Source organism: Sus scrofa, chromosome 14, assembly GCF_000003025.6.
Source record: "Sus scrofa isolate TJ Tabasco breed Duroc chromosome 14, Sscrofa11.1, whole genome shotgun sequence".
In the NCBI taxonomy this organism is placed as follows: Eukaryota; Metazoa; Chordata; class Mammalia; order Artiodactyla; family Suidae; genus Sus; species Sus scrofa.
In genome coordinates, this window is record NC_010456.5 from 47,209,240 (window position 1) to 47,311,265 (window position 102,026).

A 102,026-nucleotide genomic window follows, 5' to 3' on the forward strand; every position below is an offset into this window, starting at 1 on the left:
TCTCAGGGGCTTCCCAGACCATCCTCTGAGTGGCCCTGAGCAAACCCAGGCTTGGTCTCCTAACCTGTATGCTGGTGGGGGGGTTGACTGGAGCATGCCTTCCCATCAGCATAAGTGGGTTGAGTGATTGCTCAGGGCTGGGGATTGAGTTAGATACTCATGATAGAGAAATGAATAAACACATGGTCCCTGCTACATTAGAAGGACAAGGGGCTAAGTGTTTACTCTGCCAGGCAGCTGGTGGGTAAGTATTTGGAGAAGGTTTCATCGAGAAGGTGATGTCTGAGCTCACTTGGAGACTGAGTAGTCAAGTAGAGGTGGAGACAGCAGGGAACAGCATTTCCCCCCCAGAGGGAACAAACCATGCTAAGGTGCAGAGGCATGAGGAAGGATCTCAAAGGATTCCTCCAGCTCTAATCAGCCCCAGTATTGACTGATTCTTAAGGGCTGATGAGGGAAGAAGGGTAGGTATCCAAGGATCAATATCTCAGAGAAGGAATAAGAGTTTCTCCTTCCACAAATTCTCAGGCTTCAGGGACCCTGGTGCTCTCCTTGGAGAACATATTTGATAATTATGAGAATCTCTGGGTCAGTTCTCAAAGGAGCTAGGAGAGCCCTTTTTGGGATTGTGTTAGTTTCCTGTGGCTGCCATAACAAATTACCCCACACTGGATGACTTAAAACAGTAGACTTTTTTTCTTCCACAGTTCTCGGGGCCGGAAGTCTGAAATCAAGGTGTGGGCAGGGCTACACTCCCTGTAAAGGCTCTAGGGAAGGATCCTTCCTGGCCTCTTCCAGCGGCTTATAGAAGGTGGCTCTAGGCGTTCCTTGGCTTGCAGCTGCCTCACTCCAATCTCTGCCTCTGTCTCCACCAGGCCTCCTCCTCTGGGTATCTCAAATCTCTCTCAGCCTTTCTCTTATAAGGACACTTGTCGTTGGAGTTAGGGAGCACTTGTATAATGCAGAATGGTCTCATCTAGAGATCCCTGACTTAATTACATCTACAAGAACCCTTTTTCCAGATAAGATCACAGTGACAATGTTCCAGAAGGTGGATCTACTTTACCTTGGGGGCGGGGGCACCATTCAACCCACTATAGGGACTGACCTTCCCACAGCCTTATTTCGAGGTTGGGGACACTGAATCTCAGCTAGGAAAAGACTCTTGCCCACAGCTAACCAGTCAATGACAGAGATGACACAGGGGCCCTGGTATTGATGCCACCACTGTCACCATGCCATAACATGCACATTGCTTAGCACAGGCCAGACATTGTTCAGCGTCGCACATCCGCCAGATCACAGTGACCCCCATTCTACAGAAGAGGAGAGAAGCACAGAGAGGCCCAGGCACATGCTCAAGGCCACACAGCCAGTCTGTGGTCCTGAACTTCCCACTGGGGACCCTGTGCACCTCCTGACACACAGGAGTCAGTACACGCTTGTGAGTGCCAGCCAGGGAATGGTCCTCTGTGCAGCCCTGAGGATGGAGGGGGGTGAACAGGGGACCACGGTCTGGCTGAGGAGATAGACATGTACAAGATCACATCTTAGACTATGAGGAAGACCACCAGCTCGGTGTGCCAGGACAATTCTCACAGGAGAAGAGGCCCAATTAGGAGGCTCCCTCAGGAGGAATGAAAATGCATAGAGGAAAAAGAATGCGAAGGATGTTCGAGGCGTGGACACTGGATACGCAGACACAGGGAAGTGGGAAGAAGTGTGGCCTGTCCTGGGGACCACAGGCACTTGGTTTTTCTGGAACATAAAGCAGGAAATGATGGGGAATGAGGCCCGGGGTGGGCAGAGCACAGGCTGAGGCTTTGGACTTGAGCCTGAGGGTTCTGGGGAGCCACCCAGGGTTTTGAGCCGTAGTTGCAATAGCCAATTTGCATTTTAGAAAGATTACTTGGGCCCCAGCCTTGACTTGGGCCCTGGGGCCAGGCCTAGTGTGGCTGGGGGCATCTCTGCAGGAGCCCCTCTCAAAAGGGTGCCGTGTGCCCTGCCCTGGAGTTGAGCTCTGGTCCCTGGCTTTGCAGGTGTGAGATGAAGCTGAGATCTGGGACAGAAGGACCTTGCCTGGTAGACTCCCCTTCCTCTCCCTTTCTGTTTAGAAGCCCAGGTTGGGCAGAAAGTCTGGGGGCGGGGAAGAGTAAAGTTCTGTAGGCAGAATTCATATGGGGTAGGCAAGTGGCAGCCTCTGGGAAAGATGCCTGACAGGACATTAAGATCAGTGTTTCCCAGACTGTGTCCACAGAATGTAGTTCTGGAAGATCTGTGGACACGCCCCACCCTCCACTCCACCCAAATGTCCTAAAGTCTCTGAGAAGGTCTGCAATGCAGACATCTTTTCAATTTTGCCTAATGCAGTGATTCCCAAACCTTTTTTTTTTCTTCAGTCTTTTTAGGGCCACATCCGTGGCACATGGAGGTTCCCAAGCTAGGGGTCCAGGAGGAGCTGTATCCGCTGGCCCACGCCCCAGCCACAGCAACACAGGATCCAAGCCCCATCTGAGATCTACACTACAGCTCACGGCAACACCAGGTCCTTAACTCAGTGAGCGAGGCCAGGAATTGAATCGCATCCTCATGGATGCTAGTCGAGAGTCGTTAACTGCTGAGCCACAAAGGGAACTCCCCAAAGGTTTATGATGCAAAGTTCTCTCATTCTGTGAACACCACTGAACTTCCCCTGAGCACAGAGGCCACTCTGGTCCCTTACAGTGTCTCCCGCCACTTCTCTGGGCCTCTTTTTCCCCTCACTGCCTCCTTGCAGGCAGTTGTCTTCTGTATTACAGTGACCACATGGCCTCCCTATAATAGGGATCTTGTGTTTTCACACACACACCCCCAGGGTTCTAGTACCTGGCACAGAGCCGGGCACTGAATAAATACATGAATGAAAGCCTAAAATGAGACCTGCCTCTCCAATTGAGCTATTAGGAAATTAAATAAATGAATGCCTATGAGATGAGTTTTACATTAGTAAACTTTATAGCCCGGCTCACCTGTAAGGAGCTATTTTTTTACGTACACTGTAATCCAAGGGTCTTACCCCCTACCGACATGCCAATGTGTCTAAAATTCCACCATTAGTCACTCATTTGCCTTAGGGTGCCAAAGACCCCAATTAAAATGTAAATGTGTGACCTAGTAGTGTCTCCACTGGGCCACCAGCACCCTTGGCATGGCATCATACCGCCATCATCGGTAATTTTTGCATTAGAGTAACCCAGTAGAAAACCGGTACAGATGAAAGCATTCAGGACTGAGAGGCTCTTTGCTGTCACCCAGCCCCTCTCAACCACTGCTCCCATCCAGGCAGGGCTGGACCAGGACATCCAGGCCAGGCACTTAGAGGGTGACAAGCCACGGCTGGGTGAGAGCCGCTGGCCCACTTTGCCCAGGGCTGCTGGTCGGCCCAGGGGATCTGAGCTGCACTCTGCAGGAAGCCCATGGCCTCCGGCCTGGCCACTGGGGCCGGGCCAGCTGGGCCAGCTGGGCCAGCTGTGGGCTCGGGACAGGACACTCCTGGTGCGGGAAAACAGGAAGGGAGGTTGCTGCTGGCCCCGGTCAGGATTAGGCCTTCCTCCACTCCCCAAGCCCCACCCTCACCCCCACCAGGTGGCGGCCCTTCCTCACCACACCCCGAGGTGACATGAAAGGGCTCTCTCTTAGGGGTCTCACACAAAGGGGTTTGAAAAAATGTTGCCTCTTGGCCAGAGCCAACCCATTCCTGCCCTAGGCAGCCCAGGCTGTCCCAAGGAAGTACCAGATGGGGAAATTGAGGCTTCTCCCCTATCAGGGTCTCCACTCAAATGTCCCTTCCTAGTCACCTGGCTGTAGCACCCTCATAATCGCCTTACCTGCTGACCCTGCTTGTGTGTGGGGGGGAGCTTGTTCACCTTCTCTCACCCCAACTTGAATGGAAGCCCCGCAAGAGCAGGGACATGTGTACAGTGGCATCTAGCACATAACAGGCACCTGATGAACATCTGTTGGACAAATGAAGGAAGAACTGGGGCCAGAGAGGAAAAAGGCCTTTGCCAAGGTCACTGGAAAGTCAGTGAAGGGCCAGGTCTAGACCCCAGGCTCTATTTTTTCTTTCTTTTTTTTTTTTTTTTTTTTTTTTTTTCTGTCTTTTTGCCTTTTCTAGGGCCGCACCCACGGCACACGGCAGTTCCCAGGCTAGGGGTCTAATCGGAGCTATAGCCACCAGCCTAAGCCAGAGCCACAGCAACTCAGGATCCAAGCTGCATCTGCGACCTACTCCACAGCTCATGGCAACGCCGGATCCTTAATCCACTGAGCAAGGCTAGGGATCAAACCCGCAAACCCATGGTTCCTAGTTGGATCTGTTAACAACTAAGCCACGACGGGAACTCCCTGAGGCTCTACTTTCTTGCGGGCTGCATCCGCAGGGTAATTGCAAGTGCCCACCCTCCCTGCACGTGTCTTCTCTACCCAGTGCCCAGAAGCAGGCACAGTTCCTCCACTGGGCTCCGGGCATACACCCCAGTGCCCGGAGGCATCATTTCCCAGCCTAGACCAGGCTCAGCAAATGTTTTCTGTCAAGGGTCAGATACTAATGATTTAGGGGCTTTGGAGACCATTAAGGTCTCCGTGGTGGATACCGACTCTATAAAGCAGCCCAGGACACCATGCCCTTGAATGGGCAAGGCTGTGCCCAAATAAAGCTTTATTTACAAAAGCAGGCAGAGGGCCAGATTTGGCAAATAAAAATAGAGGACATCCAGTTAAATTTGAATTGCAGTGTCCTGTATTTTATCTGCAACCCTAGACTGATGGGTCATAGTGTGCCGACCCTGGTGGAAACTCTGGATTGACAGGAACCTTGGAAGTGACAGGGAAGAGAGCCATCATGGAATGCCTGCCGTGCAGTGGCACTGGGCTGGGTGCTTTCTGTATGCTATCTCCTCTCCTCTTCCCAGCAGTCCCGTGAGATAGGACTTGGGGCGGGGGGGTGTCCTGATTTTACATATGAGGAAATGGGGGCTCAGAGAAGGAAAGTAAGGAGCCCAGGTTCCCATAGGTGGAGAGGAATCCCAGGCCAGGACCCAATCCCAGGGCAGTCTGGCTGAAATCCTATGCTCTCCTAAACCAATGTCTGTGATGCAAAAATCGAGCCTCAGAGAGGTAAAGTGGCAGGCCCAGGGCACACGGTAACAGGGAGGCCTGCCCAGAACTAGGACGAAGGCTTCCTGACTCCCCATCCTCTGAGCTCTCCAGGGACTGCCCAACATTTCTCTGCATGAACTTATGCTGTCCTTGATTTCTCAGATGCAAACTGTGTGTGTGTGTGTGCGTGTGTGTATGGTGGGGGAGTGTACACACATGTGCTGGCACTAACAAGGCCTAATGCTGTGGAGCCAATCAGTTTGGTTGGGGGGGGTTTGCTCTGTCTCATCTGGGAGACTAGATGCTGAGAGATGACGGATGATGAGTGGATTGATGGATTTGCTTTGAGCAGGGCTTAGCCTCCATGCCATTGACACTGGCTTGGATGATTTTTTTTTTTTTTTTTTTTTAGTCTTTTTGTCATTTCTTGGGCCACTCCAGTGGTTCCCAGGCTAGGGGTCCAATTGGAGCTGTAGCTGCCAGCCTATGCCAGAGCCACAGCAATGCCAGATCTGAGCCACGTCTGCAATGTACACCACAGCACACAGCAACGCTGGATCCTTAACCCACTGAGCAAGGCCAGGGATCGAACCGCAACCTCATGGTTCCTAGTCGGATTCGTTAACCACCGCACCACAACATGGCTTGGATGATTCTTAGGGGCATCCTGTCCATGGTAGAAGGTTTAGCAGTATCCCTGGCCTCTACCCACTGAATGCCAGGAAGGAACACACCCACCAGTTCTGCATGACAACCAGCAACGTCTCCAGACACTGTCAAATGTCCTGAGTTGGGGAGGGGAGGGTTGAGATGAAATCACTCCAGCTGAGAACTACTGATTTGGACTGACTCCAAAATTTGAACCTCCTCAAGGTTCTCCACCCTCCAGAGGCCCACGAACGTCCCCAGGCCTTCGGCAGAAACATGCTGGATATCTAGACCAGTAAGACTGGGAAACCATAAAAAATCGAAGAAAGACTTTGAGTTGGCCAAGCTGTGATAAAAGCTGTGAGTATGGAATAAACCCGGTCGATGCAGCCTGGGTTCTGGAGGCAGCGGATAATGTGGGAACCAGAGGTGCTGGCACCTGTCTGTGCCCTGAGCGCCTGGGTTTGTTCAAAGGCCCACTGTGGGCCTGTCCTCACGGACCCATGCGGACTCTGGACGGTGGTGAGGGCATCTGACTGTCCCGAGTTTCTACTTGGCCCAGCTGCACTCCCCCAACAGGTGTCATGGGGCCAACTCTAGGGGCCCCTCAGAAGGAATGAAGTGGAGTGACTCAGGAGCCCAGGGCTGCTGTTGGGGTGAAAGTTTGGACGGGGAACTTGGGGTGCAGAGTCTGGCCACGTGGGTGGCTGGCTTCTTTGCATCAGGCTGGCCTGGTGAAGAGAATGACCTCACCTGCTGGGAAGAGCCCTTGGTGGTTGCTTGGCTCTGGGGTCGGGGAGGGGTCCTGAGGGCCAGACATAGAGGAACTTGGGGGCTGAGAACACCTCCCCCCAGCCTGGCAGCAGCCCAGCCTGGCTGCCTGTGGTCTGGCCGTGGAGCGGGGACAGACCTCCCCCAGGGCTGGCACCCGCTCAGCAGCCTCTTCCACAGAAAGTGAGAGGGGCTGACTTTGGGGCTGACCTCATGCCGGGCTCCCCCTCCTCCAGCTCCTCCCTTGGGAGTTCAGGGCTGCTAGGAAGCAGGACCTCCCCAGGGGTCCCTGGGGGAGGGGAGGTAACCCGAAGAGATAGCAGGCTGACCTGGGTGGGGGGTATTGGGGTCCCCAGCAGGGCCAGACATGGGAGTGAGAAAGGTTAAAGGGCCCCCTGGCACCCCGATACCTCCTCTGCTGCCTCCAGGAGGCCTGAGGTTTCCCTTAGAAGGGTCACCATGGTGGGAGGCTTTCAAAAGTTCTAGAAATGAATCAAGAACAGATGGCTCTTGCAGGCAGGGTAGGGAGAGAAAACAGGTTCTTAAATAAACAGAGGCTACCCGGCCCGCCTGCCCTATACACCGGGCATTGAAAGGCCACAGGAGAGTCACGTGACAGACAAGGACCCTAAGGCCCAAGGAGTGGAGGAAACTTGCATGGGCTCCCTCAGCTGGAAAGGACGGACCCGGGATTCAAACCCAGGGTGTCAGTCCCAGTCCTGTGCTAGGTGATGTAGTTCAGCCCTTCTCGAACTCCAGTGAAGAGAAAACCCTGAGAATCACACTGAAATGCAGGTTCCAAGGGGGCCTCTCCAAGAGGATGCCAAGATTCTCTATTTCTTATCTCCCAGGGCTGTGGATGTGGCTGATCTGGGCTTGACTCCTTTTCCACAGCCTAACATGGTAAAGTGCCTGGGCCGGGCCTTCAGTCTCGGAAGCTGTTGCTGCCATTACCTGTGTAATGTACGTACAACATGCTCTGTGTGTAGTAGGCACACAATAAACAGTAGGTGTCATTATCTTTGTGAAACATGATCATATAAAGGAAGAGCTCGACAAATTCTAGAGCCCTGGGCAAATATATGATTGGAGCTAAAATGGACTTAAGACAGTCAAACTAAAGACATCATGGAAGCCTTCATGGACGAGGTGACATTTGAACAGGGTCTTGAAGGACCAGAAAGAATTTTCCATGGAGCAAAGTAGGTCATTCCAGACAAAGGGAAGAGCCAGAGCAAAGGTGTGGAGTAGTAAAAAGAGGGCACATTGAGCAGCCCCCCAAGCCATGTGGCCAGAGGAAAGGGGGTGTGGGGGAGGCCAGCCAAGAAGGGGAAGTTGGGCAGGGCCAGCTGGATGTGCAAAATGAAAACGCAGGGCTCCTTCGTGGGGATAGATGGGTGTGTTAGTGTCCTGGGGCTGCTGTAACATGTTCCCACAAACTGGGTGGCTTAAAACAACAGACGTTTATTCTCTCATAGCTCTGGAGGCTGGAAGTCCTAAATCAATGGGCTGGCAAGCTCGAGCTCCCTCTCAAGGCTCCAGGCGAGGATCCTCCCATCTCTCCCAGTATCTGGTGGCCTCAGGCATTCCTTGGCGTGTGGCTGCATCCTTCCACTTTCTGCCTCACATGGCATTTCCTCTTCTTTCCTCTGTGTCTCTCTTTTAAGGACACTTGTCCTTGGTGACCAGGGTGACTGCATCTCGAGATCCTTCATGACATCAGCAAATATTCTTTGGCCAAATACGGGCACCTTTACACAGGTTCCAGGGACCAGACATGGACATATCTTTCTGGGGCCACCATGCAACCCATTGTAGTGGGCAGGGCAGGCGACACTCCTGTCCAAGGCGGAGGAGCAGGGCAGGCGGAGGAGGATGCCAAGAGTTCTGCCTGTAGGCTGCCCTCAACGGGCCTTTGCCTGTGACACATTTCTGCTTCGAAGAACCATCCTTCTGGGGAACTGGGACAGCTCCAGTGGCCTGCTGGGGCCAGAGAGGTGGGGACTTGGCGAGCAGGGCCAAGAGAAAGCCCGCTGACAGGTAGAGCCCTTCCCGGCTTTGATTCATTGACCGTCTGGGCAGGAGCTGGACCAAGCCTCTTGGAATGACAAAAATGCCTCACACATATTTTCCTCCCAGCCGGTGGTTTTGTTCTCAGCCAGCAGAGAAGGCCTGTCTGCTCCATAAACCCCGCTCAGCCCCCCATCCCCTCTGCCGTCTGCGGCTCCCTCTGCACGCCGCCCACCTCTCTCCCCGGGGACACCCTCTCCTCACCGCCCATCGCGAGGCTGGAGTGGGCAGGGCTTGACCAAGTCCTCATAATTGAAATATTTGGCCCCTTAAGTGAGGCCAAGACAGGGCGGTGCTTCCCCCAAGTCTTAGGGACGGATTCAAGCTGGGCTCTGCCTTGGCAGGGGCGGGTGCAGGAAATGTCCTGGACGCTGAAGCCAGGGAGCCAGCAAGAGGCTTTCTGCTGGGCGCCTGGAAACGCACATGGCCCTGGAGTGAGGTGGGGACAGAAACTCAAGGCCTGTGGACCCCCACATCCCTGTCTTGGTCACTGTCCTTTCCTCCCCTCCCCATGCACCACCTGGTGTCCCTCCAGCCTCGCGGAATCTTTCAGGAGGGAGGAAGCCATCTGATATCCGTTTTGTAGGCGTATTATATATCAAGTACAAGGCTTTTCAAAATTCTGGAGTCGGGGAGTTTCTGAAATATATTCAGCCCCTGCTCCACCCTCAGGACTCAGAAGTCCCTCCTGGGTCGAGTCAAAGCCCCAGTTTGTGCTGTGTCATCCTGGGCTCTCAAGGAATCCCTGTCATTGGGTTGCACTGGAGGCTTTTGCAAAGACAGCTGCAGAAATAGCCCCTAGCAATTCGCTCACTGCAGGAAGGGCCCATCACATCCCCACCCCACTCCTGACCCCCACAGGTCCGGGGGAGGGATCCCCCTCGGAACCCAGTCCCAGGTCGTGCTCTGGTGTCTCTGAGGCTCAACAAAGCCTCCTCCTTTCTAACTATGAGAACTGCCTAACAGATCATATTTCCCTTCTTCCTTTAGCTGCCAGGAATCTCAGAGCCAACTCTGAAGCTCAGCCGTGATAATTATGTGTGCCCACATCATCGGAAACTTTTGTTTTCTTTCTCTCCGTGGTCTTGGTTTTCTCACTCTGTTTCTGTCTTCTCTGATTTGGAATCTCTTTATTTTATCAGTGTTTTTATGTCATACCTTCTGCTGTAAGATGCTTGGCATTTGTTTAGAACAGAGAGGACTATAAGTAAGGAAATAAATATATAGCACTTCCATTACGATGTTAATTTTATTGCCGACAACATGGTTGTTTAGCACGATAACGTAATTCACCTTCTGCGTGGTCTGAATTTAGGGCAGAGGTGACCTGGGAAATTCTTTCTTCCACCACAAACACTTGCGCTCCCCGGCTGTAAAACTTAGCTCACAGAGAGTCTTGATCAGGTGAGCAGAGAGATGATGATCATAAAGATAAGCACATACAAAGAGCATCTTTCAACAAGCTGAGTGATGGATGTCGGGATGGTCCCTTAGCCTCCTGGAGCCTCAGTTTCCACATCTGTAAAATGGACTAGTAATCTAGTCCCAGCCTCGGAATGGTTGGGAGGAGCTCATGACGGGTGAGAAAACAATTTGTAAACTGTGAAGTGCAAGCCGTTAAAGAGCCAATGGAGTTGTGCCACCCGTGGGATGGCTGTCAACAATTGGCCTCTTGGGATGGGGTGGGGGGTTCCCCTCTTGTCCTGTTGACCTCCCAAGAGCCAGGATGGGAGAAAGCTCAGCTGGGTATCTGGGCTGCCCCTGGCTCCACCAAGATCCCTGAGGTCAGGAGACCTTTCTGGGGATCCTCCAGGCCTGGGGCTCAGGACACCAACAGAGGGACAATCTGCTGCAAGTTTGTCCACCCTGCTCCTGGCATTCCTCATCGGCCTGGCCCCAGAGCTGTGGGATCCTCCCTCCTGCATTCACTGGGGAGAGGTACCCCCCCACCCCCATCCCCTGCAGAGAGGGCTCCAGGGTGGAGATGTGTTCCTTTTCTCCACCTGCACCTACAGATGGGCCGCCGTGCCTGATTCACAAGGCGTTTCTAGCTCCCTGCTCTCGACACCTTTCAGCAGCCTCTTGAAATAGATAGGACAGTATTCATCACCGATTTCTCTCGCAATTTCTCCGATAAGAGAGCTGAGCTCACCCGGGAGAGTCACAGGACTGCATGTGGCACAACAGCAAGAACCCAGGCCTCAAGGGCATGGCCTTCCCCACAGATCCCGGCCTCCCTGCCTCCTGCCTCCGCCCACTGATTGTTTCCCCTCAGTGGGAGGGTGACCCAGTGACCAGTGAACTATTCTTTGTTCTCAGGACACCTGCCCTCTCCTGGGGATGGAGGTCTCCCCAGACAGAAGTGAGGGGAGAACCCGAGGACCAGAGGACCGAGCCACCCCCAGGATGGCAGTTAGGACCCAACGCCCCTGTTCTTCCCTCGTGTCTGTGCTTTGCTTGGTTTTCCTCTAGTTTCCCAATAAAGGTTTCTTTTGAAAAGCTTGAACCTTGTCTCCCATGAGAGGAGAAGTGGGAGACCCTGAGCTGGTGGCCTGGGGAGGGGATTCAGCCAGCCCCCACCCTAGGAGTTTCAGGAGAAAAAGTCCAAAATGGCTGTGGGTCTGGGGACTCCCGGAGGCCGTGACCTCTCCCCGCCAGGTGGCCAGCTGCCCGCCCTGCAACCCTCACCCTTCCACCTTGCCCTGTGACTCTCACCCTGTGACCCTCACCCAGCAGCCCTCACCCTGCCACCCTCAATGACTTACACTTGGCGTCTTGGTGGGCCCAGGAGGAGCAAGAGGCAGAAGGAGGGCAGGATGGCCTTTCTCAGGCTTTAACATGTACTCGAATCACCTGAGATCTTATTAAATGGCAATTTCAATTTAGCAAGTCTGGGGTGGGATCTGCCCCTACCCCTGCCCCCACCCCAGACTTGCTAAATTGAAATTGCCCTTCAATAAGTGGCAGTGATCCTGTCTCCTTGATCACTCCCAAGTGAGGCCAGAGTGGCCATGAGCCAAGTCCCTTCATTGCCCACACCTGGCAGTGAGCGCTCTCTCCGCCTTGGCTCGGCACCTCTTCTCTGCCTCGTCCATCTGCATCTGCTGGCTCACTGTCCCCCTCGCCTGGGAGCTTCCAGAGGTGTGAACTGTATCCCAGGCAACTTGGGAATCCGCCCCCCCCCCCCATACACACTACCTGGCTCATAAACATTCTGTGACTTGCCACAAGGAATCTCAGCCAGGGGAGCCCCAGACCCAAACACCAGAGCAAAGCCCAGGGGAGACACTTGGGGGCGCTCCTGGGCCTCTGCACCTGCAGTCGTTTTGGTTCCGGACTCTCTTGCTCCCCAAGGAAGCGGTGCCAGGGGGCTGGGAAGAAGTTTACAGGGAAAGGGAGTGACTGCAGTGGGAAAGACACTAAGGCGCAGAAGAGCCCAACAGAAGCCCTGGTTCTGGCCCCAGCATCCTGTGTGATTCCAGACAGGACTTCCTGGCGGCACCCTGTGATCTGGAGACACACCCACCTGGTTCTGCCTGTGCCAAGGTTCTGCCCACCCCACCCTCACCCACAGTGGCACCCTTGCCCCAGAGAAATACCCCCCTCTTCCCACCCGCCCACCCCTCGCCCCAGCGGGTGCCCAGAGCAGAAACGCTCTCCTCACATGAATGCAGTCTGGAAAGTTTGTCAAGATCAGGTTCTTTATTAATTTCTCTTTCTTCATTAAAAAAAGTGATCTTCAGTATAAAAAATAAATATTTTAAATATGACATTGAATAAATAAAAATAACCTGTCAGTATGAAACATTCCCACAGGGTACATTCATCAAAGAGGAATTTGTCCCCCAAGGCCAAGTCCTTTCCGGTAGAAAGGAGGGAGGCAAACACGGGAGGATGCAGCGGTGCGGATGGGAGGGATGCCCAGATACTGGGATGAGGGCGAGGGGCTGGCGGGGTGGGGGTCAAGGGAGGTGACTGGAAGTAAGAACATCTGTACCATCTGAAAGGAAATCAACTTCTCACTTGGTTCTGGCCTCTGGCCCCACACGCTATGTCCATCTGGAGAGCCAGTGAGGCAGAGTTGGACCAGTTCTGTCAGGGAAGATATCCCCAAGGAGGGACAAAGAGAGAGGGGAGGAGAACAAGGAGGAGGAGAGACAAATAAATAGTGGTGCTTTCTCATTTAGAAAGTTTTTAAATAAATAAGGTCCCCACTACTCCTCTTTCAATAAATTGCAAATGATTGTCCTACCCCCTCCTCTGCTGCCGGCCTCTCCCTCCTCCACGGGCTGGGGTTGTGACCCAGGATGCAGGTGGGGGTCAAAACCAGCAGATGAAATAAAGGAGGAAGTGGACAGCTTCCTGCCCTGCAAAACTTTTTCCAAACAAGAGCTCCAGAATTCAGAGATGCTATGCAACGTGAGTACCCATCAGCCAGACTGGGTCCACACAGAGCACTGAGGATGGAGTGAGGAGCAGAGCCAGGGCTGGGGAGGCGAGGGCTGTGCTGGGCCTAGGGGAGGAGAAGTGCTTGGTCCCCAAGCCTCAGAAGCTGCCCAGGTGAGTAGGCCTGGCATGGGGGCAGGGGGTCCATGTCCATGGGGTGATGAGATGATGGGAGGCCGGCCAGCCCCAAGCCTTTCAAGCCGCATTCACTGAAAAAGCAGAGCGATGGAGTGCAGCAGGCTGAGATCCTGGACAAGGCTGAGTGTGCCCCACATTAAGACAGTGTCAGAAAACATGTCACCATCATGGTCTCCTCTGCCACCCGTCCCAAAATCGTCTTGCCAATGGGACAGACAGCTCCCACCTCCGGCCCAGGAGCCCAAGCCTCGGGCCCGGCCTGCTGCCTGCCCACCTGCCATCCGATGGGTAAAGTGCTTAGAGGAGACAGAGAGGTGCAAAGTGAGTGCAAAGTACCATAATCATGCTGGCTGAACTGCTAGGATCGCTGCCTGTTCAGGGTTTGAGAAGAAGCCAGAACCCTGCTCTTAGCAGCTGCCCCAGCTCTGGGCCCTCCTCCCCTGCTCCCAGACTGGAGGGCGTTTCTCCACTAGCCTGGCCCCAGCACAAAGGAAAGGATCGGGTTCCCTGCCTGGGAGCCCAGACATGGGTGGGAGTGTGGGGGGAGGTGGGGCAGGAGGGACCACAGCTTCCTGGTCCGCGGCCCAGGGCCTCCTCGTCCTCCCCTCCAGAGCAGTGGCCTCCTCCCTGCACTGCCCCAGCTTCCTGAGGTCCAGCCAGGCCCTCTTGCCCTCTGTGGGTGTTTGGGCCACCCGGGAAGGCGCATCCCTGCTGTGTGTGAGCATGCTGGGTGCTGGGTCAGGACTGTCGCAGGGCCCCCGGACGGCTAATCTAGAGGCAGCATGGGGACAAGGAAGCAGCAGCAGGGCAGGCCACAAGGGGTGACTTGCCCGCTGCTCCGGGGGTGCCACCTCCACCGTGAATGTTGCCTCTAACAGCACAATTCCAGGGGGCACCAGAGAACATGATGGAATGAGCCCCCTGGAGCCAAGCAACACAGTGGCCCTAGGAAAAGGCCCCTTGGCCTCTCCACAAACCGGCCCTGCCTGCCTTGCAGCCGGGATCCCGATAGCCCCAGAGCAAGTCACAGTTGAGTTAGGGGTTGGAGCCAGATCCCCAGCCCCCACCTGGACTGACCAGTTCTCTCAGCTCCTGACCCTTTTCTGAGCCTCACCCCTAAGGCTTATCCCACTGGTAACATCCTGCTTTGACTTCCAGACCAGGCCCTGGTAAGGCTGACCCCAGCTCCCATAGAAGGAGCCATCATATTATTTTTGTTGGAGAGGGAGCAGGAAAAGGAGAATTAACTTTGCTATTTAAAGCACCAATAAGTTAATATAAATAGGGCATCAAAATAAATAGACAGTCATGCTGGGTCAGACACACTAGCACTGCTGGATGTCAGGCTTCCTGAGACCCCGACCTCAACTTCTGCTGTCTCCTTGCTCCAGTGACTAGAGATGGCCTCTGGTGCCCCTCAAGTACCTGTATGTGACCTCACGGGGCCTCCATGGGCCTCAGATGTGAGCCACCATGCAGAACTACCTCATCCGCCCCTCCCTACAGACCCCTGCCCACAAGGAAGACTCTGGGTTCCCTCAGACCCTCCTCACTTGATTGCACAACCCGCCCGCCTCCACACACCCCACCTCCAGGTCCAGCCCCTGGCCATCCTGGACTGCAGGGAAGACTGCAGGCTCAAGGAAGGAGAACCCGCCAAGACTTTCAGGGCTTCTCTTCCTTCCCGGGCCTAAAGGTGGCCTCTCCGCCTCCCCAAGAGCCTGAAGGCCAGTGACCTCCTTCTGGAACTTTCCACCTGACAGTCCTAGGCCTGAACTCTCCAATCACGCCCAAGGTAAGGCAGCATCTCAAACCAAGCTCCCTTTCTACCCTTTCACTCACCATACTTGTAGGGGCCAAGGATCTTTCAGGATCCCAGCCCCTCTGCGCTGCCTGAGTTCCAACCAGACCTTTCAAAGTCTACCTAAGGGGCAGCAAAGGCACTGAAGGTGGTCCTTCTGCTGGGGGCTGGGACATGCCTCCAACTCCTGCTGTCTCACCCCATGGTCAGGGTCACTGCAGATGACTTGGGTGATGTGATCATGAAGACTCTGACTGAGGGAACAAGGTGGTGATGGTGGAGGGGGCAGCCCAACACCAATGCCTGGCTGCAGTCTCCCAGAACAAGGGATGCCTTCTCTAGTTGGTTCTGCCTCCGGGAGTTTGGGTTCTGCTTCATCACAGCCCACCCCTGAGGAGAGGAGACAGCTAAGAACTGCCCCCCTCCCTCCCGGGTCTGTCAGCAACCCCCACTTGGGTCTGGTGATGTTCTGGGCCCCGGCCACAGTTTGAGAGTCACCTAAGTCTAAGACCTCAGGTCACGGGGTGCTAGGGGACCTTCCATCTAGAAGGCCCGGGCTAGCACAGAGATGACCTGCTTATACTTCCCCAGGAGCTGACAGCCCAGCTTCTTCTTCTGGAAGACGTCCTTGCCCGAGGTGTCGGGGCCGTAGGCCACATCCACATGGGCCACGTGGTACTTGTTGCACAGGCGGCAGAGCACATTGCTGAGGAGGCCTCGCATGCTGTCCGCCGTGGCGTTCAGCTTGGAGTGCAGGTTCACAGCACCAGGATTGAGGCTCCTTTGGTCCCGCGTGATGTTGCCCAGGGAGGCGCCAAGGTAGGCGATGATGCGGTACAGCTCCACCAGCCGGGCCTTCTCGGTGCCGTTGGCGTGGAAGGGCGGGAAGTTGGTCACGTTGGGGCCACACAGCTTGTCCAAGTTGTTGGGAAATGGCTCCCCCTGGGCTGTGTACTGAGGGGCAGAGGCACAGAGGGGAGGTGACATGGAGTCAGGGACAGGCGTTCCCGCGCTGCCTCCAAGCCTCTGGGTCAGGTCTTGGCCTCAGGTCCCCACTGCCCCCAAACTGGCACGATGACCCACTCAATTGCCCCAAGGCAGCTTGGGACCGTCCTGAGAACCAGAAGTAACTGTGGGTGTGAACGCACACCCGGGCCGTGCGGAGGATCAGCATCCTCCTCATCACCACCACCAGGACCCCATGCAGACAGAAAGCAAAACACTGTCTCACCTCCAACGCGCGCACCACACACACTTGCCCTTTCACCCACCGCACTCATCCTCTTCCTGGGCAGCTCTGCACCTCAGACACCCACAGCCCACTGTCTCCCCTGACGACAGTACCTCCCCGTCCTCCTCACAGCCTCCTTCTCTGCCTCTCATGTGCCTCTTGCTCCAGGAGGTGGAGGAAGCCTGAGGCTCGAAGTGTCAGGCCTCCCCGCCTCCAGGCAGCTCTGCCAATATGTAACAGGGCCCCCGGGGAAAGTGACCGAGCCTTGGCCAGGGTGGGGAGTGGGGCGGAAGCTGTGGGACTCTGCACATGGTAGGACCGAGCCCCCTCCCTTCCCTTCCCTGACCAGCCCGCCAGCCCAGGTCCCACAGCAAACCCCAGCCCCTCCCTCCCTCCTTCCTTCCTCAGCACCCTGGGGTCGGGCAAGGGGGGTGAACTTACGTAGAGAATAAAGAGGGCGTTGGCACTGCTGTTGAGCTGCGCCAGCTGGTTCTTGATCTGGTTCATGAGGTTGCTGTGACATGGGTGACGTGTGGCACAGGTGGCATTGACAGGAGTGATGGAAAGGGGGCTCCCTGCCCCGTGTTTCCAGTGCAGAACCAGCAGCAGGGGCACAACTCCTGCAAACAGGCAAAAACGAGCCATGATTAGGGAGGTGAAAGGGTAGGCAAGGGGGCTCCCAGGATAGGATGCGCCTCGTCTCCTTTAGGGACACCAGTGTCCCCTCTCAGCCTCCAGCTCTCTCTTCCCCAGCCCTGACGATGTCACCACCTCTCCTCCTCTATCTCCCTCTCTCCAGATGGCTAACTCTCTACCTCTGGTAGCAAGGGGCAGGAAAGGAGCTATTTGTACCAGTAGGAAGCTGGGTCCAGGGTGACAACAACCATCCTGGCCTTTGGCTGGAGGGCACCACACCCCAAGCCCAGCAGGTCACAGAGAGAAGAGCTGACCCTATCTCCCCACCTCCCAGGATGGTCCAAATTCTTAAGTGTTACTTCATACCTGAGTCTCCAGAGCGAGCTGGGACCATGGGGAAGGGGGGAGGGGGTTCTGCTCACCCTCATCTCCCAAGCCTAGCACATGATTTTGGCTCACTGGACCATTCGTCCCCTAATTCCATCTCCTTTGCCCATCTTCTCTGTGTTTCTCCTTCCCCCACTGTGGCCGCTCACTCCCCTATCTAGGACCCTCAACTCCACCCCAATTCTGCAATTCCCCTCTCCTTGACCAAATAATCCCTCAAAACTTCCTGTCCCCCAGCTCTGTGGGGATCCTGGCCTCCATGCCCTCTCACTCTTGCCTATTAGTCCTTGTACCAAGTGGAGCGTTTGGACCAGGAGAATCCTGGGGTCCCACAGGCCCCCAGAGCCTTCAGGAGGGGAAGGAAATGGTGCAACCAGGAAAGAAAAAAAGGGAAAAGGTCGCATGCTGCCAGGTGGGCGGGGGAGGAAGGAAAGTGAAAGGTGACAGGAGAGCTGGGAGCTGTCCCGGCCTGTCCAGGATCGCCCCTCCCCCTCCCTCAGGGCGCCTGCTTCCTACCCGCGCCCCAAAACCCTAGCTTTGCAGGTGACCCAGCAGCAAGGGCTGGGGTCAGCGGACCTGCGAGGCTGGATAACTGGTGAGGCTGGGCAAGGAGGAGGCATGCGTGGGGAAGCTGATTCCCCTGCTGCGCAGCTGAAGTTCACTTCTGGGTCCCCTGTGCCTCCCAGCATCCCCAGGCAGTGCTGAGGCCCCAGGATGGCTGGGGGGCCCCCCACACCCCGGGCTCACCTAGCACAGATCACAGCTTTCCAGGCACTAGCAGATGGAGGTGGCACCTGCTCCCGTCCCGGGCCGGAGTTTGCAAGCTGCTCAGCGGCCGGCGCCCCTCCCAGGGAGCAGCCCGGGACGCGGTTGGAAAAGAAAGCGGAAAGACAGAAAGAAAGAAAGAGGGAGGGTGAATCCCGGAGAAGGCAGAGCGGGAAAAGTAGTCGGGAGAGCGCAAGATCGTGGAGGAGGAGGAGGAGAAGGAGGAGGAGGAGGAGGAAGGCTGCAGCACTCCCTCCCTGTCCCGCCAACTTGCGGGCCCCGGACGGGCTGGGCGCGCGGTGCGGGGACCATGTGCCTGCGCTCGCTCCCGGCCGCCACCCAGAGCCTCCGGCTGCCTGGCCGGCTGCGCGGGCGCCCCAAGTGTCCGTGTGTCTGCAGCGGGTGGGTGTCCCGCTCGCGATCGCCAAGTGCCCCACGTTGCCGCTGGGCCCGTAGCGGGGCGCGGAAGCCGGCGCGGGGCGGATGGATTTACCTGCCGCCAAGACCTTCATTATGGGCTGAACTCCAGAGGGCCTTGGAGGAGACCTTAGATGCCGGCAGTTTTCAGAGGTTCATGCTCAAATGGGGAATTTGCCTGATTTATATACTGGAGCCTGTGTTGTAAGACAGAGAGAGAAACAGCTATATTTAGCAGGGATCCCCGTCCAGGAAGTTGTTTGAGGTGCATCATAGGAAATTATGAATGGAAGAAAGTGAGAGTGAAGGGGGGGCAGTGAGGGGGGAGGGTGGGGAGAGCAGACTTTTTCCCTCTTCTAAGAATTTGATTGATAAAATTTATAATGAACTCTTCGACAAAACACCCTGCGGTTTTCCTGAGTGGCTTGCCCTGGGAGTTGTTTGAAGATGGGGGGTGGGGAGGAGGGTCCCCAGGCCAAGTCATCGGGGTACCCGGACAGTGGGCGCCCCAGACAGCCCTGACTCACCTGGGTTTGGGGAGGTGGCTTGAAACTAGGCAAGCAGATGGAGGCTGACACCTGTGGCCCTCAGGTCAGGGGGTTTGGGGGACAGTGGGGAGGAGGCAGGCCAGGGCTGGGTTGAGAAGGAGGCTCCAGGAAGAGGGGTTGGGGCTTTAGACAGTGGTGTGGACTTTAGACAGTAATAAAGTGAAACCGAACGTGGGCCCTGGAAGCCACCGCAGAGGTGGCCTCCTCCAACCTGCCCGTTTCCACTGGGCCAAGTGGGGCTCCAAAGGGGACAGGTTGCCCAGGGTCCCATAAGGTCAGACCTCCTGAGTGCCAGCAGCAAGCCTGCATTGCTGACCACAGGTACCTATGGGGCTGAGGAGGGAGCTGGGAAGATGGGAGGTGATTCCGATCTCTAGGGAGAGCCTGGGGAGGAGCTTCTGGGAAGGTGTTATGTGACTGGCATTTGCTTAGACTCTTTGCAACCCCAGCTCCCCCTTCGAGGGGGAGCATTTCCATTTCGAAGCAGAGACTTAGGGAAGCTTAACCAACTGGACCCAGGTTTGCTTCTCAGGATGCAGAAGGATGGCTAGAGAGAGCAGAAATGGCTTGAAAGGCTTTGGGGGTTCAGCCTCAGACAATGGTACTGGCCCCTAAAAGGGGCTTCTGGAATCTCTTAGGCAGGGTCACCAATTCTGGTGACTATCATGGCCAGGTGGATTCGAAAACAAGAAGGGGCAGGAAGGCATGGCGAGGACTAGGGCTGAATGAGCACAGCAACTCCTCCCCAGCAAAAAGCATTTAAAAAAAGGGGAGAGAGCGAGAGGTGAGGGAGTGCTGGTCCGACACCCATCTGGGGCCACGCTGTCCCACAAGCTGCCAGGGACTCCCCCTGTCCCAGGAGATGTCTCACTCCCCACCACAGCCCTCCCACCTGGCCCTGACCAGGGGAACAATGTGGGAGACTTTGGTTCTCCAAGCCAGGGAGCCCCACAGCCTTTCCCTGGCCCCTCATGCCCTCTGCCCACCCCCTCAGCCATCCTCCATGCCCCCAGCTCCCGCCTCTTGCCACATCCCGGACCTGCCCAGCCACGAGAGCGTTTAGCGTTCGTCCCTCCCTCTTCATGCCAGGACGAGCCCTCCTGCCTGCTGCCGGCCCCCTCCCCCTTTACCCGCCCTGCCCTCTCCAGGCTGCTTCCTCCATGCTCTCCCAGCGGCCTCGGATGTTGGGGTGATAAAACTGCCCTTCCCAGCAGGCACTTCCCAGCAGGGAGGAGCCCACACTGGCTGTCTTTCCCCCTCCCTGCCCCTCCACACCTGGGTCTTGCCCTCCCATACACCTAGGAGGCCCACCCATCCCAGCCTGTCTCAGGCAGTTCCCCGGCCCAGGACAACCCAGATCACCTCCCTCTCACTTGGGACATCCCAATCCCCCACCTCCAGTCTTTCCTGCACAAGGCCCTGACCTCCCGGAGCCCTGAACTCTGGATCAGTCCCCAACCCATGCCCACATCTCTACATCTCTCCAACGGACCCTGTCATCTAACTCGGCCTGACTCTTCTGATGTGGACCCCAAATCCGTTTGACTAGGGCCCCACTGAGACCTCATCTAGGGATCCCCTTGTCCCCCTGCCCGAATGTCTCACTAGGTGCCCCGGTTCTCCTGGAGGCCACCACCCTGTCCCGCTGCCCTCCTGCCACGGCTCCTCCCCTGCATCCTCCCCAGTGGATTCCCAAGGCCTCGCACTGCCCTCTGGCTGCCTAGACCAACCCCCATCAGCCCTACAACACCCCCCCCCACAAATGCCATGTAATCTTAGCCCCACCCCACAGGAAACAGGAAGCGGGAGCAGAGTCCAGCAGACACCCCCGCCTGTCTGGCCCCCTCCCCTGCCTCAGTTTCCCCTCTCATGGTACCTGACTTGGTCCGTGCTCCCCAAGTGGTCTGGGACCCTCGGCACCCCAGGCCCAGCCTCCCTCTCCTGTCCATGTCCAGGCACCACCCGTTCTGGGCCTCTTAGGGGAAGGCCGAGCAGGGTCTCAGAGCCGCGGGCCCGTGAGCCGCCTGCAACGTGGCCTCGGTCCCCTGGAATGGGCTGCCCAGGCCGCGCTCCAGGCCAGCTTTGGTCTCCTGGAGTTTGTTTTCTTCCCTCCCTCTCTACTCTGCTGTGTGTGTGTGTGTTTTCCCTAGCTTCCTCACGGAAGGCATCCTCCCTTCTTGGCTGCCTGCTCCCGGGGTCGTGACCCCAGGCCCCACCCTGGAGTGGCAGCCCCAGCCCGGCCCCTTCCAGCTGTGACTTCATCTCCAGCCTGTCCTGCTCCTGCACACTGGGCCTGCTGGGGATTTGACAGGCCTCAGAGCAAGGGGGGACAGTCAGGACCCATAGGGGCCCCCTCAGCCTGGACAGGGAGCTGTCAGGCCAGGGCTGGGGTTGCTCCTCCAGGTGGCTGTGCCATCCATCTGCTCATCTCCCCATCTCCCCTCTCCGGGAAACAAGTCCAGGGCAGCTGGGGGCCTTCCCAGGGCCCCTCAGGTCTCTCTCTCTGACTGACTCACTCTGGTGCTTGGGTCCATCCAGCCTCCTTTTCTGCTGATTCTCTCTCGCTCACCATCCACAAGCCTCTCTCAGAACGTCACAGCGTTTTATTTTTCAGATGGGGAAACTGAGGCTCAGAGAGGTGAAGTCACTTGCCCAGGGCCACACAGAGAATTGACACTAGAGTGGGGTCTGGACCCCTGGCCTCTGGCTCAAAGGCCCCAGTGATGCCAGCGGTCCCTCACACTGCCAGGGTGGTGGCAGAGGATGGCAAGCTGCACTCAGGCCTCTTCTTCCAGGAAGCCTCCCCTGCCTCCCACAGCCCAGCCTGGCTGAGTCTGCCTAGTCTTGCCTGCTCTCCTTTCAAGTGGGAACAAGTCTCATTCCTCGCTCTTTGAGGCCTTGGATGGGGTCTGATCCTCATTTGTACTCTTGACAGCACCTGGCTCAGGGTTACATCAGAGCAGATGCTAAGTGTTTTTTAAAAGCATTTTCATTTCCAAAAGCCATCTGTGCCAAATCTCTCGTGGGAAGGTTTGAAGTCTGCCTGTTGGAAGCATGGACTTCAGCCTCAGTCAGAGCTGGGTTAGAGGTTTGGCTCTGCCAGCAGGTGACTTTGAGAAAGTGACCACATCCTGGCCTCAGTTTTCTCATCTATGTTATGGGGATAATGGCACCTACACTGTGGGTTTGCCCAGACCCGGCACAGTTCTGAGCATCCTGTAAGCCCTCTACCCATCAGCACTGATCCTCCTAAATACCTGCCTGTAAAGCAGGGATTCTTATCTCCATTTTACAGATGAGGAAACTTGGGCGCACTCCAGGGCTGAAGGGAGAACAGTGGGCAGGAGGGGGACCTGGTCACTCTCTCCTGATGGATAATGGAGGCAAAACACTCTTGAACCTCCAGCTGCAGGGGTGCCCCAAGAAGATCCGACAGACTGGGGGGCTGTGGGCTCTCTCTTCCTATGTCCCATCCTGGCCCCCGACCATCCCCACCCCAGGCCTGAGCTGAAGACAGCAACTGACCCGGGCTCACCGCCCCCAGGAGCTGATTCACCCCCAGGCCCCATCTGAGAAGGAAGGAGACAGAGCTCAGCTCAGAGGGGCTTGAATCACCAGCCGCCCCCTGCGGAGCCCAGGGGGGTGGTTGTGGGGGCGGGGGACAGCCCCCTGCTTGTCTGTCTGTCTCTTTCCTGGGCCCCAGGGCACTCAGAGGAGAGGGCAACGTGGCAGTGGCCATTGGCAGGGGGTGGCAGGGAGGTACCCTCGCAGCCAGGCATCCTGTGTGGGCAGCCAGCAGCAGTTACTCACCAGGTAAGCAGCTCTCTGGGCATCGGGGAATTCCCCAAGACCAGTGACCCAGAAACTGAGTGCTCCGGACAACCCCCGCCGCCCCAGCCAGCCCCCTCCCTCCCCATCCCTCTTCCCTGTGCCCGGTAAGGCCTCAAGTCTCGGAAAACCCAACCAGCAGCTGCTCTCAGCCCAGGCGCAACACTCCCACCTGGGAAATGAGCACAGGGAGTCAGCTGAGCCTGGGGGAGGAATTGGGGGCTGGCAGGTGTGGCCCAGGCCCAGCCAGAGGAGACAGAAGCTCAGGAATTCCTGGCACAGCCCTGGCAGTGGGGTGTCCTGTCCAAAAAAGCAAAGGCACCTCATTATTCAGCACTCGAGAAAGGAGGGTGTAACGACACCTGCAGGGCCACCCACTTCCACCATCCATTTGCTCTCATGTACTTTCCTGTGGCCCCTGGCTCAGCTCTGCCAGGCACCTTTGGGCCCTTCGGGCTAGGGTGGTGGTAGTACCCGTGAGTAAGCATGTGGCTTCGAGCCAGGCAAACCTGGGTTTGAATCCTGCCCATAGCACTTAACAGACTGGTGACCTGGGGCAACTGCTTCTTATCTCTGAGCCTCAATTCCTCTCCCCCCACCCCCGCCAAGAGTGGCAGTGCCATCATGCCAGGCTCACAGCGCCATCCTGAGGATGTTTAGCTGGAAACACAAAGTGCCTGCCACATGGCAACCATTCTAACCAGAGCTCAGGATGGGCCACAGGAGATGCTCAAACACAGCCTGAGTCAGGGGCTTGGGTGGGGCCTGGGTCCCGGGGTCAGTGCAGCATCTGGGGTCTGAGGCTTAGGCCAAGGAAGGCTCCTGGTCCTCTCTGTACACGGAGCATGGAATGGGTCCTAGAGGAACAGGTAGCGTCTCAGAGCCTCAGCAGGAGAATAAAGCAATACTTCCCCACCTCAGGACTAAGCACTCCTTCCCCTCCAGCTGTCTTTGGGCTCTTGAGGTCCAGGCTCTGGGCATGCAGTCTGCCCTTCTCACCCTCATCCCATCAAATCTCTGTCAGGGATCAACATACCCTCAGAGCCTCTGGCCTCCTGCCAACTGCCCCCAGCATCACCCTGACATTTCCCAACTTGTTCTGCGTCAGGAATCACCCCCCTGGAGGTGAATCAGAGTGACTGCATTTTTTTCTTGAATTCTGATAGAAACTACAAGGGAAGGAGCAGCCCACAGAGCTCTGATCATTGGCAGTGTCAAAGGCTTGCCTCCAAGGCCTGTGCCAAGTTTCAAGGGGCCTGATTCCACTCCAGGCTCTGTCCTCTGTGCCCCTTCCTTTTTTTTTTTTTTTTTTTTTTTTTTTTGTCTTTTTGCCTTTTCTAGGGCCGCTCCTGCAGCATATGGAGGTTCCCAGGCTAGGGATCTAATTGGAGCTGTAACTGCCAGCCTATGCCACAGCCACAGCAACAAGGGATCTGAGCCGCCTCTGCGACCTACAACACAGCTCATGGCAATGCTGGATCCTTAACCCACTGAGCAAGGCCAGGGATTGAACCCGCAACCTCATGCATCAGGTTAACCACTGAGGATTCGTTAACCACTGAGCCACAACGGGAACTCCTGTGCCCCCCTTCTTTAAAATGGGCTTTATCTCCTTCCTGATCATTCATGCATCAGCCCTTAACGGCTGAGGCACATTAGCCTCTGCAAGCATTTGACCTCCCCCAGGATCTCCACGAATCTCAAACTGGCTTGAAACCACGGTTGTGCCTCTCTGCCTCTTCGTGGATCATGGATTCAATTTAGAGGCTTGCCCACCAGTACATTCAAAAGAAAATGGAATAGCAAAATCTCTGGGCATTGCCCAGGGCGCAGGCAAGCACTGCTCTGGGAAACTTTTTATTTCTGTTGTCCGTGTGTGTCAGCGTGTGCCTCACCCTCAGCTGCGAGATGCGATGCGTTTCTAACTATGGGTCAAGGTAAAAAAACATTTGTAAGTGCTGGTATCGATGATGAAAGCCAGGCCCTGAGGGGCTGAGGAGTCACTTGCCCGCAGTCACTCACCAGCTGGGAGCATGGACTCTGCCGCCATCCCCTGCAGCCCAGGAGTGGCAGGAGGTGCTGCGGGCAGGGCGGGGCCGGACGGGCACTCACGATAGGGGGCGGAGGCCTGGCATCACCGGTACCAGGACAAAGGCCCTCCCAGGGCCCGGCTTCTCACCATCCACTCCCTTCCGCAGCTTCAGACCCCCGGGGCTCCCTGCCTGGCCCTGCCCTGCCTGGGTGGAGCCCGGAATAGTCACAGGCCTTTCCTCGCTCTGCCACCTTCATCCTCACTGCAGGTGGCAGCAGAGGGACTTGGCCACAGTCATCGCCCCAGGGGAGCCCGCGGCCCAGAGGCTGTGCCTGGGAGCGCCCTCCGGGCTCCCCATACATCTGTCTCTCTGGGTCTGAGAGGGCATTTGTGTGTGTGTGTGTGTGTGTGTGTGTGTCTGCAGGCATGTGTTGGTCTGTGTGTGTAGTTGAGAGATGGGATGTGCACACATCTGGCTTTGTGAGCCCCTGTATGGTTGTGTGAATGTGTGTTGACCACGTGTGTGGATCTTTTACGAGCGTGTGTGAGTCTGTGCAAGGCAGGGGGCCTCTGGACAGGAGTGGGGAGGCGTGACCCTGTACATGTGTGTGCGCGCGCGCGTGTGTGTGTGCATGCGTGTGCCGTGTGTCTCCAACAATCCCCGCTCCTCTCCTTCCAGCCCCCGCCCCTGGGAACCGTGTGGCAGCCTCACGTCACAGGGGCCACCAGCAGCTGGTTTCCTCCCTACCCCGCCCCAGCGCCGCCCCCCTGCCCTGGCCACCCTGACTCTTGGCTCAGGGACAAAGCTGATGTCAGAGCTGAGCTGACAGCTTCCTTCTCCCACTGGATTTTCCAAAAGAGAGAGACCACAGCTCGGCTCCTATTAAATAATCGCGGGGTGGGGGTGGGGAGGATGTTTCACTCAATGATTTCCTGAACTCAGAGGCAATAAACAGAACAGGAAGCAGCACCACGGACCCACTCAGCCTGAAACGGGCCGGCCCTGAGGTGGGGCCCGGCCTCCCCTCCTCCCTGGCCAAGCTCACTGGGGCCACGCTGACCCGAACCCAGAGATGATGTCAGGGAAGCAGCCGGGCCGGCTCCCTGAACTGGCCGTCTGCGTCCCCAGGGACCAAGGAAACCTTCTGAGGATGGTGGGTGGGAGGTGATGTGAGCCTCAGGCCTGGTGATAAGATGGAAAGAGTAGAGTAGCCTGCTTCCAATGGGCGGGGAGGATGGGGGGTGGTGAGGCCCCGGGTGAGGTTGGCCTCCTCCTATTCCTGGGAAGAGGAGAAAAGATGAGCTCCCTGAAGTCAGAGAGGGATGGGACCCAGTAGTGGAGCAGCTCGAGGGTGCCCCCTGCACCCTCCCGGCAACCCGGGCATGATACTTGTCCCCCACCAGCCCTGCACTTGGGCCACTCCAGCCCTGCTCCCTCCACCTTCTGGGACACATGGCTGGCCTGCCACAGACCCCAAAGGCCTTCACAAGCTTCTCTCCAACCCACATCCCCCAAAGCAAGCCAGTACAAATGGCTCACAAGAGCCTCCCATTCTCCCCAGACCTAACCCCCATCCCCACAGGACACGTTTTAATCCTGGTTTTACAGACATAGGAATTGAGGCTCAGAAAGTTGAGCAACTTGCCTGGGGTCACACAGGATGTGATGGAGCCAGCTCTCTACCCCACAGCCCCACAGCCTCCCTCATACAGGAGCCACAGGCCAAGTGTGGTCCAGGGCTCACTGGCAGCAGGGGCCTGGAGCGGGGCGTCCCCAGGATGAGTTGCCCCGGGGGAGCCCCTCCTTCTGCCTGTGCTGGCCACTCAGCTGCTTATCAGCCACAGGACTCCATGACACAATCCCGCTCTGATCTCCTGCCCAGCGGGCCTCCTCCACCCCCGCCCCACCCCTGGACCCCGTTTCCGCTTCCTCCTGTTCTGGGTAGGACCACGCCTGCCCCAGGATCACAGCAAGCTGTTGAGAGAGCCAGAATCCCTGCAAGCCCCTCAGTGGCAGGATCACCCCCGAGTTCACTCTGCCAAAGAGGGAGGAGAGTTCCCTGTAATTGCCCACTTTTGGGCCCCCATCCAAGAGCCCACCTCTCTCACGAAGCCATGTCAGCCTGGGGAACTTAAAGACCACCCTGGCCTCTGCTGCCTCAGTGGCCCCACTTATAAATGGGGGCAGGGTTGGGGTCTCTGTAATCAGCCAGGCCTCAAGTGCCGTCCTAGCTCTGCCACTTACAACCTCAGCCAGGTGAACTCATGGCTCAGACCCCAGTTCCTAGAGTATAAAATGGGACACAACACATCACCCTCTAGAAATCTGAGGGCAGGCAGTGAAGACATGCCAGAGTTACTGATATTATTATTCTCTTGGCTGTTAAAACATCACAGATGGGGCCCAGAGAGGAGAAGAAGGGACTTTTCCAAGGCCACACAGCAAATAAGCAGCACATCCCAACAGCATGTGGGCTGCCTGCCTCCCTAAGGCTTCCAGTCAAGGAGGTGGGAACCCTGGGTTAGTCCTGATTAGCTCTAAGGATTCCAGAAAGAAGCATTTAGAAGTCTCAGTTTCCCCAGCTGTAAAACCAGCCTGGGGAAAGCCATCAGTCTCAAAGAATCTAGAAGAGACTCTTTGAGGCATGGAGTATGGGGTGGGGTGGTGGAATATTGAGAAAGCCTCCCAGGAGCCCTGGAAAGCTGGGCCCGGCAGGGGTGAGGGCCAGGTCCAGGGCTCACTGCCCAGCAGTCTCCAACACTCAGCCACTTAGCTCAACTCTAAGCTGTGGGCTGCAGCGCCCCCCACTGCCCAGTGGGCAGCAGACACCACGGCCCAGGCAACGTCTGCCCCAGGCCCACCAGACTGGATCAGAGCCTCCCTTACAGCTAGGCAGGGCCAGACTTGGGGATTGAGGAAGTGGGCGGAGATGCCTAGAGCTCAAAAGGGAGGGGAGGCAGAGACCCGCAGCCGGGTCAGTGGAAAGAGGCACCTGAGGGGTCCTTGGAGGGGCCTCAGACCTGCTGAGCACAGAGGGGCGGGGGCGGGGGGGGGGGGAGAGCATGCTGAGGACTGGCCAAAAGGGGGCGCCAAGGCCCTCACAGAGTGGCCTGTGGTGGGGTCTGCTGTGCCTCCATTCAGCTGGAGCTCTGAGAGGAGGGGGAGGAGGGAAGAACACTGGGGCCCCTTCTCACCCACCTCAGGCCCCAGGACCACCTAGTACCCACACAAGCCAGGTCCTGAGGACTGTGTCCCCGCCCTCTCAGAAGCCTCTCCCCAGTCCTTGGGAGCTGCTGAGGGCAAAATTGGGGTTCAGCCTCTTGTCAGGTTATTTATGCCAAGGTGCCCACCCCACCCCCTACCCTGCCCCATCTGGAGGCACACTCTGTACTTATATTTCTCCTTTCTCCCTACATGGCCCTGGGAACTGGTGCCGCTACCATTAAGCCCATCTTACAGAGCAAGCAAAGCACAGAGAGGTGAAGTCCTCTCTGGGTCAAGGTCAAAAGCATAGGGGCCATGACCTTGACCGACCACACACCCCAGAGCCTCCCATGATGAACTTCACTCTAGCAAAGACTCCCTCTCTTCTCCCCAAAGCAGAGGCAAGCAGGGGCCACCCTCTGACCCACCACAGTCACTTCTAGGGACAGGGACCCTCTGCCTGCCAGGTCTCCAATCGAGGGAAAGCTAAGCTGCCATGGGCTCAGAACCCTGCCCCACTCTGGGGAAAAGAGAACTTGAAGGTCCCTTGGGAAGCCAGGAACTAAGACCCCAAGAGGGGTGACCCCTTGGGGATGACACAAAGCCAGGACTCCAGCATCCCCATCCAGTGCGGTCTCCTCTGCCCCTTAACGCTTCCGTGATATTTACCCCCTCAGGTGTCCACATGACACTTTCACATCCACTCTGAGCTCTACCTCCACAGCCTCAGAGAGACATGCAGGGCACATCTTAAACATGCCCGTTACTCAGATGGGGAGACTGAGGACTGGAGACTAGGCTGGGCCACCAGGTGTCTCCAGACACATGAGGGAAGGGGTGATGTCTGCCTGTGCTGAAGATATATTCGGGGAAGCCTACCGTGGTCTGCGCCGCCCAGGACCCTCCGGCGTCTGGCGGGTGCTGCCGGGTCTTCAGCAGGACACCATCGATGTTGGGCCAGGCCCCTCTGCTTCCCTCTCCTGCTGGTCTTCTCTGGAGCCGGCTCCTCACCCCGCCCCCGACTTGACTTCCCGTCCAGGGTCGGGTGGCTCTGAGGCTCCCCCCACTTCCACCCCACCCCCCGGCTGAAGAGCTGGGGGGCAACAGGAGCAGGAAGCCCAGATTCCTGGCCAGATTGAACCTGATACAGGTGGGGCAGGGTCTTCGGGCTGGCCCAGGGGAAAATAGGGCTAGGGGTGGGGAGGGGGCGTCCTGTGCCCAGCGCCCCTGCCCTGTGCTGCGTGGCAAGGCTGCTGGGGCCTGACTCACGGCTGACTGGGCCGCGCCCAGCCCGCCTGGGTGACCCAGGCCAGCATAAGGCGATGACTGGGCAGCCCTCCGCATGACCGGCCGGGGTCGGCCTTAGGTGTTTTGACTCAGAACTGCCACAGGCCGTGTGCAGAAGAGCCATGTCTCCTTGTCCCCGTCCTCAGAGGAGTCACTCTGCTGCAGCCACCTGCCTGGACACAGTACCCCCCAAGCCACCACTCCCGGCCCTGTCACCCACCTCAGAACCCTGGAGCCACCTGGCCCATCTGGTCTGCCCTCCTCCACAGGATCCAGGGCCCCAACTGCCCAACCCCCTCCCTCAGAGAACTTCGCCCCTCCCCAGCCAGGCCCAGCCCTCCTCGGGGAGGACGCCCCAGGAAGCAGGGAATGGGGCTGGCCAAGCCCAGAGCCTCTCCACTCTGACCGTGGACTGTGACCCTTTCCTCAGCGTGGAAAAGGGTTTCTGTGGGCATTCCAGGTCCCAGGCCTGGCCTGGAGGGTGGGGGAGGTAGGGGGACAGAGACAAAGAGAGAAGCGCTGTGAAGAAAGAACCCCAACAAGGAAAAAAAGAAAACGAGGGAGAGACAACAAAGAGAAGGCTGCTGACGCACCTGCTCTGGGACAGCTTATAACAGCGCTGACCGGCCCTGTGCGACGTCATATGGTCTCCCAGGAAATCTGTTCCGGCCTGGGAGGCGGGCCGAGTTAGTCTATTATGCAGATGGGGAAGCTGAGGCTCAGCCCTGATGTTACAGACCCCAGGGCTGGGGTTTGAACTCTCAAGTACTTTCCCATCTCTTGAGAGGGGACAAATCACAGAAGAACTGATGCGCAGTGAAGGCCCTAAGGCCACAGAGGCTGGAGAACCAGACCTGCCACTTGCAAGCTGGGAGTTTGTTCTCTGGACAGACAATAAATGCTAGGCCCCCTCCAGGCCCCCCATCCCAGGGAACTTTCTAGCCATGTGTGGTCTGTGCAGGGTTGACTGAGGGGCTGGGACGGCCACACAGAAAAACTGGGAAAAGAAAAGAAAACCCAACTTCCAGTCCATTCCAGCAGTAGGGTCGTATGCGGACTCATCTCCCTGACCCTGTACCAGCTCACTCGTGGCCTGTGGCCACTTTGTCCTTTACATGAGCCATTGGGGGAAGCATACGCTGTTTGCAGGCTCACAGGGCATCGTTACTCCAGGAAAAATGTGCCCTGTGGGAGATTAGCTCCCACTGTGGCATAAAAGCATTAGAGCCCCTTCCCCTCTACCTGTCAGTGGGCCATCAGGGAACCCAGATCTCACAGCAATTGTCACTTTAGGGGACAGGGGTGATCTGAGAGGGCTTGTTCTAACTCCAGGTATAGACTCCAGATGTGACCCCCTGCAAGCCACCCTCAGCCCCAGGGAAGCCCCACCAGCCACTCTGGATGGGGAGTCAAGGAGGAGGGCTGGGAGCGGGGAGGGCAGGCATCAGGAGGGCAGGATGCCTGGATGTATTGGGGGCCAGCTGAGCACATAGCAGATGCAGAGATGAACTGGCTTGGCCTGAGAGCAGGGTCCTGGCTGGCTGTGATGAGGAGTTTGGAATTGATGTCACATGCAATAGGACAGGAAGGAGTCATGCAAGGTTTGTGAGCAGGAGAAGACCTGACAGTGAGATTTTAGATGTGTCCAGGGAGCCAGGACCCAGCTGGTGGTGGGGAAAGAAGGAGCCATGTGCCAGAGATGGGACATTAGAGAAATCCCAGGATCAGCAGGGAGAGGAGAGGCTGAGGGAGAAGAAGCAGGTGCCCTGAGATTCTGGAACTTCAGTGGGAGCAATTAGGAAGCAGAAAAGTGTGGGCTTGGGGTTGAATTTGGCCTTGAGGTCCTCAAAGATGTTATAGCAGCTGGATCTGTGGATCTAGGACCAGCCTAGAGATGGCGGTTTGGGGGGCACCTGCAGCTGTGGTTTCATCAGGAGACAGCTTAGAGGTGACAAGTTCTCACTGGTAGGACCCCCCAAGGCCCCCACCTCAGAGTCTGGGGCTCGCTGATCTGCTTCCTGTGAGGTGGGTGCAGCTCTAGTTCAAAGCCAGCCCCTGACACCTCTCCTGGGGTTCATCCAGGGAGTGGGAGGCTGGCAGGTGGCCCATGCAGGGGTAAGAAGCAACCACCCTGGGCTTCCCAGCTCTTCCTCTGCAGACCGACCTCTACCCGCTCCGTGGGCAACCGCACGCTGCAGCAACACCAACTCCCTTTCCGCTCCGGGAACCTGAGCTTGCCTAGCTTTCACCTCCCACCCACAGCTTCCCAGCAGCCCAGTCTGAGGAAAGCCTCCCACCCCCATGCTGGGGCAAGGCAGAAAAGAGCGAGGCCGGCCCCTGCTGGTGGCGGCACCACGCCCTGCTCCTCACTGAGCTGCTGCTGGGTGCCAGACACTGTTCTGGGTCCTGGGACAGAGCAGAGTAAGACAGTCGTGGTCTCCAGCCTTGGTGGCTCCAGGCTAGTGGGGGAGGCAGACAGCAATGCAAATACCCCCATCCCACCCCAGGACAGTTTTGAGAAAATAAATAACCCAGAACACAGGCAGGGAGGAAGAAGAGCTGAGGATGCACTAACCAAAGGACAGAATACACAGTATTACAGACAGAGAGAACAGCCTGGGCAGAGGCCTTATGGTAGAGGGGTATGCTGGGCAGATCACCAAAAGTGGCTGGTGTGGCAGGAGCCTGAGAACAAGAGAGAGCCCAGTGGGGGGCAGTGGGAGGTCTTATAAAGTACTTGGTAAACAGCCTGGAATTGGGTACTCCCTGGTTGGGTGTCAGGGACCTGGAGGTCTAGCCCCAGCCCGACATTTGGTAAGACATTTCCCCTCTGTACGCCTTTTTGACTAATCAGCAATCACTCACTATACCTGATCCTTGAAACCTTGGAGCCTTTGCCCCAGCTGTCACTTAGAGGCTCCAGCCCTTCTCTTGCCTGTCATTCAGGCTGCAGAATGGACTTCACATCTTCCAGGTGCCAAACTGTACACCCACATCACCTGACTCTATTATATCACCCTGTTTTGCTTTTGCCAGGCTTAAGCTCACACTGCAATCTCTGATGCTCCTGTTGGTCCTTCTGCTTGTCTGTTGTCTGTCTGCCCCCTCGCCTGGGAGCTCTGTGCCCCAGAAACTTATGAAATTGTCTGTGGAGTTACTGAGGCTGAAAGGTGACAGGAGGATGCGTCTGTCTTGGCATCTAAGGGGACTGAGCTTGAAATGTGCCCGCCCTCAGGAAATTGGCTCTGAAGATCTGGACAGGTCCCTCAAATTCTGAGCCTTGGGGTTCCCGCCTTGGCGCAATGGGTTAAGAATCCGACTGCAGCAGCTCAGGTAACTGCAGAGGCACAGTTTGATCCCCAGCCTGGTGCAATGTTGCTCCAGCTGTGGCTCAGATTCAGCCCATGATCCAGGAACTTCCATATGCACAGGTGTGGCCATTAAAAAAAAACGAAAACAAAAGCAAACAAAAAAAAAACCTCTCTAAGCCTCATCTGCACGGTGGGTCATATCTATTGCCAAAAGTCCCACACAGGGCTCTCTTCCACCTGAATGCTAAGTCCGTTCCTCCCCTTGGCCCAGGAAGTAGGAGTGGCAAAGGATTGATCCAGGTCAAGTTCACCTGCTTCTGTGAGCCCTTCCTTTACAGCTGCAGCTTTAGCACATCATCAGTCTATAGATGACCCTCTCATGGCAAGGCCCTGAGAATCAGAGGGGTGCCCAGTGGAATCCCTACCCACCCTGGAGCATTTCAAGAAACTTTTTCAAGCACCTACCAGGTCACAGGCCACATCTGGGGCATGAACTGCTATTATCTTGTCCATTTCACACAACACACAACAGCATACATACCTTCAGCCACATACCCACAAGAGCCCAGTGAAACCCACACACACCATCCTTCCTCCCTCCCCTCTGTCTCAAACTCTGACAGTGCTGGTCCCCAGCTTCTCAAGGGAGACCCGTTCAGAGACGATACCTTGTCTCTGTTTGAGATGTCCCCACAGTAAGAGCCCCAGCCGGCCAGGGTATGTGACTTCCCTTCCTGGATAGAGCAAGAACCCCAAGCCCAGCCTTCAGCTGATGGATGCTTGTGGCCTTGCCACCTAGGGACCCCGCCCCTTCTCCAAGAGGATCCCCCAAATCCTCTCCCACAAGGCAGCAGAGAGACACAAGGGCTTTAGAAACCAGGCAAGTTTTAAATATATGTTGCACAATATTAACATTAAATACACATCATAAATAAGCCTTATAAATAGGAAACAGATTAAAAACAAATCTATAAATTAGTCACGTCCTTCCAAGGAATCAGCCCAGCAGCTTCTGGGACCCCCCTCCAGGAGAGCAATGGTTTCAGCATAAGAAAATACCACGACGCACCACCAGGGGGAGCAGCCAGGAGCCGGGACCAGAGACCAGCTGCCACCAGGCGCTAGAAGGTTTCCTCCAGAGAACTCTGTGTTCACCAGTGTCCATTGTATCATGCGTCTCTATGTCCGCAGAGAATCTGATATCCACCCTATGTCACAGAGTCCCAGCAACTGACAGGCAGAGAGGGATTTACATGGTACCCAACCCTTCAAATCACAAAGAAAAAAACTGAGGTCCAGAGAGGTAAAGTGACCTTGCTGAGGCCACACAGTGAGTTAGGGGCCAATTTTGGATCCCCCCCAAATCAGGGCTCCTTCTTGTACGCACTGCCCCATCACAGCTGCCTAAAGTGAGGTCATCCAGACATTCAGGGGTCTGGCCCGAGACTGGTGATGAGGCACAGGAGGCCACCTCCGGCCCTGACCCCCCTCTACAACGAGGCCACTATGGAAAGGAGGAAGTCATGAGAGGGACAGTCCGGCAGGCCTCCTGGGAGCAGAGCTGGGGGGGCAGCCAGTCTGGCCATGAGTCAGCCTGTGTCATCAGACCCCTGAATCAATGGAAAGTTGGCCCCGTGTGGACCTGACCCGGCCACCCCACCAGGACTGAGGAACTCAGGGATGGGGGGCTCAATAGCTGGACCCCATCCCCCCCAGGCCAGAGGAGGTAGAGGGGCTGCCCAGCTCCCACCCCTCAAAGTGCACTTCCAAGAGGTGGGGAACGGAGCGGTGTCATCCTGCAGAGTACCTGCTGAACTTTCACCTGGCAGGGGCGCTCCTAAGGCTACCGGGGCAGCTGGCCCCTGGGCATGAGTCTCTTGTCCCTCCTGAGGGGTCGCATCCTGCGGGCCCCTTTCTGCAGGGCTGGGTGGGGGCTGTGTCTCCTGCTCCGGCTCCGGCCCGGGCTCTCCCCCCACTCCCGGAGGACCTGTGCCACCGAGTGCATGAAGCTGTGGTAGCCATGCAAGAACCTGCAGCCCTTCAGCTTGTGCTGGAATGCATCCGATGGGGGAGTGGGCGGCGGCGTGGCCCTGGGGCCTGGCTGAGTGGGCTCAGCTGTTTCTGCCTCCGAGGATCCGAGAAGCAGCTGGGACATGCAATGGATGTTACTCCTGAGTCCCCGGATGTTCAGCCTCGCCAGGTGCTGGGCTTCGGGGAGGTCCTGCTGTAAAGCGGTCAGTCTGTGCAGGACAAGGCCCAGTGTGGTGTTGAGAGTCTGCAGGAAGACCCGCTTGCTGAACCCCCTGAGGGTGCCCTCGCTGGGGAAGGCCCCAGGGCGATCCTTGCAGTGCTCCTTCAGTCCAGGCGTGTCCAGGCCTTGCATGCGGATCTGGGGAGAAAGGACAGTCAAGGGGTGAGCGCTGGACCCCTACACACACACACACACACACACACACACACACACCAGTCAGCTCTGCTCAGCCTTGAAATGCTCGACCTCGTGCAGCCCCTGTCCAATCCCCCCATTGTACAGACCCTGAAATTAGGCTTGAAATGGAAGAGGATTCCCAGGCCACTGCAGGCAGGGTGGGAGGGATGCTGGGGGACTGGAGGGAGTGATCGCACAGGCAGTGATTGTGGCATGGGGCATGTCACTGGGGAGGTGACAGGAGGTGACATGGGCTTCGGAAGGCGGGGCTCTTTTTTTCACTGCAACATCCTGGTGCCTAGAACAAGGCACGTGGTGGGTGTGCAACGAGCACGCTGGGCAAAGGGATGAATGAGGCGATGAAGAGGGGTTCACACTCCAGGCCCACTGAGTGGGGGATGTTGCATGATCTCCTGGGCATCTCAGGGTTAGGCCTGGACTGTTCGCCATGGCCCTGGAGAAACCTGGGGACTCGGTCTCCCCACCAGCCCCGTGCTAAGCGGGGGTTGGGGCGGGTCCTCCCTGGGGCTCACGCCTACCCTAACCCCCCAGTTCTCTGAGACTCAGATGCCCCCCAAGGGCCGGGTGCTCACATAGGGGTCCAGGAGTGTGCTGGTGTCCCGCATGTGGTCTGCCTGATGCCGGAGCTGCCGGAGGAGTTCGTGGTATTTGCCTGAGCACTTGCCCTTGGCCGCCGTGCTCAGGAACAGGAGTCCGAGGACCAGACCTGGGACAGAGAGGGGATGGGTTACCTGACTGTGGGGAGGAAGCCACATGTGGGCAGCTTTCAGAGGGGACGGCGCTCAAGAGGGCCTCGGAGGATACAACTCCATGGTCCACACCTTTGTGCCGTTGAGAGCGGTGCTGGGCACTGCACCTGCACGGGAGCACCTGCTGCCCCTGCCCCCCGCTACCTTCCCAGCAAGTCACTGTTCAGCCCCCGAAACAGTGGCTACAATTCGCCAAGTAGGCCTTTGAGAAGAACTGGTGAGCCCAGCTGGAGTCAAGCCTGCCAACCTCAAGCTGACACCGGGGGCCCTGGTGGGCTGCTCTTCGTAAAACCTCTGGGTTAAGGGACAGCCATGGCCACAGGCCCCTGGGCCCACCTGTAACAGATCCCAGCCAGTCATGCAGTTAGACTCTGGCAGGCTTTGCGGCTCAGGAGCAGCCTGGCACTCTGATCTATGCCCGCAGAACCAGGAAAAGCTGCCTTTCCATCTGAAGCTTCCATCTGGAAAGGATGAGTGAGGCCTTCTAGTCCAGGCCCCCATTTTACTAAAAACAAAGGCACTGAAGGAGAAGGGCTTGCTCAGGTCACCCAAGGCCAGCGCATCCGCTGACCTCTCACACCTCTCTCCTCTCCCCCTAAGTGGCCACTTCTGTCAGGCCCACCAGGGATGCTGTGAGCCAGAATATTCTGGGGGGCGGGTAATTACGGCTCCCCCCACCTCCCCCGACCCACCCACTGAGCCCTGGCAGCCACGTGGTCGGAAGGGCCTGTGGCGCAATGGCCCGGAAGGCAGTGACACCACTTCCCTTCCTAAGAACTGTGGCCCCTTGGGGAAGATGCTGCTAGGAGACTGAGGGGCTAGGTCCCCAGGCACGGCGACCACAAGACACCCCTCGCCACCCTCCCCCCCAGGTATCTGCTGCTGGGCTCGGGCAGGGCGGCTGATGTGAGCAGAGTGCGCGTGGGAGCAGGGTGTCTGCATGGGTGTGTGTCTGGGTCTGTGTGAGGCTCGAGGGAACAGCTGGGCCGTTTTGTCCCATCCACCACAGGGGCCCCGGGGCTGCATGCGGGGGTTCCCAGATTGGTGAGATTGAGGGCTCCGGAAGACATCACGTGGCTCTGTGTGTCTGTCACCCTGTGGGTGTGGCTATATGTGCTGTGTGATTGTGTGGGCTCCAGGGCCCCCGGGGCCTGGCCGATAGTGACCATCCATCCCAGAGCCTGTGAATTGGGGCCAGAAGGAAGCCCCGCAGCCCTTCCAGACAATACACCACAGTCCTGCTCAGCTTCTGCAGCTTCCTCCACTGCCCCAGCACTTCTCCCACCTCCCTCCTGCTTCCCTAGCTTCTCCCGCTGTGATCCCCTTCCCTCATAACCCTTGCTCCCAGAGTCGACTCTATATCACCTACCCCTGGAAGTCCTCCAGGGATACCCTTCTCCACCCTGTGAAGATGCTGTGTTCTCAGTGGACCCCTCTCTTTGCCTGATCCTCTGGCTCTTTCCCTTTCTTAGCATCTTTCTGCCCCGTGTCCAGCCTCCCCAGTTCCCAGAGGACAGCAGCTGGCCCTGCTCCCCACTGGCGCCCATGAGCACAGCAAGCAGGTCCCGGCGGGAAGGAAGGAAGTACTCACTGAGCAGTGTCCTCCGAATACACTGTGCCCGCATGCTGGGTGACCGAGCTCCGGCCTGTGCCTGCTGGGGGTGACACCTCCCGGCTGGGAGCCCTGCGGGCTGGCAGCCACTTTATGCCCGCCGGGGTGATTGGCCAACACCTCGTGAGGTGGGTGGGGAGGGGGAGGGGGGAGGGCAGGCCTTCTGGGAACATGACCCCAAAAACCAAAGTTTCCACAGGCGGCCAATGGGCGCTGGGCGCGGTGGCATGCCTGCTCCTCCTCCTGTTTTCTTCGAATTCGTTCTTCGAGGTCAGCCCCACGCCCAAGGATGATGCAAACCGCAGCCTCAGCCTTTTATGGGGTGAGCAGGGAGCAAGGGGGTCCATGCCCACTGTAGGAGGCTGTGCCCGGGATGGAGGGGAGAGTCCACCAGCAGGCCCCTGGAGGGCCTGATGCAAAGTCCCGGCTCGGGAGCCTTCAGCCTCACAGGCCACTGTGGTTTGGGGCTGAGGGGAGCGAGACATCTTCCTTCTTGAGTGCCCTTCCCGCCCTCCCGCCAGGGCTGTTGGGACATCTGTGAGCGGAAACCACCGGGCTCTGGGCAAAGAGCCAGACCCAGGCTGGCAGCCCCGAGATTGTGGTTATGGCCCCAGGACCTGCATCCCCCAGCAGGACTCCCAGCCACCTCCTCTCCCCCAACAGGCACCCTGCACACAACCAGCCATCCCCAGACCATCGCCCACAACAGGCCCCTTCTCCACAGACAGGACCCTCTGGGGAGAACCAGGCACTTGGAGCAAGAGAAACAGGAGATCAGGTTCAAGCCCACTGACATGCTGTGAGATCCAAGGCAAGTCGCTTAACTTCTCTGGGCCTTCGAGACCCCCACCATCCCCGCCACCTGTAAAATGAGGATTTGAAAAGCATTTCCTGGCCACCTCACAGGGCTGCTGCCATCATGGACATAAAAGGCAAGAGCCCTTTGAAGGCAAAAGGAAAGATGAAAGTCTGATTCCAAGTACGAGCTGTCGGGAGGCGGGGTGGGGGGCGGAGGAGATGGGGAAGCTGTGAGCTCAGAGGGGAAGCCAGAGAAGGGGAGTCGCCGCGGTGACGGTTGGGGACCAGGTTTCACTTTCTCTGAAAGATAGTGATCTTGGGTTGGTCCTCTGCTTCTTGCAGGCGTCAGAATGAAGGGGCCCTGGAGACAGCGCCTCCAGAGGCAGCCTGCTGCTTCACTGGAGGATACACTGAGGCCAGAGAGGGCAGATGACGGGGCAGAGGGCTGGCACACCGTGCCTGCAGCTTCAGCACGTCCACCGGACCTAGACGAGGGTCTTAGCCTGTGCCCAAGGAGTTCTGTGGGGAACAGGGTATCAAAGGCTGAGGAGCCAGGCTGGGGTCCCTGGGGGCGACCGGTGAGGCCTGCACTAGGAAAGCCAAAGTGGCTGGAAGAAGAGACAGGCACCCTCCCACCATCCCCACCCCAGCACCAGTCATCACCATGAAGGCTGTTCCCACCAGCTCTCCCCCTGCAGACACACCCACGCAGTCATTTATGCCATCAACAAACTTGTATTGGGCCCCTGCTCTTGGCTGGCCACTCCCATCTGCTGAGGATCTAGCAGGGGACAAAACCAGAGGAACCCCCATGCCCAGGAGGCTTCCTGCACACACACCCCAACTCCCTGCATGCAGCATGGTATTCATCACACCGCAGCTGCCGCCGCCGCCGCCACTCCCGCCCCCCTCAAGGGCCAGTTCTGGATTCTCCTCCTGAGAACTTCGCTTCTACTAGATTCCTCATCTCAGGTCCCACCCACACAGGCGGCTCCCTGGGATCCTTCTTCATTTTACACCCCTGATCTCATTTTGCCACAACCCTGGGAGGGAGAGTAGCTGGGCGGGGAGGGCATGGCTCCCTTTAACAAGGAAACTGGGAGGAGCTCAGGGACAGGCTCCAGCCCCAAGGGCAAGGTCTGGCTGGAGAGCTTTGTGCCCCTCTCAGGGGCTCCTTGCTGACCGACCGCCATACTCAGGGGACAGCCCTGTGCTTTCACCCCATGGTCCAGAGAGGTTGCATGTCCTCCTCAGCTTAAAGAGGCCCCTGAGGACTTCCCTGGTTAAGGATTAGCAGGTTAAGGATCTGGCATTGTCACTGCTATGGCACGGGTTCCATTTCTGCCCCAGGAAATTCCACATGCTGAGGGTGCAGCCATAAGTAAAGAAAGAAAGAAAGAAAGAATAAATAGATAGACACAAAAATAAAGGAGCCTCCAAGGCCCAGAGACGTTGAGTTTGCCCTGCCTGCAGCTGTCCTTTGTAGAAACATTTAAGAGGAGCAGGGCATGCAAACCAGGGCTATCAAATCAGAAAGACCTGGCTCTGAGCACGAGGCCTTAAACGTGAATATTAGGTCGCTCATGCTGCCATAACCAAATATCACAGACCAGGGGGGCTTAAATGACAGAAAGGCATTTTCTCAGTCCTGGGGCCAGAAGTCTGAGATCAAGTTATCTGTAGTGTTGGTTGCATCCCGAGGCCTCTCTCCTTTGGCTTGTAGACAGCCCCCCTATGGTCGCCTCCCATGTGGTCATCCCTCTGTGTGTCTGTGTCCTCATCTCCTCTTCTTATAAGGACAGCAGTCATGTTGGAGGGGGGCCCACCCAATGGCCTCCTTTTACCTCGATGCCCTCTTTCGAGGCTCTCTCTCCAAATACAGTCACGTTCTGTGGTGCTGGGGGCCATGAGCTCAACCTATGACTTTGAGGACATAAGTCCATGCCTAACAGCTTGCAAGAGGGCATGGCCAGAGGGCTGCAGGGAGTGGGGACCCCCGGAGAGAGTCTGAAGCCAGGTGGAAGGGGGCTGTGATGTGCAGGAGGACAGGGAGTGGCCCCAAGGTGAGGAGACCCAGCTGTCCATCAGAGCAAAGTGTGAGGGGAAGATGCGTCAGTGTTTCTGGTGAGGTCAGCGCCCAGTGACGTCCCTGTCGCCAGCAGGAAGAGCTTGCAACATGGCCCAGCCGGTATAAATAGGCTCCCCGACCACAGGGCCCGGGCTGTCCCCTTGTCCCAGGCCACGTCAGCTGGGTCCGCGTGATTCGGAGGGGAAGAGAGGACCAGCTTGGTTCCTCAGAACTGCTGCTTCCACACCTTTCCGGCCCACGGTCCGGCTGGCGAGCCTTCCCCCTTTAAACACAGGGACAGGATTTTGTGTGGCCTGAGGGGCCCCTGGAGGCAAGAGGCCACTGGACTGGGTGGAGAGACCTGCCGGGTAAGAGGTGGAGACCAGCCCAGGTTCTGGCCTCAGTTTGTGGGCCCAGTGTTCCTGACCCAGTCAAGAAATTCAGTTTCCCCTCCATAAGACCACAGCAGCACAGCTTAATAATAAAGAGATGAACAATGCAATCTTCAAATGTGCAAGTGACTCAAAAAGACATTTCTCCAAACCAGACACAAATGGCCAATAAATACATGAAAAGATCATTGATATCATCAGCTACCGGGAAAATGCACATCCAGACTATGAGATGCCACTACACACCCACTAGGATGGCTATAATCAAAGATAGACAGGAGTTCCCTTCATGGCTCCAGTGAACCTGACTAGGATCCATAAGGATGGGGCTACCATCCCTGGCCTTGCTCAGTGGGTTAAGGATCTGCCGTTGCCGTGAGCTGTGGTGTAGGTCGCAGATGCGGCTCGGCTCTGGCATTGCTGTGGCTCTGGCATAGGCCGGCAGCTGTAGCTCCAATTCGACCCCTAGCCTGGGAACCTCCATATGCCAAAAAAAAAAAAAAAAGACAGTAACAAGTGTTGGAGAGGACATGGAGAAATCAGAGCCCTTGTGCACTGCTGGTGGGAACGTAAAAGGGTATAGCACCTTTGGGAAAAGTATGTCTCTTCCTCAAATAGTAAACCTAGAAATGTCATATGACAATTCCATTCCTAGGTATAGACCCAAGAGAATCAAAAACAAGAGTTCCCTGGTGGCCTAGTGATTAAGGATCCGGTGTTGTCACCTCTATGGCTCGGGTTTGATCCCTGGTCCAGGTGGGAACTTCCACATGCCATGGGAAAAAAAATCACAATGCTAAGTGAAAGAAGCCAGGAACAAAAGGCCGCATGTGATTCCGTCTGCATAAAATGTCTGGAAGAAGTGAATCCACAGGAACAGAGTAGCTTTGTGGTTGCCAGAGGTGGGAGATCTGGGGACGAGGAATGGTAGCTTATGGATATGGGTTTCTTTTGGGGGGATGAAAATGTTTTTGAACTAGATGGTTGCACAATTCTTGTAAATATACTGAAAACCACTGAATGATACACTTTACATGCATATGACGGTATGTGAATTGTATCTCGATTTTTATTCTGTTTATAGCCACGCCCGCGGCATATGGAAGTTCCTGGGTCAGAGACTGATTCTGAGCCGCCGCGGCAACACCAGATCCTTGAACCCACTGCGCCAGGCGGAGGATTGAACCCACACCTCCGCAGCAATCTGAGCCGCTGCAGTCAGATTCTGAACCCACTGTGCCATGGAGGGAACGCCTCAATTTTTAAAATGCAATGGCAACTGCTGCCTTCCTGGAGGGTCAGTGTAATTCAGCGGACGATGCAGGCTAGCGCTGGCCCATAGCAAATGTCCAATGGGCATTTACCTGCCAGCCACTGGGGCAGACAATAGAGCACATTTGCTTATGTCACAGGGTGGCTTTAAGGACGGTTGGGAAACATGCATTACATAAACCCTGGGATGAGCAAGTATCTACTAGGGTCCCCATGAGGCCAGTGAGGTCACCCTTGGCTGGGGGTACCTTTGACTCATGACCTGCCACACGGTTCTGGAACCTGGTGTGTCCATAGGGATGGGACCCATGACCTCCCCTGCACCCAGTGACTCCCCAAATGCGGTGACTCCCCAAATGCGGTGACTCATCCCCCTTCCAGGGGCCTGAAGACCTCTTCAGGGAAGTGTGAGGCGGGGTAGTGGGAACTTGCTTCTTTTCTTTCTGTCTGCCTCACACCAGTCGCAGGCCTCCAGGCCAGGCCCTGCCACAGGGACCCCCAGGCCAAGGGGAAGGCAGGTGGGGGCTGATTTGTCTATTCTGAGAGGAGAAGACCAGGAGACAGAGGGTGCAGATGACCCCCACCCTTGGGCCACCCTCTCTGAGCCCAGGGTCCTTCTGTGAGATGAGGGGACAGGCGAGATGACCACAGAGGGCCCACATCTCTCTGAAGCCCCACAGCGGTTCTAAAAGCTGAGACATCACTGTAAATAAAACATCAGGAGTTCCCGTCGTGGGGCAGTGGTTAATGAATCTGACTAGGAACCATGAGGTTTCGGGTTCAGTCCCCGCCCTCGCTCAGTGGGTTAAGGATCCAGCATTGCCGTGAGCTGTGGTGTAGGTTGCAGACGCGGCTCGGATCCCGCGTTGCTGTGGCTCTGGCGTAGGCTGGTGGCTACAGCTCCGATTCGACCCCTAGCCTGGGAACCTCCATATGCCGCGGGAGCGGCCCAAAGAAATAGCAAAAAGACCCAAAAAAAAAAAAAAAAAAAAAATCAAACAGGATCAGGAAGTCCAATGGAGTCCTGACTTTTCTCACGATGACAAACAACACCTATTTTGAAACTCCATATTCTTGCCAAAAATGTTTTGGTGCCCCAGGCACACGCTGTCTGCCCCGTGGGAATAACCGGGCACATTTCTGCAGCCTTTGTGTGTGCCGGGCCCAGTTCTGAGCCTTTCACGTGGCTCAGCTTGCTGAATCCCTTGAACCACCTAGTGAGGCCGAAATCACCGTCTCTGCCCTGCAGATGGGAAACTGAGGCCTGAGAGGTGGGGCCCCTGGAGGAAGGTCACACAGCCAGGAGGCTGCAAAGGCTCAATAAAAATGAAAACAAGCACTCTCACAGCGGGAGCCTGGAGGTCCTGCCTGGGCTGAGGAGCCGGCCCAGAGGGCTTGGGGGAAGAGATCAGTATTTCTGCAGGTCTAGAAAGACAATGCTGGTTTCATTGGCAAAAATGCGGAAAAGAAGTGTTGCAAATTCCATGTCAGAACTGCATGAGCTGAAGTGTAATCAAGTCCTCATGGGACCAGTTTTGAGATGCCAGGTGTGGCGGGAAGTCAGAGAGGAAGGAAGGCAAGGAAGGAGGAGGATGCTGAGCCACCACAAAGCGGCTCTACTGCCATTGCAGCCCCTCCGGAGGGGCTTGTACAACACAGCCTGGTCCCATCATCCTCTTGCTTAAAACACTCCCCTGGCTTCCTGTTGCCATCCGGATCATTACCACAGCCACAAGGCCCTGCCCATCTCCCTAGCTTCACCCCAAACTGCTCTAGCTCCCACTTTCTCTGAACTTCCTCAGTCCTTCAGAGAAGCTGAACCCTCACCCCAGGGCCTTTGCATGTGCTATACCCACTACCAGAACACTCCTGGGAGTTCCCGTCGTGGCGCAGTGGTTAATGAATCCGACTAGGAACCATGAGGTTGCGGGTTCGGTCCCTGCCCTCGCTCAGTGGGTTAATGATCCGGCGTTGCCGGAGCTGTGGTGTAGGTTGCAGATGCGGCTCGGATCCCGCGTTGCTGTGGCTCTGGCGTAGGCCGGTGGCTACAGCTCCGATTCAACCCCTAGCCTGGGAACCTCCATATGCCATGGGAGCGGCCCAAGAAATAGCAACAACAACAACAAAAAGACAAAAGACAAAAGACAAAAAAAAAAAAAAAAAAAAAAAAAACACTCCTACTGAACTTCCATCCGGACATCGAGGTTCAGTCCAAGCTTCACCTCTTCAGCTGAACTTCCTCTACCCCAGGCTAGCTCCTGCCCACCCTGAGCCCGACTCCAGAGCACCACATAACCCTCTTTGTAGCATTTTTCAGAATTGTAAACTGTCATGACTGTGAGGTTGTCTCCTCAATTGGACTGTAAATTTCAAGAGGGGCATGCACCACGGTGGTGGCTCCCCATCACCTACCTTCAGAGCACGGGTCAGGCCCTGGGACATAGTAGGTGCTCAATGAATCCTTAGTGAATGGATGGCCATACAGATGCGGCGGTGTGCAGAAGCCCCAGGCTGCAGGTCCCAGAAGTGGGCCCATTCCACATCCAGCGCACCTGCAGTCACAGGTGCAGGCCCACCTCCCTGCCGTTGCTGGGTGAGAACAGCACTCCTGGTCACCTTGCCTCAAGAAAGTCAGAATCACATCCCTCACGATACACCAAAGCATGTGATCTCTTTTTTTTAGGAAGGCTCACTTTTAAAGATGCTGACTTTTTCTTTTATGATGATTTTTTTCTAAAGAGAATTCAAATCTATTATTTCCGTCACTGCAGATTTCAACACTTTTCCGGAAGACAAACTGAGAAAGAAAAAGCCAAAAGCGTTTCTCCTGCTTCCTTTAAAAAATTCGTTTCAGAACAAATTCCACGTAAGCAGCATCTGACAGCCTCATAGAAGGGGGCTAGCCTTCACTGGAGGAGACAATCCTGCACTTTGCAAATAACCTTTTCAGTCCCTCATTCAACCCACATTTCATAAGTTACACACTGTATGTGTGGGGCGCTAGGCCAAGTGCAGGAGAAAGAAAGAAAGAGCTTACAGGGGTGTGAAGTTACAGTGAATGCCTTTTTTTTTTTCTTTTTTTAGGGCCACACCTGCGGCATATGGAAGCTCCCAGGCTAGGGATCGAATAGGAGCTGCAGCTGCTGGCCTACACCATAGCCACAACCACGCAGGATTCAAGCTATGACTGAGAACCACACAGCAGCTCATGGCAATGGAGGATCCTTAATCCACTGAGCGAGGCCAGGGATCGAACCCACATCCTCATGGATATTAGTTGGGTTTGTTAACTGCTGAGCCACAGTGGGAACTCCACTATGAATGCCTTTTTATACCCAGGCTGTGAAAGGTGAATAAACACACAGGCCAACGTGCAGCATGTGGAGGGGCCAGAAAGACCCATTTGTCAGGCTGTCCATTTCCAGCCCCGAGAGGGGGCTCTGACACAGCCTGGTCTTTGCAGTACCTCAGGGCCTAGCGATGGACCTGCCTCCTGAGCAGGCCTAATCAGAGTCTTTCCCAGGACCGAAGGCAGACCCAGGAGACATGGCTCCCTCACACGGCTGGGGTTTCTGAGCTGAGAGGTCACTGGTGCTGTGGAAAGTCACCTTCCCCAACCCCACGAGGCAGGAGTGGAGTCCTGCTGAGTGGGCAAGAACACAGTTGGCACAGCCAGGGAGGCCAAGTAATCTCCCTGAGCCCCTAAGCCCTGCTTGAAGACAGGGCTGAGCCCACGGCAGATCCCAGCTACACAGGGCGTGATGAGAGTCCCATTTCTGCTGGTCGAGCTGGTTTCCTGGCACTGGCCTGTGGGGAGTCCTGAGTCCTACATAAGCATGAGGATGGGGACAGAATAGGTGGAGGGTGTGAAGGGAGGAAGTAGGGTGGGCCAGAGCCTGCTCTGGCTGCAGCTGCAACCAAAGTTCAGGAGCTTTGTTCAACAGAGAAGGCAGCTGTAGGAAGATGGGGGAACATGGCCAGGGCCCCATGAAGCTGTCTACAAATCGGGACACAGAGGCAGGACTCACCTGCAGGGGTCCTAATTACGGGCCAGGAGGAAATGACCAGGAGTGGGTGCTGGGAGACTGGCTTTCTTCCCCTCTTGTTCTTGGGGACAAGCCAAGGAAACACTGAGCATTTTTTTTTTTTTTGGTCTTTTTAGGACCTCGCCTGCAGCATATGGAGGTTCCCAGGCTAGGGGTTGAATCAGATTTGTAGCTGCCGGCCTACACCACAGCCACCACAATGCAGGATCCAAGCCATGTCTGCAACCTACACCACAGCCCAAGGAAACACCGGATCCTTAACCTGCTGAGTGAGGCCAGGGATAGAACCTGTGTCCTCATGGATGCTAGTCAGATTCATTTACTCTAAGCTACGATGGGAACTTCCTGAGCATTTATCTTGATATGAAGAAAAGAAGCACCTTGCAGGTTCAAGGGGAGAAAAGGCCATCAAAGCTTGCTCTGTCCCCGGACAGCCTGGTGGCCGTTCAATGGGTGATGTGGTGTGACGGGCTAAGGCCAGGTCACCCTATGCACAGATGCACGTGTAAGGAAGAGAAGGAGGACAGTATGCAACTAAACACAACTTCTGTGCCTTCCCACAGTCAAGAATGAGCTTAATAGGCAAAAGGTGGGAACTAGCCAAATGTCCATCAATGGATAATGGATTTTCAAAAAGTAGTTATATCCACACAGTGGAATATTATTCAGCCATAAAAAGGAATAAAGTTTTGACACAGACCTCTACCTGGATGCACCTCAAAAACATTATGCTTGGAGTTCCTTGGTGGTCTAGTGGTTAGGACTTAGTGCTTTCACTGCCATGGCCCTGCTTCAATCCCTGGTCTGGGAACTGAGATCCAGGATCAAGCCCTTGCGTGCTGTGGCCAAAAACATAAAACAAAAAAACAAAACAAAAAAAAATCCATTATGCTGAGTGAAAAAGCTAGACACCAAAAGTCCCATATTAGATAATTCCATTTATAAGAAATGTCCAGGAGTTTCCATTGTGGCTCAATAGAAATGCATCTGACTAGTATCCATGAGGACGCAGGTTCAATCCCTGGACTCACTCAATGGGTTAAGGATCTAGCATTTCCTTGAGCTGTGGTGTAGGTCGCAGATGCGGCTCAGATCTGGCATTGCTGTGGCTGTGGCAAGGGCCAGCAGCTGCAGCTCCGATAGGACCCCTAGCTTGGGAACCTCCATAAGCTGCAGGTTTGGCCCTAAAAAGACCAAAAAATAAATACATAAATAAAATAAAAAATAAAATAAATAAATTAAAAAAAATAAAAGTCCAGAATAGGGAAATTCATAGAGACAGATTGGTGATTGCCAGGGCGTGGGGGAGGGGGAATGGGAAGTGACAACTACTGGGTACGAGGTTTCCTTTGGGGTGATGAAAATGTTTTGGAACCAGAGAGAGGTGATGGTTGCGCAACACTGTGAATGTGCTAAATACCCCTGAGCTAGCTAGCTATTCACTTTTATTTTTTAATGATTTTAATTTTTTCCCATTATAGCTGGTTTACAGCATTCTGCCAATTTTCTACTGTACAGCAAAGTGACCCAGTCACACATACACATTCCTTTTTCTCACATTATCATGCTCCATCCTAAGTGACTAGATATAGTTCCCACTGCTATACAGCAGGATTTCATTGCTTATCCATTCCAAAGCCATAGTTTGCATCTATTAACCCCAAATTCCTAGTCCATCCCATTCCTTCCCCTCCCCCTTGGCAAGCACAAGTCTGTTCTCCAAGTCTACGATTTTCTTTTCTATGGAAGGGTTCATTTGTGTCATATATTAGATTCCAGATATAAGTGACATCATATGGTATTTGCCTTTCTCTTTCTGACTTACTTCGCTTAGTATGAGTCTCTAGTTTCATCCATGTTGCTGCAAATGGCATTAATTTTTCTTTTTATGGCTGAGTAGTATTCCGTTGTGTATATATACCACATCTTCCTAATCCAGTCATCTGTCGATGAACATTTAGGTTATTTTCAAGTCTTGGCTATTGTGAATAGTGCTGCAATGAACATGAGGGTGCATGTGTCTTTTTCAAGGAAAGTTTTATCCAGATATATGCCCAAGAGTGGGATTGCTGGGTCATGTGGTAGTTCTATACATAGTTTTCTAAGGTACCCCCATACTGTTTTCCATAGTGGTTCTACCAATTCACATTCCTACCAACAGTGCAAGAGGGGTCCCTTTTCTCCACGCCCTCTCCAGCATTTGTTATTTGTGGACTTATTAATGATGGTCATTCTGACTGGTGTGAAGTGGTAGCTATTCATTTTTAAATGGTTAACTGTATATTACGTGAATTTCATCTTAAATTTTTGTTTGTTTTTTAGGGCCTCACCTGCGACATGTGGAAGTTCCCAGGCTAGGGGTCGAATCAGAGCCACAGCTACCAGCCTACACCACAGCCACAGCCACAGCCACAGCCGCACAGGATCTGAGCTACATCTGCAACCTATACCATGGCTCACGGCAATGCCAGATCCCCAACCCCCTGAGCAAGGCCAGGGATCGAACCTGCACCTTCACGGATACTAGTCAGACTCATTTCCACTGCACAACAACAGGAACTCATCTTAATTTTTTTTAAAAAGCTTAAAGCAGAGCTTAAAAACACAACTCTATGAAAACCAAGAGACTGGACTGGAAAGCAGAGAATCAGCTACAAAGAGGCAAGAGAGAGTCAGAGGACTTACCACACCCTCTCCTATGTTACTGCCTAGTTAGCACCTGTCCAAGGGCTCTTATTAGTCAACTTAGAAGAGGCTCACCTAAATTTAAAAGGCCAGAGGGTGCCAGCAGGGCAGGGCCTGGAAGCTGCTTGGAGCAGATACTCGTGGTCTGCGGAGAGAAGAATAAGGTGAGGCCTGGAGCGGCAGCGCAGGCAGGAGAGCTGGGCCAGGCCGAGAGTGTCAAAGGCAGAGCAGGGGAGGTGGGAACACAGGAAGGTTGTGCTGGAGAAGATATGCTCTTGCAGCCAGGGGAGAGGGAGACCCACGCGGGGAGACCAGCCGGAAGTTCAGGGTAGCCACACAGGGGAGGACAACCGTGGGTTGACTGGGGCCCTGGGAAGTGTGGGGTCCAGGGCTGTGGAGGGCACTGGGGCTGGGGGCCGGAGTCAATCTCTGGGTCACTGCAGAGACCCCAGGCTGAGGGGTACATGCACAGGGGACAGAAAGCAGGGACAGGCTTGCTTTGAGCTACAGGCAGAAGAGGAGGGACAGAGACAAAGTGGGCAGAGAGGGAGGAGGCAGACGGGAGAGGCAGGAGTGGAGCAGCCAGGGGTAGAGGGCAGAGAGAGGAGCTGGAGCTTGGGGGGTTTGGGCAGCACAGCTCACCCCTCCTCTGGTGGCTGCAGGGAGCTGGGCCTTCTGGCATCAGGAGAAGCAGGGGTCCCTGAGGGATGTGGCTTCAAGGAAAGTGGACAAGAGGATACACACAGGCACACATGTGCAGACAAAGGATGCAGATGTGTACACACACACACGGACAGCCAGAGACCAAAACACACACACACACACACACACACACACACGGAAACGTGCCCCAAGGGCTCATACATGCACACGTGGGCACAAGATCCCGTCTTAGCCACACGGGACACATGCAGAGACGGAGCCAGGGACACAGCTGATATTTATCTGTAATAAGATGCACATTCGGCCACAGACATCCAGACCTCCGACACAGAGGCACAAGGACACACCAACACTTGGACACACATGTAGACAGAGAGACACACACTTTGGGACCAAAACAGACTTGCCTATAGACACCCATGAAGGCCTGCACCTGCGGGTGCGCACACACCCAGGCGGCATACCCATCCAGGTGACACCATAAGCAACCCCCTGGGAAGGAAGCTCTGGGCACCCCATTTGAGACTCCTTGGTTCAGGAAGCCGGCACCAAGGCCCGCCTGGGAAAGTGAGACACAAACCGTGACCGTTGCCCAACATGCTTGCTCAGCCCTGCCCAGGGTCAGGGAGGAGGCAGGGCCTGGCCTCGCGTGCCTGCCCACGCACTTGTTGCCACTGGCTGCAGACATCCAGCCACCAACGCAGACAACTGGGATTGCGAGGGATCTTGCAAAACCCTCCCCGTCCCTCAGGGTTCAGCTGAAGTGTCCCTTCCCCCAGGGAATCTCCCCAGGCCCCTGTGGACACGCCTGACCTCACTGACCTTCTTTTTACATTTGGGTTCCCGGTGCCCAGCCGTGTGACCTTGGGTAAATCACTTCACCTCCCTGTGCTTCGCTTTCCCTGTGTGAAATTGCACACATGAATGAATGGAGCACACCCCCTCCCCTTCCCCCATGTACAGACAGGGAAGCAGCTTCCCCGGACTCTGTCAGCTAGCTGCAGGCTGCGCTGCCCTTCCTGCCTCCTGCTGGGCCCTTCCCACCCAGTGGGATCTTGGGGCACAACACGGAGAGGGCGTGGGTTTATTTTCCCTCTGCACAGGAAAAGAAGACAGCTTTGGACCCACGTGGCCCAGACCAGCAGGGGTCGGGGGAGGACTTTAAATCTTGAATTTCTGCGTGAATGTCTTCGAGGACTGAGGAGGTATGAAAGTGTGGAAATGAGCCTCGGCCTCTTCCCTCCTGGGGCTTGTGCATCTCCTGCCCCCACCCACCCAAGAGCCCCCACCTCCCCACAGGTTCACATCCTCCTGGCAGATGCCGGATGTCAGGCAGAGGGACCATGGGCAGAGCCCTCCCTGGACATGGACTGCATCTTCCTGAGGACAAGGACTCAGGCTCCAAGGTCTGGAGCCTCGACCCTGGTGCTCAGGAGTGGCTGCGCTGAGGTGATCAGGTGGACCAGGGCTCTCAGGGTGCCTGCGAGTGTCCCCAGGCCCAGTTATGAATGACCCAACCCCAGACTTGGGCTGCCCAGACTGACTTCCCTTGTCCTAGAATTCTCCAGGATTCTCAGCCTGGGCAGCCTGACAACTTTCTGTCTGAGGGCACCCAGAGCACCAACTGTGCTAGAAGTTCAGGGTTACATCTCTTTTTCAGAGATGCTATGTCCTCTAGGCATCTCCCAAACCCTGTGGCCCAACCCTCAGAAGGTCTGGGTCTCCTGACATCCCCACAGCAGGTCTCCCCATCTGTAATCTGTGGAGGCTGAACTGGTCCAGTGACCCCAGGGACCCTAATGCCAGAGAGCTAAGCACCCTCCCCAAGCTTACACATGTGAGGCACAGACCCAAGTGGGTATGCTGGTTTCTAGGCCTGGGTCCGAGTCAGATCATCCCACCAGGCGTGCCTGTGGCTTCCTATCCTGACCAGTCCAGAGGGCAGCCCCAAGAATGAACCTGTGCCAAGTTAGGACCCACTTTAACAGACATGGGAAGCTGGGATGACTCACAAGTGGACAGAGAGAAGGACAGACTCCCAGAGCTGGACATGCGGCCAGAGGCTCTCTAGCCACAGGTCAGGCAGCCCCAAGAATTCTGGTCCCATCTCAGCCCAGGACATCCCTTGAGCCAAAGCCCAGGGAGAAAAGCAGGAACACCCCCCGCCCCACGAGCCCAGAGACAAACTACAAATAAACGTCCCCTTCCCAGGGCCCTTGGGTTAGGGTCCTAAAGGAGCTGCCTCCTGGGTCTCAATGCGCAGGGAAACTGAGGCCAAGGGGAAGAGGCTGGCCCAGGGTCCCCGACAGCTCACTCACCGGGCTGGGCTATGCTCCCTGCTCCTCTGATCTGCAGCCCCCGGGTTCCCAGGGCAGGGTGGGCGCACTGCCAGAGGCCTGGCCTGGTTCTGGCTTTTCTGGGGAGCCACCAAGACCTCTGAGTACGCCGAAGTCACACCCTTCTTCCCTTCCTGGGCACAGGCGGGCCTAGGCTGAGGGCACCTGATAACCTCCCCAGCGTCTGTGGGGCCCCCTTGGGCCACGGTGGAGTCCCAGCTCACAGAGCGGGGAGGCGGCCCCTCTGTGGCAGGAAACCTGGGCCCAGATGTGTGGAGCCTCTGACCCCAGCATGCGGCCATCACAGGAAGAGTGGGCTCCAGGTGGCCTCCAGGTCCTTGTCCTGTCCTCCCAGCCAGGTGAAGCCCAGCATGTGGGCTCCCAGGTCCCCGCTCTGCCTGGCTCCCTCCTACCACTGCTCCAGTGGGAGCTCTGGTGGCAAGAACTGATCAGTCTCCTGTGAGGGACAGCCAGAACTCAGGTGTGGTCCAAAAGAAAGCAGGCAGCAGCCTGGAGAAAAGGTGCTTTGGGGCCCCCCTTAAGGGTGTTTTGCAACAGGCCAGCCACACCCAAGGTGGCAAGGAGCCTGGGGGAGCTCCAAGCAGGAAGGTCCAGGAGCCTCTGCCCCTGTTCTGAACCGTGTAGACTATTCAAAAGCAGCAAGAAATGAAGAAAGTGACTGGACCCCAGAGCCAGGCAGCCCTGACAGGAACCATAGGACCCTGGCTAAGTCACTCCACCTCCCACCTCTGGTCCTTCATCTGGAGAATGGCAATGGTTCACCTACGCTCTGGAGGTGAGAATGGTGGGAGGTGAGGCGATCCCGGCCTGAGCCAGCTGCACAGGGAGAGTCCAGGATCTCAGGCAGAGGGGCCCCCAGGGGCAGCAAAGTAGCTGTGGCCAAGGCTTGAACAACCCCAAAGACCACAGCCCAGCCCACTCACTACAAGCTCTTTATTAACAAGTTGATAAAAAAAGGAAGAGAGAGAGAGATGTAAAAATACTTCTGGTGGTCCCAGGAAGGGGAGGCACTTGTCAGAACTCACCTGGCCAGGGAAGGCAACCCCCAGCCCGAGGCAGAACGGAGATCAGGGCCCTGTCCAGGAGCAGCCAGCCAGACGGGGCTACCGAAAGGGGGAAGGCTTGGGCCTCAGGCAGGGAATGTGCAAACGCCGAGGCCCAGCAGGGAGTGATGGGTTGAGGGCTTCCTGGAGGAAGCCCTGAGCACCGTATTCCCCTGTGGGGGGCAGACACGTGTGTCCACGTGAGAGCCGGTGCTCTGCCCACAGCTTATATACACAGAGCAGAAGGAGGGATCCCCCAGCAGGAATGTCCCAGAGCTTGAGGAAATATTCGAGAAATCTCTGGAAGCCTGAGGGCAAGGGGAGAGGCCGGAGGCTGCTGCTCAGGAGCCCAGGCCCTCCTGCCGGCGCTGGAGGACCTCGATAGCACTGCTGATGCCGTCCTCGGGCACCTGCGGGCAGGTGGACAGAGGAAGGTGTCACGGCTGCTCAACTTCCTGGCCTGACTGGGACCACCTCCTGGGCCCCCTCCTGGGCCTCAGTGTCCCTGCAGGAGCCCTGGCCCCAGACGGTGGTGCTCACCAAGGCATGGTCGAAGTTGAAGGTACTGATGTAGTAGGCAGAGATGTCAGCCGCAGCCAGGGGACCTGCAATCTGGGCCACGATCCCACACTCATCTGAGGGTGGAGGAGGGGGTCCATGTGGATCACCCTGATGCCCCCCTCCTGGCCCTTCCCAAGCCCCCGACACACAAGGTGCAGCCCTCACCAAAGCCCAGGGGCTGTCCGCCGATGCGCACCATCCTCCACAGCTCCCCCGAGGAGCTGGTCAGCAGCAGGTCACTGGGGAACCTGGGGAGGCAGGGGTGGTGGGCAGGGTACCCTGTCTCTTCCTTGCCCCACTGTGAGCCCCCAGAGCAGATCAGCCTGATGACCTTGGAGTCTGATGTTCCACCTCCTTCCTCTTAGGGACTGGCTTAGGGTCTGTGGCCCACCTGGGGTCAGGGGTCACGTACTTTTTCTGTGTCTCAGCATCCATGACAATGGAGATGTAGCCCTCGATGAGGGAGAAAGCAAAGAAGGTGATGGAGCTGGATCCAGGACTGCCAGAGGCTGCCTCCTTAGGGCCACTGGGAAGGGATAGGAGGCTCAGGCACTCTTCCCTCTCCCTCTCTGCCCAGTGGGCCTCTAGACCCCTGGGAAGGGGCTGGCACAGGTGGCCCTGGGAAGATGCTCATGTCCCTGAGCCACTTTCCTCCCCATGCCATGGGTAGGGATGGGGGAGGAGGATGAACCTACTTGTGCCAAAGATGCAGGATCCCAGGACCACAGGGCCTGACCAGGGCACACTTCAGGAGTAGCTCTGCCCACCCCAAAGGGAAGGGCTCCAGCTGCAGCACCAGGACCTTGCCTGAACCTCAGTGAAGGGCCTGTGGGCACTGCAGGCTGCCAGGAACCCCAGACATGGAACAGGGTACAGCACTGCAGAGCCAAGGGACTGGTGGAAGGTGGTGGGACAAAGCGTAGGGAACAAGCTGTGAGATCAAAGAGACAAACAAGGCCCACCTGTGCGAGTAGAAGAGGACATCGATGAGGGTGGTGGCGATGGCTGGCAGTGTCTCAGGGTCCAGCGTGAGGACACAGAAGCGGTTCTGTGGGCTCTGGATGGGATGCACTGTGGGGCTGGGCCCTGCTCAGGGAGCAGGTGGTGGTGGGTGAAAGGGAGACTGTGGGCTGGAGTGCCCCCTGGTGGCCAGCCAGAAAGGGGGCCTGGGCTAGGTGTAGGGTCACTTGCTACATACCGGAATCTGCCTTAGTTTCCCTGCCGTGTCTCCCTATCTTGTGAGGGGGTCAGTGTCAGCTGGTCTCCCCAAGCCCACAGACCCACCCACAAAGGGAAGGGCCCCAGTGGGAAGAGGAGCCCCCACCAGGCCTGGGTGTCAGAGGTGACCCTCACCATGCTGGGCACGGGGAAAGCCGTTGCTGGAATCATCCCTGGCAACAGGAACAGGCTCCCCGCCCACCTCTCGGTAGATATCAAATTCCTGGGCCAGTGTGTGGATCACCACGGATAGGTCCTGCTCCCGCACCTGGGCCACAAAGATGACACAATACACGGGTCCCCAGGCACCCGTGTCCACCCTGCCTTGCCCCAGCACCTGCAGGAAACTCACCAGGATGAAGTCTGTCTGGTAGGTGGACAGCATCAGCACGGACACGTGGTGCTCAGCCAGCGGTGCAATTACTGAGCGGGCAATCTTGGTGACCCCAGCAGCCTGCACTGCTGTGCCGCTGTGGGATGACACATTCAGCACTAGCCACGTGGCCTCGGCCACTTGTAGGAACTCAGACGTGGGCAGCTCTGTGGGGCAGGGGGACACACCCAGTCAGGGCCTGTAGGGCTGGCCCCTGGCCTCAGTTTCCCTGTCTGCGCTTTGGAGGGCTCTACCAAGGTAAGGTCCACTCTGGAAAATAGAGCTGTCCTCCTCCCCCAAGTTCTGCTCCTGAGACCTGCATATATGCAAAGACTGAGAAGTGCTTTGGGTGTTGGCCTGTCAGGGATTGAAACTTCCCAGTTAAAATGGAAGCTTGGAGTTCCCGTCGTGGCACAGTGGTTAATGAATCTGATTAGGAACCATGAGGTTGCAGGTTCGATTCCTGGCCTTGCTCTGTGGGTTAAGAATCTGGCGTTGCTGTGAGCTGTGGCATAGTTTGCAGACGCGGCTCAGATCCTGAGTTGCTGTGGCTCTGGCGCAGGCTGGTGGCTACAGCTCTGATTAGACCCCTAGCCTGGGAACTTCCATATGCTGCGGGAGTGGCCCTAGAAAAGGTAAAAAATAAAATAATAAAATAAAATTGGAGCTCAAAATTCAGACAGACCTGGGTTTTAATCCCAGCTTCATCATTTACTTTCTGTTGACCTGTGGCAAATGATTTAACTTCTGAGAGCCTGTTTCTCCTACAGAAACTGAGTATGTATGCACTGAGTATCAGAGGCCTTACACCATGTGGTACCACCAGGGGGAGCCAGCAGTCCAAGTTGGCTGGGAGATGCCTTCCTCGTTAGCAGACCCAGACTTTTCCGCAGCATAAATAGGGAAACTAAGTAGCCCTGTAGGGGAGGGAGGGAGCCCCAGCTGGCTGGCCAGAGACTCCAGGCCTGTAAGGATGGGTCAAGCTGGCAGGAGAGAAGCCAGATATCAGCTCCAGGGATCAGGGAGGGACCAGGCTGGTGTCCAGTCCAGCACATGGGCCACAGCCAAGGTGGCTGCTAATCGCCCAAACACAGCTAGGAGGCCCCGTAGGATCCTGCCCTGGGCTGGCTGCCGGCTCCTGCATTCCTTCCCCAACCCTCAGACTCTCGGAGTTCCCAGACCAGTCAGGGAGGGAGTGACCCACACCAGGGAGTGAAGCCCAAGGGGAAATAATGGGGTGGGGGGCAAGAACAGCCACAGAAGCCTGATTCTTGCCCCAGAGCTGTAACTGAGGCCCTGCTGCTGGTCTGTGGCTGCTAAATGCCCTTTACACACTGCCCCATTTATAAAACCCTCATGGGGCCAAATAGATCAGAACCGTAACTATATCCATTTTACATAAAACGAAATAAACAACTCAGAGAGGGGAAGTGACTTGATCAAGGGCACACAGCCAGTGAGTAGTGGAAATGGACTGGAACCCAGATCATCTGCCTTCAGGGCCCCAACTCTTGGTACATTAGATCCTAGCATTCTCTTAGAATCCTGCAAAAAGGGGAGGACAACCTCCTTCCCCTACTCACCCTCCCCAGCCCAGTCCCCACCTTTGAAGCCCTCCTCGTCCACCATGAGCGTGTAATCCTCAGGGGTCTCCGTCAGGCTGAAGAATTTGCACCTGGGTGGGGGCAGGGAGCATCTTCAGCCTGGGTGGGCGGAGGGGGCGGGCAGACACCCCCCACCCCGGCTGGGCGTCTCCCTGCCCCCTCCAGACTCAATTTCCTCCCCAGAACAGTGGGGCGTGGGCCCCATCTCCAGAATTGCGAACCGTTTTCCTCCGCCCAGATCTCTGCAGAAGCCCCTGCCCAGCATTCCAAGAGGAAGGAGAGGCTCACCCAAGGCGGCAGTCCCGGGCGTCCGAGCCCCCTTAGACCAGCCCCTCTGACCCGATGAGAGGCAGCTGGAAAAAGTTCTCCGAAGTTGCCAGGAAGAAATGCCCCCATGTGAAACCACTAGGAGTTAAGCACTGACCATCCCAGGCTGTCTGCGCCTTAACAAGCTCTGTGAGGGGGCCTCACGAGCCGGATAGGCGGCGGTCCCAGGGAGGGTAGGCCCAGGCCGGATGGCGGCGGTGGGGAGCGGGGGGCGGGGAGCGCTCTCCCTGTCTGCTCCCGCTGGCCCCGCGGAGGTCCTAATCTCCCGATCCCATCTCAGAGTGACAGTGCAGCCCACCCCCCTCTGTGCCCGGACCCGGACGCGCACCGGCTTCGGCGGGGCAGGAAGAGCAGCTTGATGAGTGGGTGAGTGTAGAGCCAGAGACCGGGCCGGGCGAGGCTCAGCACCCGCACCCGGTGCTCTAGGATGTGCAGCTCCATCGCGGTCCGCGCGGACCCGACCCCACGGCCAAACAGACCCAGGCCGTGCCGGGGGCGGGGCGGCGGGGGCGGTGCCGGGAGGTGCTTAAAGGAGCCGCTGCGCCGCAGAGTCCTAGCCGCCAGCCACGCCAGCTCCCTGACGGCCACGCCGCGCAGGACTGGGGGCCAATCCAGGGTGGCCACGCCTCCTTGTAACGCTAGAGACTCACTCCGCCCCTTATGGCCCCGCCCCTTCGGCATTGGCTCCGGAATCACCACCTAACCCCACCCCCGTCGCGTCCTCCAGGCCCCGCCCATGCCTCTCCCCCACTCCGGGCTCCGCCCTTTCCGCAGGACTCCCGCAGCTGCTCCGGAGAGCCCGGGGAGGCTTGGGGTCTTTTCTGCACTAAGGGCCTTCTGATTAAGTTCACCAAGGCTTGGGAGGGCCACAAGATGAACCGGGGCTCGGCTGTGACCAGAACACTGCTCCCAAATCCTTGAAACATGGGTGGGTAGGGGTCCACTGTGCAACCTAGGAGACGTTGTTGTTCTGTCCCAATAAAGGGTCCTGGCACCTTTCCCTCTCCTTCCTCTGATGGCTTAGCATGAGGCAGGGCCACCAGAACTGGCTGGGGTGGCAGTGAAAAAAGTTCCACAGCCCAGGATAGCACTGATACAAACCCCTCCAAGCTTTGTGAGCCCTGTGAGTGGGCTAACAAGATGAAACCCAACCTGAACTTGGTGGTCCCCACATCTGTTCCTCTCACCCACCTTTCAGAGTAGAAGGCTCCCCACCAGAATCAAAGATGGGGAGGGCCCCAGCTACCTCTGAGCAATACACTGTAGGGTAGGGAGCTGAAGGTAGTCTGGACTAACATTTGAGGCTTAAGACTTAAGTATTTGGGACAGGAATGCCCAAAGCTCAAACTTTGGGGGGCAGGGCCATGCATCCAGAGCCCAGTGTGTAGTCAGACTTAAAAGCCTACAGTCATTAGAACTTGGGCCTGAGCACATTTAAGCTTGTTTCATGTCCAAGGAGGCCCCCAGATCTGAAGCTTGTTAGTGCCACCTTGGGTTCATTTCAACATTAGGGCTGGGGTCTGCTCAGGCCTCTCAGGTTTGCAAAGACCCCAGTGCTGAGCAGACATCAGCACACCTAGGTTGGTTTCCCAGCAGGATGGGACATGTTCCAGGGGCCCTTGCCTGGCCTGCACATCCTCAGGCCTCAGATCCAAGGCTTTGAACCAAGCAGGTTAAAGCAGGCCTCAGGCCTGATTGGGTCCCAGCAGGCCTGAGCAGGCCTCCTACCTGCTGGGGCGGGCGGGCGTGGGGTGGGGGGTGGCGGCAATTGCACGCAGCTAGTAGTGGGGCAGCACCTTCCCTCCCTGGACTCACCAGTTTGGTGGGTTCTGCTGGAACACTGCAGCCACCACATCCTGGCCAGACCCCTAGAGGGCCAGGGGGTGGGAGGTGTCCTCAGGAGGCTGAGCCCCTCATCTGGTTGACGGCAGGTGTACATGGGGTAGGAAGCCACAGGGGTAAGGGGCAGGAGGTAGGAAGGGTGTGGTTTGCCCTGACAGATTCATGTGACCCTTGACCTCCTCAGGCCTCAGTATCCCCAGCTGTACCAGGACAAGATGTTCCAGGCTGAGGCCCTGAGATGCTTAAAAGCTCCCAGGGAGGCTCTAGTCCTGCCTCCCTGCTCCCCCATTGCCCAGCCCAGCTTGGTGGCCAGCCAAGAACAGTCACTATTGTTTGACTGGAAAAGCTGCTTCCTCAGCAGAAGGGGGGCCTCTCCCAGGGACACCCTGTCCTCACCCTTGCCAGTCATCAGCTATGACACTACTGCCAACTTGGGCCTTCAATGGCAAAGTCAGGAGAGGTAGTTGGGGGCTCTGGGTACAAATCTGGATCAGCTTCATTTTTCCCACTTAGCTCCTGTTTCCTTATCCATAAAAGGGGGACAATAATAAAACCTACCTGATCAGGCATGTGACACAACCAGCCCAGCCTGGCATATGCTACATGGCAGGTAGCCTTTCATCAAAGATACAGATTTGGCCCCACACCCCTTTGCTTTTGATGGAGGCCTGGGATGAGCATGTGAGGGCATTCATGATCCCTCACTCTTGGCACCAGCACCCAACCCAGAATGAATACTCATTACCTTATTGGGGTCCAAAATAGCATCCAGGCTAGACCTTAGAAGAGGAAGACCCTTAAAAGGACCTCCCTAAGGAACCCCTCCCCTTCGGTGATGGGCAGGGATCAAGGCCTGGGGAGCAGGCTCTGCTCTGCCCCAGCACTAGTGACCCTCATCCATGGCAGATGGTGAACATGGGTCAGAGGGGACAGGATAAGAGGATACAGGGGCCAGGAATAGGAGCGGGCCCTAGATTTGGCCTCCCCTCTGGCAAAGGTACTTCCCAGAAAGGCTCTAGTGCTGCACTAGGACCAGGATGGGGCCTCTGCAGGGTATGGAGAAGAATGCTGAGCACAGCGGGGGTCGGGGAACAGACCCCCCTCTCCAGTCCCTAGCTGCACACCAGCTCTCTACACAAGCCTGTTTATTTCTGTACAAAACCATGTTTCTATTTTACACAAAGAGCACCCCACCCTTTATCCCTCCCTCTCCCCTCACATCAGTGCCCTGGTCCCGGAGAACATGCCTCCAGGAGGAGGGGGCCAAACAAGGCCTCACCCACTTCTGCCTGCCCCAGCTGGGCCTGCCCAAGCTCCACTCTGGAGAAAATAAATAAGGAGGCTCAGGCAGAATCTGTGCTGGGCCAGCCAGACTCCCTGCCGACCAGGCGACCGGGCCCTCAGAGGGTGGGCAGGCCCTGAAGTCAGTCCATGTACTGTATAGGTGTGTGGAGACCCCAGCCCCGGGGCCTGAGCTGCCATGGTTACAAGTAGGTGTCCTCACTCTCCTGGGATGTCAGGCTCTCCTGGGAGCGGTGGTGGGCTGTGTCCTGGGGAGCTGAGTCTTGAGGGGCTGGGTCCTGGTGGCCTGGGTCCTTCGAGGGCACATCCTGTGGGGGACATGCATCTCCAGCAGCGGCCACCACTTTGGCTTGACTTGTGGTTGTGGGCTTGTCTGGCTGCCCACTCGCCTTCGCCTGCTTCCGCTGTTCCTTCTGCTCCTTCTGGACCTGCTTGGATGGCTTGGACTTGCCTTTGGAGCCAGGGAGGGGGGCGTCCGGAGGCAGGCGGATGGATGGTGAAGGCTGCAAGGTGGGCCATGGGCCAGGCTCTGCCTCCAGGATGGCCTTGGCGCCGTGCAGCCTGGGCGACGAGTGGCACTGCAGTTCACCCCGGGTCTCCTGCCAGCGCCGCAGCTGGATGAGGTGCTCGCGCTCAATCTGGCGCTCTGTCACTGACAACTCTACCACCTGTAGGGGTGGTGACAGGCAGGTGGGCACCAGGAAGAAGAACCTTCCCCTTCTGCCCCCCAGCCTGGGCCCCTGCTCTCCCTCAGCTGTCCCAGCCCTGGTCACTAAAGTAGTGGTGGTCAAAAGTCCCTGAGTGCCAGGTGAGCCAGGAGTTTTATACTCACTGCCTCAGAGGAGAAAACTCCCCACAACTCTTGAGTCTACTTGCCTAACTATGTGTCACCCCATTTCAGCCCCAGATACAAATCCACAATGGAAAGAAAAAAAAGGGAAAATAAAGCAAAACCATGGTTATGGAGCCAGGGAGGAAGGGGGGTGATGAGCTGCATCTACTCATATTCCTGAAGACCTAGGCCTCTCTGTGCCTGTTCTTCTCATGCAGACAGAAGGATGAGATCTGTGCACAATCCTGGGCTGCTGAGCACCAGGCCTTGGGGGCAGAGGGCTACCAGGCCCTCAAAAGACCCTCATGTCTTCCCCTCCCTCCCAGTGGTGGGGGGAAGATGTGGACTGTACCTCCTGGACCAGGAAGGCCTCCTCCATGATCTTGGGGCTGAGGCTCCTCAGCCGCTCAATGGTCTCGTACTGGCCCTGGCAGGCTTTGAGCTTCTCGGGGGAGCCCAGCGCATGCTTCAGCAGCACCAACCCCACCCGGAAGATGATCTTGACTCCTGCATGGAGAGCCAGCAGTGAGTGCGAGGGGCCCTTTAGGGAGTTTCTCTAGAAATAGAGGCCCTCATGGGCTGGACTAGGGACAGAGGTACCTTCGCAGAAGAACATGTCCCAGACACGCAGCACGGAGCTCCAGGGTAAGGTGCGGGCGAAGGCACACATGAACCACTCTGTCATGTAGAGCAAGGGGTCAATCTTCTGCTGGCTGAGGTGCTTGTGGGCCACAGGAGACACCTTCTGGAGCAGCGAGAAGAGGATCTCCCCATCCAGCTGGATGGCCTCCTGGGGAGACATGAAGCCACCGGACTGTGGGACCACAGCAGCCAAGGTGGGAAGGATGTCCCAGCTCCCAACTCCAGGCAGGCATTCATCCCTTCCTCAGGAAGCAAACACTATAGGGTGCCAACCTCATGCTGGGTGCTGGGATACAAAGGTGAGCAATCCAGACACAGCTGGTCCCCCTCATGGAGCATGTAGAGCAAAGGGGCAGAGAGACAGAAATCACAGAAGCAAAGAGACGAGGGGAGGGGCCTAAGTGCCCAGAACATGGCAGGAACAGGAACACTGGGTAAGCGTGTGCCAGAGGTCCCACCTGTCAAGGTCAAGGAAGGCTCCAGAGGGCTGAAAGTGGAGGGAAAAGAAGAGGTACCAGGGGAAGGAAGGGGGGAAAGGTTTAAGCCTATGTCAAGGCTGAGCAGGGAGGAACTTGATGCACTGGAGGAGCCGCGATCCTGCTCAATCGCCACACGGCTGGAGGTAGAGATGGAGGGAGTGTGGAACCAAGAAGTTGTAGCCCAGGAGTCCTGACCCTGGCAGGCCTTGGGACTTCAGCCTGAAAGCAACAAAAGGCTAGGAAGGATTTAAGTGGGGACAGGAGTGGCTTAGAGAGTAAGGCCAAGAGAGGCCCCAAAGGGCATCCAGGCTGGGGCGGGTCTCAGGCCAGCGCCCAGGCCCAGCAAGCACTCACCAGTTTCTCACTGTAGTAGCCAGGCAGGTACTTCTCACAGATCTGCACCAGGCACCAGAAGGCTTGCTGTGGAGCAAGAGAGATGTGAGGCCTTGCTGCTGGGTGTTCCCTGCCCGCCTGCCCACCCCCTGCCTGGTGGTACCTCAGCAGGCATGTGCATGAGCAGGACAGCCGCAATGGGCGCCTGGGCCTGGCAGTAGCCCTCCTCGGGCCGGTAGAGTGTGTAGGCCTTCAGCACACGGAACAGGTCCTGCTGGCTGTGAAGAGGTCAGGGACGGGATGACAGGTGTGACTCTGCCACCCGCTACCTTCATATTTGTCCTACCAGACCTGTCTCAGAAGCTGCACTTCCCTGGAGAGGGGATGGGAGCTGACTGTGGTCACCAAGGGGCCAGTCTCCCACGTAACACATCAACTCGCACCTCCCCTTTTTGACAGGTGAGGTCAGAGGCTCAAAAAAAAAAAAAAAAGTAGGAGGCAGGGCCAGGGGAGAATGCCAGATACAGGATAAGAGTGTGTCTGGGCTAGAAGTGTGGGTCGCTCACTCAGCAGCTGTGGCCCCTCAGCAAGGCCAGCTTTGTTGCAGGTGTCTGTCTTGGTCCTGTGGCTGGCCTGCCATATTTCTCCTCTCCTACATACCCCGTGCCCACCTAACTCTCTGTCCCTTTTCTTCCCACCAAAACCTGTTTCCAGAAGAAGGCCAGGCCAGTCCTAGCACTCTGGGGAATGAATGATGAAGCTGCCCCCAGACATAAGAGGAGAAACTAAGAGGACCCATCAGACTCAAACAAAGAGTAAAAACTAACAGTGCAGTTTGGGCCCCCAACTTCTGGGCCCCCCAGATACACCCAAACTCATTTTACCTCCTCTGTCCCTCTGAGGGAAAGGGCCAAGAGCCACCTCCAGCCCACAAGGCCCAGCCTGCTCACCCGTGGCCCCCCCGGGACACAAACATCTCGTGGAAAGGGAACTGCCGGTGCAGGTCACGCTCAATCACATCCAGCCACTTGGGGTCCCCGGGGGACATGTCCAGCTCCTGGAAGCAAGGTCAAGAGCATCTCTTAGGAGTTAGGGATGGCTGGGAGGATACAACTCTCCCAGGTATTGGAGGAGCCCCCACCACCAGGGACAATGTTCATGAGATCCCGTCATGGGCTGGGCCTTCCTGAGGACAGGTCAGGAAGCCTGGGCAGGGGCAGAGAGCCAAGTGGAGCAGGCTCCTGGAAACTCTGAGGTGTGATCCAGGCTCCAGGAGTGTCCATCATAGCTGTGGGCTGGAAATAACATCTAGGCACTTCATTCAGGACTCAAACACCTTACATTACACCCTTAAGATGGACTGCAATCCAAGCAATGGCTACCACCCGTTAGCACCACTCTGAGCGCCGCTCTCAAAAGCACCGTAGGCCTCACAGACTGTTCTCAAGCCCCAAAGACACTGTCTACAGATGAGGAAACTGAGGGTCAAGGCAAAGTCACTTGCCCAATACCCTGTGATTACAAAAATGGTGTGGCTGGGCCTGGAAGCCAGGTTGACTGAGAGCCGTCAATCCCTACTCCTCTGCTACCCATCTCCCTGTACAAGTGGTGCCACCTTCAGGAAAGGATATGTGCAATCTGCTGTACAGAGTGCAGTCACAACATTTGTCAGGCCATTAGCCTCAGAGCCATCTCTGAGTGCTGGAGTTCAACAAAGTTTTACTCTGAATTTCGGTAAGCATTTTAGTATGAGTACCGTTTATAAAAAGAAAGCTACTACCCAAAGAAAAATCATTTCTTGGTCACTTGAAATGTTCTATATCTTGACTTGCTCATTGGTTATATGTACATATATTATTTGTCCAAACTCACTGAACTGATTGCTTAAGATCTGTGCATTTTACTTTATGTAAATTCATACCTCAACTTTAACAAAAGAAAGAAAAATATCAACGAAAAGAAATTGAGAGGGCTGAGCAGGGAAGTAGACAAAGTACATGTTGCTTGCTGTGCTGGGCAGTGTCAGGAGAGGCCCCAGGAGGAAGGCTGGGTTCTCAACAAACACATCAGTGGGGGCAGACCCTGGCCCTACCTGGCAGATGACTTCATAAAGCCCCTTTTCTCTTTGTACCCCCTCAATGGGGGTGTCCCAGTATTGAAATAAGGACCCTAGGTTGCCAGGTAACTTGACATGAGAGATTAAGTACTGAGATGAAAAGCTGATGGAGGGTTGGAGGCTGGAGGGTAGAGGGATGGTCTGGGCCCTTAAGCGGCACAGAGCTAAAGAGGTGGGTGTGCAAGCTGTAGGGCCCCACACACCCTCAAGATGGGGGCCTGTGTGTCCTAGGCACCCTGCAGGTCAGGCCCAGGGCTGGATACTGTTTGAATGCAATGCAAGTTTGCTTTTGTCAGAAAAGAAAGGAGGGTCCCACAAGTTCTCCACGGAAGGTTTCAGTGAGATAAGGACCTGAGAACCCAGAAAGTCGTTTCCTAGGACAGGCTCAGCTGGTATTTCAGCAGCCCAAGACACTGGGCCACACAACAGCAGGTGAGAAAGGAAAAGGTGTAGCTGAAGGGCCTGCAGGGAGGAAGGATGCTAGGAATCAAAGGCAGGCATGGGCCGCTGGAAATGATGCAGCTACCCGGCCTCCCAGAGAGCCCAAAGGTGCTGGCGCCATCCTGAAGTGAAGACTGAAGAAAACCAGTTAAGAAAAGGACTGGAAGGTCCTGCCTAGCCCAAGAAAGGCAGAAGAGGGAGCAAGTACGGAGAAGGAGCCACACAGGATGGCTGAACATAGAGGTGCTGCTACCAGCCCCGTCACTGTACCCTTGCCTCTGAGCTCTTATACCCTTGCCTTGCCCCCATCCACTTCCTCCACCTCATCCCGAGGCAGCATCCTTCCAGGTGTGCTTACAGACCACCGTTCTGGCCCCCAGCACTGCTTCAGGGTCCCACCACTCAGCTTCAGAGCATCTTGAAGGCCTTTTTTTTTTTTTCTCCACTTTTTTAGGGTCGCACCTGTAACATATGGAGGTTCCCAGGCCAGGGGTCCAATCGGAGCTGTAGCCACTGGCCTATGCCACAGCCACAGCAACACAGGATCGGAGCCGCATCGGCAACCTATACCACAGCTCGTGGCAACGCCGGATCCTTAACTCATTGAGCAAGGCTAGGAATCAAACTCTCATCCTCATGGATCCTAGTTGGGATCATCGGCTGCTGAGCCATGAAGGGAACTCCCCTTGAAGGCCTTTCTTGGCAAATCTACCTCCTCCCAAAAGCAACCTTCAAGATGCCACAGAGGCGGCCAATTCCCCTCTGGATGCACCACTCCCCAGACACATAAAGCACACAGAGCTCCATGCTCTGCTGCTCATTCAGGATGCGCTCACATCTGCTAACTGTGGAACCAGAGGGCTGATTGCACCACCCAAGCTCTTGGTTCTCACACCTGTGCTCCAGCAGCTGAAGATAAGCCCTGGGCTTGGGGTGAGGCTCCCACCCCCAACCTTCACGTTCTGCCCAGAGTGCAGCCACCTGCAATGGAAGACATGTAGCCACTTGAAGAAAGACTCTGGAGTCAAGAGGCCACCTGAGTAGGGCATGACTTGGTGCTCTGTGGGACAGTCCAACTGCCCTGATTCAAGGCTGCCTCCAGCCAGATACTCCACCCACACCCCAGGCCCCCAGGGCCAAGTGTTGCCAGCAAACAGCTCTCACCCCTTCCAGGTCAGCAGCAGAAACTCCAGGCTGCCCTCCCTACTCTTCTCAAGGAACAGGTTTGGCAAGACAGGAGTGGTCACTGAAGCATGAAGTATGTCAACAAAGAGCTGGTGGCTGGCAGCTCTGTCTCACTGCCTGTCACCAGTCCCAGGAGCCTGGGAGATACCCTGATGCCTGAGGCCAAGTCTGGCAGGTGAGCTGGGGCAACCCCAGGGAAGCCAACTGACTCCCTAGTTCCCTAGAGAAGAAGGCTGGAGGAGCTGCCCAGACCGTGGGCCCCAAGGAGCCTCATGAATGGAGGGGTGTTCTTCACTCTGACAACTACAAGGGGGTGGGTGCAGAGGATGAGGGTGGGGAGGGGAAGGCGTGGCTGCAGAGGGTACCCTCTCTAGTCCCTGACTGGCTTCTAAACTCTAAAGATATGGAGTTCCCATTGTGGCTCAGTGATAACAAACCCGATGAATATCCATGAGGACACGGGTTCAATCCCTGGCCCTGCTCAGTGGGTTAAGGATCCGGTGTTGCTGTGAGCTGTGGTGAAAGTCACAGACACAGCTTGGATCTGGCATTGCTATGGGTGTAGGGGGATCTGGGTGTAGGGGATCTGGGTGTAGGGGAGCAGCTGCAGCTCTGATTCCACCTCTAGCCTGGGAACTTTCGTATGCTGTAGATGCAAACCTAAAAATAAATAAATAAATAAAAATAAACTCTAAGGATACTGGTTTGGCTCTGCCACCACTAGTGCTGACAGCCCATAAGCAACACAGGTGACCCATGTCTGGCTGGCTTGGATGAGGCAGGAGAGAGTACAGGATAGGAGGCCAAGAGGTATTAAGGTCCTGCAGCCCTGCTGGGCATGCCCCAAAAGGCCTAGATCACGGGGACCAAGGCAGTCAGGGAAGTGGCCTGAGTGTACCCTCCCAACAACCAAGAGTTTCAAGGTGGCCCACTGAGTCCAAGTGAGCAAACGTGGGAGGCTGTCATGAGAAAGAGCTGGAATAGGGGGTTGCAAATCTGTCCATCCCCTGAGGTCTGCTCAGGGCTGGAGCCTCAGGTGAGCAGAGCCCCCAGGAGTGACAGATTGACCAGGCCTGGCAGTTGGGTACTTGAGGGGTGATCCCATCAATCACTCATACTGCTGAGGTCTAGGCAGGCAGACAGAAGATCACTGCCAGGTGAAAGAAGTCAAGAGACAAGGAAGGGAGGGCAAGGTGAAGGAGGGGCAACTCACGTCGAACTTTCCAGGGTTCTGCTGCAGCTTCACCTTGCCTCCTGACAGGTATTGCCAAGCACGGCCCCGCAGAGAAGGTGGAATGCCTTTCTGGCACCGCAGACGGATCTGAAAGCCAAAAGGAAGGTTTAGCCTATGCATCCACCCAGGCAGCTCCCCAGATGCCGCGTGCTAGCCCAGCCCTTTCTGCTGGTGCTTGTTGGGGCTTCAGGAGTACATCAGCAAGAGCAGAAGAGGGGAGGAAAGAGGATTCATCCCTGTTCCTACAATGAAAATTCTATGATGGATGGGGGTGGGGGGAGGACTGAATTAGATATGCTGCCACCAGGTGATGGCAGAGTCCCCACGTTCTCTGGTCCAGTGATAGGACAGGTATTCCTGATATCTACCACAGGAGTATGAATCCCCATCACCATTTTCTGAATCAAAATGGAACCAGACAAGTGAGAGGAGCCCCCATGGGATGTCAACAGAGAGGGATCTGCACAATGTGGAACACAGCTCAGCCACAGGGAGAGGAGCTCACAGGATGACCCAGAACATTGTCATGGGAGTGTTTGTTTAAGCATCTGTGTGATAGGACACAGCCAGCCTAGAGGGGAAAGACCTCAGCAGAACTCAGAAGGAAGATGGGAGCTGATAAAAATGGCTTCCCCTTTATTTGGTCAAGAATCCCTCTCTTCTTTCCCTGACCCTGAGCTCCCCCAATTATCAGCCTGGGGCAAAGGCAGCTGGCCAGGGTGCAAGTCCCTTATCCTAGCCCTTGCTAAAATGGCATAGGCCTTAGCCACCATTCATAGGCTGGGAGGGGTGAGGGAGGAAGTGCTTGGGGTAGCTTATGACCCAGAGCTAGTGCTTGATTCATGTTTTCTGTCTTTTACAGAAAAAAGTCTTCCACTGCCAAAATCTGTTTGATAAACCATTATATATTTATTTGTTTTTTTAAATTTACTTATTTACTTACTTTTTACTTTTTTTTTTTTTTTTTTTTTTTTGCTTTTTAGGGCTGTGCCTGCAGCATATGGAAGTTCCCAGGCTAGGGGTCAAATCGAAGCTACAGCTGCCGGCCTACACCACAGCCGAGGCAACACAGGATCCGAGCCACGTATGCAACCTACACCACAGCTCACGGCAACGCTGGATCCTTAACCCACTGAGCAAGGCCAGGGATCAAACCTGCATCCTCATGGATCCTAGTCAGGTTCGTTAATCACTGAGCCAATATATATTTTACAAATGGGGAAACAGGCATAGAGTGGGAAAATATTATGGTAAGACCATCAGGGACCCTGATATCTACTAGCTACACCACAGGATCCTGCCCTGTATACTTCCCATTTCAGTGGCCAGATGGGGAGGCTAGCTCCCTCTGGGCTTGGGGGCAGAATGAGGCTCTAAGGCAGCTGCCCTGATTGACCTCCTTGACCTCAAAAACAAGGGTCAGGAGGGTGAAGGGCAAAGGCAGAGGCACCACTCCTATAGAATGTGGGTAGGAGGATTGGCCAGTGATACTCCCATCACACACTGCACTAAGCAGCCTGGCCTGGGGTGGAGGTGGGAGCTCAAGGCAGTGGGAAAAGAGCACCTGGATAAATTTGAATACAGCACTGACCTTAGCCAATCACTTCTTATCAACAGTAAGAGCAAAATAATAACAACTAGGATTCTATTAGAAGGGAGGAACACGCCTAGCATGAAGCCTGACACAATCTGTGTTCAATAAACGACGGCTTCCTCTCCACACCTCCAAATCCTGGGAATATACCAGACACAGAAGGGCCTTAGGCTCACACTTAACTTCCCCTCACCTGGAAAGCCCCTCAAACAGTCTCACTGGAAGCTCTCAGAGGAGGGAGCACAAAAGGCTCAGGCTTCCTGAGGACCAGTGCAAACAAGAGAAAACTTTCCAAGGGTCAGAGAGAGTCAAGAACCAGGAAGGAGATAGGCAGACAGGCTAAGGGCAGTGAGGGAAGAGCACAGTGGTGGTCATAAGAGCCAAGGTTGAGCTTCTGGAACTGCGTGCAATGGGGGGAGGGGAAGGGAGCAGAAGGGAACTGCCCCGGACTCTAGGAACAGTTTCCTGCTGCTATGGGACAAGGGTCTCCCAAAGGAAGTCATTTGGTCCGGGCAGGCTTTGGCAAAGGGATGCAGAGTGGCCCAGAACCACTGGTCCTTTAGGCTCTACCAGGGCCAAGCTCAGTGTGAGCTAGTCCCCACATAATCATAGCACCATCGTATGTGGCCTGCCCCAGGGGAGCCTGGGAATATCTTCAATCCACGAAGTTCTCAAAGAGGCCTCTCCTTCACCTAGGCCCAGGGCTATGGAGTCGGGATGGAGCTAGGAGTATACCCAGCTTTTCCCACTCTGGCTTCTGGAATCTTCCTCAGCACAGACAAGCTGGAGACTATAATCTCTTCCTTGAGGAAGAGGCAAAGGTGGGGATCAGCAAGGATAAAGCTAGAGAAAGTGCTCGAAAACAGAAAGCAGAAGGGATTAGTTATCTGAGGCAAGGCCCGGGGAAAGATCTCTGAAGACAATGGAGCGAAGCCACACCCAGCCCACTGAACTCCAGGAGGGCAGGGCCAAAGTTTGAGCAGAGCCCCACAGGGGAAAACAGCATTCCAGCAGGAGCCTGCCTCCCTGCAGGGTCTGGGCCCCTGTCCTGTGGACTCAGGATAAGTGCCATGGGTCTGGATCCACTTCCTGATGCAGGTATTGTCCTCCATGTGCCAGTACTTCCTGACCATGGGAAAGCCCAAGCCTGTGCAGCAAGGCAGTGAGAGCTCCTGGGGCCAGTGTGGCAGGAGAGGAGCAGAGGCTAGGGCCTCCGGGCAGGGTGGGGTGCAGCCTCTTGGCCTCTAACCACAGTACCAGGAAAGCAAAGGGGAAGAGGAAGTGGTGCCAGCTGCTCTGCTGAGAGAAGCTCCCCAATGCTCCCCTTTGGAATCCCCATCTGCAGGGATGCTGGGGCAAGAAGCCCACAGCCACCTCCCTGACAGCCACCAGCCACCACAACAGACAGTAGAGAGGGAATTAGAGCTCAGGGTAAAAGCCCAAGGACAAGGAAGCAGGAAAACAGACCCCAGTCAGGCAGGAAACAGTTTAGGAACAACTGCGTTAAAACAATATTTTTTCAAGTGAAAGTTTTTTCTAGGAGTTCCCATTGTGGCTCAGTGGTAACGAACCCATTTAGTAACCATGAGGATGCAGGTTCGATCCCTGACCTTGCTCAGTGGGTTAAAAGATCTAGTGCTGCTGTGCGCTACGGTGTAGGTCACAGATGTGGCTCATATTCTGCGCTGCTGTGGCTGTGGTGTAGGCTGCTGGCTGTAGCTCCAATTCGATCTCTAGCCTGGAACTTCCATATGCTGCAAATGCGGCCCTTAATACAAAAAAAAAAAAAAAAAGTCTTTTCTAACAAGCAAAATATGAATGCCCCAAAGCCCACACAGAACAGCAACAAAGAGCCTAGGCCTGGTTACACCCACAAGCCCAGGGCTTTACAGAGGGCCTCACAACAGGGTTAAGTTCTCACTTGACCTGGGAAATTGAGACTGAGAGGGTGCAGTGACTCACCCAAAGTCACTCAGAACTCTGGGCTTGAAGAGAGGAAGGCAATGGGGACCTGGGACCAACTCTTTATGTGGCCTTCGGTCCTGAGCTTTCTACTAGGTCCTGCAGCCAGCTGCACCAGCCAGGACCAGAACAGCATGTCAGCTGATGACAGCAGGCCAGCAGGTTTATTGCATGCTGCGTATTTGGGCAGAGAGACCCCAGCTGTGGGACTGTGGACAGGCCTCCACCAGGCCAGGGAGTAAGGAGACCGTGCCGAGGTGGTTAAGAGGATCAACATGCAGACTGTGATGGGCAAGGATGTTCCTTCAGGGTGACAGAGCTAGTTCCTAAAGGTAGCCTGCCAGAAAAAGACCACTGGGTATTTTCATTTTCATAAGACCATTGAACTGTGAAGTTACTTTTCTTTTTGCTTTGGCCAGCAGGCAAGAGGGAACTCATCAAATTAATCTAGAGAGTGAAGAAGACTCCCTATTGTGGTAGGGAAGAGTGCAAGCACAGAAGCTGGACTGCTGGGTTCAAACCTGATCTTGCAGTAATCTGAGGATAGTACCACCACAGACCTCACTGGGGTGCTGTAAGGATTATCTGAGTCAAGTGCCCAGCATACTGCAAATGTTCAACACACATTAGCTATTATCTGTAGTCTAAAGTCCTTCCTGATAGGTGGTAAGCAGCAGCAAGGACTTCACCCAGGAGAGCTGGGGGAAAGCTGCCTGAAAAGCTTTTGGCTTTTGGCTCTCAAAAGGCTTTGAAGTTTGACTCCAGGACAAAGTTCTACTTGAGTCTGAAGTCATCTGGGAGGACCAAATGAAGCCTGGGCCCTCCCTCCAGCCAGCTTCTGTTCCCATTCCTGAGCTGGCCAATGGGGACACCTAGGGCAGGTGGCAGCTGGAGAAGTTCCTGCTCCCCAAAGCTGAGGCAGCTCCTCCCTCTTCACTTCTTCCCCAGCTGTGACTTCCAGCCAAAGACACCTCACCTTTTTGTGCTTCTTGGCCATCCATTTGTCCCAGTTGTTGAGCATGTCCAGCCACTTGGACTCCCTCTGCCTCAGCACCTCCAGAGGAACTTCCTCCAGCCTGTGGAGCAGAGGGCAGAGACTATCAGAGGTGCCAAGAGAAGAAAAGACCCTGGCTGAGGCCTTAGCCCCCAGCCTGCTGGGTCTCCATTCCTCCCCCTGCCCTCCGTCCCTGCCCTTCCCTTCCTGGCTGCTAACCTGTAAGTGCCCTACCACAGATGTGAGGGAACACAAGCCCCTCCCTGAAAGGCACAGGCCAGAGAGACACAAGGTTCAAGTGCTCACTCCCACAATGTGTCAAGGGGCTCAGGGGTCACCATGCCTCTCTAGGGCAGAGACCTGAGGGCCTGCATCTGTGCATCAAAGCAAAGCATTCCCATCCTGGGTCTGTCTTGATAAATAAGCCTCTGCAGAGGGCCTGCGTGCAAGGTACAGAGCTGGACGAGAAAACTAGTCAAACAAGGACAGAAAGAACATGCTCACCTCTTCACTCTAACAAAACTACTTACTCATAGTTTCCCCAATTACACCCTGGCCCCTTCCCACCTCTCAACCTTTGCTCATGCCAGTCCCTTTGCTGGAACACTCTCCAAGTTGTCTCCACCTATCAAAATCCTGAACACACTTCAAAACCCCATCAAATATCACTTGTATCTGTCCATCTATTGAGTAGCTAGCACAGCTATGCTGGCCTTTTTCTAGGGCCAGGGCATCTAGACAGATTGAGGGAGCACTTCTGAGACTAGAACCAAATCCCAGACCTCACGGCACTGACATTCTACTGGGCTCTGAATGCCCACTAGAGCCGGTGGAGGAAACATGTTGGCATGAAGACCGCTCCGGTCAGCACCAAAGCCTCTGAGGCAGGCTGGGGCAAAATCCCTGGCTTAAAGCGTCCTTCAAGTGAGTGAGCTTCCTCCAAGGAGTGAGTCCCTGGAAATTCATGAATTCATAGAACTAAGGGATAAAGAGAAGAAGGAGACTAGCATTTGGAGGCTGTGTGTTCTACATGTGCTTCCTTTTTAGCCTACAGGGCAGTATTGGTAAGAAAACAACAGCAAAATGTACATGTGCACTGACTTCTCTACATACATACACTCTCTTCTTAAAATTATTTTTAAAGTGTATCTTTTAAATTTCCTTTTTGTGCCCCTTTTTTTTCCAATTAAAAAAAGTATTGACATTACTGAGATGTAAGATACCCAGAGGGGGTATACTGTTGACAGTCATACAGTGGAAAATCAGTGGAAAAACCCAGACTCAAATCCAAATCAGATCCTAGCCAAGTGCCTGCACTCAGTCCTGCCCGACCTCCCAGAAAGGAGCCCAGGGTCAGGCACTCATGAGGCTGGGAGGAGGCTCTCTCAGGAACAGGACTTGGTGGGGCTAGGGTTTGGCCCAGGCCTGGATTCTCTGATTCTCTTTCTACCGGAAGGAAATGCACTGCTGTAACTTTTACTGGTTGGAAGAGCAGAGGGAGGGGCCCTGGCCACGCCGAGGCCTCCAGACACAAAAGGGCAGGCCCTCTACTTCAGTGTGCTTTATCTGAAGAACTGCACAGGCCTGAGAGCAGCCTTGGAGCTGCAGCCCAGGAGAGACAAACTCAGCCCCCCTCTGCACACTCACACAGGCCACCACCCTCTTGAACTGCAGACCCTCTCGCCACCTAGAGGCAGGAGCAGAGCACAAGGACACTCTACTTCCCATCCCTCCCCCTGGAAGAAAAGCAGAGGCCACACCTTTAGACCAGGTAATTCTCAAAGGACTGTATACTTGTCTCCTGGAAGTACCCAGGTGCCCAGGGAGTGGAATCCAAAAGCCCTCAGGCATCACAGGCCAGGTCACCTTCCATCACCTATAAAGCATTCACTCATACACATCAGGGGATGAGTCTACTAGTTAACTAAACGAAAGGGGGTACCCACACTTTGTCTACAGGAAGCTCTGACAGTTGTAGACGTGGATAATATCTGATCCAATCCCCCACTGAGCAGATGAGAAAATTGGAGGCTCATAGAGGGCAAGGCTTTCACCTGAGATTACCAGTTTCCAGAGAATTCTCATCTCATTAAATACATGCCCATTTGACTCCTCAACCCTCCAGACTGGCTTTGTTGAAAATATATGACAGCAGGGCTCAGAGACACCCATTTGCCCAACTACAAATACACAGGGGAACATGTTCAAGTTCAGTGTTCTTTTAAATGATGCCAGATAACAGCTTTGGCAGTTTCAAAGCCCCAACATCAAACCTCAAACCGGAATTTCAAATAGGTACAAAACAAACGACCATATTTCCTGGATTCTAAGACACTACTGATTTTAAACTACACCATTGATTTGGCAAGAGCTTCTCAGAAACAAACAAAAAACCCTCCACTACTTTAAATGTACATGTCAAATGAAAGATCCATTTTTTATTTTTAAAACCTTAAATTGGAAAATTTTTGAGGAAATATGCTCATTTGAGCAGCTTCTCCCCCAACAGCAGAGAAGTTTAACCCACATGCAGAGGGTGGGAAGGAAGATACCACCAACACTCAGCACTTCCCATGTTCTCTCACTACAGGTGAACTTCTCTTTACATTCAGAATGTGCTCCTGAAAAGCTACAGGCTATCCAGTTTATGAAAAATCAGAAGGTACACATATCCTTCAGTCTGGTCAGTCAGGAACTAAGAAGGCATCTGATCAGACTTCTGTGGATATAAAGGAATTCCATCTACAAGAGACCCTTGCCTTCTCTGAGGCTGTTTCCCTATATGATTGGATGGCCTGCACTGTGAATTGACCCTCAAAATATACCCAGAAAGGGAGTTCCTGTCATTGTGCAGTGTAAACGAATCCGACTAGGAACCATGACATTGCAGGAACCATGACATTGCCTCGCTCAGTGGGTTAAAGATCTAGTGAGCTGTGGTATAGGTTGCAGATGCGGCTCAGATCTGGCGTTGCTGTGGCTGTGGCATAGGCCGGCAGCTGTAGCTCCATTTCGACCCCCAGCCTGGGAACTTCCATATGCAGAGGGTGTGGCCCTAAAAAGGGAAAAAAAAAAAAAAAAAAAAGATACCCAGAAAGGAGCTGTGCGGTGGAGGTAGGATAAGGGCATCCCTAAAAATGGCATGATGGTATAAAAGCCCTGAGGTAGCTTCCTCCTAACAGTGGGGGAGAGCATGAGCCCTTTCCAGTGACAGAGAAACTGACCAAACAGCCAGCTTAAGGGACCAAATGGCCCATGGGGGGATGTTAGAGATCTGAGTTTCACTTACCCTTTCAGAAAACCCCTCTTTCCTTAAGGTGGCCTGAAGGAGTCTCTGTAACCAAAAGAAGCTAATGAGAACAGTTTCTAGTTGCCCAGCCTCTGCTGAGACCCTTCTAGGGATGGGGCCTCATTATTTCCAGATGAAGCCACCCTACTGTTGAAGTTTCTACTGTGAAGAACTTTCTTCCCCCCAGTTTTCCTGGAACCTTCAATCTATACTCTCAACACTCCCTTCTAGGCTATCTGATTCTCAGCCAGATCAGTCTCATATAGGTACATACACACTTATTCCTTGTCCCCCTCCCGTCCCTACCAAGAACGCCCCTTCTCCCCTCTTCCATCACAGCAACACTTTCAGGGCCCAAAATAACAATAAAAAACAAAACACCATCAATAACAGCAGCAACAGTAGTTACCATTTGTACATCATTTACTACTTACCAATATCTTCCTAAAGGCTTATATACATTATTCTCGTGTACATTTCATAACAACCCTTTCATAATCGTTCTCCGTATTCCAGAAGTAGAATCTAAGACTTAGCAAAGTTAGTGCCTTGCTCAAAGCCATGCAGCTGGACTCAAACCCAGGCCTGCCTTACACAACCCATACTTTTTTGTTTGTTTGTTTTGCCTTTTCTAGGGCTGCTCCTGCGGCATATGGAGGTTCCCAAGTTAGGGGTCTAATCGGAGCTGTAGCTGCTGGCCTACACCAGAGCCACAGCAATGCCAGATCCTTAACCCACTGAGCAAGGCCAGGGATCGAACCCGCAACCTCATGGTTCCTAGTCGGATTCGTTAACCACTGAGCCACGACAGGAACTCCACAGCCCACGCTTTTGTGTACTACACTCCTCTGCCCCACAGGTCAAGCCCTTAGCCTCTATAACCCCCATGCCTACCCAGATCTCATGAGTTGTCCTTCAACCTGGAGACCTTCATCTTGACTTAGAACATCATTTCTCAAAGTTTTTAAACTGAGATCCACTATAAGAAACACATTTTATATTGAGACCAGACAGATATAGACATACACACACTCATACACATACATATAACCGAAATACATTTTATGAAACAATTTATTTTTCCATGTATTAATGCAGTGGATATTTTCAATCCAAATACTACTATATCATTCTTTTCTATTTCTATTTCTTCTTTTTTTTTTTTTTTTTTTTTTTTTTTGCTTTTCAGGGCCATACCTGAGGCATATGGAAGTTCCCAGGTTAGGGGTCAAATCGGAGCTGCAGCTGCCAGCCTATGCCACAGCCACAGCAACATGGGACCTGAGCCACATCTGTGACATACAGCTCACAGCAACACTGGATCCTTAACCCACTGAGTGAGGCCAGGGATCAAACCCGCATCCTCACAGATACTAGTTGGGTTCATTACTACTGAGCCACAATGAGAACTCCTCTATTTCTTTTTTTTTTTTTTTTGTCTTTTTGCTATTTCTTGGGCCGCTCCTGCGGCATATGGAGGTTCCCAGGCTAGGGGTTGAATCGGAGCTGCAGCCACCAGCCTACGCCAGAGCCACAGCAACGTTGCATCCGAGCCACGTCTGCCACCTACACCACAGCTCACGGCAACGCCGGATCGTTAACCTACTCAGCAAGGGCAGGGACCGAACCCGCAACCTCATGGTTCCTAGTCGGATTCGTTAACCACTGCGCCACGATGGGAACTCCTTTTTTTTTTTTTTTTTTTTAATGCTAGTAATAGGAGTTTCCGTCGTGGCGCAGTGGTTAACGAATCTGACTAGGAACCATGAAGTTGCGGGTTCAAACCCTGGCCTCGCTCAGTGGGTTAAGGATCCGGCGTTGCTGTGAGCTGTGGTATAGGTCACAGACGTGGCTCAGATCCCACGTTGCTGTGGCTCTGGTGTAGGCCGGTGGCCGCAGCTCCGATTCGACCTCTAGCCTGGGAACCTCCATATGCCGCAGGTGTGGTCCTAGGAAAGGCAAAAAGACAAAAATAAATAAATAAATAAAATGCTAGTAATAATCCCCTAAAATTGATTTCACACTAAATCACTAATGAATCAAGACATGGTCTGAAATGAGCACTTTATTACAACTTGCTCATATTGCTCAGCACTGTCCCTCCCTAACTGGACTGGGTCTTGAACTTCTGTAACTCTCACTATGTACCTCACAGGCGTTCAACAGATGCCTGCCTGGTTTTCTCATGACATCATTACTTTCATCTGTATTGTACTTGGGGCCACAAGCCACTGTTGCCTATAGCAATTTTATTTGTGCCCCTAATAGCCCAGTGAGATCCTGATAGATTAACTACTATTTCCTTAGACCCATAAGAAACTCAACCCAATCAGAGAGACTGTATGACTTGGGCAAAGTCACAACACTATTAAGTGGCAAAACCAGGGCTTTCCTTTGCCATAGTGACTCATGTGCTACTTCTCACTCCCCTAGAAAGGCTCTGAGGAAATCAGGCTATTCTCCAGATGCCACTGTGGGGCTCTATCTCTGGCCTCTAAGCCCCTGGAGACAGTCTAACCACCTGCTCCTGTGTTCTGACTATTCCAGTGAGCGGCCTGCCCATACCTAGCATTGCTCAGTGAGGCCAATATGCTGGGTGGGCACAGCTCATGAGCACACCCTCAGTTGGAAAAGGCAAGCCTGGGAAAATGTGCCATTTGTTGGCCACCCCCTTCTGAGGGAGAGAGGCACAGAGGAGACAGACAGTGTCTGAGCCCAGATTCTATTGCATTCTCAGGCTGAGCTAGGCTTGGCTGGGCCGTGCCGTGCCATGGCATGGCTCAAGGCAGCAGTGACACTCCATTAACGCTTAGAAGGACAAGACTACCCAATACCCAAGACCCAGGGCTCTTGTGCTTCCAACTGTGTACTTTCTGCCCACACACACTTCAGCGCCTCTGGCTGGCAGACTCAGCCAGGCGTGGTACCTGTGCCCACGTCCTTTATCCAATGGTAAAAAATGAACTTTCGTCTCAAGGAATCAGTGTAACCCCCTCCTCTAAATCTCACTCTCCAAACCAGGCCAAACAAAGAGAGACACCGCCCAAGTAGAAAGCCCAAGGTCACAGACCTCAGGATTGAACCTCCTCATCTCAACCATCAGGAAGGCCAGGTGGAGTATGGAAGAGAGTAAAAAGAGTGAGGACCTTGAAGCCAGCCAACATAGGTTTCCATCCCTGTTCCTCCACCTAGGAGACCGACCCCCCCTAGGTCTCATTCTTCATCTTCAAGTGGGACCATAACACACATCTCATACTTTATAGGGTCTAAATGAAGAATAAATGTATCTAAGGACCCAGCCTGCTGGGTGTCCAGTTAATGGCAGCAATTATGTGACTGGTAATTGCTGCTTACTTAGCACTTTCACATCCCTTTTCCCATCTGACTGGTCCACATACACACACAGCAGGGCAGGATTATCCCCATTTTACCCATGAAGCAATTGAGGCCCCGAGAGAGTAAGTCATTTACTCAATGACACAAAGACTGTAACTCTTGGCTTCTGACCCAGCTCTGCCACTTTGGGACTGCTCTGAGCTTCCAGTTCCCCACCTGTAACATGGGGGCAATGCCACTACTTCAGAGGACAGCAGTAAAGATGACATGAGACAAGTAAGAGTTGACACACTTCCAGTACCCACTGGGCACTAGCTCTGCCAAGCACTACATAGGCACACAATTCCCCAAGGAAGTAGATTTTATTATTCCCACTTAAATGGACAAGAAAAATAAAACTTAGCACAGTTGAGAAATCTGTCCAAAGTTACACAGCCTGGAAGTAGAGGCTGCCAAATGGCCACCAAAACATCCAATAAATATAAAGTGCCCACATGTAACAGGGCCTCAATACCTGTTACATTCCCTTCCTTTTCCTTTACTGACCAGAAGAGAGCCACTACCCTCTGTGCTGAGAGGGCAAGAGTGAGCGAGACAAAAGTGTGGAAAACTGGGAAGTGGATATGCACAGAGAGCACAGCCAATCACAGATCCAGGGACAACAAGGGTGGGGGAGCTCCCTGTTCCCACCCAGAGCTGGAAAAAGAAGTGAGGATAAACAAAAGACTGACCTACTTTGCACACTGAGTAACAACCTCTGGAGTTCATTAACCTAAGAGGCAGTAATGACTAAAAGTATAAATAGCTTTTATGCCAGCTCCATAATAACCGATGATAGGAAAATGGAATATAAGAGAGGGTAGGTTGGCGGTGTACAAATGGCTGATGATCAGGGCTGCAAGGCCTGTGAAGTCACCCAGTGAGTCCACCTCATCCCAAATAGCCAAGGTGGCCTATAAACCAAAGGGTAAGTGATCTGCCCAAGGCTACCCTGTGAGTCAGTGTGGAAAAGGAAGACGGTCTGCAGCAGCCTGGCACTCCTTCCTGTGGCCTGGCAGCCCCAGGCTTGGAGGTAGGGCAGTGTCCAGGCTCCCCATCTGGGTGAGAGTCTGGCTTGCTTCTCTCTCCACTACTCCCAGAGCAAGCCAGTTCTAGGCCTGCCTCCCTTTCCCATAAGGAATTCTCTGGCTTTGTTCCTTCCCAGGCCTGGGTCAGTGCACAATGGTAAACAGGTTCTCTCCACCCTTCTTTGGCCTCAGTGCCCTGGGCCTCTGCCCAGTTCTCTACTCTGCTCAGCCCCGCCCCCCTCGATGTCAGAGGCAAGAAATGGTTCCTTTAAGCGCCAGCCTTGCTGGCTCCAAAAGGCAAGGAATCCCCCTTCCTCCATGCCAACTCAGATAAGGAAAGGCACTGACCATAGCAAAACCCCCAGGGCAGCTCTCCCTGACAAATGCAGAGATTATGGAGACTACTCTCAACAGAAGTCATCCCTTCCCCAAGCCCCCACCCCTACCGGAGAGTATTAATTGAAATTCCCCACTGGCAATGGGGTCCTCAGGTCACATTCTCACTGTGGACACCTGGGGGCCCCCATGACTCCTATATGGACCCCTCACCTATCCTTACAAAACTGCTAGATTTTATTAATAGATCTTATCAAATTAGTCTTGACTCGCTACCTTATCTTTGCCAAGAGTCCCTCAAGGCTCCCTACTGCCCTCCTTGTCCAAGAGAAACCTCAGGCCCTGGCTCTCTAGCCCTCCTATTCCCCCTACACAGCCCTCTTTTCCCCCAGCCCTTTCTCTAGAGGGCCCCCTCTCTGAGCTGCCCTCCCTCACCCCAACCCCGACTCTAACTCAGCCCCACTCATCTTCTGAGGCCTCATTCAGAATACTCTCTCATCTCTACAAGGCCTTTCCTAACCACTCCAGTGACAGAACACAATCAGCACCTCATTATATCCCATACACATCTCTTAAGCCTGTGTTCCAGACGCTGAATCTCCAAAGTTGAATAAAACGTAGTCCCTGCCCTTGAGGAAGTCAGTCTGGCAGAGGAGACAGATGGGTGAGTAAATAACTATCACACACAGAAGTGCTATCACAAAGCAAGTAGAAGGCGTTAGGAGACTGCGAGAAGCCTCCAGGATGGGGTGGAGGGGGTTTAGGGAAAGTTTTAACGGGAAGCTGACTTTAGAGATGGTCCTTAAAGGATGACAGGAAGTGGCCAGGGTAAGAAAGGGGAAAGAGCACACCAGGCAGAAGACCCAGTGTGAGAGAGCACAAGTTGAGAGAAAAGGGCCTGGCTTATTTGGGGAATGTGGGCAGTCTAGTGGAGCGAGTCTGGCTTCTCCACCCAACTGTCCGGTTTGCTCTGCTGAGGCAGCATTCCCCGAGAAGGTGCGCTCTAGGGGACACTCTGCAGCGTGTCCTGGCCCTAGCTGGTGCTCAATAAACGTGCATTAGTAGATTCATCAGCTTTGTGACCTCACGCACAATGAGTTTCGGTTTTTTCCACACCAAGGTGGGAATACAGTCCTCTACCTTGAGAACAGGTAGGAAAAGCACAAACACAAAAAGAGCTTGATAAAGGGCACTCCTCTCGCCTGATACCAGCTCTGGATCATCCCTGAAGCCCAGCACAGGGCTAAGCACAGATGCGCCTGATGATGGCCTTTTACAACATTATAATTCTATATTCAATTAACATAATTGCAGCAGTCTGTTATAACACTTACCAGGCATTTGCTATGGACCAGACATGGTGCTCAGCACTTAAATTATTTCATTTAATCCTGACAACAAGCACATAAAATGGGTCCTCTAATTATCCCTCACCTCCACCCCCAACTTCTGCTGAGGAAAAAATTCAGGTTTTCAGCAAGCCAGTAACTAATATCCAGGGTGAGCAGAGGACAGATATGGGAGGTGAACCCAGGCTCTGCTCCTCTCCTGCTCTGTCGCTAAACTCTAGCACTGACTGTTGTCCACTAGGCTGGGTGTACATAAGCCTTGCTCCCAGGGAGCTTGAAGCTTGGCGGATGCAGAGCCATAAACTGTGTGGTGCATGGCAAGTCACTTTACTGCTCTGGGTTTTGGTATCTGCCTGTGCAAAATGGAGATTATGATGATAACTACATCTCACAGAGTTAAATGAGGAGGTATTGGTGAAAGCCTGGTCCACCATGCAGGCTAATCTATGAAATGGCATTCCCATGTGACTATGCTGGGAGGATGGATAGGTCACTCAGAGGCAGGACAGGAAGCTCAGGATGAAAGTCTACAAAGGGAATTCACTGGTGCCCTAGTGGTTAAGGATCTGGTGATGTCACTGCTGGTGCTTGGGTTGCTGCTGTGATGGGGTTGGATCCCGGGCCCAGGAACTTCCACATGCCATGGGCATGGCCAAAAAAATTAAAAAACAAAACAAACAAGTAAACAACAACAACAACAAAAAAACTATCTACAGGGAACACAGAAGGAGGATAGTGGTCATGATGAAGCAAATTGACTCCTTCCCCAAGAGGGCAGAGGCCCCAGATAGGCTTTGAATTGCACCTTTCAGGAGTCCCATGCCTGTTCCCTGCTTTATTGTCACAGACCAAGGAGAAGGAAGATTGGGAGCTTGAATCAGGGCCCTAAGAGTCAGGGTCACCTGAGGGCTCTGTTCCAAGTGACTCAATGAGGAACTAACTGGGGGATTCCCAACCTGCCCTAGCAGGTCAGAAAGCGCTAGGTCACAAGCTGAATGGGACTGGCTCTGTCTTACCCCAAGGTCCAAGGGTGAGTAGGCAGAGCACATGAGGGAATCTGGATCTTCATACCCATGCCGCCTTGTTCTCTCACCTTTATGCCAAAGGCCTAAAGTGAACTTCAAAGGATAATTCACACTCTAATTATAAGAGCCACCATGTACCACAGAACTCTCACTTTGTGACAGACACTGTGCCAGGTGTTTTTTACCAACATTATCGCCCTTATTTCTCATAGCCATAACTGGTGTTGGGCCAGTTCCCTCTCCCAATGCTACCACCTAGCCCATTTACAGACTCAGAGAGCCCACATGGCTAGAAAGTAATGGAGCCAGGACTTGAAGCCATGTCTGCTGGTGTCTTGAACCCAGGTTCTTCCCAGAGAAAGACCCAGGTCCAAATTTAGGTTCTCCTTTTTTTTTGTGAAACCAAGACAGAGAGGGAAAGAAAAGACAGAGCTTCCTCCAAAAGTTGTTGCCTAGGAAGGACTGTTTCTGGACACACAGAATCCAGGGCCCCGAGTGCACAGAGGAGAAACAAGAGTTCTCCACACTATGCTCCTGGGCACCCTTACCACCCAGCGGCCCCTGCCTTGTCTTGGGGTATACGTGAGGGGCTGTTGTGGAAACCTGGGACAGGAAGTATGCCATCCTTTATAGCAACTCAACAACAAAAATAACTTGAAAAGCCTACTAGTAGGAGAAGTGTAGACACTTGGGGCTGGACCAAAGTCCTAAAGCCAGAACAGGAAGAGGGAGGAGAGGCCACCCAGTGGCAACCAACTTTGGTAAGATGGAAAACTGGGAAGGAGAAATCCTGGCTCCCAAGCACAGTTCCATCACTTAGTCAATTTTGGTTTCTTTGTCTGTAAACAGGGCAAAATAAAACTTACCCTACTGATTTCCCATTGCTCCTATAAGGATTACTGCAAGGCAATAAGAATGAAAGCACTCTGCAGACTACAGAGCCTGACAAATCAAAGCATTCTTTGATCTGATGACACTCCCAAAGACAAGAGGACCACTGGTCTGACAAAGAAAAGTCCTCTCACAAGAGGAACAGAGCATGCTGGGAGCATTGGCCTCTGTGCTGTGATGACCCCTTGCACTTGTGTACCTGCTAAAAAATTTCTCAAAGCCCTTTTCATATACTCCAAGGTCAGTCTCAGGATGTTAGAAGCAGAAGAACTTTTTGACATCATCCATTAAAACTGCCTTAGTTCAGGAATTCCCACCATGGCACAATGGGTTAGGAATCAGATTGCAGCGGCTCAAGTCACTGAAGAGGTGTGGGTTTGATCCCCAGCCCAGCACATGGGTTAAAGGATCTGCCATTGCCACAGCTGCTGCATAGGTAGCAGCTGCAGCTCAGATTTGGTCCCTGGCCCAGAAATGTCTATATGCCATGGGTGTGGCTGTAAAATATAAAAACAAACAAAAAACTAAGTTTACAGGCAGGGGAAACTGAGGCTTAGAAAGATTAAGCAACCTTTTCAAGGTCACAAAGCTAGTTAGGGGCCCAGTGAGGCCCAGGACTCTGGTCTCTGACCTCTGTTCATCAGTCTTTGTTTACATTTGTCCCTAATCCAGTTATCTCGTTTGATCCTCATAATCCTGTTGCCTTCCTTTAAAGTGGACAGTGGGCTGGTGCTGACTCTGCTTTGTCACAGCCCTGAACTCCCCAAGGTGCCTGGCATGGCTGGCATACCCAGGGCACATCAAGGGGTTCTTTGTCTCTCTCCAGTAGGAGAGTGGGTTAGCTGGCCTGGTTGGAAGGGATGGATGGAGTGAGTGGAACTGAGCTTTGTGGTCTCTGCCCAGTAAACATATTAGATGGCAGGGAAGGCTGCAAGGAGGGCTAGAGTCCTCTCCAGGGAGAGAGGAGTAAGGCTGAGGGCATGGGAGACCTACCTTAGGGTGGTGTGCAGCTAGGGAAAGCAGGTTTGGAGCTTTGGGGCACAGCATATGCTGCTGATCAGGGGGAGGCAGATGGCAGCTGAGGGCTGACTTCATCTCACCTTAAGTCTTTATTCTGGTCCTGGAGCTGGTGCTTGGCTGGAAGTAGAAGCAAGTCCAAAACCTATGAGAAGGTGAACCTCAGCCCTTAGGAGCACCACCACCCATTTCTTAGAGGTGATTCTGCCTGGATATGCATATTTAGGCTAGTATGGGAAAGGGCTCTCAACCCAGGGGTCAAGGTGCCAGCACTGGATGCACCACTGACACTTGTGGTTTGTGACTTAAGCACATCCCCTCACCTGACCACAGGGCTAATGCTCCCTGCTTTTCATCCACCACGTACTATGTACGCAGCCATGTGCTAGGCTCTGGGAATATACTCCTGTCCTCCTAGGACCTAGAGCCTAGTAGGGAAGTTTGACATCCAAGCAGTAGATAAAGTTATGGCTTTCCCTGTGGTAAGAAGGCCCCAGGATGGCTAGGGCCACTATGGCTTGGTCAGGGCCTTCCCAACTCCTCACCAGTCCACACAGCCAGTCAGGCACCAAGCCCTACCGATTTGCTGCCTCTTTATCCTCATAGCTCCAGAATTCTTCCAGGCCTTTCTACCACCCTCCTGAGCTGTCCCAAACTCTCCCAACTGGTCTCACTACCTGCAGTCCAGTTCCTCTTTATGCAATCTTCCAAGCCAGCACCAAACTGACCCTAACAAAACATAGGAGGCCTCAGTTTAACATTCAAGGCCAGGAGTTCCCGTCGTGGCACAGTGGTTAACGAATCCGACTAGGAACCATGAGGTTGCGGGTTCGGTCCCTGCCCTTGCTCAGTGGGTTAATGATCCGGCGTTGCCGTGAGCTGTGGTGTAGGTTGCAGACGTGGCTCGGATAACACGTTGCTGTGGCTCTGGCGTAGGCCAGTGGCTACAGCTCCGATTTGACCCCTAGCCTGGGAACCTCCATATGCCGCGGGAGCGGCCCAAGAAATAGCTAAAAAAAAAAGACAAAAAACATTCAAGGCCAAATTCTGCCCAACCTACTTTCCTACCCTCTCCTTGCTTCACATCATCCTCCCACCTCCCGTTCCTGTCACCTGTGCACTTAGCACACCATATTTTTCAAACAGCTGGCTTCTAGGGGGACTTTACACAAGAGTCCCCTCCCACACAATGGAATGCCCTTCCTTGCTCCTTCTGAGACCTGAAACAAATGCCCCTTCTTTCTGGGCTCCTATAGGTGGAGCTGGCTGCTTTTTCCTATATATTCCCAGAGCAACCACATGCCTCCATTACAGCCTTTATTGTTCAACAACGTGATGATTGTTTGTGCTTCTATTTTCCAACCCATCTGTGAAACAAGGCAAGGATGTTTTGATCAACTCTGTATCCCTTGTCCTAATCACAGGGCTGCCAGAGTAGGTGCTCAATAAATGTTTGATAAATAAAGTCACTGCTAAGATGGATAAACTGATGAAAGTAAGCCTTGGCTTTCTCTCCCAGGCTCCTGAATCTGCTGTCTACTTCCCTACATGAAGAGCAGCAAAGAGGTAAGCTGTGCCAGCCTCTGAGGAACTGGACATAGCATGGAGTGGATTACGGTAGGGTGGGATAGAGGAGGGAAAGAGAAAGATGAGATGAGGAACGCCTAAGCTGGCAGCTTCCCTAAAATCCTGGACCAGGGGCTTCTAGGCAGGTGAAGCATCAGGAGATCTGGTTTGCCAGTGGAGCAGCCAGGAGAGTTTTCTCTCTGCCAAGCAGGGTTCCTGGGCCCAATATAGCAGATTTGGAGTTCCCACCTTGGCACAGCGGAAACGAATCCAACTAGGAACCATGAGGTTTCGGGTTCAATCCCTGGCCCTGCTCAGTGGGTTAAGAATCCGGCGTTGCCATGAGCTGTGGTGTAGGTTGCATATGCAGCTCGGATCTGGCGTTGTTGTGGTTCTGATGTAAGCCAGCAACAACAGCTCCAATTAGACCCCTAGGCTGGGAACCTCCATATGCCGCGAGTGAGGCCCCCAAAAGACAAAAGACAAAAATAAAATAAAATAAATAAAAATAAATAAAAAACAAAACAACAACAACAACAAAAAATATAGTAGCACATTTGCCAGAAGTAGAGGAAGCAGCTAAAGTAGGCCTCCTCTGATTCAAATGTGCTGCCCACACAATAAGAGTGTGATCAGCTAGGACACTGACAATGGGTGGATGACAGCTGGGTTCTGCTCTGGAGGTTTATCTTGGCTTGGAATGAGGAAGAGAATGGGCGGATCCATATAGCTGTGGTAGCAATGGGCTGAAAGTTAGAAGATCTAGGATCCCCCTGCCGAAATCTGGTTCTACTGTTAACTAAGTGCAAGGGTTCTCCAATCTCACCTGTACAGGGTACATAATCCCTGACTTACCAACAAAAAAAACACTTCTTCCAAAGGCACAGACTGGATATCAAATTCAGATGGCCATTAGGCAGTATTTTGAGGCCAAGAGTAATGCAGTGTAGATGCTGGCCTTCGGCGGGCTAGAACAAGCCTGATCTGGCCATGATTCCTGGGCCTCCCCAAAGATCTTCTTCACTTGGTCTTTCCTGGCTTGGCTGGCCATGGACTTTGACTGTACTGACCTGCCTTGCCCTCCACACTGGGATGGGGAGGTAGCCAGGTATCTGCTAACTCCTGCTCTGGGTATAGGGGCCTCAGGGACTGGTAAGCACCTGATACCCTGCTTGCTGCCACATTAGCAAGGCTTAGTCATTGAATTCAGTTTGAGAAACTTCTAGTCCCAGTTCTGCCATCTACCAACTGGCAAACCTTGGATGCTTTCTTCTGAGATCTTCTGTGTGCTCGTCTACAAAACAGGATAACCACTCCGCTCAGGGGAAAGTGAGGGTTCACCATGGGTTAGGGTTCACCCTGCCCACTGGGGATGGACCTCACTGACATTCATCATCTCAGCCAGAGATAGAAAACAGAAAATGAAATGACAGGACCACTAGCTACTCCAATCTCTACGAAGAGGCAGGACAGTCATTGAGTACTTACTGTGTTGTCAGGCTCTTTTCAAACATCAGCTCATTTAAACATCACAACAATCCTGCAAAGTCAGTATTATGATAACCATTTCATGTGAGAAACTGAGGCTCAGAAAAATGAAGCAATACGTTGAAGGTCACACAGATGGCCAGACTCCAGAGTTAATGTGAGGAGGGAGCACAGAGCACCTTCTTTCCCTAACTCAGTGTAAACAGATTGGGAGGCTGGACCAGAGCCAGGCCTCACTGGCCCCCTGAAGGTCCTGTTTCAGACCCAGATGCTAGGAGGACAAAACATCAAGCAGGTCTCACCGCTTTATCTCTTTCCCACAGCTTAAGATTTCCTAGCAGGCGGACACACAGGCACCTTCCCAGGGCAGCAGCTGGTGCACTGTCCCCCTCCTTCATCAAGTCAAGTCTTGTCTGAGGCCCTAGAACACCCACAGGGTTACCAAACCGGATTTTCCTTTGATGCCGGAGAAAGAGAAGGAAGAGAGAAAACGAAGGACCTGTGGTCCAGAGTCACAGACTAGGGCCCCACATGTGCAGCAGTCTCCTGCCAGATGGGCCACCCGGGGACCATTCCACTGCCAGCTCCATGTTCTCCTGGGAACTGTCATAGCTCAAGAAAAGAGGATGTTTTGAACTTATAAACTGGAGAAGGAGGTAGAAAACCAGGGAGGCAGGCCCCGGCCTGCCAGAAGGGCCCTGACCCAACAAAACCTGGCACAGACCAAACTATAGGGATGTCAATTAAGCCAATTCTACAGTCTCCAAAGTCATGGGCAGCCGTTGTTGGCTAGAAGAAGTGGAGGGCCCAGGGGACAGGGGATTCAGCAGAAGACAATACTGCTATTCCAGATGTTTTTCCCTGGGCCCAGTTCAGATCCCTCTCTTCCCTAACAGGAAGCCAACACCCACGGGATCCCAGAAAGCATAGTTCCTCACCTCATCTGGCCTGCAGCACTGAGCAGACTGAAGCTGGGTGGGAAACTCCAGCTTCAGGAGGCCAGTCCTCTGTACCCATGCCACCACAGGGACCTTCACTGGCTGGCTGCCTTCTTGCCTTTCCCCACTTACTGGCTACTGCTCAAGAGTAGGTAGGGACCATCTTGGTTCAAAAGACAGACAAGGTGAAGTAGAAAGGGCCTAGGGCTGAGAATAAGGAGTTCTGGGTTCAGTTCTTGGCTTTGCTCCTAACTGACTGAAGAGATGAGGTGAATCCCTTCTCTCAGGCCTCAAGGTTACTTATCTATGTAAGGATGGCCATCTCTGAGGTCTTACTTTGAAATGTCTAGCAGTAAAAGTCATTTGGTAAATAAATATTAACTGAGCATTTACTTCTCTGCAGGCCTGAGAAAAAGGTGAATAAGTTTGGACTCAGTTCTGAAGCTGATCGGTCTAATAAAGTGGTAATGACCACATATTCTTACCCTTGCTGGGCCATCCTCGTTAGCCTCTTACATTGCTGAGGGAACCAAAGTGCTGAGCTAGGAGTTCACCTGTGGTGCAGCAGGTTAAGGATCCAGCATTGTTACTGCAGCAGCTTGGGTTGCTGCTATGGTGTGGGTTCAATCCCTGGCCCAGCAACTTTCACATAAAAAAGTGCTGAGCTAAACCAGGGCAAGTGAGAGCAGAAAGGTTCCTGCTATGAACTTTCTGTTCTACCTGTCCAGCCCTTGATTTTCTGCTGGGGCCATAGGCCATATTAATGGATGGTAAATGCAGTGGAAATTGTCCTGACTTGGGAGTCAGAAATCCTGCATTCAAGACCTGATTCTGCCACTAACATGCTGTATGATTTTCTTTTTTTTTTTTTAGGGCTGCACCTGCAGCACATGGAAGTTCTCAGGCTAGGGGTCGAATTGGAGCTGCAGCCATAGCAATGAGGGACCTAAGCCGCCTCTGCAATCTACACCACAGCTCACAGCAATTCCGGATCCTTTAACCCACTGAGTGAAGACAGTGATCGAACCCACATTATTGTGGATACTAGTTGGGTTCTTAACCCGCTGAGCCACAACAGAAATTCCCCATGCTTAAGCAAGGTTTTCTCTTCTCTGGGCCTGAGTTCCCTCATCTCTATAAATTACAGTTAAGCTGGTCAATCTCTTAAGATCCCTTTTAGCTTAAAGGGTCTATGATTTTATGACCTACTCAGGCCAGGCACCGAACACTCAACTGAGTGGGGTAGCTTCTGATTTGCATTCTTTCCCATCCCCCCAGCTCCTGGCAACTGCCAAAACTTATCATCTTGAGACAACCTTTGGCCTAGAATGGCTAAAATGGACCTTTAATCTGGAGCCAGAGTCCCCACCATCTCTGCTGCAGCCATCAGTGCTAATGTTTCACTTTTCTGGGACAGCACTTGGGCCCCACTAGCCCTCAACCACGAGACTGGATTCAGCACAACCACTCTGAAACTTCTCATAACTTCCCCTCTTATGGCCTTGGGCAGAGACTTACTTTTGACTTTTTTTGAACCACAATATAAACTAAACAGGGAACATCCCAGGCCTTCAGATACCAGAGATTTTAGGTTAGCCAACAGAGTCAAGAAAGTGAGACAGGGAGAGAGGAAGGGACCTGGAATCCCACCTCAGCCCCAGCAGTATAGACACCAAGGATGCAGAGGGTGTCTGCAAAGCCTGGGTTTGTGGTTGGAGGGTGGGGAAGACAGATGTCTGGCTGCTTGGTTGGGGACTACAGCCAAAGGGAGGTCCTCCCCTGGGGCCTTTCTCTTTCTACAAATACCAGAGATACATGCTCACTTTCTCCTCAATTTCCAGATCTTTTGAAGGAAAAGGAAACTAACATTTTTTCTGGGCCACTACTTGAGCCAGGTACTGTGCTAGGCACCTTTGAATACTTTATCTCATTTAATCCCCACAGTAATCTTGGGAGTAGGTGATACTGTTACCCTTTACAGTGAGTAAACATGCTCAGAGATTCAGGATCTTACCCATGGTCACACAGCCAGTAAGTGTGACTTCTTGCTAAATTTGGCCTTTTTCCACTATATCACCCTGCTCTGTACCCTGAGATGTGATTAAGTGCCTGATAAGCATGGTAGGAATTCTTACCTCCCAGAATTCACCAGCAAATCTGAGCTCTTCCCTCCAAGCACCCACAAATGCAACTGTGAACTCCTTTCCCACTTTTTTAGACCTCATCCCTCCCAGGACCCTGAGCCCTTGTATCTGCTCCTCATTTCAAAAATATATTCCAATTCACCTTTGGGTTCTCTCATTCCAATCCCTAGGGAACTGTGACAAAGCTTTGAGTCAGGGTGAGGGATCAGAATAAGGGGTGCTCTCTGAGTCCTGGAATGGACAAGGCTTAGCTTGCTGTGAGTAAATGGAAAGAGGCTGGAGGACACAGTCCAGTGAGTAAAAGAGAACTCTCCTTAGAGGAGGGGAGAGGCCTGCATTTCTCTCTACCTCTCCAAATGAGAAAGAGGCCTGCTGAATATGAGGATTTGGACTAGGGAAAAATCCCAGAAGTGACCTTTATGGGACTGTTTGTGTGGGGTTGAAATCTTACACATGATCAAGGCCCTTCCATAAGTCATAACAGAGGCTGGAGAAGCTTGGGCAGTCACAAATGGTGAGAGAAGGGGAGGAAGGACCCTCTGGAGTAGGGTCATGGCTGAGTCCTGTGGGCTCCCACAAGTGATTGTATGGGGCTCTCTGTTGAAGAGGAGGCCCATTGCAAGGGAGATTTGTCAATTTTGTGCACAACATTGGTCTCATGTGACAGGACAGGAGGATGGGAGTGGGATCAAGAGTCCATCCTTCCTAAAGGGATCACCAACCCATACATATGATCTCTGTGAGGACTAGGCTCAAGGAGTTCTATGTGGCTGCTCAATTTACCCCACTTAAAGGGAAGGTGCTGCTTCCCTGCCCCACATTTCTCTGCCTGCCAGCTGGGTGCCTGGGTACAGGGGATCTGGGTGTGCTAAGAGCCTGGACCCTGCTGTCTCCTGCTGCTGCCCCCCCAACCCCAGTCTGTGTTTGGAGAGGAGGTGCATGTTTCCACACCATCCACAAAGACAGTCTATTCTGAAGATGAGGTACCATCACCTTGTGGGTACTGGAAAGGGGGAGTGTCTGCCCACCTGTTGCTAATGACAGGGAGAAATCTGCCTCTGAGGGGAGAGGGGAACACGCTCTGCTCTGACCCTTCCATGAGGGGAAGGGACTGTCTGTCCCAAAGAAGGAGGGAACTGACAAATATCAGTCTATTCAGAGGTCTGTGTGTCTTGAGGTGAGGGTCAGTCTGTCCTGGAATGTAGTGTGGGCAGAGAAGTCTGTCCCTCTGAAGTCTGCCTAAGGTATACCCCTGATATGAGGGTAGTGGGCTGCTAAAACAAGGGCATCTGCGGGTCGGGGGCGGGGCGGGGGGGCATGGAGAACATCGGCCTGTTGGGGGAAGGGCGGCCACCTGTGAGCCTGCCCAGGGTGGCAAAGTCAATCAACCCTAAGGCGAGGGTGGTAGTGATGGGGTTGGGACAGGTGTCAATCTGTCCGCAGTTGTGAGGAGAGCCCTTCCTGGGGGCGGGTCAGTCTGTCTGGAGGTGCGAGCAGGAGAGGTGAGGTTGGCCTGCGTGTCCCAGGCTCCAAAGTAGGCTCCAGGGTGAAAGCGGGTCAATCCGCCTGGGGGGAGGTGGGGGTGGGGCAAGGGAGATAAGGGTCGCTGGTTCCTGGTTGAGACACGTCGGTCCTTCCTGAGAGCGGCTCGGTCCGCGTCGAGGCCCTCCTCTCAGGTCCCGCGCCCGCCCCCGGCCCCGGGCCCCGGCCCCCAGCCATACTCACGCGCCCTCGGCGCCTTGCGAGCCCACGATGAAGCCGAACTTGTCGATGCGGCGCTCAGCGAAGCCGTTGGCCTCTGAGTCCGAGCCGAGAGAGCTGAGTTCATCGGCCGTTGCGGCGTCGGGGCCCGGGGCCAGGCTCTCTCGGGTCCCCGACAGGCTCCCCCTGGCTGCGGAAGCGCGCGGCCCGTTTTCTCCGCTGCTCTTCGCCATCCCGGCCGCGCCCGCTGCCTCAGCTTCAGCGGCCACCTCAGCCACCTCAGCCGCCTCAGCCGCCCGACTGCCGCCGACGCCCCGCCCACGTGCCGCGCCCATTGGTCGCAGCAAATCCGGGGGCGGGGCCCTAGGCCTTCCCCGGCGTTCCCTCCCCTCCACACCCAATGGGCGCCGTGGACCCCCAGGGCCCGCCCACCTCCCCCAGGCTGGCGCCAACCGGCCCGACGTGAGGGGGCGGGGCAGCCGTCTCCCGAAGCCCTTCCCCCCTGGGCTGCCAATCACGAGAGCTCACCTGAAAGAGCTCCTCTGGCCTTTCCGGGTTAGCCGCGACCCAGCCAGTCACCTGCAGCGCGGTGCCAGCTGAGGCCGAAGTCGTCCGTTGGGAATTCCGCATCTGCCTTCCAAGCACCCCCCACCCCCGCGAGACCCCAGGGACGTGAGTGAGGATTGCTTCACCCATTCGAGAAGCTCCGAGGAGACCCGCGGTGGTTCTGGGATTCTCCCAGCGACTCTCAGCGACTTAAAACCTAGGCCGAGCTGAAGTTCAGCAGTCCCCCACCCCAACTGCTTCTGGGGCTTTAAGTTAGGGAGACTGGGAGTTCCCTGATTAAGGATCTGGCGGGTTAAGGAACTGGCGTTGTCGCTGCTGTAGCGATCCCTGGCCCAGGAAATTTTGTTTGCCGCGGCCAGACCAAAAACAAACAAACAAACAAACAAACAAAAAAATAGGGAGACCTAGTTAATAAGAATAATGACCATTGTCTATTGAGCCACTCACTGCCCCAAGTTCTACCTACTATCTTTTGTAATTTGTATTTTTCCATCAGCCTTGAGAAAAATCACCTGTTTAAAGAGTATAATTCAATGTTTTAAGCATATTTATAAAGCTGTGCAACCATCACCATAATCTAACTTTAGAACATTTTCATCACCCCAAAAAGAAATTCCTATCCAGGGGTTTCTGTCTTGGCTCACCAGTTAACAAACTCAACTAGGATCCATGAGGATTTTATCCCTGGCCTCCTTCAGTGGGTTAAGGGATATCAACTCACAGAGTCATAATGATAGCTCCTCACTTAAGTACAGGTGAGCTGTGGTAAAGACTGCACACACGGCTCGAATTCTGCATTGCTGTGACCTATGCTGGCAGCTGTAACTCCAATTCAATCCCTAGCCTGGGAACTTCCATATGCCATGGGTTAGACATAAAGCAATTCCTATCCATTAGCAGTCAGTCACTCCCCATCCTTCCTCCCCCACTCCCTGGCAACTGCTAATTGTCTCCAAAGTTCTGTTTTTTTCTGGACATTTCATATAAATGAAATCATATGTATGTGGGCTTTGTGTCTGGCTTCTATCACCCCACATGTTTTCAAGAGTCATCCATGTTGTAGTATGTATCAATTCTTCATTCCTTTTCAAAGCCAAAAACTATTCCATTGTATGGACTTTTTTAATCCACTCATCTGTGGATGGACACTTTGTTTATACTTTTAGTGATTGTGAATAGTGATGCTATGAACACCTGGGTAGAAGTTTTTGTTTCGTTTTGTCTTTTTTTAGGGCCATACCTGCAGAATAATGAAGTTCCCAGGCTAGGGGTCTAATCCGAGCTGTAGCTGCTGGCCTACCGTGCAGCCACAGCAACTCGGCATCCCATCTGCAGACCAGCACCACAGCTCACCACAATGCCTGCTGATTCTTAAACCAGTGAGCGAGGCCAGGGATGGAACCCACATCCTCATGGATTCTAGTCGAGTTTGTTGCCACTGAGCAACACAGGAACTCCTATTGCATGTAATCTTTTAGCAATGAGTTAGATACTAATTTTAGCCCCGTTTTACAGTTAAAGAAACTGAGGTGCAGGGAAGTCAGCTGCCTGAAGTGCAAAAACTAGCTTGTGGGAGTTCCGTCGTGGCGCAGTGGTTAACGAATCCGACTAGGAACCATGAGGTTTCGGGTTCGGTCCCTGCTCTTGCTCAGTGGGTTAAGGATCCGGTGTTGCCGTGAGCTGTGGTGTAGGTTGCAGACGCGGCTCGGATCCCGCGTTGCTGTGGCTCTGGCGTAGATCAGTGGCTACAGCTCCGATTAGACCCCTAGCCTGGGAACCACCATATGCCATGGGAGTGGCCCCCAAAAATAGCAAAAAGACAAAAAACAAAAACAAAAAAAAAAAAAAACAAAAAAAACTAGCTTGTGGAAGAGCCAGGATTTGAACCTAGCTCTTACCAACAGCTTCTATTGGGAAGCATGAGCCAATTGTATCTATAAAGACTTAGCTCTCAGCAGCCTACTTCTGACCCTAGGGATTATCAACTCATAGAGTCATAACGATAGCTCTTCACTTATGTCCAGTACTTTACAGCTCATAAATCACAACCATGCTATCATCTGACTCTCCCCTGTAGTCCTGTGGATGAGACAGGTCCAGAGCGTGGAAGAGCCACGCCTGAGTGGCAGAGTCTAGGACAGCCTGTTAAGGGGCCCCAAGCAGCCCCAAAAGGGGGAGTCTTAGCCCTGAGTGATTTCACCAGCCGTTTCCTTGACGCCATGTGGACCAGACATTCTTGAAGACTTCTCTGTGCAGTCTTGACATTCCATAGGCTTGGGGGTTTCCACAAACAGAGCAACAGCAGACACAAGTGTGGGCACAGGCTATTTTGGTCTTAAACTCGCTGTCTGGAAGGACATGTCCCACCTCTCTTGCAGCCCCATAGTGGTGAGCTCTCAGTCCCAGCTCCCAGGTGGGCCAGAGTAGGCCTCAAAACGTAATGAAGGCCTATACCAGGGGAGAAAGAGGAGCCAGACACACCCAGGGCAGATGTGAAGCTCCAAGCCTGGCAAAGTATCCTGGCAAACCTCTGACTCCTTAATTCTGGTTCTAGGCTCATATCCCAAACATATTCAGCTCTGTGAGACACATACAGTGATGTTCACTCCAGGGGCATTTGGGGTGGGGGTGGGGGGCAGGTTAGAAGCATTCAGGTGTCCTTTGGGAGACTGGACAGATGTTGACCTCAAGTTAAGGCTGTGATGCTCCAGCTTTTAATTTTCTTACATAAGACCACCAAGGACTCAAATCTCTGCCATCACTGTGTGACCCCTTGAGCAAGTCACTTCTCTAGCCTATTTTCTTATCTGCAAAATGGAAATAAGGAAAAAATACTTCCTTGAGGGTTCCTGTTATGGCTCAGTGGGTTAAAGATATGGCATTGCCACAAGCTGCAGCATAGGCCAGCAGCTGCAGCTCTGATTCAACCCCTAGCCTGGGAACTTCTGTATGCCCAAGGTGCAGCCCTAAAAAGAAAAAAACAAAAACAAAAAACCACCTTGGAGTTGTTGTGAGATTTTTAAGGTGACAGTGTGTGCTAAGCATTTGGCACATGAAGATACCCAGTAAATGGCAGGAGTGGTAGCATTTGTAGTTTGCCACACACTTGCAAATTCCATTATTGTCTTGAGTGTTTCCCACCACAGCCTGGGGCTGCAGCAGGGGAGTTTTCCTAATTTAACCAGTGGCACATAGCGTGGGAGACTTTGCTTCATGGCTGTGCCCCTCAGTAATTGGATGGTCTTGTGCAAAACTGCTTAGCTTCTTGGAATCTGTTTCCTCGTCTGAAAAACAGCAATGTCAATAATTACTTGGTGATTGGCATAACACTGTAAGTCAAGATACTTAGAAAGATGTTTTAGAAGAAAAATTACTTGGTGAAGAGTCAGTGAGCAGACCCTGAAGCCTACAGCACAACAGCAAACACTCAGTGTATAATTTTTTACTTCAAACTCCAGAGCTCTTTAACTTATTTGGTGTTATTCTAGTAACTCCTGAGGGCAGAGGTGGGATAGAAGGAAATGAGGAAGCCTCTCTGCAGGCATCTGGGCAAATAGCATATGGGAAGAAGGACAGCAAGAGCAAAGCCTGAGAAGAGGAAGCAGGCCCAGAAGACCGTGTAGTCTGACCAGAGTAAGAAAGTAGGAGTAACTGAATGAATGAAGGGTCCAAGAGAATACACTGCAGAATCACTTGGTTTGCTGGAGTACAAAATAAGAGGTCTTTGGCAATGCTGTGAAACATCCTGGCAGACTGGCTGCTCTAAATGTTCTTTTGAGGATGAGATGCTTGGCCAGGGCTACAGGAAATGTGTTGAAAAACTGAAGTCTCATTCCTAGAAATTTAGCCTGAGGCCTTCACACAAGCCCCCTTGCATTTCCCTCTCCTTTATCCACATGAGAGTAGAGCTGAGGTTCTGAAAGAAGACAGCTGGTGCCCAGAAGCCTAAGAAGAGTAAGCAAACTATGAAGCTTCTTTGTCCCTACACTGAGAATAACAATTATCTTTTGCTAAGTGGCAGAGAATACAACTCAAATGGGTTTAACCCAAAACTGCACTTGGTTAGTTCCACAGCTTAAAAACATTCAAAGGTACATAAGCTTTAGGAGCAGTTTGATCCAGAGGTGGTCACCAAGGATTTGTTGGCCTTGTTTTCTTTTTTTCTTATTTTCCCTTTGCCCTCCTTCCTGTGTTTGCTTTATTTTCAAACTAGAGCCCCTCAAGGCAGTTGCTCCAGGCATGCTTTCTCCATCTATACATACAATGGATGACTCTTCTGATAGCTTCCGCCCAATGGTAAGGAGGCTGCATTCCTTCACTTTATAATAGGACACATGTCTATTCCTCATCTATTCACTATAGCTCAGGGACAGGAAACACTGGCTGGCTTAACTAAACTCAGCTCAAGGCAAGAGTAGTACCTTCTCTGCAATATGATAATACAAATATATCTTGTCCTGCTTTATGGATTGTTTGACTCGAGGTAACTGGAATTATTCACATATATATATATTTTTTTCTTTCTTTCTTTTTTTTTTTTTTTAGGGCCACACCCAAGGCTATGGAGGTTCCCAGCCTAGGGGTTGAATCAGAGCTGTAACCACAGCCACAGCAATGCCAAATCCAGGCAGAGTCTGTGACCTACACCACAGCTCACGGAAACACCAGATCCTTAACCCACTGAGGAAGCCAGGGATCAAACCTGTGTCTTCATGGGTACTAGTCAGGTATCCATGAGCCACGATGGGAACTTCACACACACACATATTTTTTTTTTGTCTTTTGTCTTTTCAGGGTCGCATCCACAGCATTTGGAGGTTCCCAGGCTAGGGGTAAAATTGGAGCTGTAGCCACTGGCTAACACCAGAGCCACAGCAACGCCAGATCCAAGCTGCATCTGTGACCTACACCACAGCTCATGGCAACGCCGGATCCTTAACCCAATGGGCAAGGCCAGGGATCGAACTCACATCCTCATGGTTGCTAGTGGGGTTCATTAACCACTGAGCCACGACGGGAACTCTACATATTTATATTTAAAATAAAACAATGGGAGTTCCCGTCAGGCTCAGTGGTTAACAAATCTGACTAGGAACCATGAGGTTGCGGGTTTGATCCCCGGCCTTGCTCAGTGGGTTAAGGATCCGGTGTTGCCGTGAGCTGTGGTGTGGGTCGCAGACGCAGCTCGAATCCCGCGTTGCTGTGTCTCTGGCACAGGCCGGCAGCTACAGCTCCGACTGGACCCTTAACCTGGGAGTCTCCATATGCCACGGGAGCGGCCCAAGAATCAGCAAAAAGACAAAAATAAATAAATAAATAAATAAAATAAAATAAAATAAAACAATGGATGGCCAAAAAACACATGAAAAGATGTTCAACATCACTAATCATTAAAGAAACACAAATCAAAACTACTATGTGGTATCACCCTACACCAGCCAGAATGGCCATCATCAAAAAGTCTACAAACAATAAATGCTGGAGAGGGTGTGGAGAAAAAGTAACCCTTTCCCACTGTTGATAGGAATGTAAATTGGTGCAAACACTGTGGAAAACAGTATGGAGATTCTCCAAAAAACTAAAAATAGAATTACCGTTTTATCTAGCAATCCCGCTCCTGGGCATGTACCCAAAGAAAACCTTGACTCGAAAAGATACATGTACCCCAGTGTTCACTGCAGCACCATATACAACAGCCAAGACATGGAGATAACCTAAATGTCCATTGACAGAGGAGTAGATAAAGATGGAATATTACTCAGGCATAAAAAGGAATGAAATAATGGCATTTGCAGTAACATGCATGTATCTAGAAATTGCCATGCTAAGTGAAGACAGAGACACAAACACCGTATATCACTTATATGCGGAATCTAAAAAAAGGATATAATGAACTTATTTGCAGAATAGAAGCCGACTCACAGACTTTGAAAAATTTATGGTTACCAAAGGAGACAGGTTGCTGGGGAGGGACAGGCTGGGGGTTTGGGATGGAAATGCTGTAAAACTGGGTTGTGATGATGGTTGTACAACTATAAACAATTATGTAATTAAGATCCCCCAATCAGATGATTAATAAATTTGTTTGTTCTTGGTCTTTTTAGGGCCACACACGTGGCACATGGAAGTTCCTGGGCTAGGGGTTGAATTGGAGCTGTAGCCTCCGTTCTATGCCAGAGCCACAGGAACATGGGATCCAAGCCTCGTCTTCAACCTACAACACAGCTCATGGTTACACCGGATCCTTAACCCAGAGCAAGGCCAGATATCAAACCTGCATCCTTGTGGATACTAGTCTGATTCATTTCTGCTGAGCCACGACAGGAACTCCTATATGTTAACTTTAAGATCTTGTATGTCAGAGTTCTCTGGTGGTACAGTGGGTAAAGAATCCAGGGTCACAGCTGTGGCTCAGGTTTGATCCCTTGCCCAGGAACTTCCACATGCCATACGTGAGACCAGAAGGAAAAAAAAAAATCTTGGAGTTCCTGTTGTGGCTCAGTGCATTAAGAACCCGAATACATCCACGAGGATGCAGGCCTTGATCAGTGGGTTAAGAATCCAGTGTTGGATTTCCTGTCGTGGTGCAGTGGAAACAAATCCGACTAGGTTGCCGGTTCAATTTTTGGCCTTGCTCAGCGGGTTAAGGTGTAGGTCGAAGACTCGGCTCGGATCTGGCATTGCTGTGGCTGCGGTGTAGGCTGGCAGCTACAGCTCCGATTAGACCCCTAGCCTGGGAACCTCCACATGCTGAGGGTGCAGCCCTAAAAAGACAAAAAAAAAAAAAAAAAAAAAAGTAATCCAGTGTTGCTGTGAGCTGTGGTGTAGGTTGCAGATGCAGTTCAGATCTGCCATGGCTGTGGCTATGACGTAGGCTGACAGCTGCAGCTCCAATTCAACCCCTAGCCTGGGAATTTCCATATGCCGCAGGCTTAAGGAGGAAAAAAAAAAAGACCTTGCTTTTTTTCTCTTTTTCTTTTACAGCTGCATCCTTGGCATATAGATAAGTTCCGAGACCAGGGACTGAACCCAAGGGAGAGAGAGCTGTGACCTAAGCCATACCTGTGGCAACTCTAGATCCTTAACCCACTGGGCTGGGCTGGGGATCAAACCTGCAATGCTAATGATAAGCTGGATCATTAACCCACTGTACCGCAGCGGGAACTCCTCACTTCTATTTTTAAAAAGTATACTTCTAGATTGGTATATGCACACTGAGGTATATGGTACAACTGGCCACTGGGGACCTGCTGTATAGCACAGAGAACCCTACCCAGTATTCTGTGAAAATCTATGTGGTAAAAAAAAGAATCTGAGAGAATGGATGTGTGTGTATGTATGACTGAGTCATTTTATTGTACAGCAGAAATTACCACAGCCTTACAAATTAATATACTTCAATAAAACTTAAAAAAGTATACTTCTATGGAGTTCCCATTTGTGGCACAGCAGAAAGGAATGTGACTAGTAACCATGACGTGGGGGGGTCGATCCCTGGCCTTGCTCAGTGGTTAAGGATCCAGCATTGCTGTGAGCTGTGGTGGAGGTCACAGATGCATCGCGGATCCCTTGTTGCTGTGGCTGTGGTGTAGGCTGGCAGCTGTAGCCTGGGAACCCCTAGCCTGGGAACCTCCGTGTTCCGTTAAGTGTGGCCCTAAAAAGCCCACACGAAAAAAGTATACTTCTAAAAATCTTACATGCTAATTTGAGTACCCTTAAATAGGAGCTATACTGCACTTTTTTTTACCTTTTTGATTTCTGAATTATAGGGATATTACCTATAAGAATTGCTTTAATTACAGTATACCACATATTTCAATTTAAGTATCATAATATAACTTTTGTACACATTCTCTTAACACAATACATAAAGATGGAAAATGAGGAGTTCCTGTTGTGGTACAGTGGGTTAATGATCTGGCTTGTCTCTGTGGCATTGCTGGTTCAATCCCTGGCCCAGCACAGTAGGTTAAGGATCTGGTGTTGCTACAGCTGTGGCATAGGCCGCAGATGCAGCTCAGATTCAATCACTGGCCAGGGACCCTCTATATGCCTCAGATGCAGCCAAAAAAAGGAAAAATAAAAACATTTAAAAATTTAAAAATAAAAAAATTTTTAAAAAATGGGAAATGGGTCTAATCATTAGTAGCCTCCTCTGGGCTACATAACAAGTGCTCATTTCAAGTAGCTGGTAGAACTGAAAGTGAAATTCCTTAATATCTATTACTCGAGTCCTCTTCCTGCAAGTTTTTAAAATTACAGTGAGTATGAGAGCACCAAGCCATGCTGTTTTCATAGCAATTCCACAACAGGGACACTTCTCCCCACTTCACAGTCTGGCATGGCAAGGTAGTGAGGACAGTGTGGTCACCAGGAATAGAAGAGCTGCTTTGGCCTTCCAGAGCCCTCACTGGCCTTGGGTATCCACCGTATCTAAAAAAATGGGCCAGATGATCCTCAGAGGAATGCAGTGAGAATCAGAAAAGCTGTGTAAGCAAGGGGCTGCCTACATGCTGTAGGCTCTAAACAAGAAGTGCAGAGCACTGGGCTGCACGCCGAGCCTGCAGCCACTGATGATCACAAGGCTGCCTGCAACTGAGTGAGCCAGGACAGATGTTCATTCAAGAACTCTGGGAAGCTAAGTTCAGACCCCAGAGGGCAGCTCAAAAGACCCATTCACTCACATCCACCCAGCAGCATTCCTGGCCTCCAGTCACAGTCTCAGTCATAGGCCTGTGGGATCTGCCGATCTGTGAAGGAGAGTGTCTGACACCTTGCCCTGAACCCCGACCCCAGAGCCAACCCCAGGAAAAAAGAAGAGTTTGGAGTGTGGGACTCCCCTAGCTCTGCTGACCCCCTTCCCTCCTAGAACAAGACCCAGGAGGTGTTCAGGGGCATTTTGGTGTTGGCCATGGAGAAGCAACAAGCAGTGGGCTCATTTCAGGCACCTAAGCCCTGGAGCCTACTTCAGGAGCCCTGGTCCAAGAGGGAACTTTGAGCTACAGGTGGGAAGCCAATTCCAACAGAGTGAGGAAAAACATCCCACTGACCAAATTAAAAATGTGAAGGAGCTAGCAGTTTGTAACAAAGCCACATAACTGGCACTATAGAAGGGCCACCTGAGCCCTAGGTCTGGAGTCAGAAGCTTTTGGCTTGACGGGGGTGGGTGGGGGTGCTGGAGGAGTCGTGGGGGGTGGGGATGGTGACTAGAATACTGTGACCTTGGGAATGGCCTCACCCCTCTGGGCCTAAGAGATGACCTAACAGGGCAGACAAGAGGATGAAATGGAAGGACTTCGAAGAAAAGACACTGGGAACCCTCAGGGGATAAACACAATTGAGATCTTCAGAATGAAATCAACTTTTGGTTTAAAACCAGAAAATGGTTATTAATGGGCTCTCACCTTCCTCTCTGTGAATACCCACAGCAGCACTCGCCTCCCTGTGATAGCACAATTCTCAAAATAACAGCCTGCGTC

At 53.8% G+C, this 102,026-nt stretch overlaps 4 protein-coding genes and 1 long non-coding RNA gene across 18 annotated transcripts; 1 reads left to right on the plus strand and 4 right to left on the minus strand.

Moving 5' to 3' along the window:
• On the minus strand, positions 12,301 to 30,274 carry LIF (LIF, interleukin 6 family cytokine). 4 transcript variants are annotated; one of them, XM_005670785.3, is made up of 4 exons: positions 28,942 to 30,274; positions 18,526 to 18,646; positions 16,686 to 16,864; positions 12,301 to 15,967 (listed from the first exon to the last, which is right to left on the minus strand). In XM_005670785.3, the coding sequence occupies exons 2-4, from the start codon at positions 18,542 to 18,544 to the stop codon at positions 15,557 to 15,559; spliced, it is 609 nt and encodes a 202-aa protein (XP_005670842.1). In that variant the 5' UTR covers positions 18,545 to 18,646; positions 28,942 to 30,274; the 3' UTR covers positions 12,301 to 15,556. The 4 variants fall into 4 exon arrangements, with proteins under 4 accessions (XP_005670842.1, XP_013838479.1, XP_013838480.1 ...); XM_013983025.2 differs by lacking the exon at positions 28,942 to 30,274 and adding an exon at positions 20,874 to 22,896; XM_013983026.2 differs by lacking the exon at positions 28,942 to 30,274 and adding an exon at positions 18,977 to 20,726.
• OSM (oncostatin M) lies at positions 33,528 to 37,597 on the minus strand. The gene is made up of 3 exons (XM_001929161.4): positions 37,450 to 37,597; positions 35,682 to 35,815; positions 33,528 to 35,049 (listed from the first exon to the last, which is right to left on the minus strand). Exons 1-3 carry the CDS (start codon positions 37,481 to 37,483, stop codon positions 34,504 to 34,506), a joined length of 714 nt encoding a protein of 237 aa, XP_001929196.2. The 5' UTR covers positions 37,484 to 37,597; the 3' UTR covers positions 33,528 to 34,503.
• On the plus strand, positions 36,336 to 40,838 carry LOC110256683. 2 transcript variants are annotated; one of them, XR_002338553.1, is made up of 4 exons: positions 36,336 to 36,730; positions 37,331 to 37,598; positions 37,670 to 37,792; positions 38,134 to 40,838. It is a non-coding gene; the product is annotated as an uncharacterized LOC110256683 (long non-coding RNA). The 2 variants fall into 2 exon arrangements; XR_002338554.1 differs by having other exon boundaries at positions 37,353 to 37,598.
• Positions 52,666 to 57,490, minus strand: CASTOR1 (cytosolic arginine sensor for mTORC1 subunit 1). Of its 9 annotated transcripts, none has more exons than XM_021072301.1 (9): positions 57,206 to 57,490; positions 56,551 to 56,621; positions 54,926 to 55,113; positions 54,709 to 54,841; positions 54,318 to 54,441; positions 53,768 to 53,881; positions 53,521 to 53,603; positions 53,335 to 53,406; positions 52,666 to 53,204 (listed from the first exon to the last, which is right to left on the minus strand). In XM_021072301.1, exons 1-8 carry the CDS (start codon positions 57,316 to 57,318, stop codon positions 53,381 to 53,383), a joined length of 852 nt encoding a protein of 283 aa, XP_020927960.1. In that variant the 5' UTR covers positions 57,319 to 57,490; the 3' UTR covers positions 52,666 to 53,204; positions 53,335 to 53,380. The 9 variants fall into 9 exon arrangements, 8 of the variants coding, with proteins under 8 accessions (XP_020927960.1, XP_001929205.1, XP_013838499.1 ...); XM_001929170.4 differs by having other exon boundaries at positions 53,335 to 53,429; XM_013983045.2 differs by lacking the exon at positions 57,206 to 57,490 and adding an exon at positions 56,839 to 57,191 and having other exon boundaries at positions 53,335 to 53,429.
• On the minus strand, positions 59,848 to 92,301 carry TBC1D10A (TBC1 domain family member 10A). 2 transcript variants are annotated; one of them, XM_021072300.1, is made up of 10 exons: positions 92,005 to 92,124; positions 75,123 to 75,167; positions 71,816 to 71,915; positions 67,263 to 67,370; positions 63,258 to 63,364; positions 62,471 to 62,585; positions 62,329 to 62,394; positions 61,454 to 61,643; positions 61,206 to 61,360; positions 59,848 to 60,689 (listed from the first exon to the last, which is right to left on the minus strand). In XM_021072300.1, the coding sequence occupies exons 3-10, from the start codon at positions 71,858 to 71,860 to the stop codon at positions 60,204 to 60,206; spliced, it is 1,272 nt and encodes a 423-aa protein (XP_020927959.1). In that variant the 5' UTR covers positions 71,861 to 71,915; positions 75,123 to 75,167; positions 92,005 to 92,124; the 3' UTR covers positions 59,848 to 60,203. The 2 variants fall into 2 exon arrangements, with proteins under 2 accessions (XP_020927959.1, XP_020927958.1); XM_021072299.1 differs by lacking the exon at positions 75,123 to 75,167 and having other exon boundaries at positions 92,005 to 92,301.

Coding starts and splice junctions, on each gene's coding strand:
- LIF (XM_005670785.3), bottom strand. Junction 15,968..16,685: donor ACGCCCTCTTTATTCTCTAC/GTAAGTTCACCC, acceptor TCTGCCCCTCAG/TACACAGCCCAGGGGGAGCC.
- TBC1D10A (XM_021072299.1), bottom strand. CDS start 92,213: ATGGCGAAGAGCAGCGGAGAAAACGGGCCGCGCGCTTCCGCAGCCAGG. Junction 63,365..67,262: donor AGAACCCTGGAAAGTTCGAC/GTGAGTTGCCCC, acceptor CCTTGCTTCCAG/GAGCTGGACATGTCCCCCGG. Junction 60,690..61,205: donor AGGCCTTCCTGGTCCAGGAG/GTACAGTCCACA, acceptor CCACCCCTACAG/GTGGTAGAGTTGTCAGTGAC.
- OSM (XM_001929161.4), bottom strand. CDS start 37,483: ATGCGGGCACAGTGTATTCGGAGGACACTGCTCA. Junction 35,816..37,449: donor TATTCGGAGGACACTGCTCA/GTGAGTACTTCC, acceptor TCTCTGTCCCAG/GTCTGGTCCTCGGACTCCTG. Junction 35,050..35,681: donor GCACACTCCTGGACCCCTAT/GTGAGCACCCGG, acceptor CTTTCTCCCCAG/ATCCGCATGCAAGGCCTGGA.
- CASTOR1 (XM_013983042.2), bottom strand. CDS start 57,318: ATGGAGCTGCACATCCTAGAGCACCGGGTGCGGGTGCTGAGCCTCGCC. Junction 56,622..57,205: donor TTCCTGCCCCGCCGAAGCCG/GTGCGCGTCCGG, acceptor GCCCCCACCCAG/GTGCAAATTCTTCAGCCTGA. Junction 55,114..56,550: donor GGACGAGGAGGGCTTCAAAG/GTGGGGACTGGG, acceptor CCTGCCCCACAG/AGCTGCCCACGTCTGAGTTC.